Genomic DNA, 144,179 nt, shown 5'->3' with positions numbered 1-144,179 from the left:
AAACCAAAAGGCCTTCAATAAGGTCAACATATTTGTCTTCTTCCTTTTTCCCCAAAATTGTTTTATGCATATAAACCAATCTGCTAGAAAGAAACAGGCAAGTTGTATAGTATGGATTATGGAAGATTAGAATCTAAATTCATAAACTACACATAAAGATGAAGTTAATAAAGAGGTGAGAAACTTTAGTATGCGCTCATAAAATCACCATTTCAATATTCAATTCTGCTAGTTATTAATCTATATGTAATTTTATGTTACAATTTGAGAATAGGAAAGATAAATAAAATTTTGACAAACATTAACAAAAATACCCATTGCCCCCAACAACAACAACAACAATAGCGGTCTCTCATAGCCTTTCCTCGCATACAATACAAAAGCATATAATATTGAATGGTCACTAAAAAGGACCACCTCATCCTTACTTAGCCACAAGGTTTTGTTTGTTTACATGTAGAACCTCTTCTTGTGTGTATGTGCATCTACCATTTTTTTTACACAATTTATTCTTTAAGCCAAAAAAGAAATAAATAAAATAAACTCAATTCAACACACACTTAACCAAAAAAGAAAAATGTAAATAACAATTTGTTTTAATTTGCTGTCCAATTATTTGGGTAGCCATGAGAACATTGATCAAAAACTCAAATTATATAGTAATAATAAACATCTTCTTCCAGATGTAAAGTAAAAACCCATAATTATACCTTACTTTTCCTATCAAAAGCTAAAAATTCCTTAACAGATAGTATTAACTTAAAAATAAATCAAACTTGGATTCTTAGCCCCGATAGCTTAATTATTCAGCTCAAATAAGGGAACCATCTCTGGTAATCCACATTTCAAATCCAACTGAATTACTTGAAATAAGCCCTAAGCAAAAAAAAAAAAAAAAAAAAAAAAAGTGGATGACAAGTGCCTAAAACACACAGCTACTATTATTGATATCTGCATCTTTATGTATCCTATTCATTGGATGCATTTGCATTTTGATACTGACTAATGGGGTATCTAAGGAAATGAAACTAAGAGCAGAACTAATAAGCCATCTTGATGCAAGAAGAAGGGCAAAGGCTTTTAGTAACTATAAAAGCCAATTTCTAGCGAACATGAGGTCAGTAATTTCAAGTGTTAGATTTTGTAGATGTTTGTCTTATGAGGTTATGGTTCAATTATAAAACCTGATGCATTGCAATCATGAATTGAGGACACCTATGGCTGCAGTAATTGGTTTGCTGGACATTCTCATGTGTGATGATTGCCTCACAAATGAACAATATTCAACTGTTACACAGATTAGAAAATGATCAACAGCTCTACTCCAGCTTCTTAACAATATATTGGATTTGAGCAAGGTGAGCTATAAAACAAGCCAACTACTGATTTCTACATATTGTGTATCAAAACAAGCTAAAGTATATGTTCATACAGTTACTAAGTGGAGAGAATTAGTTGATCACCTTCCAGTAACTATCTACCAGACAATTGGAAGGAAAAACACCTAGATTTTTATCAGAAGTTAAGAACCACACTTAATCAGATGACAACATGCTTAGTATAATGTTTGTTGAGCGGATTTACCACAATAATTACTTCTTCACTTTCAACTATCACAGCAATATTTTGAATTTATAAGAAACAACTCAAAATCACAAGAGTGATAGAATTTTATTCCACATATTATGCTCCTGACAATGAAAATAAAAACACTATGTAGGTTGGGAATCTAGAAAACTGGTGCTAGAGGAAACTGAGTTTGACTTGGGGCAAGAACTTGAAAGACTTGTTGACATGTTCTAAGTGCAATGCATTAACCACAATGTAGAAACTGTTTTAGATATCTCTGGTATGACTTTAGTTCTCATGGTATAAGATAATTCAAATTACTGGCCAAAGATTATTATTATAAGTTTAGCTATCTGTTTTTTATATTCCTTATCATTATCTGTTTCCTGGTTAGATGATATGCCAAAATTAGTTCGAGGAGACTCTGCAAGAGTTGTTCAAATTTTTACAAATCTAATCAGTAATTCTATCAAGTTCACGACATGTAAGTACAACTCATATATCGAAATTTTGCCAGTCCTAGTTCTGCAATGCTGCAGCTACAATTATGAAAGCTATCATACTGATGCAATAAAAATTTTTTTTACCTCTAGGTGGCCAAGGGAACTCACACTCAGCATGTCCAAGTGCATCCTGCATGACTCATGAATCATTCGCACTCCCTTCCCATCCAGAATGCATATACGTAAACCGCATGTCAAAAAGTTGCATGCACACATCACGTTTTGGATGATGTCACTTCGTCTATCTATGAATGCGATGGTCCTACCAGATGAGGCAGAAGCACTTATGTGCGTCCCATCGATGGCCCCCACATATTTCTATTAAAAAAATAGGTAGCTCTAATTAGGTAAATTCAACTTATGTGCAACTAGATCACTTTCACACTTCATAGGGGATTCTTTCTATCCTTTATTACAGATTTTTCAAATTTTAATGAATCAAAGTGATAATTTATCTAAGAACTAAAAAAAGAAAAATCAAAGCATACCTCAAATCATGGGTAATATTTCTCATTCCCTCGAAGTGAATGAGGAAGCTCAGCTGCATCAGCGTCGAGCCAGATGATGAGACATCCCAAAGCATGGATAGCACGCAAGGCATGCCGGAATTGCCTTTGAGTGGTCTTGAGAGAATGTTGGAAGCAGTTGGCAGTTAGCCAGTAGTCAGCGTTGTGTCCGACAATAAATAGCACTGTCCCAATAGCCTCCTCAACTGAAACAATACCAGTGTCCTCCTCTAATAGGTGCAACCGCTTCAACTCATTACACAAGTGCCTAAAAATGGTCTTGTCCATGCGGAATATGTTGTAACACACTTGGAGATTTCCTTCTAGTACTTTGTTGAGGACCATTTTTTCGGCTCACATGGCATTATTTCATTGGCAACCCATGCCACATCAACATATTATTGGTTTTTTTGGGTAAATCTATTTAAAGCCCAAAATAAGCTCATATCTTATTCAACTACATGGATTGGGCTCACATGACCCGCAAAATCCTTACTTCAAGAGGCGGATTCATGGTCCACATTTCCTCTTCATCAATTGGGATCATAACCCCACGACATTATCAACATCAACATATGGATTGGGCTTAAGCAATGAATCAAAGCTCACGGCTCATATTACCTCTCTTACACTCATGGCAAGCGGCTTCTTCAACAAGAGCCCATATTTACGCAAAATAACAACAAAACCCGAGGTATGTCATCTCATCTTCGGCTTATGACCCAAGCTCATAAGTCTCTTTGGGGAAATTTTGGGAGTCGTGGTTTGGAGGGCCAAGAGGTATGTTCAGTAAAGCTCTAGCGGTTTAAAGTTGATAAAAGAAACATGTTGCTTGGCGTGTCTTCTCCAACTCCCTAAACTTTGACGAATCCATGTGTAGCGGGTAACATATGATAAACATCTCTTATCACGTAGCACTTTAGATGATAAAATTCCCCATTGCTCTTTTCCTAAAGCTTAATATTTATCATGTAACAAATACTCAATATCTCCAGCCATCTAACTGTTGGGTAACTGTTCATTCAATCTCCAGCTGTTGCTATACAAATTTAGAAACTTCATTATATTATTCTACATAAATCTCATTACTTCTTTCGGCTAAAACCCAACTCAAACTCATGGCCTAATCTGATTGGCTATCTTTTATCTTCAATTATATACAAAATATTCATGATATCTTTTATACACAACTGTTGTTTGCCATAATCAAACCATATATGTCTCTGCTAGCTGCCAGAGCAAAGCATTAAATACTCTTCTTGCTCACCAAGATTATGTCACAACCCAATGAGACCTTGACCAAATCTCTAAAACTTCCTTAACCTTCAACTAGTCCTTCTATTACTTGCTAGAAATGTGTTGTAATGGAACTTTGGACCAAAAACACAAACACCCGAAAAGGAAACATTTCCAGTTGAACCCCAGCAGTGCATTCAGCACTTGACACCTGGCTGGAAGTGATATCATCAGCCATTTAATGCTGAAATCCCAGCAACCAGCTGTTATACCCAAAATAGCAAGACACCCTTCAAAGAGATCTTACCATTTTCGGCCAAATCCATCCAATAAATGCTGAATGTCCTCTCCAGTAGTCTGAAATCACCCATCTGACCTCATTGGCTTCTGCCCAAAGCAAATAGTTTTTCCTGACAACTGGGACAGCTTTTTCATGATAGCTGTCACAGCTTTTCATGATAGCTATTACAGCTTTTCCCGACAGTTGGGACAACCTTTTTCAGAACAGCTATGACAGCTGACCCAGCAGCCTGAACATCACTGATTTTTCCACATTTGGCTAAAACCAAAACCAAAACCAGCAATAAAATACCTTCCTTTTCTGTTACTTTTTCCCCAGCAACTCTTACCCGAAATAGCAAGAATACCTTAAAACTAAACATACCATTTTTGGCCAAATCTTAAGATGGATTCTCTGAAGATTTATTGCTAGTTGGGACAGATTTTGGCTGATATTATTTGCTAAAATACCCCTTTAAACTCAACTAAATGGACCCTTCATCAACTCCTCAAGGGGGAGACCAATGGAGAAGAACTCTTTCATACACTTCCTATTCTTTCTCCCTCTAATAATCTTCTGAAGCTCTTAATGAAGTTCTGAGCTTCTGAGTTTTCTACTTTCTAAATGAGGAACTAAACTCTTCAGCCTTTATCTCATAAATGCCATTCAAAAGCCTTCATACAATCCCAACAAAAAATCCCAGTACTTTGCTAAACACACTACAATACTATTACTCTCGTATACTTATTATCTCACTCTCCATATTCTAAAAATACATCTATCTTGCTATCCATATCTCTAAACATATTTTTCTTCACTTCTCCTACACAATCTCATATACACTTACTACACCATTACATATAACACATTCTCCTAAGCTCTACTCTCATACTCTCTCACTCTGAAATTCCATTGTTTTGCTGTCCATAAACACATCTCAATACTCTTCTACATCTATCTTACTGCTCCTATCTCCAAATACCTAAACACATCTCCATACTCTTCTCTTACAAAATCTTTCCTCTTAGAAAGCAATCTCTACAACTTCTCTAGCAATCATAATCTCATATTTTTACTATCTTTAACCTCCATATCTCTCATACTTCCATATATCATGCAAAATACAAATACTACATCCTATAAAACATCTATATTTTTTACCATCTCTACACTTCTCAAGAGATATCAAACACTCATACTAAAAGCCCTTCTCATGGAAGGCATGAACTTCTATTACTAAAGTCCTTCTCCTAGAAGGCACCAAGATCACATATTAAAGCCCTTCTCTTAAAAGGCACAACTACTTCTTACAAAAGCTGTAACGATTCTACCGTACTTATATAGATATTGTCCGCTTTGGGGCCTCATACCCCTCATGGTTTTGTTCTCCCCCAAAGCACATAGCAGTGAGGGAAAAGACCTCTACACATTAAAAGGAGATCATTCCTTATAAACATATTCCCATGTGCTTCCTTAGGCGATGTGGGATTCCATGGAATGCAAGACCCCCCTTTTTAGGTCACTACAATCCACCCCCTTACGGGCACACGCGTCCTCGCGTGTGGGACCCACACTTCTGACTAGGGCATGGCTCTAATATCATTTGTTTGCGGGTTGAAGGCTGTACTAAACTAAGATTAGTACCCAAAGCTTTATGCAGGCTTTCCCAAAACTTTGAGGTGAATCTTGGGTCTTGATCAGACACAATTGATGCTGGAACTCCGTGAAGACTTACAATCTTATCAATATATATCGGTGCTAGCTAATCAAGTGAGTAAGTCATCTTAACTGGAATAAAATGTGATGTTTTTGTCATCCTATCCACAATTACCGAAATGGCCTCATGTCCCTTAGGAGATCTTGGCAAACCAGTCACAAAATCCATATATATACGCTCCCACTTCCACTCAAGAATGGGAAGTGGTTGCAGCAGTCCTGAAGGTTTCTAGTGTAGTGCCTTAATTTGTTGACAAGTCAAGCATTACTCCACAAAATGAGCTATCTCTTTCTTCATGTTATTCCACCAATAAGTTTCTCGAATGTCACGATACATTTTAGTGCTACCAGAGTGCACTGAGTATGGGGTACGATGGGCTTCTTCCATAATCTCCTTCTTTAATGCAACATCATTTGGCACACAAAGTCTCTTTCCAAACCTCAAGACACCATCATTAGACACATTAAATCCTGATCTCTTCCCTTTCTTGTACTTCTTCTATGATCTTTACAATTTGTGCATCATCAACCTATAAACTCTTAATCTTCTCAATCAAAGTGGGTTGTATTGTCAAACTGGCCATAAAGACTTGGGAATCACCCAAGAAAATTTCAATTCCCATCCTCTTCAAGTCCTTAATAATCTCCCTTTGAGTAGTTAACAAGGCAGCTGAGAAATCAAAAGACTTCCGACTAAGTGCATCAGCTACCACATTAGCCTTGCCTGGATGGTAATTGATTGAGCAATCATAATCTTTAATAAACTCAAGCCACCTTCCTTGTCTCATATTCAATTCTTTCTGAGTAAAGAAGTACTTCAAGCTATTATGATTTGTATAAATCTCACACTTTTCACCATACAAATAATGTCTCCAAATCTTCAATGCAAACACCACTATGGCCAACTCCAAATCATGAGTGGGATAATTCTGTTCATAACTCTTTAATTGGCAGGAAGCATAAGCTATGACTTTACCATGCTGCATCAACACACAACCAAGCCCTTTTTTTGAAGCATCACTATAAATGACAAAGCCCCACACAAATGTTCTTGAAAACTCTTCTCACATTCTTCTATCCACACAAACTTGGCATTCTTACGAGTTAGTTGAGTCAATGAGGCTGCAATACGGGAAAATCCCTCCACAAACCTCCTATAATAGCCAACAAGGCCCAAAAAGCTTCTAATCTCACTCACATTCGTCGGTCTTGCCTAATCAACCACAGCTTCAACCTTACTAGGGTCTACAGAAATCTCTACCTCAGATATCACATGCCCTAGGAACACCACTTTATCAAGCCAAAATTCACACTTCTTAAACTTTGCATATAGCTTCTTCTCCCTCAAAATTTGAAAAACAACTCTCAAGTGCTCTTCATGTTCTTCCATGCTTTTGGAGAAGATTAGAATATCATCAATAAAGGCAATAACAAAGTAGTCTAGGTACTCATGAAACAACCTATTCATCAAGTCCATAAATGCAGCAGGAGCATTGGTCAATCCAAAAAGGCATTACCAAGAATTCATAGTGCCTATACCTAGTCCTGAAAGCTGTCTTGGGTATGTCTTCACCCTTGATTTTCAACTGGTGATACCCAGAACGAAGGTCAATTTTAGAGAAGACTTATGCCCCTTGCAATTGATCAAACAGGTCATCAATACGAGGGAAAGGGTATTTATTTCTCACGGTAACCCGGTTCAACTCACGGTAGTCAATACACAACCTCATAGTCCCATCCTTCTTCTTCACAAATAAAACTGGTGCACCCCAAGGAGATGCACTTGATCTGATGAACCCCTTATCAATGAGTTCTTGTAACTGTTCCTTGAGTTCCTTAAGTTCAGCTGGTGCCATCCGATATGGTGCTTTCGAAATAAGAGAAGTTCCAGGGAGCAAATCAAGGGAGAATTCAATCTCTCTATCTATAGGTATACCTAGTAGGTCTTCAGGAAAGACATCAGGAAACTCCCTTACAACAGGGATATCATCCAACTTCAATACCTCTTTCCTAGTATCCACCACATGAGCTAGGTACCCTTGGCATCCTTTCTGTAATAGACGCTTAGCTCAAAGGGCTAATATCACCCTAGGTAAAACATGCATCCTAGAGCCCTTAAACTGAAATTCAAGTTCTCCTAGAGGTCGAAACACCACTTCTTTTCTAAAACAATCTATACTAGCATGATAAGCCGCCAACCAATCCATCCCCAAAATTACATCATAGTCATACATGTCCATCAAAATCAAGTCTGCTAACATTTCCCTATCCTTAATTTGGATGACACAAGACTTAAGTATAGAATTACAAACCAAAGAATCACCCATAGGTGTGGCCACAAACAAGTCATAATCCATTAGTCCAGGTTTCTTATCACATAACTTAGCATATCGAGAGGAGATGAAAGAGTATGTAGATCCAGAATCAAATAGAGTTTTAGCAAAATTTGAGAATAAAGAGAGGATACATGTAACCACAGTATCCGAAGCTTGAACATCTTGTGGTGTGAGTGCAAACACTCTCCCTTGAGCTTTCCTCCTCTAATCATTCTTTCCAAGTTGTGCCATTGAATTTTGTTGAGATGTACAGCTTCTAGCTAAGTGTCCTATCTTCCCACAATTATAACAAGCCTTTCCTTCAAAGAAACACGGCTTATCTCCATGAAACCTTCCACATGTAGGGCAAGCATTCGAACTTCTACCTTGAGCATTCTGGGGTGGATTCTTATTTTCTGGCTTATTTGATGATGAATTATTCCCAGACCTCCCAAAAGATCCTTTCTTGTTCCAATGACCTTGAGCACTACTTTGTCGAAAGCCTGTCTGTCCAGTGTTTCTAGGTGGGTTCTCCTTCCTAACATTGTTCTTGAAATCTTCCTCTAGTCTCATAGCTCTCTTAACTGACTCTGCATAATTATCAACCCCTGATGCAATCAGATGGTGTCGAAATCTCTCATCCAACCCCTTTTGAAATTTTCTTGCTTTCTTCGCCCCAGTAAGGATCAAGTGGGGTCCAAAGCGAGATAACTCAATGAATTTAGCTGCATATTGCTCAACAGTCATACTTCCTTATACACCAAATTAGCAAATTCCCTCCCTTTTCGTTCCCGAACCACCTCAGGGAAGTAGTTATCATAGAAAACCCCTTTAAATTTCTCCCATGTGATGGGATTTCTCTCAGTGTCCATTCCCTCCAAAATGGCTTTAGTGGATCTCCACCAACGCTCAGTTTCTCCAATCAACTTGAAAGTTGCAAACTGCACCTTCTAAGAGTTAGTGCAATCTAAAGCTTCTAACAATTTCTCCATTTGCAAGAACCAATTCTCAGCTTCTGTAGGATCTGGCTTCCTATCAAAGGAAGGGGGATTTTGCTTCATAAAAGTCTTAAAAGAGCAACCAACCCTTGCCTCTACTCTACCTATGCCTCTACTAGCAACATGGGCCAACCTGTCTAACAATCGGGCAGCAGCTTCATCCAAAGGATCAGTGCGTGTCACCCTAGGACATTCATTATTTCTCATGTCTTGAGTGACTTCAACCTCAGTATCAACCCTTGCTTTGGTTGGCCTTCGCAAATTAACGATAGGTTCCTCACCATTGGAATTAGCTACTCTCTTCTTTTTGGGTGGCATGATACCTTTTAGTTGCAAAAATAAAGGAAATCAACCTCCCTTGAATCACAACAATTCAGTAGAAATAGAACCTGTAGACTCCAACTCAATGCCACAGTGAAGAAAGGCAAGGTTCAATAGTCGACTGAAGTAAAAGGAGGCACTATCAGAAAATACACGTGCCTTGCACAGGAGTAACAAAACCATGAGTGATATGGGCCCTAAAGTGGACAATATCTACACAATTGAGACGGGGTCGTTACAGATGGTATCAGAGCCATGCCCTAGCCAGAAGTGTGGGCCCCACATGCGAGGACACGTGTGCCCGTAAGGGGGGTGGATTGTAGTGACCCAAAAAGGGGGGTCTTGCATTCCATGGAATCCCACATCACCTAGGGAAGTATATGGGAGTGTGTTTATAAGGAATGACCTCCTTTCAATGTGTAGAGATCTCTTTCCCCACTGCTGTGTGCTTTAGGGGAGAACAAAACCTATGTAACGACCCAAAGAAAAAGCACTAGCCACATCTGCGCTATACCTCAAAAGGACTAGTCACGAATGAGGCTCCTTGTAATTGTTAATAAAGCCTAGTTCAACTCAGTAAATATCCGATGTGGGACTCATCACACACCCACACACATCACATAATAAATTAAATTAGGGTATCATAATCTCCTCCACTTAAATCCCTAACGTCCTCGTTAGGGTCCACTTTGTGAGGTAGTGTCTCTGAGCCCACATGGGGATACCAGGCCGGCTCTGATACCATATGTAACGACCCAAGGAAAAAGCGCTAGCCACATCTGCACTATACCTCAAAAGGACTAGTCACGAATGAGGCTCCTTATAGTTGTTAATAAAGCTCAATTCAACCCAGTAAATATTCGATGTGGGACTCATCACACACCCACACACATCACACAATTAATTAAATTGGGGCATCACAAAAGCCCTTCTCTTAGAAGGCACAACTACTTCTTACATAAAGTCCTTCTCTTAGAAGGCACAAATACTCCATACAAAAGCCCTTCTCATGGAATGCAACACTATTCATAACTTCATAACAACTAAAAAAACATTGTGAAGGGGAAAACTCATTTAAGTGCATGATAAGAGGAGCAAGCTTAACCAGCCCCTACACACAGTTGGGCATACTCTCTCTCCCTCTAGTTGCACCCATTTTCCCCCCTTCAATCTTGAAGTTATCATGGCAAACTGTCTCTCTACTACTGGAGTCACTCTGCTGGGATATTATCAACTCACAGAAGCTGTATTGCTGGGCTACAAATCATACAAAGATAAGTGACTTTGCTTTCATATTTTTAAATTTACATCATTGAGTATATGATTACTTCATATTTAAATACATATTACTTTATTCAAACTATTAACCAAGGTTTAAACTCATTTAAATGCATGATATACTAGCCTTTACCACTAGCATTCTGCTGGAATCCTATCAGCTCACTGATGCTACATAGCTAGGCTATAAATCATACAAAGATAAGTGACTTTGCTTCCATATCTTTAAATTTACATCATTGAGTACATGATTACTTTACCTCTAAATAAATACTAATTTATTCCAACTGTTATTACAACTATTAACCAAGGCTTAAACTCATTTAAATGCATGATATACTAGCCTTTACCACTAGCATTCTACTAGAATCTTATCAGCTTACTGATGCTACACAACTGGGCTATAAATCATACAAAAATAAGTGACTTTGCTTCCATACCTTTAAATTTACATCATTGAGTACATGATTACTTTACCTCTAAATAAATACTATTTTATTTCAACTGTTATTACAACTACTAATCAAAGCTATCATATCAAACGCATATTACATATTTATTCGACCATTATTGCGATTCTTTAGACTTTGGCTTTAATGATTTTATAGGCTTAAAAAAAAAATATATGCCAGTAACCGTTGGACCACGTGGCCCAATGTTGAGTTCCAGACGCAACTCCCCAAAAAGAACCCGAGCCTAATAAGGTCATCCCTCCAACGGACCACATGTGTCTAGGCATCCGAAAAAGGCCCTCGAACATACTTCAATCACATATGATCTCCCACTCAGGATACTAGTGCACATAGGTCGCTTCATGTAATACTTTTGCACGTACTCTATACATAGCTGAACGTAGGCTGTGGCAATCTCAAGTTCTTCCTCACTATTGTACTCATCTAAATTGGGGTCAGTCATGACTGAATCACGATCTGAATCGATATCGGCCATAACTGAATCACACCTTTAGGCAGCCAAAAAGTTTACATTAGCCACTATAAAGAAGTACATATATATATATATGTTGCTATATGTATATATATCTATATTGTTGTATGTATATATATAAGTCAATATATATAAATGAGTATATATGGCTATATGTATATATAAGTGAGTATATATATTTCTACATAAGTGAGAAAATATAATTCTGCATAGCAATTTTTTTTTTTTAAGAAGTGATTCTGCATAAGTGAGTATATATAAATGAGTATGTATATATAAGTGAGTCTATATGTTGCTGGAAGCACTACATATATATATATATATATATATATATAGATGTTATTGTGTGTACCAAAGAAATTTTATATATATAGATGTTACTATGTGTACCAAAGAAGTTTTATATATATATATAGATGTTACTATGTGTACCATAGAAATTCCATAAAGAACACATTAGATTTTCTAAAATATATATATGTCACCAAATAAAGCAATTCATATAAGAGACGACAACCACAAAACATATTTCTTACATAACTAGCATAGATGTCCAAAGCATTATATAATAATAATAAAGGAAGGTAGCATGCAAACATTGTCCAAAATATTAACATAATACAGACTTTGCCTATTCACATTAAAGTAAAATAACTAAACTAATTAACTTCCTAGTAGCTCTCTAAATGGCGCACATTCTCAACCACCCCCATAACTACTACAATCCACCCCCAATGAACTCAATCCAAGCCCTTCTCCTATCGACCTTCATAGCAAAAAAAGCAACTCCACTCTTGAAGTTATGAAGCTCCTGCCCGACCTTGTAATATGTGACATGATCCACATCAGTGTACTGGTTGAGCAATGTTACAGCTTGTGTAACTGACTCAGTGTCACCCCCCACACCAGAGTCTCCAGTGTCGGTGGACATTTTCCCCCTCCGGTTCCTTATGTCAGTAAACCCCCAAATAGCCTTAGTCATGCTTTCAAGGGAGTGCCCTTTCTTCCTTTCTCCGCTTGAATGAGATGGTTCAGTTGGCCGCTTTTCAGCTTGCCTCCAGCTTTGGGCTTCACTTGGTGTGAGTAGCTCCTCCACATCATCCACACTATCGATGTTGACGTTGACATGCACCCCCGATGATAGGAAAGTTGCATCCAGCTCTCTCTCTCTCTCTTCGTCATTGTTGGGAGCTAGTTGGGCAGATGAAATTTGGAGGAAACCCATGGCTGTGTTTGAATTGAAAAGCTTGCCCAACAAGTCGAAGTGTTTCAACCCCTTTTTCTTGAAGTCCTTGAATTTATGATTCACCTATTAACAACCATATATATTGGGTTGGATGACTTAGACTTATAAAACCCAATACAAATTAGATGGGTAATTATAATAACCCTATATTAACCATCCACTCTTAGATACCAAAAACAAAAAGAGTAACAGCATTTCCTCAAAATTTAACTTTATACCAAAATCACATTTTTGTTTTCTATAGTAATAAACCCCTTAGATCAGATTTCATTCCATTCCTAAAAGCATCATCATGAGAAAATGCTACAAAAAAACTATATGCACTATTTATTAATACACCATTTAATAAACCTCATATTCTTGATATGCAGGGAAAGGTAAACAAAGATACGTATACACTTACAATATAGTGCAAGTCCATATAAACATTTTTGTTTTTGATTTTCTTCTTTTTTTTAGTTGTGAATACATTCAGTGTTTAAAAGATGGGTCATGCTATTATGAACACAAGGTAGATTTCAGCATCATTTTAATTACAACCATAAACTATGCATATAGCTAATTGTAATAAATTTTGTTTGGAGTGTGTTAAAGGACTTGCCGCAAATGCAGCAGCCCATGCTTCCTCACTGGCCATCACCGTATTTGAAATAGGGTCCCATCCCATTCCTGTACGTGCGATGAGCTGGGAGAATGTGCGGTGTCGACCTTTCATTCGTTGATATTTTTGTGTAAGCTGTGTTTTGTTGTAATTTTTATTCGTGCATTTGTTAAACTCATTCATAACGATTGTCCAAGTTCCAGTCTTGAACTGGCCTTGGGGCATATTCCCTTTAGCGTCCTCTTCTTACAAAATATCAATGAAATGTTTCTCGATTGCTTCAGGCCACAACTTCCTATCCTCGGCATCAGCTGTTCTCTCTTCCATCTAAATAAATTTTGGTATACTTACATAGACTCGTCATTTGAAATTGTATGATATGGATTAAAAAACATTAACTTCCTACTCAGTAAAAGACCCAAGCAGCAGACATATAAGAGAAACTAAGGTCTAAATCTGGAAATTTTAAGATAGATTTTTTGAATTTTAATATAATATGAGCAAGGCCAAGGACCATAAATGGTCATATATGATATGAGAACCCAATAATTGAAAAGCCTGGTATTGAGAGCATCTTTATCCATACATCTACTTACTCTTTGTTGGGATAATGGCCAACCTTACTGTTTATTTTTTTAGGAAAAAAGAAGGGGGAAGGGGAGGTAACAAGGGTAAAAATGATCTAATTAGATTATTATACAGCAAGAGAGCCAAAGAGCAGTAATCAGTTGCATGTGGACATTCCTATCTGGGCATGGGAACAAGCAGTAATGAACACATTATATGGTTTGTGTGTTTGCAACTGCAAAAATATAATATATTGTTCCTCATTTTATTTTACAAGAAAATTTAACAAAGCTAAAGGAAAAATACATAGGTATGCATTGTATACACATCAGTTTATCATACACTTGCAGTGGCATTGTATATTTATATAATTGTAAGTGATTATCCCCAAAAAAAAAATTATAGTGATCTCAATTTAATTATATCATTGACCCTTTTATTTTTTACTAACTAAAATGATTGTAGAACTAATTCAATCAAAACCTTTGTACAAAAGGCAAGAGGAAATTAGGACAATCTCTATCTATATTATGTACTGTATTTAACACTAGCCTCTTATTTTGTCAACACAACGTACACAGAGACTATAATAAATACATATGATATAAGTACAATTAATTTTTAAAATATTGTATTCCATCAAAACTTAAAATTTTGTCAAATGAAACGGATTATAAGTAGATCATGTTTACTTATATAGTGCATCATTTACAAATGCAGAGGTACTGTAAGAAAGATGGATTATTCCTTTGAAGCAATGGGTAAGGGAGAATGGCCCAAGTACCTAACTTTATGCCCTTCATTCTTTTGACAGCAAAAGATACATGTTTACAATTTACAGTTACACTTACACCTACTAATCTCAAGTTCACATCAACAACAACACAGAGGCCACAAAATGAAGACAAAATACATGACCTAGGTACAAAATTATAACAGAACAAGAAAACAAATGATTCACTACCTACGAAATTATAACAATTTACATTTAGACAGACCTACCAGTAAGGGAACACGATGAGAGGAGGAAGCAGATGCTTTGTATAGCACGAGAGAGGTGGATGAGGATGAGAATGAGGCTTCCATTTGAATGAAGATGTGGGATTAAATAAGCCCTAAGTTGGATTAATGTCAACTGATCTGAGTTAGATTGGGATGTGAAAGAAAGCTACAAGAAGTAATTAAGAAAATTACAAATCTTTACCTGACCAAGCCCTTTAGACTGTGTGAGTTTGGCTTTTCGCTAGCACCAAAGCTTCGTAGGTAAGGGTGGGATCTCTACGTGGATTAGGGGCAGTTGGGCATGGAATTATGATTTTGAGCAAGGGGTTAATGTGATTGACTAAGGTTGGTGATGCGGTGTAAACTGAGTGTGTAGAAGATGTGTTTATGATGGCTCAGTGAGGATTTAATGGCACTGGGTCAGTGAGGGGAGTTATGGAGGTGGAATGGCACTGGGTCGGTGAGGGGAGTTATGAGGTGGAATAGCGTTGGGTTGGTCAGGGGAGTTATGGAGGTGGGAGAGTTCTGGGTTGCTCTGACTGTGTGATCTTCGTACCAGGTGCGAGAGGATTCGACGTGAAGAGATGAGAGTAAAGAGAGGAGACAAACTTGAAAAAAAGCTGACCAGGTGCCCCATAAGAGTGTTCAATATAATTACGGAAGTGCCACTGAAACTAGTGTTTGTTGTTTAAAATCAGCTCCAAGGTGATTTCAAAAACATCTGTTTAAACATGGGTTTTTGAACAATATTTTTCAAATAACCCTGAACAAAAATGGTCCACCAAACACGTTTTTTAAATTTTGGACACTAGTGTTCAGTGTTTAAACACTGAACACTATGTTTTGAAATGGGTGACCAAACGGCCCCATAGACATCCAAAGAGAAAACATTTGCATGAAATCATGACTTCAAAGGATTTTCAGTGTTCATTTTGTTGTGCTAGGTCTCATCATACTCCTAACTATTTTAGTGATTAGCAAACACTTAAATCTCATTGAACAAATACTTAAATCTCGAATTGGGATAAATGAAAAATTATGACATTTCAAAAAAAAATAAATGCCTTTGAACAACACGTGCAATGAGACTAGCATATTATTATTATTATTATCATCTATTTTTTGCATTGCTTCTAAATTGATTGTGTCAATTGTTTGGTTTTGAAAAATAAATATAATTAGAAATAGTATTTTTAGAAAACTAGTCAAACTGAATGCTTTTAAAAACCATATGTGCATGCTCTAATGCTCAAACACTTTTTCTTTAAGAGCATACGTCTAAAATAAAATTTCAATCCATTGTATTCTTAGTGTCCTCTTTGTCATTAATATAGGTCAAGAGGTCCTTAAAGCTCAATTGGAGAGCCAAGGGTCAAATCCCCCGACCCCACATTCACTATCAAATATATTTCTTGATGTGGGCTGGGTTTTTTGTTTTTTGTTTTTAAATACTTTATTTAATAAATCTGCATTCAATTATAGAGGTATTGGTTAACTGCCACTTGCTCAAAATCCTTTTTTTTGGGGCTGAAATTTTAAAGTTGTTCAAAATCAAGGTTTTTTTTTTTTTTTTTTTTTTTTTGAAGCAAATCAAGTTTTATTAATTTCTAGATTCTCAAAAAAAAAGTTTTATTAATTTCTTCAATTATTTAGCATTTGAAAAAAAAAAATCCCTCTAATCACATAGTTGCCAGTACCATAATTATTACCTATTTATTCTAACTATGGAGTAGTAATTTCTTTTCTTTGAAAAATTAATACAATTAGAAATATAGTTTAAGCGGGTTCTAGTTAACTCAACTTGTAAATTCTCTAATGGTTGAATAAGAAATCTGGGGTTTAATCCCCTTCTACACCAACAATCGATTGGTGTCTTGGTTGAAACTTTCTCCCAAAAAAAGTTTATAAAACATTAGTGAAACGAAATGCCAAAAATTCTCAAATAGATTTTTATTGATAATGAACCCTATTGAAAAAAATCTTTTGATACACAATATATATATGGTATTTATATGTGTTTTGAAATTTGCATCCACCCCAACTCACTAGGCAGTGACAAAGATGATGATAGTTCATCATGTTTTGTAGCCCATTCCAACTGTATTCCAAGTAAGATTTTGTCATTAACCTGTAATTGAAATATTGGGCCATTAACATATGCTGCGAAAGCGAAACAAGCGGATTTCAGTCCTACAGTCCTAATTTTTGGAATTTTCATTTGAAACTTTTACATGATGAAAACTTTGATGTGCATGGTGTATATATATGGGTTTTGTTTAATGAGAGTAGAGAATTTGATGGATAAATTTTGCCAATTGGAAATGGATAAACTTGCAGTAACTTATCAGTAAATCATATTATATATAATAAAGGTTGGGTTTAGACGCCATAGTTGTGCCAAGTGACTTCACCAAATTGTAGAAATTTTAATAAATTTTTAGATTTTAAGAATAGATATTTATATATTTTTTGGATAAATATGACAAATCAAGTAATGAAAAAAAGTAATATTTGATTTACAATTATAGCAGTTGTGTTTATCTAAAATGTTATCAACAAAGTCTAAAATCAATAGACTCTTCATCTAATCCTTTTTTTTTAATTTAAATTATATTATCACGTGTAACAAAAAACAACATAGTACACAAAAATAAACTATTAGATGAAGATTTTGGATAAACATACATCCTATGTTAATTCTTCTTCTCTTATAATTCCTAAAATGATTAGAAATCTAATTTCCACACAATTGAAAATTCTCTCACTCTCCATCAAATTACAGAAATTTTGTTAGATTTTTTAAAAAAAAAATAGACATTTCTTTTGTTCTTATCTTCTTTTCCTATAATTTATAAGTTGGTAATTTGATTACAATTCAAATTCTTCATCTAATCATTTTCTTATTATAATTTATAAGTTGATAAATAATATCAATTTCATTACAATCCAAAATCTTCAACTTATCCTTATTTTTTAATTTAAATTATATTACTACGTGTAAAAAAAAAAAAAACAAAAAAAAAGCAACATTGTACACTTTAAAAAATCAGCAAGGTAGTACATGTAACTAAAAACAGCAACTGCTCTTAGTATTTAAATAAAACACTAAATTCTTTGAATTTCCTCTTGCCACTTTTTTTAAGATTTAGACTTCAACTTTACACTCCCTCAAATTAGACTAACATTAGACTTTTTATTCATATCAATTTCTTCAAAGTGAAGTGTATATATACTAAATAATTTATAACGAATATGTACTATACGGTTCTTTTTCTTTATACTTCTCTTCTTCCACCTACAACCTTTTAGGTATGTATTTGTTTGCTCTAATTTTTTTCATTAAATCGAATAGGTTTTGTGTATTTTTTTGTTTTTTTGTTTAACCTAATTTGCTTATGATTTATACAATTTATATGATAATGGTTTGAGAATTAATCATTAAAAATGCTTTGGCATGATTTTTTAAATTATTTTTTGTTTTATGACATGGGTTCTAATGGTGATATGTTTCTTTCATCCTCCCAATTTTGATTTAGAGAAAAATCTTCTTTTTAGCTTACAATTAAGCCTGTTTTGATATAAATTTGATTATAAATTGTTCATAACAATTTGATTTTTTTTTTCCCAATTGAAATAGTTTTGGCTAACTATTAGAGTTGTACACTTTGATCTATAAAAGAAGTCAATCTATCCATTTAGTTTTTATTTTTATTTTTTTATCAATCATTAAATATGGTTTGACATGATTTTTTATCAATCGTAAAAATTTATAATTAAGAACAATGACAACCAAGAACAAGGATATAGTGTACAAAGCAGTATTCAACAATCTCCAAAAGATACAAAATTCTCATTAGAGCACAATTGGTAGATTACAAAATAATAATTTTAATAGGTGTTATCATTTTATATTTGATAATTATTATACCAAATTATTTTTTCCTTTTCTTATTATAATAATTATTTAAGAGATTATTGTTAATCAAATAAAATGTAAATTCTATAAGTTTATGATAAAACTGTGCAACGCACATGCCTTTAACTAGTAATTATAAAAAGTATAAATTTTAGAGTATTAGTTTTCTTTTTTGGCCAAAGAGGTGGGCTAAAACTTTAAAACGTGGCTTAATCTCAAGGTAGTGGGGTTGTGTTTTGGTGATTATAAGAAGAGTTTTTTTCAAAAAAGTAGGAAACTGTGTAACTGCAGGGTCAGTGGGAGATAGTTTTTTACTCTTTTTTAGGAAGTAGGGATGGTTCCTAAAATCACTGCATATAATAAGACTTTAACTGTTCCTATCTTAACTCTACTGCTTACCAAAAACACTAACCGTTCGTATCAAAAAAAAAAAAATTTACTTACTGTTCTTCTGCATCTACATCTCTTTCAGTAACTGTGTAGGGTGTTTTCGTATTAAGAAATAAGAATGGCCGGTGAAGAAGAGAGTCCTGCAATCGGTATCGATCTTGGGACAACGTACTCATGCGTGGCAGTGTGGCAACGTGATCGTGTGGAGATAATAACCAACGAGCAGGGCAACAGAATGACGCCTTCCTATGTTGCCTTCACTGACAATGAGCGCTTGATAGGTGATGCTGCCAAGAACCAAGTTGCTAGGAATTCTACCAACTCCATCTTTGGTACTCTACTTCTCCATACTCGTTATTCTCTCTCTCTCTCTCTCTTTTTTTTTTTTTTTTTTTTTTTTTTTTTTTTTTTTGGGAAATAGAAGTAAAATACATGTGGATGAATTAAAGAAGTAAATCGAAAATATGATTTTTTGTTTCTGTTTTTGTTGTTGTTTTTAGCCTTGACATATACTAATTCTGCATATGATATGATATGTGCTTTGACTGCATGAGAAAATAACAATGAAATCAACTTGACAAAATTTACTCAACTAAATTTTTTTGTGGGTTGATGAGTTAGGTTGGGTTGAATTTTTTGTTTGTTTGTTTTGTTTTTAGCCTTGACATATACTACTTCTGTATATGATATGTGTTCTGACTGCATGAGAAAAGAAAAATGAAATCAAACTTGACAAAATTACTTAACTCAATATTTTTGTGGATTAATAATGGGTTAGGTTGGTTGAATTTTTTTAATTTTAGCCTTGACATATACTGCTATGTGTTTTGACTGCAAGATAGAAGAAAAATGAAACATTGGTTAATTTTTTATTCTTATCCACCAATATAAGAATATATACGCATTTAAACTGAAATTTATTTCTTTTTCTGGTTTTTCTTTCTTAAAAGTTGAAATTATCGTGAACTCACTTATCTGGAAAATGATGTATGGCTGCATTTTGAAAATTCAATCGAGAGCTGAGAAACTTACTTTTCAATTGACAAAATCTAATGTATAGCATTCCTATTTCAGAACGTTATCTTTTTAACCGGGGGAGGGGGTTGGGTTTTCCATGTGAATATCATATCTTCCATCATGTTCAAGCCCAAGTGTCATGCTTAACCCATTAACAATATAAAAGATTTAATCCTCTCAAAAGAAAATATTTAACATTAAAATAGGACTTTTATATGTCTACATTGTACTTGTAATGAAAACTTACATTGTAAATATACAAAAAGTGGCAAATGTAGTACACGTTTGCCACTTTTTGTGTATGTAAGTTTATATTGCAATTACAATGTTAAACATATAATTTTTCATCAAAATAATCATTTAAAAGAAGAAAACAATAATTAATTGGAAAGCAGCAAAAACACACAAATACTATCAAACATTCATTCAAAATGAAGAAAGTTTCTTGAAATTACAAAAAACGAGAGAGTGAAGAAAAGAAGCTGAAGAAATGCAGGCTTAGAAAAAATTGAAGAAGGACGAAGAGGAAATTGAGTTTAGGATTTTAAGGTTCTCATTTTATACTTTTGAAGACGTTTATATCTATGAACTATTCTTGTCTAATTGTTTTTCCTCCCTCTACTATTTCTATTTGAGGTTTATGTGTTTCTTAAAAGGTATGACATTATTGCAGATGCAAAGAGGTTGATTGGAAGGAGATTTAGTGATAACTTGGTTCAGAGTGACATTAGGCTTTGGCCATTTAAGGTGATTGAAGGTCCTGATGATAAGCCTTTGATTGTGGTCAACTATAAGGGTGAAGAGAAGCACTTTACTGCTGAGGAAATCTCATCTATGGTCCTTACAAAGATGCGTGAGATTGCTGAATCCTACTTGGGCACAACTGTGAAGAAAGCTGTTGTTACTGTCCCTGCCTACTTCAATGACTCTCAGCGTAAGGCCACAAAGGATGCTGGAGCCATTGCAGGCCTCAATGTTTTGCAAATTCTCAATGAACCAACTGCTGCAGCCATTGCTTATGGTATTGACAAGATTGGCAATGGCAAGAGTAAAAAAGTGTTGATTTTTGATTTGGGTGGTGGTACTGCTGATGTTTCACTACTTTCCATTCAAGATGGTGTCTTTGAAGTGAAAGCTGTTTCTGGAGACACTCACCTTGGAGGTGAGGACTTTGATAACAGATTGTTGAAACACTTGGTTGCAATATTTAAGAGGCAGAGTAGGGTGGACATTAGTAGAGACGCTAGAGCTCTTAGGAGGTTGAGAACTGCATGTGAGAAAGCAAAGAGGATTCTCTCTTCTACATCTGAGACTACCATTGAAGTTGACTGTTTAAGTAATGGGATTGATTTCTTTTCAACTATTACCCGTCCCAAATTTGAGGAACTCAACATGGATTTGTTCAGGAAGTGTATTGAGCCTGTGGAGGAGTGTTTGTTTGAAGCTGATATGGACAAGAGTTGTGTCCATGAAGTTGTTCTTACGGGTGGTTCTTCCAGAATCCCCAAGGTGCAGCAATTGTTGCAGGAATTCTTTTATGGGAAGGAGCTGTGCAAGAACATTAATCCAGATGAGGCTGTGGCTGATGGAGCTGCTGTTCAAGCTGCTGTATTGACTGGAATGGGTAATAAGAAAATTCAAGACATCATACTCTATGATGTCACTCCTCTTTCCCTTGGCATACAGACTCATGGAGATAGGATGTCTGTTTTGATTCCTAGGAATACTACTATTCCAACCAAGAAGGTGAGGCAATACTGCAACACCGCTGACAACCAAGGTCTAATAGAATTGCTAGTTTATGAGGGTGAGAGACCAAGATCTAGTGATAACAACTTGTTGGGAAATTTTACAATTCCTATTACTCCGGCACCCAAGGGTGATGCTAAGGTCATTGTTTCTTTTGAACTGGATACCAACGGAATACTTATAGTTTCCACTGTTGACAAAATCAGTGGGTATAAAAGGAAGGTCACCATCACGAACGATCAATGGAGGCTTTCAAATGTAGAGATTGAGAGGTTACTTCAAGACGCCAAGAGATTCAAGGCCAAAGATGATCATCACATGAAGGTGCTTGATGCAAGATTAGAGCTAGAGACTTATGCCTACAAAATGAGGAAAGCAATCAATGACTACAGCATATATTCCAAACTTCGTCCTAAAGATCACAAACGAATTAAAGATGCTGTTCAAGAGGTGATTCAATGGTTATCAGATGAAGAAGGGGTTGATAATTTAGAACTGTATCAGGATGAGCTGAAACTGCTCCAGAGACTCTGCAAACCTATTTCACCTTTGATAATAGATTGACTACATTTGATTTTGTACAAAACATTTTGTTCTAGAGTTTTCTTTTCATATTTTGTCTTGTTCAGAAATTGTTTGAAATTTTGTAAAAATGTCCACTGATAGCTTGGTTGAATTGTCTGTTTCATTACACAGAATTATAGCTACTCCATCGAATTTGTAAGGTGTTTATCTGGACAAATCATATGTAAATTCAATGTAACCAGTAATCCATTTAATTTATATCACATCCGGTCAAGTTATGAAAGTATTTTTATTTCTTGTTAGATAATAAATATTATTGCAGTTTATAAACGAAGGGATATGCTCTTAAATAATTTTTTTACCAATTTACAAGTAGTGTTATTTAGTTTAGAATCTGGTATATCTACAAGGATGAGCAGGAAACTAATACTAATTTTTTATTATAAAAATTTAAAGTTAAATCTTGTTACACACTAACTATTACACTCCTTTAAAATAGAGTTTTTAAAAACATGATTTCACAATTTCACTGGAGTATATGATAACCATCATTTAAAACTATTTATATGAATTGATAGACAATTATGTTAAGACTATTATAATCATGTTTTGAAAACATGGTTTTACAATTTTAATTGAAATTACAATTTCAATAATGTATGATAATCATTACTCAATTTAAAACTATTTATATGAATTGACGGTCTTCATATTGTATGCATTAGTTTCATAACTCCAATTATCCTTTATAATATGTAGTTAGGAAAATTATTCTTCAAGATTCTTCTATATCTTTCCTTTTCTAATCCATTAATCTTTCTCAATTTTTTGTAAGAAAGATGCTAAAAACACATCTTCCAAATCAGGATCCAAATTCCAAACAAATCATCTCTAAGCCAAAATTGCTGACAAGTTGGTTTAGAAATTACAAATCATAATAACTAGATGGCAGATGATAGTGACTTCTCAATTTAAAACTAGAAATAATTGTTCCAATCTCTCACTATTTAGGATAAGCCTATCCCTAGCTAAACCCCAAAACAATCCCCAATTCCCACTAAAGATGCATTTCAACATGCAAGTCTTACAAATATAGACAAACAATACATAACAAAACATCTAAGCTGGACAAGCTTAGTAGGTAGCATGTAACAGCAAAACTATTTCCACACCAAGCCTTATATAAGTAGCAACATTTTTAGTCATAAGGATTTCTGAAATTCTTCAAGAGCTCTGGGATTTCATAACCAAGCATATCATCTACAGCTTGAATCATTTTAGGCTTCAATTTCTCAAACTTGTCGATGTTGTAACCGTTCAAGACCTCTCTAAAATGCTCAACATTTGGGAAGTCACCTGCAGGAAGATGGAACTCCCTCTGGACCTATTTCACAATAGTCACAATCATAAATTTGTATGCACCTGTTTACAAAACTCACAATCATAACTTTGCATGAATAACGAGAGAGGTACCTTTCCAAATTCCTCTTCCAGGTTGTCAATTAGTCGTTGTTGAGTCTTAGATTTGCCTATCATCGCAGGCATCTCTTTCTTAAGATGGCTAATTATATAAGCATGGATCTTAGCAGCTCTAGCACGTTTTACAAATTCATTGATCTGCAATATGCAGATGGGGTCAGACTAGTTAACTAGCATATAAATCAAAATGTACATGTATGCATGCATGAAAATATGTATGCAAAATGATTAAAGAAAAAAGAAATATGGTGAGCATACTCGACGATCACAAGCTTTCTTTGGAATATCAGTCAAGTCTGCAAGGAGATCATCCTGTTCTTTCTCAAAAAGATCCCCCCCTATCGGGCCCATAGCTGCCTCATTAACAGGTTTATCATTGAATGACCTGCAGAGACAAGTGACATTAACTCAGATTATTAGATGATCAAAATGAAAAAGAGCCAAACTTTTTGGTTAGAACCAGTACTTAACAAGCACCATTTTACCACATCAATAGAATATGAGTGATATTTACATTTAATGTAACATGATTAGATTTAATCACACAAGTCCAACCAAAGTACCAAACTATGGATATACAGTGTTTTACATGTTAATGCAAGTATTTGCAATAAACGTTGACTATATTTGGAAAAAAGTTATCAGAAAGGAAAATAACATATTGCACTCTTGACAGAACGTTTGATCTCTATGTTTAGAAACACATAGATGTTAGTGAATAAAATTACACACAAAAGATATAGAACCTACCCAATATAAACACGGACAACCTCTGGAGTATTCAAAACTTTCCCCAAAGACCACATCAATGCTCCATAAACTCTCATCAGCTAAAGAATATGATATCAACAAAGAAGTAGGTCAAATTGTATTTATCAAATGATGCAACTAAAAATAAAGACATATGCACAGCAAAATGAGCAAATGAAAATTTGAAAGACTTGATAAACATCTTACTTGTTGGGTATCAACTTGGTCTGCTTTATTTAGAACAACACGTATCTTGTCATCATGACCACGCAAAGATGCAATAACACGCTTAAATTCATCACTGATGTCAAGTTTATGGGGATCAAACAGAAGAAGAATGAGATCACATTTAGCTGCAAACCATGATATAACACCAGTGAAATCATAACTTCTTTGTGTTCGTTGCTTTTCTCCAGATAGAACCCCAGGAGTATCCACAAATGTAATTTGATCTAACAACTGTATGCACAAGGGAAAAGATTAGCTATCTCAAGTGCTGATGATGATATTGATAATAAACAACTTTGAACAAATGCTAGTAAGATTTACATTAACATGGTTTAAGTATATAACTCACAGGATGCGGCATTTGGGAACACTCAAATTTTGACAAGAATGCTCCTCCAAAAGTTGTCAATCCACTAAATGGCATCTCAGCATGGACAGCTATGGTGTTCCCAGGAATACTCCTCTCATCAGGTCCAGACTGAGTTCAAGGAGATAGTAAGGTATTAGCTACCACTGTTCAACATATGTCACTAAACAGGACTTCCATCATGGAAATAAATATGAAACAATGATAATAATGTCCAATTACATGACACTTGTATTTTAGTGACTCAATAGTGATAATGCCAAGCATGCTCCTCTAGAAGTGGTCATCCCAATCTCAAGTTTTATTACCCTCAAAGTACACAAAACAACAACAAAAAAGCCTTAATCTAAAAACAATGGTGATGACTATGAATCCTCAACAAACTAATTATAGTAGTTCACATGTATTCTTCTATGTCATTCTATCATATCTAAAATCGTATTCTTAGCCACCTCCCTAATAAACATGTACTTTTTAAATATGACTATTGTTATTGTAATATTTGTATTAAAAATAAATAACACTCCTGAACAATCCAAAAATGAAAACACATAAGTTAAATTCATTTCTTAGACACTTGCCGTGAGAATGTGGACAGGACCAAAAAAAAAGGAAAAAATACCCAAAACCCCACTTTTTTTTTTTTTTTTTGAAAACATAGAACCCCTATAAAGTTTTGAGTGTAACACTCACCCCCTTTTAGAATTGTTTTATGCATAAATTGTTAAACATTCATGAAAACAACCAATGAGTTGCTCATAGATGACACATGTCCATATTATTTTCAAAAAAATACCAAAGGGAGGTTTTGTGTTATAACCCAAATCCCTGGGGGGTTAATTGTTACACAATTAACCAGTTGACACATAAAATAATACCATATGGGGTTAAGTGTTACGCTCAAAACTCATGAGGTTCAGTTTTCTTATGGGAAACCACAGGGGGGTTTGTATATTTTTCCCATAAGAAAATATGTTCAGAAACCCCCATTTGCTACTTGTCAGATCTGCATTCAGTGTCTGAAGAGGAAGGAAAAAGAAGAAAAAAATAGAGGGGTTTAGGACTAGGAAGTGATAATTCTCAAACAATTTGAGATATTGAAATGGCATCCAAATGCAACATTAACCTACAAAACATACATGTTAATAAAAACTACAGAAAACAACAATATGCACAACACAAATTACAGAAAACCATAATGGTAGTTTCTGTCTAAAACAAAATAGGTTAAAACATTTCTATAGTCCATTTAAACTTAATTAGCCTTCATAAATAAAATAGGAAAGTGAGGGTGAGTTGTGATACCATAACAACAACAAATCTGTCTGTTGTAGGCTCTGGTCCAATGTGAGCACCTGTTCAAACAGATAACAAGGTACATTTATCTTTGTGATCCAGTCATATTAACAAATCACAAGGTACAAACAGGGGGGGAAAAAAAAAAAAAAAAAACCTTAACTAACCTGGGTAGTCGCATTTTAGCAAATGTTTTATAAAAGTTGTCTTCCCAGTTGAATATTGACCCAAAAGCATGATCATGGGTTTAGCATCAAAATCACTGTTTGTCTGCAAAAATACAAATAAAAATCAATTCTCAGTTACAAGGGCCTTAAAAATAGAGTTGACACTTGACAGCAAAGCTAGAAAGAATATCTCCATTTTACAAACCACGACCTCTAGTTTAAAAGATTAAGATATGGAACTAGACAAAAGTATCTAATGATAATTAAAGGAAGTGTTGAGTCCACTGACCATCAGGGGAGAGACAAAATCATTAAAACGATATGCAACTTCCAGTGGCTTTAGCTTTTCAATGTACAATCTCTTCAAGCCATCAATAATTGATGTAACTGCATTGGAAGGAATCTGAGCAAGAGAGGATGAGAGAGGAGACACATTAGGCAACAAATGAAAATAAAGACATCCCCCTAGAGAGAAGTTTGCATTGTATGCTACTTTGTATTTTTATAGGTGAAACATTTTCATAAAAAAGGCAATATGGGGGCACAACCCTATTACATGGGATGCATGTAAGAGAAGCACCGAAAGGTAAAGCCTATATTGTATATCAAAGGATTATATTGCCAAACCAAAAATAGTTCCCTGCATCCTTCCCATTTTATTGAATGTCCCAAAGGAACAGCAAAATAAAAACTACTTAAACATATAAGGAAACCTGATGTATTTGAGAGACAGAGAAAGAATAATGAATAACAAAACTCAACGATCAGAAGTACTATAATTGACTTAGAAACTTCCCAAAATTAATTGGCCTGAAGATAACAATAAACTCAGTACTTTATCAATATTTTTTGAATAAAAAAAAATCTTTGAATGGCAATGGAAAGTAGATCTTACATTCTTTGCTGATTTTGAACCAAACCATTGAGTTGGTGGTGGTGGTTGAGGCTGAATGCTTCCTATATTGCACCAGCAAAAGAATATAATGAAATACCAGTTAGAAAATGTCACTCATAATATCAAGAGATTAGGAAATCTACGAACCATTTACTTCAGGGTGGCCATTTATCGTCAAAGCCTTGGTTTTCTGAGAAAAGAGAAACAGGAAAAAGCATAAATGAAATTACTAGTTTCAACCACAAAGTACCAAGGAAGACAAGGAAGACTACTTACAGCTACTAAACTGTCCAAACCTTCCATCAATGGAGGATTAATATTCTCAACATTGGCTGTAATAAAAGAAATGAAATGCATCAACCTAACTTGAACAATCAGTTGCTCAAAAAAAATATTTATTCGAACAATCAGAATGCAAGATTAAACAATGTTTATACACCATTTGAAGCATAATATTCAAACTGGTCTTGAGGGTGGGCTCATAAGAAACAACATGGGGATCAAGCTGAAAGGCTCAAGTTTTGATGCTGATGTAATGTATGCACGGTTAAAGCTATATTTAAATGATACTTAAGAGGGATATTTTCCAAACTCCTTACAATACTTATTTAACTTTAGTCTATGAAGGGCTGTGATGTACTAGAATTCCTACCAATTGATGGAGATGGGGCTCTAAGTCTAACTAGCCTGAATGCTACAGTTTCTTCCAGTCATTCTATGTAATCAGTCATTAAAGTTTTAAGGACAGTTATTCTCCAATATCATGTTAAAAAGGACATTTAAAACGTGTTTTCAAGGTATATATGATTCACAAACAAAACTTTAGCTAAATAAATATTAATGATTTATAAGGAGAGTGTACTTAGGGTCATGCCTAGAAGTCTAATGCTTTAAGGTCAGATTTCTTGGCAACTTGCTATATAATTTTAATTTAAGAAACAGGGAATGTGAGGTTTTATGCTGAAGGATTTATCAGGTGCATTAAATGCGAAACATAAAAGCCAATTTCACAAAATTGATGATGGATTTTTAGGGAAAATTACAGTCCATATTCACTCTAGCATTTTGCTCACTAGTACATGTATGAGTAAAAGCAAAGTTGGTATTATACATATTACTCTACTTACCTGCAGTTTTAATGATATCCAGGGTTAATTCATGTCCTGCTTGCGCCAAGGAAACCAGCTGGGCATTACAACAATTAGATCAAAGTAAGTTTTTCACGCATTAAACATTATATAATCCGAGAAACAATTTTATTCAATGTACAACCTGCATCGCGGTGATGAACTCAGTAAAGCCTAAAAACCCTTGTCGTTTTGAATCTGCAAGTGCCCAAACCTTCGGAAACAATAAATAAATATGAGATTTTTAAAAAATCATTTCATTCTCATAGAAAAAAAAAATAGTAAAGCCAAGATAAACCCATCAGAAAAAGGCACTAGAATCTCTTCCATTTTGCTATAAAGATTTAGTTTTTCATGATTTATCATATAAGTGAAATGGTTTTAGAAAGACACTGCAGAGTCATGAAAAATTAAATCTTCACTACAAAATGGATCCTCCCCATTTCGAAGCAAATATAGACAATCCTGTAACTATAATACAATAAAACCATCATAACTGAAACATAACGAATTGAAAATAAAAGACCAATTTTAAAAGCAAAATAGATTTCTTATAACACAATAACTAAATGGACCAAATTAAGAAAAAAAAAAAAAAAAAAAGCTCTTTATTAGTTTTTCCTTTTTCAGTTCAAAACTCAGTAGGGCCAAACAGTATAGTACAACATAAAGTATCACTAGTTAAACCCATTCTTCATCCAAACAAGTCTTTAAATAAACAAAAATTACTAAATTATATTTCATTTAAGAAACTCTTTTGAATTTTAAATAAATCGAACACAATCATAGACAAATCCGAACTTTCTATATTCAGAAATATAACTAAAGCATGAACAAAATCAAATCAAATCAATAAACAGAACTTAAAATTTAAAACAGTGAAAAAAACAAATTGTAGACCTGTTTGAGTTCAGGACGAGAAAGCTTCGACATGGCGAAGAACTTAGTGGCATCATTTCCAGTAATACGGCCATCTCCATCTATAGTACAAGAAGGAAAAACATTATAGTTAAGAATGTATTTTCGTAATTAGCTCAATGAAATGAGGGTTGGGTTGATGAATAAACCTGAATCGGCAAAGTTGAACCATTCCTGGTAGATCGCCTGGTGATCTTTCGAAGTCGAACCGATCGGACCCGACCCGATCTCCATTTTTGAGAGAAGAGAGAGAGAGTGAGAGAGAGAGATTGAAATTTGAAAGTGAGAGAGAACGCTATGGGTTTCGGTTTTTTATAACAGTTTTGGCGCTTGGGTAGAGTTATGAAAAGTTTTTGGGCGTCGTTTGAGGTCGCTATTGTGTCGTTTTTTTTGGTTATGTAGCACGAGATGATCGTGTTTGATTGATTTGGACTGGACTTAAGGCGATGTTGAAAACGGCACGTCGTGGAAAGGCTTAGCATGAGTATAATAAAGTTGGTTAATGCAGGGGATGTTTGCCTGTGCTAATTTGAACGTTTAAATTTAAGCGGCATTGGCAATTCGGGAACAGGATTATAAGAGAGGTGGGAGTCCACGTAGACATCTAATCAATCAATCATAGGGTTGTTATCGAAATAAATTAATTAAGTAATAATGAAATGTGGATCCCACATTTGCAACTTGGTAGAGTAATGTGTTTTTTTTTTTTTTTTTTTGAAAATCTTTGATGATCTTTTAAGTTCAAATTAATCTACTATACACGTTTAAATTTATAAAATTTAATTTGCACTATAGAATGAACAAAATCCGTTTTGCTCAAGCTAGCTCACTTTTTTGTTTTTCAATTGTGTAAGCAAATTTTTTGAATTTAAACCTTGTAACTTTTCCTTTTCTTTTTCTTTGGAAACATCTAGAAGGCTAGAACAATATAACCAATTGAATTATAAAATTCAAAAGGCCCTAAGATATCCCACTTGTTTTTCACTGATGATTGTTTGATTTTTGGTCAAGCAACCATTAAAGAAAGTGAGGAAATTCTAAGGTTACTAAAGGTCTATGGGATTCGTCGGGCCAACAACTAAACAAACAGAAAACATCACTTTTCTTCAGCTGCAACACAAATAGGAGAATTCAAGAAGCAATCAAAGGTAGATTTGGCACCCAGGTTTTCAAACAACATGAAACCTACCTAGACCTCCCATCACTGGTGGGTAGATCTAAAAGGAATACATTTGTAGAGCTCAAGGCGAGGGTGGCAAGCAAATTGGTAGGTTAGAAAGAGAAATTGTTATCCACAACTGGGAAGGAAATTTTAATCAAAGCGGTAGCCCAAGCTGTGCCAACCAACACAATGAGCTGCTTTAAGCTCCCCAAGGCCCTATGTGATGAACTAACTAGCATGGAAAGCCAATTTTGGAGGGGTCAAAATAAAGAGGAGAGGAAAATGTCTTGGTTGAGTTGGGAAAAGATGTGCCTCCCAAAGGAGCAAGGCGGCATGAGGTTTAAGGATCTAAAAACTTTCAATCTAGCCCTCCTAGCAAAACAAGGTTGGAGATTGCAAAATCATTCCGACTCTCTATTCTATCGAGTCTTTAAGGCCAAATACTTCCCTCATAGTAATTTTATGGATGCGGTCACAGGGTCTCACCCTTCCTATTTGTGGCGGAGCATTTTAGTGGCCCAAGGAATTGTGAAATAAGGTTTAAGGTGGAGAGTTGGTAATGGGGAAAGAATTCAGAAATGGCAGGACAGCTAGCTACCCTTTCCAACAACATACAAAGTATCCTCCCCTGTGAACCTCCTACCAAGCGATGCAAAGATGAGTTTGCTCATTAATGCTGAAAAGGGGGAATGGGAAGCAGGTTTGGTGAAACAGATTTTCTTAACCCATGATGCAGAGACTATTCCAAGCATACCGCTTAGTAACCGTCTCCCTTCAGACAAGGTTATTTGAGCTGCCAACAGGAATGGAAGATTCTCTGTTAGAAGCGCTTACAGACTAGCAATGAAGGAGTTTTGGAAGGAAAGAAATGGAGATAGCTCAAATTGCTCTACAATGAAACAGGTATGGAAAAGAGTTTGGGGATTAGAGACTCCAAATAAAATCCAGAACTTCACTTGGAAAGCCTGCCATAATATACTAGCCATTAAAGAAAACTTACTGAAGAGGCACGTCGCTACAGATGACAAATGTGAAGAATGTGGTAAAGAGTTTGAATCCATCTACCACTTGTTTTGGTTTTGTGATAAAGCAAATGGAAGTTTGGGCAAACACTAAACTTGTTTTCCCTTTCCAAATAGGGCAGACATGGGGTTTTGTGGATGTGGTTTGGCTGATTGTTAGATGTGATTCGGTCTCTCCCAATCTATTGGAAAAGGTTGCTGCAATTTGTTGGGGCATCTAGAAGTATAGGTGTGAGGTGTGGCATGAAGGGCATCATCGTTCAAGTAGTGACATTGCCCGCAGATCTCTTGTCTTACTGGAGGAATTTCAAGCGGCAAACGACTGTCTACTCCCCCATTGTTAAAGAAAACTTTAAGTGGTCCCCCCTAGCTTTAGGCCGATACAAATTAAACGTTGATGGTGTAATATTCTCCCAAATCAAAGCAACGGGTCTAGGTATGGTCATTCATGATGATGCGGGGCTGGTTGTTGCTGCCATGAGCAAGAAGGTTTCCATCCCATTGGGCCTGTTAGAAGCTGAAGCGAAAGCTATGGAAGCTGCTATTCAATTTGCAATTGATATTGGGGTCAGAGAAGTTATCTTTGAGACTGATTCCCTTCTCCTATACAATGCAGCTGCCTCTTCCATCGAGAATGTAGTCTCTGGTATTCTCTTTCAAATTCAGAACTTTAGATCAGCAGATTTCTCTCATATCAAAAGGCTTGGCAACATGCTTGCCCATGTACTTGCTCAGCATGCTAAACATATTGAAAATTTTCAGACTTGGCTGGAGGAAACTCCTAGCCTTATTGAGCACAAGTGTGCTTAAGATTAACCAACTTGTCTTTCGTTGTTAGTTAATGAAACTTTCAGATTTCCTATCAAAAAAAGAATTATAGAATTCATAACAGAGTAGTTTAGTTTTTAAGATATAGTAATTTATATTCTATATAATATCTAAAAATTGAAGCAAAACATTTATTATTACTACGTTCTTGTTGAGTCACATAAGTTTAGTATTTTGATCAACTTCAGTCTGTTTCTATCCAATTTGGTCTCATTCAATTCATTTCAAACCATTTTTGTCACTTCAGTCCAATTCTATCCAATAATGTCCACTTTGGTCCATTTTGGTGCACTTACTAAGATCATTTGTCAAGCTTGATGCATATGGTGTTTGAATTTTTCTCTTGATTAATAGTTTGTCCTTAGATTCTTAATGTAAAATCAATGAAAATGCAATTTGTTAGGTTCTAAGTACTTAGGAACTAATGTATTAGAACTCTAATTTGTATTGTTGGCAAAGTATGTGTTTTATGTAAAGTTGGAATCGAGTTGCTACAGAATTCATTATGCAATTTGGTCTAGCTTGATCAATTAAGAATTAAACTCGACCAATAGAAAGTCGGGCAGAATGTTTTTTCTACAGAATTTCCAACTGAGCCCTAAGCCCATATGACGTGTAGGGTTTTATGTTTTGCCCTAGGTATAAAAGGGAAACCCTAGCCACGTTTTTTAGGCTGCTCTATTTTGCTCTGTGTGTGAATCTCTTGTGAGATCTGAGAAGTGGTTGCCTTCACACATGCTTAGGATTGTCAAGAATGAGATTCCATTAAGAGCTTGATGATCATTCAGTTGCTACAATAAAAGCTTAAATATACACAAGTGAGAGTGCTTGTACTTGCTGGGAATCCAAGAAAGAAGGAATCCGTGGTTTTGGAGCTGTCACGTGGTCGTGGTAATAAGTTTTGTACATGAGGTAGCAAGTTTTCTACATGAGGTAGTAATAGGATATTAGTGGTCTAAGTCGCTATTGTAAAACTTCGATTCTTTTTCAGTTTACCTTGAGGATAGCTAGGTTAAATCCTTCCCAAATTTTTACCGGTGTGGTTTCCTGGGTCATCATATCTTTGTATTTTTTATTTTCCGCACTTTACAATGATATGATATATTTGTATTAACTTAGATTTGATAATTTGACTAAGTAATCACTTGGCTAAATAACTAGGTTAATCTGGTTGTGTTTTAAGGGGTCTAAAAATGTACAAGTAGTATCAGAGCAAGTAGCTCTTTTGTTGTAGATCTTTTGATCTCTGAGCTGATCCTTGACCCTTGTTGTCATGGAATACGGACACTCTCTGGTTATTCCTCCTCACTTTGACGAGAATAATTGTGCTTATTGGAAAGTAAGGATGAAAGTACTCCTAAAATCCATTGATGAGAGAGTTTGGAACTCCGTTGAGTTTGGATGGGAGAAGCCCACTACTCTTGTGAGTGAGTGGATTACTACTCAGAAAGAAGCAGCAGCCTTCAATAGCAAAGCTATGTATGCAATCTTTAATGCTGTTTCTATGGAGGAATTTAAGAGAATCTCTAATGTTGAAGTTGCTCACACTACTTGGAATATCCTCCAGACTGTGTATGAAGGCACAAAGGCTGTCAAAATTAATAAGTTGCAGTAATTAACATCTAGATTTGAGAGCATTATGATGTCTGATGATGAATTATTTGATGAATTTTATGCTAAACTTAATGACGTTGTTAATTCTACATACAACTTGGGTGAAATCTATGATCAACCTAAAATTGTTAGGAAGATTTTTAAATCTTTAACTGAAGATTTTAGACCCAAAGTGACTGCCATCATAGAGAGCAAGGATGTGGACTCCATCATTGTTGATGAACTTGTAGGATCTCTTCAATCTTATGAGTTGGACCTACCTAAAGCTAGCAAATCCAAATCAATGGCTCTTAAGTCAGTTGATGATGTTGATGTTGGTGGATTTGATGATGAGCTTTCTGCTATAGAGATTGCTTACCTTGCCAAGAACTTTAGGAATTCCCTTAGAAACAACAACAAAAGGGTAAGAGGTAAGAACATTGTTGAACCTAGAAACTTTAGGAAAAATGATCCCACTAAGGTTAACAACACTGAAAAACCTAGAGAAAAAGTAGGTTAATCTTCTAATAATTCTATGGGTCCTCAATGTTTTGGATGTCAAGGGTATGGTCATATGAAATCTGAATGTCCTACATACTTGAGATCTAAGGGTAAGGCTATGGCTGTAAAACTTAGTAATGATGAAGTTTCTGATGATGAGTTTGGTTGTGACGAGGATGGAAACTTCATTGCTTTCACTACTACTACTGTAGTCAATGAAAGTATGTTTGCTGAAAAGAACCCTTCTAATGGAGAACTCTCTAAGGATGCAAATTTTCAAGAAGCCTACAATAAATTTTGTAAAGTTGCTGCAAAGGATGCTATGAGTGTTGAATTAGGCTTAAAGAAAATTGCATCTCTTGAGCTTGATAAGAAAATTTTTTTTGTGAATTTGTTTGATGCTATTGAACTTTTGAATAATGTGAAGACTAAGAACATGCTTTTGCTTGAAAAAGTTAAGAATTTGGAACATGAACTATCTGTTGTTAGAGAACAAACTGATAGGTCTGCAAGCTCAAAACTTGATCACATCTTGAGTGTTCAAAAGTCTCCCTTTGATAAAACTGGCTTAGGTTTTGTAGAAAGCATCTCTGTGCCTGCACCCTATTCCACAAACTTTGTTCCTTCCTCTTCTTCCGAACCCTATATGAGTGAGGTTGTCAAACCATTTGTGAGGGAGGCTAAATCTGTAGAAGTTACACCTCCTAGGAAGATTAGGGTTGATCTTCATGAGTCTAAACCTAAGGCTCCTAACCCTTCTAAGTGCAAGACACATGATAAGCTTGCATGGGTTTGTCATTTTTGTGGAAAGTCTGGGCACATTCGTCCAAACTGTTACAAGCTGCAAACTGCTAAGCGAGCAAACAAACCAAAAGTACATGTGCCTCAAGCACAAGATCCTATGATACTTATTGGTGAATTGGTAAAGGCTCTAAACCTTTATTCCAGTCCTGGAGTTGGTAATCATTCTTATGTGAATAAGAACTCCAATGCTCGAGGTGCATCTAAAAATTTTTGGATGCAAAATGCTCAATCAAATTGAGTCTTTCTGACATGGTCCTTGTGCTTCATTGCTCTACTTTTTGTGACCATTGTTCTTTTGGTTTTTGTTTTCTTTGTTTCTAGGATTTGCATTGCATATCATTCATGCATTTCATTCTAGGTTGTTTTTGTTTTCTTTTTATAAGGGAAAAAAAAAAAAAAAAAGGAAGCAAATTGTGTTTTGCATTTATTTTCTTGGCATTGAAAACAAGGTTGGTCGATTTATTTGCACATAAGATGTCTTTGTACTTTGTTTAGCTTGGATGAGCTTATTTATTACACTTTACTAATTAAAGTTTTGTAGTGCATGTTATGTGGGAAAGATGTTTATAGTTTTTGATCATTTTGTCTTGATTTTGAAGTCACATGTCTTTGACTGTCAGACTTAAACCTTTGGAGAAAGGCATAAATAACCATCTCACCACTGTTCACTAGCCAATCATGAACACCTTAGTGCATATCGTAAGATTTTGTGCTCGAGAAAGTGTAGCACATGCACAAAAAGAAAATAAGGTGTAGCCTCGGTTAAATTGCTTAAAATTGGTGTGTACATTATTGGACTTAAAGTTTAATCAATCAAATAAAATTGGTGTGTACATTATCCTGGCTATTTTAATAAGTTTCTACTAAATTAAAATTTGTGTGTACAATATGAGGCAAATCAAGAAACTTACATGATTGCAAGCTTATGATCTAGGAAATGTGGAAGTTATATGATGTAACTCTTTAGGTGATAGTCTCTTTCAAACTCTATGTGATGAATTTTGTAGATTTTGTGTTTGATTTCTATTTACATATCACCTCACATGTATCTCAAACTTTTGCTAATTGTACATACTACACAAGTTACTCTTTGCTAAACTTTGTACATGTTATTGTGTGTTTCTGGTTTGACCAACCAAGTTTGAAAATTCCTTGAGTTTTATGCAAAACATATTTGATGTTTGAGATTTTAAGAGAATGGATTGAAAATCTTAATTTGGGAAAACTAGGTTCAAAACATGTGTTTTTGAAAAGCATTTCATCTCATATTCATACATGTGATTCATAAAATTCAATGCTTTGAGGAGTTTCTGCATTATTTTGCTTTGTTTTCCAAAAAAATTGATTTTTCCAGAATTTTGATTGATCGAAATTGTTTTTAGACCGATCGAAATTGCAATTAAAAATGTTTGTGAGTCTCTGTCTGTTTCGATTAGTGCTCGATTGGTGTTGGATCAATCGAAGCATTCTCGACCGATCAAATCTGTTTTTCAATCGATCGAAAATCATGTAGAGATTTTTTTAAAACTGATTTTCACGTGTTCAAACTCACTTTTTCAAAAGTTTTTCAACTTTTTCTCTCTCTCTATACGACTCGATCAAGGCTCCAATCTAATTTTTTTTGTCATTTTCCACCATTCTTTTTGCAAGGTTTTTCTCTCCCAAGGCCGGTAAGACCTTTATACCCTTCCTTTTGCATTTATTTTCACTTCTCATGCATCAAATCATGCATTATTTGGGAAATTTCGAACCTACAAATATATATATATATATATATATATATTTTTTTTTTTTTTGATGAATTAAGTCTTTCCTTTCACAATTGATTAGTGGGTTTTTGTTGGGAAATGTTATAAACATGATCTATGGTGTTTAATTTGATCAATTTGATGTATTGTGAGAAATTGAAAATTCTAGGGCTTGAAACTACCCGATTTGGGGATTTTGTTCAAATTGAGTTTAATTGATGAAATTGGCTTGTTGGATTGATTAATTTGATCATTATAAACTATTTTCTAACTTCTGTGATGATCAATTGGTCAATTTAGTACAAATTGAACAAGTGGTTTTTCAAAATTTTGGGGTTTTTGTTATAAACTCTACGCTCAAGCCAATTTTGTGATTCTAAACTTAAATTGAACTTGTTATCACTGCATTAGAGCATGCATCATGACATTTATCTGTTCATACATCATATAGATTGTTATTTCTATATATTTTTTTTGTGCTAACTTGCAGTCTGCCCTTTTTTTTTTTTTTTTTTTGTTCTTTCTCTTATGTCTTTGTCTTTACCCTAGCACCATGCTTAGGAAGACTAGAGCCCATAGGACATCCTTCTCTTTTTCTACTCCTTCCTCTGTGGCACTTTGTTTCCAAGTGAGAAAAGCCGAGAGTTTTATGAGACACTAAACTTTAAGAGAAAGATTTGGGCTGAGCATAAGGTTTTGTTAGATGAGCTAGATCTTGCAATTAGGGCAAACTTTGAGCGTCGGGGCTGGTTCCCACTTTTGGATATAGTTTATCCTCCTCCAGCTACCCTGATTAGAGAGTTCTACTCAAACCTCTCTATCCACGTCTATGATTCCAACACTTTAGTTAAGAGTTGGATACGAAGTGTAGAGTTCACCATTACTCCTAGTGTAGTGGCTGATGCTCTTGGGGTACCTGTGGTCCAGCATCCTATTTACCCTTATGATGAGTCTCCTCCCCTAGACGACATCATGTCATACATAACCCATACTTCTATCCGGTGGGGTTCTGATCCTAGGATCACTTCTACTGAGCTCGCTGAGACTACCTATCTTTTCTTTAGGATAGCATGTCATTCCTTATGGCCTATCTCTCATCTGCACACCATTCCTTTGGAGCGATGTGCATTTTTGTATACTCTTGTTATGAATGCTCCTATTAGTTTTCCTCATCTGTTTCTTCGTTCTTTGAATAAAGTTCATAGGAGTTCCTCTACTGCTCATGCTCTTTTTCATCCTGTTTTCATTCATAGGATTTTGTTGTTTTTAGGTTTAGATGACTTCCCCACTTCTGAGACCGTACACATTATTGCTCCCATAGGTGCCACTTTTCTTAGGCAGAGGGCTGCTTAAATAAGAGAGAGCTTTAAATGCCCTCAAGTTGCGCCTTCTGGTACCGCACCCCCTCATTTGTCTATAAGTACTACTTCTGGTGAAACGTTTGTTGATCTTGTTGGTGCTACTGCTGCTGTTCCTCCACCATCTACTTCGGATGACTTTGACATTCGTCGTACATTGGAGACTGTCATGACCGTTTAGGCGGCTCATAGTCAGATTTTGGTGGACATGCTTGATGAGCTCCATGCTTTGCAAGCAAATTTGGCACATCTTAGACGTTCGCCTTCACCACCTCCTTTTGATGATGGATTCTAATTGTCCTTTGACATTCTGTCACAAAAAGGGAGAGTACATTTGGACACTTGTAGAGGTTTTTTGTAGTTAGGGGGAGAGATTTTGTTTGTTAGAGCTTGTGGAGTTTAGATTGTATCTAGGTGCTTCACTGTGTATGTATCCTTTTTGGCTCTTGATGTATTTTTTTGGGCTATTCATGTTAGGGGGAGATACATTGTTATCTATGTTTCTTGTTTCACTGCTCATTGATTTATATTTATGAGTTATTCATGATATATGTCTTTGTTTTGTGAAGTCAAGAATTTATTTTTGTTTTACTTGTATTTTCTACACATTCGTTTATGCGTTTGTTGAGTATTTCAGGAAATATACATGTTGATTCAGTCGTGCTGCTGTCTACACTTACAACTGATGGATAGTAGTTAGGTTGGATTATTTTGTAATGGACATTATTTTTGTAAAGGGCATTTACTTGTAACTTTGAGCATTGTGTTTGTATTTTGTCACAGATTGTCAAATGAGGAGTTTGTTAGGTTCTAAGTACTTAGGAATTAATGTATTAGAACTCTAATTTGTATTGTTGGCAAACCATGATCAAAACAGGTTTTTAGTCTTGTTTTTAGACTTGCTTAAAGTATGTGTTTTATGTAAAGTTAGAATCAAGTTGCTGTAGAATTCATTATGCAATTCAGTCTGGCTCGATCGATCGAAAATTAGACTCAACCGATCGAAAGTCAGGCATAATGTTTTTTCTGCAGAATTTCCAACTCAGCCCTAAGCCCATATGACGTGTAGGGTTTTATGTTTTGCCCTAGGTATAAAAGGGAAACCCTAGCCACATTTTTGAGGTTGCTTTATTTTGCTCTGTGTGTGAATTTCTTGTGAGATCTGAGAGATGGTTGCCTTCACACATGCTTAGGATTATCAAGAATGAGATTTTATTGAGAGCTTGATGATCATTCAGTTGCTGCAATAAAAGCTTAAATATACACAAGCGGGAGTACTTGTACTTACTGGGAATCCAAGAAAGAAGGAGTCTGTGGTCTTGGAGCTGTCACATGGTCGTGGTAGTAAGTTTTCTACATGAGGTAGCAATAGGATGTTAGTGGTCTAAGTCACTATTGTAAAACTTCGATTCTTTCATAGTGTATTCGGTTCACCTTGAGGATAGCTAGGTTAAATCCTCTTTAGATTTTTACCGGTGTGGTTTCCTGGGTCATCATATCTTTGTGTTCTTTATTTTCCGCACTTTACAATGATATGATATATTTGTGTTAACTTAGATCTGATAATTTGACTAAGTAATCACTTGGCTAAATAACTAGGTTAATCTGGTTGTGTTTTAAGGGATCTAAAAACGTACACAATTTTTTAAAACGTCAAATGCAATAATTTTCGTAGATACAATTAAACTTAAGAATGAAAATATGAGTAGTTTTGACTTGCTAGATTGTAAAAATCTTTTTTTTTTAACCTCCAATACTAAAAATCAATTAAAAAGATGAGAAATTTTCAAAGTGTCATTGACCTACCAACTTCTAAATCGACAATTTAAAATATAAGCAATTTTGACTTGGTAGGTACTTTAATTATTTAAGTAAAATGACTTTTACTAATTGAGTTAACTAAAATCTATAGAATAATCCAAATTTAAGATATATAAAATAATATTATTGTTTTTTTTTTCTCTCTTTTGGTCTACCAAAGGCCCTTTTATTTATTTATTTATTTATTTTTTATAATTCAATAGTTGGGGGAAGGTGGATTTGAACCCTGAAAAACTTTGTTGGAAATATTAAGATGTGCCAATTAGTTATTAACTGATATACACATCAATAATTAATGGGTATAATCTTTAAAAACTTTCCATTATGACTAGATAAATTTTTTGTTATTTTGATTTTTTCAACAATTCATTTTCAGCCATTTGCTTGATGAATCACCCTTGATATCAGTTTTATGAAACACGCAAGCGGATGGATTGAAGAAAAAAAAAGTACACCATTTTTTTTTTATGTAATAAAGAATGAATCTTTAAATCATGATATTTTTTTTGTTTTTGATAAGGTGATTTTATGTTTAATGATTACTATTTATCATGCTTTGAAGGTGTTTTTAGGTAGGAATGGCCTAGGAATGAGGTTGAATTGGGTGTCCTTAGTCCTATTCAGTAACAAAAACCCGCACAGGCATAGAGTAGTGTAGGATGGAGTAAAATGAGTTGAAAGTATTTTATCATTCGTGATGAGATGATTTCAATATTGATGAGTTAGAGATAACAAAAAAAAATAGAGGGGTGCCTTCAGAGGGAGAGAGAGATAACAAAAAAAATTTTAAAATTTTATATAAAAATAATTTATACACACATACATATTCGGGAAAGGTGAGCAATTAGTAATATCCATCCCGGTCCTATAAGGCTATATAACCTATTCGAGGTGAGAAAAATTCATGCAGGGGGAATCTAACCATTGGCAGGAGATAATATGAGTCAACTACACAAAACAAAACAAAATTTCCAACTATAGACCCAGTTTTTTTGTAGTGACTGAACAAAAGAAATAAAATATTCAATAATATGCATGCTATAAACTCCAGAAGAGGATAGTGTTCCCTGCAAATTAATCCAAACTTCTTTAAAATTCAGAAGAAAAATCAAGAAGCAATTACAAATAGAAAATATATATATATATATATATATATCAGTAGAACATCCAGTAGTCAAATACTTCGAGAAAAATAGCGAAGTCAACAAACAAACTTGAAAGTTTTTAGACTAGGGAGTGAGAAGTAAAACTGTAAAAGTAAAGCCATGTACATACTTCACTCGCTTCCACTTGAAAAAAGACAGCAACAAATCTGCATAGTATCACAAGGATATAATAATATCACTAATGATGAAATCTGAAAATTAGATTTAAAGAAAGAAATTGAAACTTATCAAGTGTATTACAGGTTCCTTTTAAAAAAAAGTGCAGTACATGTTGGTCTCAACGGCAATTCAATGAAGGTGGTGAATAGTGTCCGTTTGGATATAGTTTATTTTGCTGAAAATTGAAAATTGAAAACAATAAAAAAGTTACCATTCACGTGCATTGCACTGTTTACATGCCTAAATGCACTGTTTATGTCCGGACATGAACAATGCAAGAGGCACTGAAGAAAGAAAAGAAAAAAAAAAAAAAAGAAGAAGAAGAAGGCAAACGCAGGACATGGGAAGTGTAAAACACGCTTCCCAAACGTTTGGTATGGATGAAATTTGTCAACTTGTTTTACTATTCAGCTTATTTTTGCTACTATTCATGGGTCCTACTACACTTTTTGGTACTATTCATGGGTCCTACTACACTTTTTGGTACTATTCATAGGTCTCACTATACTATTTTAACTAACTTTTACCTTTATCTACAGTACTTTCAGTAAAAAGTTTTCAGTTTCAGCAAAATAAACGGATCCTAAACAGACCCTACATATACTAATTTACCTATTTTTGTAAAAATATAGGCCCAAGGTTCAAACCATATCATGTCTAGGTTTAAGGCCTGTTGGATGGAGGGATGAAGGGGGAGAGTGGAAGGAAGTAGAGTAAAGTTGGCTGAAAATAAACTATTTTTGGGCTAAATCTACTCTACTCTACTTCCCCTTCCTTCCCCTCAATCATGGTTGTCAAAATCCCGATTTGGATCCTACAATTTTACGATCTCACCTACCCAAAACGATCTGATCTTTTAAGGATCTTACCAATCGTTCAAGATTGTACAATTCTGACGATTCCAAACGATCCTAGTTTCTTGAAATCTTATTTAACTTGACAGAATACTCAGTTAAACCCAAATGAAAAATAACATCCCAATAGACCAAGTTTTGTTATTTTAATGTAGAGAGATAAAGTGTTAGTTGAACCAAATGAAAAATAACATCCCAATAGAGTATCACATTTTGAGATTTTTGGCCTCTTTAAATGATACTTACAAATGGATGTAATGATGTATGGTAATTACATCAAATGGATGCAATTTTTTGTTTTTTATGAATGTATAATTTATGTAATTATTTAACATACTAATTTTTTTCTCAAATAATGTAGGATTTTACGATTCACGATTTGACCCTATGATCCACGACTCACCTACCTCGCACGATCTTACATAAGATCCCGATTTTGACAACATTGCCTTCAATCTAAACAAACCATTAGTATATCAGTATATTGTACTAGACTATACTACCATTGTACCATGTAATGTACTTATGTACCATTAGAACTATTCTATATATCTATATAAACGACTCCTATTCCTATTTACATTTTATACACACCTATTTGGAACCCTTCCTAACTACAATCATCTAAAAGCATTTTCTTTATTTATTTTTATGTGTCTACTTTGTTCATCTTCACTAAATATTCACGTTTCAATTGATACCAGTGTATCGTTTCAGGATTACTGTTATTTATATATTTTTATACATAAATATATGTTTATATTTATTTATGTAAGTATGAATTTATGAATTTTTTATGTTTATTAACATAAAAATTTAAAATCTACATATTTTATAAGCCTACATATTAGCCTAATTACATTAACTAATATATTAGCTTAAATAACATGTTTTTTAATGATTTTTTAAAAAAAATTATTAATATTTTTAAGTTTTTTATTATACTGACTAAAATGCCAATACCGACTGAAACAACCAAAATATCCCTAATATAGACCGATACAACCCTTTTTTTTTTTTTTTGTGGTACATTTAGAAGGAGTACTGGTCGGCACAACTGATACTAGTATGGTATTTACTTTCCTAATCTTCACCCTCATAAGTGCACTAAGCTTGGCAATGCTTTTGGCTATGGTATTAAGCAAAAGGGTTACTGATGTTATAATGGTTTTACTAAAAAACATCTCCCATCCATCATGTAGTCTTTTGGGAACAAAAAATAAAATTGTACATCTTATCTAACTCGTCAAATATATTCTTGCTTTACTCTTGTTAATCCATTTATTGACCTCTTTCCTAAGTCCTTGCCCTTGATGAAGTTGGATAACTATACACAGTGTCTATTTGGAATAGCTTGTTTAGCTGAAACTGAAAACTTTTTACTGAAAGTGTAGAAAAAAGATTAAAAATTAATCTAAATAGTACATTGGGATCCATGAATAGTATCAAAAAGTGCAGTGAGACCTATAAATAATAGCAAAAATAAGTTGAAAAATTTAACTCATCCCAAATGCACACAAAATGAGTGTGATCCAAATTGTACATAATTCTGTTTTCCATGAACATAACATTGCACGTTGAAATTGATTGTTATTTTGTCTATTACCCTGTTCTACAAAATACCTTGTGAAAGTTCAAAAACGTGTATAAACACCCTTGAACGTTTAGACCCCCAAATTACAAAACAACCAATTCAAGCTTTATGTCAAACAACTAGTGTGCGGAAAATGAACAAAAGCTATAAAAGAGAATTGGAAAACAATCTAAGCCATATTAAAATCACAACCACAGCAGAAAATAAAAGGCAAAGATTAAGAGAAGAGAGATGCAAACACAAGGACAACACACGATGTGTTATCGAAGAGGAAACCGAAGCCCTCGGCGTAAAACCTCTCCGCCGCCCTCCAAGCGGTAATCAATCCACTAGAAAATGTAGTTGGGATACATGAACAGCAATAGACCCTCCAAGCCTAATCTACCCGATGTACCTAAGCCCTCCAAGCTTCTTGCTCCAACGAGGTTGCGCCGAACCTTTTTCTTTTCTAGCTTACCGGATTCCGCTATTAGACCGTAGCATCCGCCATCCTTGGCATCTTCCAATGCTTCCCAAAACTCCAAAAACACTCAACACTCTGAATGGGTGTGGGTAGTGTTTGGATAGAAATCTCCTCTCAATAGGTATGACAATGAGAGAGGGAATGAGAAGAGACTACAAAGATTTCTCTCTAAGAATGAGTAGCTCTCTTTAATTGGGTGGGTGTTTTGAAGAAACCTTTCTTAGGGTTTTTCTTTCTGAATAGCCACTTATATCTTGTGGGAATGAGGGGTATTTATACTGGTGTGAGAAAAGAATGCAAAGAGTCAGTTTTTCCAAAAACAGGGTTGGCTGGCTACTTGACCTCGCGACTTAACTGAGTCGCGAGTTCAAGTCGCGAGCTAGCTAAATGGCCAGTCTGGATTTTTGTCCTGTAGTGCTCCAGCTGGCATGACTGTTCAGCTCCCCTGCATGCTCTGCACGTGTGCAACTTTTGGCAGCTTGCAAGCCGCGAGCCACCCGCGAGGCCAAGCCGCGAGTCTCTGCTTCACTGCACTGTCTTGAGCATTTCTTCACACTCTCTCACACACTACCCTTACATGATTCCCATCTAAATACAAGGTTTCTAAGTGTTATATTACAAGCAAATTTGTCATAGAATAAAGCCAACACATGGTTGATTAAATTCAACCTTACACCTTGGAGCGTTGCATTTCCTCCCATAATTAGTTGATTGATATTTTTACTCTTATCGACTGGAACACTTTCGTGATCCTGTATCGAAACTCAAGTTTGTCTCTTATAACCCAACATGAGTTTGAGGAAGGTTACTAGGATATAGGCCCAAGGGCCATAAATATCATCTCAAGGTTTAGCGTGTCAGTATACCATACTAGACCTTACTACGTTTGTATTGTGTGATGTACTTATGTACTATTAAACCTATTCTATATGTCTATGTAAAGGCCTCCTACCAATAATTTACACACACAATACGAACCAATTATATTCCTCTCTGTTTTGAGGGTGAAATGGAATGACCTTCATAATTTATCTTTCTTTATTTTTTAACAAAAAAAGAGGGTTAGCTAAGCTACGTCAATCCTCGAGTAGGGCGTTTAGGTTAAGACTCGAGGACTAACCCGTATGAATGTTTATGAAGGTTGACCCGCAAGCCAACCTTCATAATTTATCATTCCCTTTTTTATAGATGTTTATGCACCTATTCATGGAGATCCACAACTCTTAGAAGAGTTGTCTATTTCTCAAGACTTGCAATACATCACCAAATAAAACAACTGTATTTTGAAATAAACCATCTTTTCAAGGGGGCAAAAGATACATAAAAATGTACTATTTTATGGTGTTATCGTCCCATGCACTTACATTATGCTCCAAATATGCCGTTGCCTATTTGACAATGAAACGTAAAACAAATTATGTGAATCAATATTTGAGGTGAGTTTCTCCTTTCTATTTATTTATTTTATTTTTTGAGAATCTTTAGGTGACTTTCTACCAAATCATCAACAAGGTCAAAGCTAAACTATAATCATGAAATATGTATTTATCACAAAACCTCACATGCACTTATATATATATATACCTTTGATCTGGGGGAAGATCGTTCATGTCTTTGAGCACTAGGATAATAGCTTGGTTGTGGAGACACATTTGGTAACTGCGAAGATGCAATTTGTTTTTCCTCTTTTACTTTGTTGAATATGGCAGTAAATCCTTCTCCTGATTGAGGGTCTAATTCATCCCAAGCTCCGAATTTGGGTACCGAGGCTGCTCTATGATGCTGTTTACCCCCATAAAATCCAGAAAATCAGTAGTTTCATGTAGCACTTAACAGAATGACTTTCAAATTTTTGAGGAATCCATACATTGGTCGTTCTAGCATGTTACTTAGACCATCTACTATTGTCTTGCTAACATAAAAGACACATGTCAAACTTAATTCTAAAGGCATTATCTTAATCCAATTAAGTATCATGCAAGTCCTTTTTTTCTTGCCTTATTTCACAATAGGATTAGGATCAGTGAATTGCTATATATTGAGCTCTTTACTGACTTGTCTTAGAATTTTAAAATAGAAGACTTACAGTTTCAACAGAGGGACGACTTCCACTTCTTTTTCTTGCATGTCCAGGTATTGACAGAGAGAAGGTATTACTTCCTTCTGCCAAACTCTTCTTCTTGTGATCAGACCCCACACGTCGGTGATTAGGCTGCATGATTGAATTATCAGAGTTGCTTTTATCACTGCCGGATTCTGATGTGATGCTGTTTTGGCTCTGAATTTTTGGTTGATTAACTGTGTTCCTCCGGTGAGCATGATGCCTTGTATGTCCCTCAATGTGGTGTTTTCCTACAGATGAATTTGACTTATTGGAATTGACATGGAGAGGATCCTGAAATGCATGGTGATCAGCATTAATTTCTGAGCCCCCTGTCATGTACATGAAGGCCTCTGGATTCTCCTCTGGATCATTTGGGTTCATCTTTACACTGGATTTCTCTTTGCGCGCATTGTCAAAGTAAGCTGTGTAAGGAATATTATCGTTGTCCCAGCTACCAAATTTTGGGACATGGGAGTTTTTCTGCAGCCAAGGCACTGTATGAGGGTAGTTTTTAACAAGAACAGTTAATTGTAGTGCAAAAGTTCTTGAAAAGTCTGGATATGTTGTCAACTGTTCAACACATGTACTCAGGAGGTACACCCTCACCTTCTTAATGAACAATTGTAATGTATCTGAGGGACTATCTATGAGTTTTGGACTCCCAGCTATGTTACTTGTTTAAGATTTAGAGCTTAATAATTTGTCTCACCTGTAAAAGTGGGTGGCTGCAACAACTTTCATGACAACAATTAAAAAGAGCGTTAACTAAAAAGTAACCAATCCCTTGTAAGTCTATTTTCTAGTTGCATCTAGTGATCAAATTACAAAGCAAACCAGCACAATCAATCAAAATCCATAAACAAAGTAGTGTCTTGGAAGAAACGACAACTTTCGAAGTCATAAATCCAAAACGAGTGCACCAAAAGCATGAAGAGATACACAATCAAGAACTAACAAAGGACCAAAAACCAGGCAAAAAGCAAGTCAACGCTATCATCTGTTAACAAAAAGAAAACTAGCTACAGTTAAATCTTAAATACTAATCAAACCGCTAATGATAAGGACTTTGATAAGAACAAAATTGATATGAAGTACACTCACAGCCATTAATTAGATGCGTTATAATCTTTGTAGGTCTGAATTTTGGAACAAAATCCTTGATGAAGTTAAGATTATTAGTATTTGGACCAATATTAGAGCTTGCTTTGACCCAAGGAGCTGGCTTCTTGAGACGCTAAGTTGATTGCTTCAATGTTTCCAAAGCCAATAAAATATAAAAAAGCTAAAAATCTATCCGAGTCTCAAACACGGCAATATAGCATTTGTTTAGTTGTTCAAAAAATTAGATGCTAAATTCTCCTTTGATTGGATGAGCTAGGCATTTTGTCACGTTCTCTCTTCTTCTTGTCAGTTTCCCTACTGGAAAATTGCTTTGAAGCAAGTCCTTTAGATGAACTTTATGTATATGTGACACGTATAGACTTTTTCACTAGCTAAAACAAAAGTTGTGCATGCCGAACCAATAACTGTTTAGACTTTTGGTTCAATGGAGTATGATCTCGAAACTTTTGGGCTCTGTTTGGTAGAATTGTTAAATAACTTATTTTCAATTTTTAAACAACATTAAACATATTTTCAAATACAATTTCATCCACACGTATTTCAAAAAATTAATAACAATATTACCCAAAACTCTTTTATCAAACCTACCTTGATATTTCCGGTTCTCGTTGTCAGTATTCAACTACTTTTATTTTTTTTTGGGCTGAATAAAGATCATTTATTGCAAAAAAGAAGGCAACAAGCCAATGACAAAAGAAAACCAAAACTGGGGCCTGGGCCCTTGCCCATCTCATTCCAAGGCTTGAGAAACAATAGCTGGGGGGATAGAAGATGGGGAACAGGCTCAAATCGATTCCAAAAAATAGTGCACAACAGTTTATGTTCTAGACTTCTGGACTTCTTTTCTCTTAAATATACTACCATAGTTTTTAGGGGGAAAATTGTCTAGCATTTGGGTGTTTAAAAACAAAACTACTTTAACGCACTAAAAAATTTACTTTTATCTATTTAAGCATAAATTTTGTGGTGCTAAATTGTAGTGGTGGGTGGATTTATCTGAGAGACGGTGAGAGTGAAGAAGAAGGGGAGAGGGAGAGAGATGAAATGAAGAGAAAAATAATAAAATATTGAAGAAATTATAAAAATACTCAAAAATGAAACTACAATAGCCATATAAATATACACGTTTATAAATAATTGATGTAAGTAGTTTTTGGTCTTAAATATATAAATTTGACATTTTTTTTAAAACTATACACCCACTGCGAGTGCTCTTAGGATTGTAAGGCCTTTACATACTTCTTTATATGAGAGATTGGATAATCGTTCCCATCAAACTTGTTCAATGATGGCATTGTGAACTTTGGGGGTAACTAGGTTGAAGTACTTGAGGTAAATAAGGACAACAATTGAGAGTATGAAATTTCTTTTAAAAATTCTTCCCTCATTTGCATTTGGTCTTGGACCAAAGTAGTGGCAAGGTCTTTTAGTTATTAGAATTGGTTTGGTTCATTGTGGAATTGGTCCTTTGAGAAGACAAGCTTGAGAATGTGGATAGTGTCAGGCTATAATTTGGGCTTGGTGAAGGTTTTGGTGATAACTCTAGGAATGATGGGCTTTGTGGCAAGCTTCTTTCTGGGCTTGTAGAAGGATGTAGGAATAGCCTATGAGACAAGCTCGGTGGTGGACATGTAATTTTAATGTTATGGTAAATGGGTTTGTTGTGGTTCAAAGGTTGGGTTGGGTTACAGTTGGACCCTTGGTATGATCTCAGACTACTTGGAGCTTCAAAATCTGTACTAACTTCTTCATCTTGTGGATCCCCACAAACTTGATGCCAGTGTAAAAACTGTCTTCAATTTCCCTCTTCATCTCTTAACCAAGTTCTACCCTACATTGAATTGGGCCTCTTAGTCTCTTCATTTGATGTATTGGATTATATGCATTTTATTGGGCCTTATGTATTGGCCTTCAATTCATTTTACCAGGCTTCTGGGATATCACATATTGAGCAGTAAAATAAAGCAAGCGAATGATGCATGCTAAAGCAATGATGACAATAATGGAAAGCTCTTAATATACATATCATGAATAGCCATCAATTTCAATGTAAAACTTAGCCCTCAATGTCCCTGTTGGAGTCACCAATGAGGATCCACTTTCTTTCCCCGCTTGGAAACCTTCGAGAGGAATAGGAAAGAATTGTGTTCATCACATGTGTATATGGAGTCACCATTTATTTTTTCATGGAAAAATAAGAAAACCATCATGAAGTATCTCTAAATTGAATGACTTGAACATTACATCAATGAATTATAAAGAAAAAAAAATTACATAGCTTCGGTCGTAGATACAATCTAAGAAAAAGATAATGTACAATGTTTTGGTCCTAAATACATTCTAAAAAAAGAAAAGTACATTAATTTGTTTCCTAAGTACAACATAAGAAAAGCCTAAAATAATAAGCACTCCATCCGCAAACTCAAGATTTGAAATCGAAAACTAGGCTATAGAGATGGGAAGGTATTAGACACTCATTTTGCCTTATTCATAAATTAGTATTCGAGAAATTGATAGCTATGTCATGTCTACACTTTCATCCAACTTGTTATATTGCTATGCGATTCTCAAATATAAATATTATGCTCATGTGATATTTGATATAATCATAAACTTAGATCTAATGAATGATCATATTATTAGATGTATGATTATGCTAATCAACATATATCATTAGAAATCATAATTTTTTTTTTTTTTTTTGAGAAACAGCTTGATCATGGGATTTTATTCAAGCAGTTGGTAAATCAGCGTAAAATACAGTAGTAATGTCTAGTGAATCAGATTCCATCCAAACTAATAAAAGAAAAGACAAGTTTTTTCTCCTAGATAAGACATGTAATTGCATTACCTTGCCTAAAAGTATGAGAGAAAGAGAAACTTTGCAAAGAATGAGATAAAGTATCTTTAACAAGATGACCAAAAGCTGAATACAACATATCACACTTACTGAGAGAATTAATAACCACTTCTGAATTGCCCTTGAATATTGAATGGTTAACTCAGCTAACCTATTAAGGGGTAAAACATCCTCACCTAGTCGAAGTTTATTACATCAAGTCCATAACAACCAAGCCGTGACAACAAATAATTCTACTGTGTGAGGTTGGCTTCGTATTAGAGCTACAAAATCAGAGAAAGAACCATGAGCTGTTATGCCTCGATCCACCCAACTGAAGGCTTGATTTGATTCCACACTGGTTGGCTTGCTTCACATTACCACAGGGCATGGAGTGTAGTTTTTGGGCCTTTCGCACAAAGAGAGCCGATGTCATCCTGGCCTGCAGAACCTGTCGCATCTTAAGATTACGCCGATAATTCCCAAATATCATTTAGAGTATGTTTGGATACAGTTGAAAATTGAAAACTGAAACTGAAAAACACTGTAGCAAAATAATTTTTAAATGTGTAAATAGTACCGTGAAACCCATTTTTAATAAAAAGTTGCTGAAAAGTGAGGTTTGTGGGTCCTGTGAACAGTGCACAGGACCCACTAATGTGGCTGACAATTATTTGACAAGTCAAATATTGCGGCTACTGTTTATGAACAATGCATGAACAGTAACCGTAACAGTAAAATTTGTCCCTAAAACGCGTGAAAAAAAGAAAAAAGAAAAACGCCAGACGCAGACGCTTTCAGCCAAATCCAAACATACACTTAGTATAACTTCATTTAGTAATGTTTCAGCTAAGAACACAACTACAGGATCTTGTGTAGGATCATCATGTTATAAATGTGTAATCATAAAATTTAAATTAGATTAACGTTTATACTTGTTGGAATATTTTAAAAAGATTAGTATGTTTTATTTAAATCATTTCCGTTCACTAAAGTTTTATTAGATATCTAATAAAACTTTAGTGGCAACTATCAAATTGTCTAGTAATTATAGAATACTTCCGGAGTACCATAAATATATAATACTCCCTTTTTCACATAATTATGGGTTTTACACTTTTACTAATTAAATTCATGGTGAGACCTACAAATCATGTGAGAGGAGGTAGTGTGGTACTCTCGGAGGGGTTTGGCTTACTTCTAATACTTTTTAACTGAAATATCTTTTTGTTTTAATGAGAAACTATCACATCACCCACTAACTAAATAAAATATGAAGATTAAAACCCACTAGCAGTTGTTATTGTGTATTTAAAACAAAATGAGACTTCCAGTTAAAAAAGTACTGGAAGTAAGCCAAAAAAGTACTGAAGGTAAGCCAAATCCTTCCGAAATATTCAATAATTTTCCCAAATTGTCAACCATAAATATTACCATATCAAACGTTGTTCACAAACGTTCTGATATGAATCCTTATATGAGAATTGTCATTTACTATTGAATTGTTTTTGACTTGATTAGTCAAAGCAATAAAGAGAGAAAAGTTATCTATATTATTTAATCCCATTAAACATGATTTTTATTATATGATTCATTGGCCTATCTATATATAGGTCTACTTGTCACACTAAAGCAGATGATGCGTTTTTTTTTTTTTTTTTTTTTTTTTTGCGCCTTTTATCTTCTCACCCTTGCATGCAACAACAATTTCCAAAAATTCTGCTTGGTCATTTCCTGTTATTTTAGAAAATATATATTTTCTATACTCTTTATTCTGGGTTCAAGAAAGTACTGTTTTGAGAACTTATCCAACATTATCCATCGAGTGGTGTAAGCATGTTAGGATACACAACTTGGTGGTAGGGCTTGGTGTATGTTGGGGCAGCACACAAAATTATTTAGTGTACTACACCAGAAAATTTTGTAGACAATGTGTACCATCTCAAGAGAGAGACCTGCTCCGTGCCTCAGCTTTGCCACCTAGAATCTCAGGGAATTGACAATAATTTTGTTTATAATGTTATGAGATGATTTTAAAGTACCAATTAATGATGTAATATCTCTCAACTTGTTTTCTAATTTATGGTAAATACAATTTTAGTGAAATATGATTATATAAATAATGCTTTTATGTACTTAGGAACAGCAACCTACATGCACGACCTCTTTCAAGTGATATGATGGCTGATTTCCTCTACCGATGTGAATTTGCTTGCTATGCTTACCTCCTTTAATTAATCTATAAAACTTTCACTTGAATTTTTGAGGTAGTTGTGCATGCCAACATGGGTTGTATATTGTAGAATGATTTGATAACAATTGTGTAGTGTAGTGTTAGTTGAATGTGTAGAGTTAGATGACATGAAGACGGTATTGTTGCATGAAGTAACTTAATGTCTGTCTCAAGATTTTCTCAGCAACAATTCTCTAATCTGATACATGGAATTGGAATCCCCCAATTTGACGAGGGAGTTGTATTTATAAAGGTGAACGGATAAGGGAGTTTCAATTTCCTTCCCTTCAATTCTTCTAGATGCTTTTGAACTCATGTTTACCTTTGTACATGTTTGAATTGAAATTCGAGCTTATAAGAGGCACCACAATTCAAATTTGGAAAAATATTGAAACCCAGTGTTAATTGAGTTTTTTTGACATTTTGGCTCTTAAATTTGATTTTTACATGATTTTTGCTTTTTTATTTTTATTTTTTATTTTTTATATATTTGTTTTAGGATAATTACAAATTTAAAAGTCCTTTTTCAACCACTAAAAGATTAGGGTGTTCTCCAACTAATATTTAATTTTCAATGCTTCCTCTTTATTTTACAAGGAAATTAATTCAAAAACCATAATTATCTTGAAAACTTTATCTGATAACTTTAATTACATTCTTGTCTTAAAATTTAAACCAATGTCATTTTCACAAATAATTAATTTTTAATTACGTTCTTGTCTTAAAATTTAAACCAATGTCATTTTCACATGTAATTAATTTTTATTAAGAGTAATGCTATAGACATAAACTATTTAACAACATTTTTACAAACTATTGATGTGACAAATAATTACTAGTTCTAATTTGGGTCCACTATTAATATCACATTTTAATTTACTAATAATTATTAGAAAATGCTAAAGCCACATTAGCTATTTGTAAAAATGTTGTAAAATAGTTTATGTCTGTAGCGTTACTCTTTTATTAATCCAAATTAAGGAATTAAAATTAATTAATCATAAACACATAATTCAATCCTTAATTAGTATGACCATTGAAACTCAATGTTGCTTCATCTTTTGATTGAGTTGTCCGATTGCATATCGTTATGAACTCAAATGTATCTTAGAATAAAATTTGTGTTCATGGAATGGACCTAATGATTTCTTTACTACTAAGTGAAATGAATTTATGATTTTGACCTTGTATGAGTGGACGATTGCAAAATAGGATATGTACAAACATATCATTTTTTAATACATATATTGTGTATACAACTTCAAAAATCTTGGTTACAAATGTAGAAAGAAAGAACTATGTGTTTTGAATACAATATTTAAATAAAAACTTCACAAACATAAACATAAATTCAAACTTAAACCTTTATTTTATTTTGTTAATGTTTTATCCTTAAAAAAAAAGTTAGTTTCTCTTCACATATAAGATGAGAATATATAATATCTGAATTTATTAGGTTGTTTACACTCAATTTATGTTTTCTTTTAATGTATAGATTAATTCAATAATTTTTAAGGGACAACAAACCTCCAAAGTTTTAAAATTTTAAAAAAAAATTTAGTTCATAAAAATATTTAAACCTATTTTATTTTGTTGTAATTCTTATTTGAGGATTTGTTGATTGTGATTTTGAGCAGGCTACAAGAACCAAACAGCTCCATCAATTCACCTAACATATGACTTCTTTAAGTATTTTTGCAATTCTTTGAACACCTACCCTTTTTTTAATATTTTAATTGATTTTGATTTATATATAATATATAATGATAAAAATAACTGAAGATCTCACATAAAAAATAATAATAAACACTAAAGTGCTGAACCAATTTCTCGTCCAAAAAAAGAAAAATTGTTTAATCAATTATTCCAAGCTTTGATCAATTCACACAAAGTATCATGATGGTAATGTTTCAAGCAAAAAATATCACATTCTTCCCTGTTTTCAAAGACAAAAGTAAATAATTGGTTGTTATTACATGCAAATACTCCTTCAAATATGTCTTTTAAATTCAAAACCTCCTCCATTTTTTTTTCCAGTTGTAAAAACACTCAAAATATGTATTTCAGCTTTATCGAAACTAATTCTTAAAATACTAAAGAATATTAAAGTAAAAAATTTAAACAAAAATATCAAAATCCAAAATAAATTAACTAACAAATCTAAAATACCTATATTTTTAAAATTGTGGGTTGGGTTGGAACTTGGATTATGTGAGTTGAAAATAGTGCCAACTTGAACCCAACCCAAACTTTATAAAAAAAGTTATAACTAATCAATCCACAAAAACCAACCCAAGATGTCAAGTTGGATTGGGTACTTGGGTCAGATTCTTTAAGTTGTTGGGTTGAATACATACGCTTGACTAGTTAACTTTATAACACGTCTACAACTGTATGAGTATATACAATTAACTCTTAATTAACACATATATAAGATTTAAACTTCAAATCTATCCTAATTATCCCTTAAGCTAGAGCTCAAGTGGCTACTGAATCAAATTAGTCATAAAAGCAATTGCTCATTTAACATAATGCACCTAGAAATGGTGTTGCCTCAGACATAGGATGATCGAGGTAATGGACCCAGTATATTCATGTGACTCTTATGCTGAGATATTTAGGTTTTGCCTTAGACATAATGCTGAGATACATTCATGTGAATCTTATATTTGTAGAAGATATAGTGCTGCAGATCGACCTAACATATATGTCAGATTTTATTAATTTTTGAATCTCTTCCATTTTTTTTTTCGGTTGTAAAAACACTCAAAATATGTATTTTGTTAATTGTTAAACTATCTTTATTAAATAATCTACTAGTAAATGCCTTTTAGATTTAATTAAAAATTAAACTCAAATAAAAGCTATATTAAAACCATAATTTTTTAACTTAAGATAAAAAAATAAAAAATAAAAACCTTTATTTATACTGCAAATTCTAAAACACGATTAACATAAATACTAGTAAAAGAATGTGCATGCTAGGATAAAGTTGAATTATCTCTATGAATTGAATTATTTCACCCAAAAACTTTGAATGTAAGGCATAAATGAAAGGCGTAAATGCACTTTTAGTCCCTACATTTTGGATTTTTTTTCATTTTAGTCCCTACATTTTAATTTTACCACTTTTAGTCCTTAATTCAATTAACACGTTCCATTTTGGTCATTTCTGTTAGCCCACTAATAGAAATTGCTTAGGTGGCAAACTGAGTGCATTGCTGACACATTAAATGCTGACATGGTCAATTAAAAAATAATAAAAAATTTTAATTAGCATTTAAAAAAATGCCATGTCAGCTTCTAAATATATAAAAAAATTATTAATCAATTTTAACAAAATTAAAAAAAAAACAAAATTAAAAACAATAAAATACATCAATTCAGATCTAATTCATTTTGGACAAAAAGACAATCACAGATTTAAACATCAACACAAGAACATAAAGTACAAGCCCAGAACCAAACACAAAAAACACAAACTCAAATTTAAACATTAACACAAGATCACAAACACAAAGAACACAATAACAAACATAAACCAATTAAAAAGAGTAATTAAAATGAAATGTGTTTATTGATTTAGGGACTAAAAGTGATAAAATTAAAATGTAGGGACTAAAATGGAAAAAAGCCAAAATGTAGGGACTAAAAGCGCATTTACGCCTCTTAAAAACTCACAGTAGGAAAAACTAAACCAACCTAGAAATTCATTAACCCACAAATCCATTAAACCCAATAAATTTGAACCCACCAACTATAAGGAAATTTAAACAAACCCAGAAAATTTGAATCCATCGATCCACCACTCTCCGCTGCTTCGATCTCAGCTGATCTAGACAATCAGGTTGCTCCTGCTGCTCAGTTGATCTCACGATTTTTTTTTTCTTGTTTCTTTGTTTTTGCTTCCCGGTCTGGGGTTTTGGGTGGTGGCTAACAACGGTGGTGGTGTTGGAGGTGGTAGTTTGGTGAGGCTATGATTTGATGGTTCAGTGAGTTGGCTGTGGTGTTGGAATTGCTAGATTGCTGGTTTTTTTTTTTTTTGCAAATTTTTTTTTCCTTACAAATCTGGGTTTCTTTTAGAGAACCCAGCAAAAGAGAGAGGGTTAGAGTTTTAAAGAGAGAAAGCCTAGGGTAAAAATAGAATCCAGCAAACTGGTGGGTACCTTTTATCCTTAATTTTTGTATTTAATTAATTTTATTTTGTGATTGTTCTATGAAGAATTAAGTAGTCAATTTTTGGATTTAGTAGTGGAAGGCTAGCGAATCTATAGGTGTATGTTCACATGGATTTGTGGCTTTGACTGTAGGTGTATTGGTTTTCTTGTCATTGTAAAAGTATGTTTGGCAATTGCAGTGGGCATTGGGTAAGAACGTTAAACGCATCATTCCATATACAATTCTGAGTTTTGATTTTAGCTCATTCAACCTAGAAAATGAGCAGCCCATTTTTAATGGAGATTATTAACTCAAATTTGTAAAATTACTTTATGGTTTGAAAAATTGCTTTGTCTACCCTCTTTCGTAAAACTTTGTGCTAATTATGTATATGAAAAATGATGAACTTGACTTACTTTTTGATATTTTTCTTTTATGTTTTATGTGAAGAAGAAGAAGAATGAGAAAAAAGAGGAGAGAGACATAAAATATAATGAAAAAGACACATTTACTCATATTTTTAATGGAAAAAAGGGAGAGGTAGGTTACGGATGTCTAGCGGAGGGCACCTTAGGTGGGTTAAGTGACATTTTTTAAATTACAGGTGGTTTAGTTAAAACCAGCAAAACCACAGGTGGGTTAATTGCAATTACGCCTAAATAAATTTATAAAAACTAAGGGCATGTTTGGTAGACTGTAATGATGTTTACATAAGAATAGGAATAGCTATTACAAGGAATGCAAGATGCTGTAATGTAATAATTATTCCTATTCAGTTGTTTGGTAACCCTATAGTAATAATAGAACCCTGAATATGTATTCCACATGTTTGGTACAACATCTTAAAACGATGTAATGAAAGTTTTTTAAATCAAATTGCCTAAAATGCCCTTATTATAATAAATATCCAACCAAAACATCACAACCAAAACCAACTTCCTTTTCTTTATCCTATTCCTTGTGGCTAAACTCAAACGGGCCATAACTGCAAACAATAGCATTGAACAAATTCACAGTACTATTAATAAAATTTGTACACAATTTAAATAATTGAACAAGATGATAATTAAAATAATATAGTAAATATGAATAACCACAATACCAAGTGCATGGGTAACCCACCACCAAATTCCTTGAGACTAATGTTCACACTTCAATAGATAAATTTTGTGCAAACCCACACTTCAATAGATAACTTTCACACTTGATAGATAACTTTGACACAAACCCACACTTCAATAGATAACTTTCAATTCTCTGTCTCCTAATATTAATTAATTGATTTTGAAATTCTGAATTTTGATTATTTAAAGTCATCCCCACAGATTAAATATAGTATATATCAGACACGTTAATATATATATATATATATATATTGCAGATCTATGGGCAGAAAAAAAATCCTGGGAAGAGAGAGCAGCAACTGAGGGTGAGTAAAAGGAAATACCCATACAAATAGATGAGAAAAGAAGAGAAAGAGGGTGCAGTACCTGTGGAAATCGCAGACCTAAGGGAAGAAGGAAAAAAAAATTTCCTTGAGAAGAGGGAGCAACCGAGGGTGAAAGAAAGACAATACCCATATAAATAAATCTCTAGTAGCGGGAAAATAAAATTTTAGAGAGGAGGGAGATGGAAAATTTAGGAAGGAGATGAAATTTTGAAGAAGATGCAGGTATTGAGGGATTTTGGAAATTTTGTTAACAGTTGGAGAAAATACGGGTAGTGGGGGATTTTGGGATTTTTGTTAACAGAGCAAGGAGAAAGAAACTTTTGGAGAAGACGCAGGTAGAGGGGGATTTTGGGAATTTCGCTTAAGTAGAGTGTATTACATTTAGTAAGGGAATAGGGATTCAGTACTTTTAACAAGGTATGTCTAGTCCTCATTTTAAGGAATAGAGATTCGTATGAAATGATTATTACAAATGTAAAACTGAACTATAGGGATAGTTATTATATTACAGTTTCTATTACAGTCTACCAACGTAACCTAAAGGTTTACTCTAATATATTCTAATTTCCATCCTTTTTTACACAGTACTCGACTTAATAGGAAGTTGAGTTCCACCAAAGCCAAAAACACTGTAAACTGGCCGTTTCACCAAAACCATATGCAACAACACCGTTTCACCAAAACTCAAAACGTTTTCCCAAATCACAATACTCAGAGACCTGCTGATGCTCACCGTTGACGGCTCCAGCTCGACCAGATCAGGTCCAAGGCGAAGGCGACGGCGCCGGCGAGTTTCTTTTCTCTTTCTGAAAAATGAAATGTCTACTTCACGAGAGTTGTGTGTAAAACTGGAAGTAGATTCCGAATTGATCGTTATAGAAAACTCTCCCATCCCATGTCTTCAACAAGAGGATCGGTGTTATCTGAAGGAGGAAAAAGGCATCGCAAGCAGCCAGAATGTTCATGCCAAAAAATCCTTTTTTTCGTTAGCGTCATTCAGGCATATATTTTAAAACGCTCTTATCTGGTGAGCCTTTATTTTGTATATATGACTTAAAATGACAAGAAGGCTTTCCCTATTTGAAAAAAAAAAAAAAAAAAACTATCAAATAAATTTTTACTCAAAAAAAAGAAGAAGTAGTAATTAACGGTGTAAATAGTAAATTATACCCTTTAAATTTGGAGTGATTTGATTTTTTACATCTTTAAGTTTCAGAATTTAAATTTACCTCCTGAAGTTTGAGGTGTTTAGATTTTACACACTGACGTTTCAGAATTTAGATTTTACTCTTTAAAGTTTAGGGTTGTTTGAATTTTACACCCCAAATTCTAAAATTTTAGAGTGTAAAATCTAAACACTCCAAAACTTTAAGGAGAAAAATTCAAACACTCTTAAAATATAGGGCTAAAAAATATAAGGGGTAAAATCTAAATTCTGAAACATTAAGGTGTAAAATTTAAACATTACCAAACTTTAAGGAGTAAAATTCAAATTCTGATACTAATATTGGGAATAAAATTTCATCACCCTTAATTATCCCAATTAGAATCGATTCCTTTTGTGTGATGTACAATCAACCTTCAACAAATAATCTGATCTTCCTTCAAAAAAAAAAAAAAAAAAGTAATGGATTGGTCCCACACAAGACAAAAAAGAAATAAACAAATAAGAAAAAATTCTTCTACCACACCAAAAAGTACAATATTGGTCACAATTTGTTTATATGATAAGTTATGATTGATGGAAAGATGTTATTATATGGACCCATCATCACCCTTCTGCCTATCACAATTTACCACATGAGGGGATTATGGTCAATATTATGCCTTTTTGGTGTGAAACAAAAATTATTCATAAATAAGTAGAGCAGTTAAAGGCCTCCTTCCAAACAGGGAAATAAATAAAAAACAAATCGAATCGTCATCATAAAGTTTCAGTAGGTCCCACCCCCCTCCCCCCAAGAAGTTGAAGTAAATTCCTTTCTTCACAGACCCCAAAGGAAGGCTATCAGCCATGGCAAACTTGAGCTTCCCTTCACCATATTTACTTGTCCTAACTCTTCTCCTCCTCTTTTTTCTAATCTACATCTCTCCCTTAAACCACAACCGCCTCACTCTCCACCCATCACCACCTACCAACCATGAAATTCCAACACAATTCCTACCTGCATCCCCTCCCTCTCCGGTTGATGCTAATTCACCAACTTCCACCGCTGCAGCTAACAGCGTTTCCAACCATGTCAAGGTGCACAATTCTTTGTTTTGTTGCAAAGCTTTATGATTTGGTTTTTTGATCTATAATTATATGTATCAATGGTTTTTTGTTTATTATTAGAAAAAGTTTATTAGCACAACAAAATCTCAATATTTTCACGCTTCGAATAATTCTGAAGACTATTTGACACCACCATGTTTTGTTGTGGTCGTAAAAGAAGTTTTTTTTTTTAATACTATTATTATTATTATATGTATTTGATTTGTTTTGGGCACTTTTGTGTGAGTAGAGGAAGAATAAAACGGAGAGGATTGAAGAAGAGTTGGCTAGAGCGCGAGCGGCTATTCATAAAGCTATTCGTACAAAAAACTATACTTCTGACAGAGAGGAAACGTACATTCCCAAAGGATGCATTTACAGAAATGCATATGCTTTTCATCAGTTAAGTATTTAGTCTTTTTATATCTTTAATATTTGATTATTTATTCGTTTATTTTTATCAGAAATCCCATCAAACTTTATGAAGCATTGAAAACTATGGCGTTACTCTGTTCGCTCAATGGTGGTGAAAGTCAAAATAGCTTCTTTTTTTTTTCTTTTCTTTTTTTTTAAAAAAATTTATGGAATTTAAAATTGCTACACTATTTAGTTTAGGATTTTGGCAATAGCTTATAAATCTAATGACATTTCCAGTGTCAGTCAGTGATCAGCATTTAAACCGCAGAAAGAAAAATCCCAACCTAGCTGAGGATTAGGACAGCAGGACATTTTTTAACATTGTCCAAATTACATCTTTTGGGCTGTTTGTGATTGTTAATTATATCAGAAAAATTAGGATCAGAGGCAATTCCACTTTGCCAAATCTTCTGAAACTCGTTTCAGAAGTCCACGTTCCTGCTAGCAAACATGCCCCCAATCCTTTTTCTTTTTCTTTTGTCTGTGTGTGTGTTGGTTCTGTGGTTGAAGTTGGGGATGAGGTTGGGTCCAATTCTGTTTTAGTTTTTTCCAATCTTTAGCGAGTAATGTTAGAAACATATCATTATCACTTTTACTTGGACTTATTATTGATACCAATTTGTATATACAGAAAAATTATGAACAAATTGGATTGAATGTAATTTGAGTTTGAGTGAGAATACAATTTTCTGTTCTAACACTTATCTTTGTTTATTATGAAATTGAGAGTAAAATTGTCAACCATGACTTCTCTCATCTTGCAAAAAGTGGCTGTTGTATACATTGGATACGAGCCATACAACATCACTTTCTTTTCTTTATTGTGGAACAATTATGCACAAATTACCAAATACAAAAAATATTGTAAATGTATATAATTTTAGTAGTTAATTATGGAAGAAAATGTTTATAATGGGGCCGGAGTAATATTTGATCATCTCTCAACTTTTTAAATTCTTTGTACAATATGCAATATCTGCACATAAAACAATGAATGTCTCAATCCCAAGACATTTTTTCTTTAATTATTATACTTGATAGTGTTTTGGATAATTAACTAGTAATAGGTATACGTTTATTGCACGGTGACGTTGGGATTTAAAAATATTAAAATGTCACATACAATAATTTTTTTGGATTGGGATTGGGCAGGAGCCATATAGAGATGGTGAAGAGCTTCAAGGTATGGGCGTACAGGGAAGGAGAGCGACCCTTGGTACACAGTGGGCCAATGAGTTATATTTATTCCATTGAGGGCCAATTCATCGATGAGATGGAAAGTGAAAAGAGCCACTTCATGGCTCGCCATCCTAATGAAGCACATGCATTTTTCCTACCAATAAGTATTACCAAAGTTGTTGACTTCTTTTATAGGGCTGACCCCTTTCACTTTCCAATGCTGCCAATCTTCACAGATTATGTCAATGTAGTAGCAAAGAAATACCCCTACTGGAATAGAAGCCACGGAGCAGACCATTTCATGGTCTCTTGTCATGATTGGGTAATGCTTTTTTTCAATTGCTTAAAAAGTTGAGTATTCATATATGATCTTAACCCTTTCTCTTGCACATGAGAAAGCTCATTGTGTGTGGGACATATGTAACACTCTCTCACATGAGAGTGTATTCCACAAATGTGTGACTCATTTCTATGTGAGAGGGTAGTTACATATGCCGGATACATCATATACTATCTCCATTGCACACGCACGTGCACCACACACACATACATATACATCCAATTTGACAAGACTTTGTATTCTCTCTTTAGACCATCTCTCTTTAATTAGTTGTGTAAAACCCTATATTAAGATGTTAGTACCTAGGCATCATACTGAAAAACCCTATATTAAACTATCTTCCATGGGATTATTCAGGCACCAGAAGTCATAAAAGAGAAGCAGGAGTACTTTAAGCACTTCATAAGAGTGTTATGCAATGCCAACACATCTGAAGGATTCATACCCACAAGAGATGTCTCATTGCCAGAATTTAACTTAAAAGGTTACCCTGAGTATAGCCTTGGTCCTCAACGCATTGGCCTACCTCCAAGTAAGCGCACGATCCTTGCCTTCTTCTCTGGTGCTGCACATGGAGACATTAGAAAACGTTTGTTTGAGTATTGGAAAGATAAAGATAGTGAAGTTCAAGTATATGAGGGAATTCCCAAAGGGAAAAACTATCACAAAATTATGTCAGAAGCCAAATTTTGCTTGTGCCCAAGTGGGTCAGAAGTAGCAAGTCCTAGAGTGGTGGAAGCAATGTATCAAAATTGTGTCCCTGTGATTATTTCTGATTACTATACATTACCTTTTAGTGAAGTTCTTGATTGGAGCAAATTTGCAGTATTTATTCCTCCAAAACAAATACCAGAAATTAAGACGATTCTGAGAGGAATTTCACAAAAAAGGTACTTGACATTGCAGAAGAGAGTGACACAAGTTGCAAGACATTTTGTGTTGAACCGACCAGCAAAACCCTTTGATGTATATCATATGGTGCTCCATTCAGTGTGGCTTAGAAGGCTTAACATTCAGCTACCGTTGAATATTTTTTGATTAGTAATGTATACAAATTTTAATGATTGATACCTTACATAATTTTTTTTTTTTTTTTTTTTTTGAGAGTACATCATTGTAATTGAACGTAAATGTATTTGGTTTTTAGGTGCACCGCTTCTATTGGTGCTGGCAGAGATATGTATTCTTTCTCTTTGGTAAATTTATTAGGCTCGGATGTGCTGTTTTTCTTTGTGCCCAAAAATAAAAGTAGAAAACAGACACAAGCATCAATTGAACTGCTACAGTTTTGTTATGCAATCTCTTTAATGGAATTTTAGTAATTTTTTTTTTTTAGTTTGAATTGTATTTGATGTAATTCTAAGCAATGTTACACTACCTAATTACTTTTTAACAGATTAATACTTAAAAAATACACCGATCACACCGTTGGATTATATGTTTGTTATGCTCTTAACACACTCAGATGTCATTTATTATTTGATTTAGAAGCCCATCTTTTATACACAATTATAAATACAAAAACTTTAACTTTAAACATTTGATCAATGACATGGTTATTAATCTCAAATCGGCTTGAAATTCACAAGCATAGAGACTTTGAGAAGAAAATCTAATCCCACGGTGGATTTTTCAAATTTTGCATCAAATAAAAAAATATTGAATAATGTAACATTGCTTAGAGTTACACCTAGTGTAAAACAATCAATGTATTAAACTAAAACCAAAACCAAAACACAAGAATGTGTGAAACAATCGATACAATTTTTGGTGTCAAGAGATATTTTTGTTAAAATGAGTAGGCGTGATTGACAGTGCATAAATTGTGGTTTCGTATTTCCATAATATGCTAGAAACACAATAAATTTCACAAAAATTTTCATCATTGGTTTTCATGTTTTCCTTAATAATGCTACAAACACAATAAATTTTACAACATTTTTTTACAACATATTACTATAGCAGATTGCGATTGATGCTATATCACTAAAGTTACCTCTTACATTATTTTTATTATACGCTAATTATAATAGATCATCTCAAAAATTATAAAAGAAAAATGAGAAATGTTATGGAAGATCATTTTTATAACAATTTCACAACAAATCTTAGGTGGAAAGTTGTTACCTGCTATTATTGATGAGCAAGAAAATAATTTCAGTGGTGGATTCAGATTAAAAGCTCATAACAACTTGCCATCTAAAATTCGTTGTGAAAATGTTATAAACGTAATACTTCTCAATAAAAATAAGGTGAAATTTATTACGTGATTAGAACTTTCTATTACTTTTAAATATCAACGTGTTGAAACTATTTTTTCCCCTAGTTATGACATTATAAAAGCCGACAGGAAGTAATTAGGATGATACCATGTATATACGTATCCTATATCACCTGAGGTCAGTAAACAATGAGATATATTCTATGATTATATATTATAAAATAGTAAGTTGTCTGCTTGATGCACAGATAATTTTGTGGTATTTTATATAAGACGGTTTTGGAGAATGTTGTACATATATTATAATGAAAAAGTAAATTAAATTATAGTAAAGAAACATATACATTTTGATATATTAAAAATCAGTTTAGTAACTTCACTGCACATTTGTAACCTTTTCAAAGTAAGATTAAATTAAAAAAAAAAAAATTAATGAAACCAAAAAGCAAATGCAAAAGAGTGACATGACCATGAAAATCAACTAATCTGCGTGTTGGGTTCACAGATTGCATACCATGAAATGAAAATATGTCCAACTCTCTCACCACCTTCCACTTATCGATAATGCAATATTAAGACATGGAGTGAGCAAGTGTGTATGCATGTGTTTTATAGATGATTTAAAACCATGGTAAAAGAAAAAAAAATTACTCATACGTAGAGGTTTCGGTGATTTGATGGTGGTGGGAGGCCAGTATGACAAAGGTGGCGACCCCTAAGATTTCTCTTTCTCTCTCTTATATATGTTTTGTCAATCTCAAGTCTTTTATTTTGGTAATAGTGAAATAGTGCTTTTCATTTAACAGTCCACAACATTTTCATGTCTCTTTATCTCTCCTTAGGGTCTTATCTGGTTAATTATTACTATTAGTCCTTAATTATATTTTTTTCCTTTTATTTTTAATACTAAAACAATGGGTATGGTAAAAGACATGAAGAAGATAGAACTGTGTGGTGTAAGTTTAAACAATTGATAAGAGATTAATGAGATAACAGTAAAATTAAGTTAAGTTAATGTGAACTTTTGGGTAACAGTAAAAAATGCTAAATGAAAAATTAGAACGCCACACACACATATATATTGACTGATTTGCAATACATGCCGATTATCTTTGAGTGCTTCCAAGTAAACCTATGCCTCTACAACTTGTGAGGCTACTAGAGGAATCTAAGGGGTTGCCACTCTATACCCAAACACCTTTCCCGCCACTACCACCATCCTTCTCTAGCACTATCAATGTTTCCGGTCACAGCAAGCCACCATCACCTGGTCTGCACCACCACTTCATTGTTCTTTAAATCCAAACCAATCCCACCATCCCTCTCAAATCCACCAACCACAATCACACTACATGAACTACCAATACAACCCACATAGCATTTTCTTCAGCTATAAACAATACTTGAATAAAGGCCTTAAGTAACTTTATTGTCTAACTAAAGGAAAACTGGGCTCAAGGGAAAAAGTAACTAAAAAGAAAGCTATTGTAAGTCCGTAGCTTTATTGATGAGAAAAAAGGGCTTTGTAGGTGATGTGCAAATTGGAGGAAAAATTCTAGTGTCACACCCAATTACACAACTTTGCCCACAACTCACCCATGTGGCGAGTTGTGGTTGGTGGAGGGGTGTCCCACATGGACCCACCATCACCCCTCCACCAATCACAACTCGCCACATGAGCGAGTTGTGGGCAAAGATGTGTAATTGGGTGTGGCACCAAACTTTCTCAAATTAGAGCCTTCACTTCCTCTTGTTGTTTCTGATTTATTGGTTTGGTTTCTTTGATTTGGATGGTTCTTTCACACCTGCACTTTTGTTATGTCCTTAGATTTTATTTTTGGGTGGTTTGGATTTGAAAATAGTGAGGTGATAGTGCAGACTAGGCGATGGTGGCAGCCGTGATTGGCGATGTTGGCGCCAACGCCATGGTGGTAGTGGTGGGGATGAGCTAGGGTTTTTATTTACTTTAGGTAATTGCAAGTAGCAAAGTCATAATGGTAGGAGTTAATTAAATAAGTGGATATGTGTCATATTTTTATTAATGAAGTATAGAGTGAAGTAAAAAAAAAATGAGACAAAAGATTTGGACTCCTTTTTGTACACCCACAAAGAATGTGAGCATAAAAAATGAGGTTATTTTTTCCTTTGAACTATCAATAAATAGACTCAACAATCAACATAAAAATTAGATTAAATTACTAACCTAAAATAAATATGACACAAAGAGATAAAAAAAAAATCTTTTTCTAATTTTTCTTTTAAAAAAAAGATATAATAAATTACACACCCTTCCATTGTAATTTTAAGAAAATTCAATCTCTCAAAATATTTCATAAAATGATACGTCCCCTTATAAATAAAACAATTAAATCTATACCTTTTATATCAACATAATATTCTATTTTATATATATATCAAAGAATTTTCTAAATTTGAAGTACTTAGAAACATGTGTTTTGTTATTTGAAAACATATATGGAAATACGTATGAGTGAAAAAATGTGTAAAAAAATGTGTAATATTATTTAAAAATTAAAAACATATGTTTGAGTGAGTATACTCAAGGGGGTCTAATATTTTCCTTTTTATCTATTTATTTATTAAGTTTTCACCTTTTTTTTATAGATGTCATTGTTGTCCGCGTACGGTATATATTGTGGCAATATAATGTTCAGTTGACACACAAAATTTGTTGTGTTTTGTCAACTTGGTCTTCCCACTGTGAGAGTTCCTTCGCAACAATTGAAGAAGCAATGGCAACCTTTAGTTTCCACTCACCATTTTTGCTCATTCCAACTTTTCTTCTTCTTCTTCTCCTTATCTATATCTCTCCCTTAAACGAAAACCTCCATTTCTCTTCTTCTACTCCAACTCCATCACCTTCTCGTCTATTACAAACAAACCCAAAATCCCCTCAACTTTCACTGCTGGCACCTTCTCCAACTATGGCAAAGTCTTCATTGGAAGCACCTCCCTCTACTTTCAACACTGCCAATCATATCAAGGTACATAGGTAACCAATATTTCGTTAAGGGTTTAAATTCCATTTTCATCACACTGTAACTATTGAATTATAAATAATTAAAAAAAAAAAAAAGTGCTCTATCATGTGTAGTAGTGGTATACTCATCTTTAGACCAAAGGCATAAAACATGAGTGGGAGGCGTCTCTCCCCAATGTAGGATTGAACAAATTTTTAAGGACTTAGTCTCAATGCCATTTCCAAAAAGGACAATACCTAATTGGGGGCCGAGAAGAAAGTCCTCCCACAGTCAAAATACTTCATATTTCTATGTGTTATTTTTCTTTAATTTTCCTTTTTTTTTTTTCTTACTTTGATTTTATTTGACTATGTATTAATTTTTGTTTTTGGGGGCTATGCATATACATTGAGTGAGCAGGAGAAGAGTCGTACAGAGAGGATTGAAGAAGATTTGGCTAAAGCACGTGCAGCGATTCAGAAAGCAATTAACAATCAGAATTACACATCTGATGATAAAATTGAATTTTACGTTCCAAGAGGTTGCGTTTACAGAAATGCCAAAGCTTTTCATCAGTTAAGTTCCTTCTTCTTTAAGGAAACATTTTTGCAATTACTACATTTTCTTTTTAAGGAAACTTTTTTTTTTTGGGTACCCTTTTAATTTGCAATCTCATTTTCCTCTTCATATTCCATCATATTTAATTATTTATTTCTTTGCATTAATTGCCTGGGATGGTAACATAGGAAATGAGAATAATCTTTGGGATCGAATCTGTTTTTCACTTTTGAAATGATTTGCTAAGTACCTAATTAATAATTTTAATTAGTATTAAAAAGATAGCGATGGAGATATGTTTTATTTATTCAAATAAAATAATTTAAATTAGGATTATTAGTATGATTTTTTTTAAAATTAGAATGAGTCATATAAAGTTAGTACTTATCTTTATATTTGGAATTATTTATAAATTCAAATGTTGACAAATAAATAAGAATAGTTATGTATTCATGAGTAAATTGTTAGCTAGTCTAGGACTAGCCTCCCTCAAAATAGTCCATTTATCGTAAGCGGCAATTACTTCTTAGTTGATTTATGTCTTGGAATTCTTACTGGCACAATGAATAATGGCATTTACTTGATTTTTCTGTGCGATGACTATTGCATAATTTGACGAAAGTAAAAGATAGCAATTAATGTATACGATAGGATTGCAATATATTTTGGCCACATTTATACTATTATTTAAGGGACTTTTCTTATTTGGATTCCTCACTTTTTTAGTTCAAAATTGTCTTTATTACACCTTTATGTTTAAGTAGAGACAAAATTAAAGGACAATCCAATAAAAATGCAACTTTAACTCCTACTAAAACATTGCCCAAAAAATATGACAACTCTTCTGTTAATTTTGAAATTGCTTTATCCGCTTATAAATTAGATTTTCAAAATAAAAATACAAGTTTTTTTTTTTTTTTTTTTGCTTAAAAAAAAAGTCTCGTCATATGCGCAAATCGCGTTTGATGAGACTAGTCTTTATTTTAATGTTGTATCTATGCAAAGTTCTTAACCTTGTTTGGCACCTTAAGACCCCACAATTATTTCCGAAATTTCCTACAATTCTGCCCATTCGAACCTTCAGGACTGGGATTGGATATGGATTATAGAGCCACCTTATGGGCACTGCTCACTATGAAGTGATCGACGGTGTGTATGCCTAGATTAACCGATCCATGGGCTGTCTAGAACTCAAGGGAATAGACATTTTTACTTTTTAAGCTGTTAACATTCAAGTTTATAGCAAAAACTCAAGTTTGATATTAAAGAGGTGGATAACGAGAGAAAAAATTGTAAGCAAAAAACCAACTGGTAAGGTGCTAAAGTAGATACATTACATATAAACATAGGTTTTTTCTTTCGAATCTAATCCTAGTTGGAAAAAAACCCTAAAGTCCTATTCTGTATCATTTTTTTTTTCCAATCCTAGTTGGAAAAAACCCTAAAGTCCGATTCTATATCATTTTTTTTTTTCAAATTCTAGTTGGCAAAGCACTGTCTATGAAGCACGAGTGCATTTTCGGATTCGGGTGCGGGTGTGGGTGTGGGTGCGAGACTCGGCAATTTTTGAAAAAGTAGAGTGCGGGTGTGGCGATTAAAAAATTATTAAAAATATTTTTATTTATATTTTCTATATATTGCTAAGCATACTTTTTCAAGTTATATAAATATATACCAAATTTAAGAGTAATAGTAGATAATAACTAAAACATGATGTTCATGATAGAGAGATTGAGACCTTGAGTGAGTGGTCGTGGGTTCTTAGGCTTTATTTGGGAGTTCATAAGGGAATGAAATATAATAATCATAAGGGAATGGAAAAGAATGAAATGTATTTAAGTAAGGGAAAGGAATGGAAAAGAATGGAATGTAATGGAATTAAGTAATCTTGATTGGATGTAAGGACTGGAAATGAATAAAAATGAATGAAATGTAAGCTTTTGTTTGAGAGTAACATGGAGGGAATGGAATGAAATCATTTTATGATAATATTACTATTAGACCCCTATTTTAAAATAAAGGGTTGAGTTTTTTTAGTAAAATAATCATTAAATCTAATTTCATTTCCTCCCATTCCTCCCAATTTCAGGGGGAATGAAAATTTGAGATTTTAAGGGAATAGAGAGGAATGAGTATTCTCTCCTACCCATTCCGTTCCCTTCCACTTAAACTCTCAAATAAGGGAATTGACTTTCCATTCCCTCCATTAAAACTCCCAAACAAGGGAAGGGAAGAATATTCTAAAATTATTCTTTTCATTCATTTCCATTCCATTCAATTTCCTCCTCCCGAACGAGGCCTTAGGGAGTGAGAGAGGGGAGACGGAGAGTGAGTGAGCGAGAGAGCAGAGAGGCAGGGAGGCAGAGACCAAAGAGCAATCGGTGAGAAGAGAATGAGAGATTTTAAGGTAAAGATGCTTCAAGTTCAAACGGTGTGTTTTGCTCTCTCTCTCTTTTTTTATTTTTATTTTTTTTTATTATTTAATTTTGACTTGAATTTTAGCTTGATTCAAAGTTAAATCAGCCCAATTCGGCGTGAATTAGCCTAAGTCAGTGAATCGGCGCATATCTAGAAATGAAAAAAAAAAAATTTTGACATGTAGGTAGCAGCGTTGCCCACCGCACCCCGTGTCAGATGCAGGTGCAGCACCCTTGTGATCGCATTGGTGCTTTCTAGAGCACTGTGCAAAAAAAAAAAAGTACTATTAGGTGGGACCCATTATGTAATAAAAGTGTTGTTGTGTGAATGTGATATTGTCTTCTTGTTGACAGGCTAATACATATAAGATATAACAAGAAAAATATAGATTGTCATTTGTGTCAAGCAGGGCAAATAAACTTTTACTACATTTTAGTACTACTAGTACTACTGCATGAAGAGTTTTTAGAAGCTCAAGGGGGGGGGGGGGGGGGGCGCGGGGGAATTGGTCCCCTGTCCCCCTTCCCTTCGCCCCTGATTGTAGATGTGCCCTATAAGAACACTTAGCTTTAACCAAAATATGACAATTTGTCAACTTTTAATTTCCGTTAATATTTCACATGAAAAATTATATAGATAATAGATTGGTAATTTATATGCGTTGATCATATGAAAGGGGGCATTTAAAGTAGGTTGGTTGTATTTATGAGTTATTATAATAAATATTTTTGTGCATGCAACTATAATTTTATGATGTGTGAGTTATATAAAAATAAAACAATAGTTGACGCAGGAGAACCACACTTTATCACTGATAAAATTAAACAACGGCAAACAAAAGAATAAACCCTAGGAGTTAGCACCTCGTGTCTACACTAATAGTTGAGGTGGATTAAATTGAACAAAAATTATAGGATTGAATTGAATTTTAAGAAAAAAATAAATGGTGTAATTTGTAATTTAGACCACAAATGATGTTAGCAAATGTATTTTCATAATAATAATAAGATGGTGAATATATGTATATATCAGGAGTCAGATTGAAATGATAAAGAGATTCAAGGTGTGGGTGTACAGGGAAGGAGAGATACCAATGGCACACAGTGGACCGATGAGTTACTTGTACTCCATTGGAGGACAGTTCATGGATGAGATGGAGAGAGGGGAGAGCCCCTTCATGGCTCCTCATCCTGATGAGGCACATGCATTCTTTGTTCCACTCAGTGTCAGCAAAATTGTGGACAGCTTTTATAGGCTTCAGCCCCACACCTTTCGTCGACGATTGGCCATAATTTCTAGAGATTATATCAACGTCGTAGCTGATAAGTACCCCTATTGGAATAGAAGCAACGGAGGGGACCATTTTATGGTCTCTTGCCATGATTGGGTACGTAACAACAAGTTTAGCTTACTTTCAGTACTTTTTTAACTGCAATCTCATTTTGTTTTAATAAAAAAAAAATGTTGGAAATAAGCCAAACTCCGTAACAAGATTCTCTTTTTTTATTCATTATCATGCTTTCTGCTATATAGTTTTCTATTTTATCCTATTATTATTCATGCTTGCTGACTTCTTCAACTAAATCCTAGCTAGGTAGGTGTTTGTTCTTGCATCCTATCCTTATATATATATATATTCTTATTCTTAATTTGTTTCCCAAATACTCTATTTTTCCTCCTGTGACACTACTCTTTTTATCTCTTAGCAACTTTTACTTCCTACAATTATCAAGAAACTTACACCTATAGAGCTCAAACAGAGAGGCGGGACAAAGGGTAATTATACCTCAACTATCTATGACAAGAAAGCTTTCCTTAAAAATCATGTTATCTTTTAACAATTCTAGCCTTATTTATCTGAATAATGTTGGATAAATACTCATCGTTATCCACATCTGTTAGGACTTAGGACTCATTTTTGAATAACTTTGGATAACCACTCGTGCTTACCAACAACATCTATTAGTTTCTGACAGAAATATAGTCGAGTGGTCATCTCTGCTTGGATTCTGTACAGCTCTATATATGAAACATATCAGTCCAAAGCTGCATAGATTATAGTTTTTTTTTTTTCTTAAGCCAAATGTGATAGACAGAAGCCCACCAAGCTAATTTACGCAGTGAAGCTCTCAAACTTCTACCATTGAGATTCATGATGCTTCAGCATACAAAATCTTACTCATTCAAATTGTAAGTTTCAGACCAAACATATATAATTTCGTGATCTTGTTGCAGATTCCCTTGTGAAGAAGCACTCAAAAAATATGTGATCTTTGGATTTTATGTCCCTTATACAAAACACTCAAGCCAATAAAGGAACTCATAGAGATAGCAGCTTTGAACCAGATTAGATTCCACCTGGGTATTTCTCGTTTTGTTCTCAGATCTTCCCAGGTTACTGCACAATTGAACACCCATGAACTAGAAGCTGACCAGAGACTTTTATCAACATCCTCACAACTTGCTTTGAATTAACACCAGGTCCTCTGATTTGGTTGGTTTCTAAAACCGAGTCCTATTTTATGGACACTTTCAACCTTGGAATAAAATTAAAGTGAACTCTCCAGTTGCCACCTATCATATCAAAGGAACATCGTTTCCCATCTCCAATTTCAAAACTCAAACATCATTTTACTGATACTGTTTTCTTCAACTTTAGGATTTTTCTCCAACTTCAGGTGCTGTCTTGAGGGGTCTTTACTTTCCAAAAGTTACCAACATTTGTATTAAGTTTTTTAGCATTGACAAAAAAGAAAAAAAAAAGAGGTGGTGTTACATCAAGTGGTGTGTGGGTTAGAGCTGGCTCGGCTAATTTTAAATTTGGTTTGGAATTTAATTTTTTGGACAAATAAACTATGCAACATTTTTGTTATCCAGTGATATAGCAGTACACAATCGCTAGAAAAACAAATAGAAATATTTTTATTGGTTGGTACATTAAGTACTGTATGTTCTGCAACTGGCTTAGACTTACCTAGCTCATTTAAATGTTGCTAAATAGAAATAGTCAATTCTATTCACTAACCTATCTCTACTTGATTTTTCAGGCACCATGGCTTGTAACAGAAGATCCCAAGTTCTACCAGAATTTCGTAAGAGTGCTATGTAATGCCAACACGTCCGAAGGTTTCAAACCCATAAGAGATGTTTCATTACCAGAATTTAACTTGAAAGGTTACCCTATATTCAACCTCGGCCCACCCCGTCACGGCCTAGCCCCTAGTAAGCGCACCATCCTCGCATTCTTTGCCGGAGGAGCCCATGGAGACATAAGGAGTATATTATTCCAGCATTGGAAGGACAAAGATGGTGAAGTTCAAGTCTATGAGAACCTCCCTAAGGAGAAAAATTACCATCAATTAATGGGACAAACCAAGTTTTGTTTGTGTCCAAGTGGATCAGAAGTGGCAAGTCCTAGAGTGGTGGAGGCAATGTATCAAGCATGTGTCCCGGTGATTATTTCTGATTACTATACATTACCCTTTAGTGATGTTCTTGATTGGAGCAAATTTGCAGTATTTATTCCTCCGAAGAGAATACCAGAAATTAAGACAATTTTGAAAGGGATTTCACAAGAGAGATACTTGACATTGCAAAAGAGGGTGGCACAAGTAGCAAGGCATTTTGAGCTAAACAGACCAGCTAAGCCATTTGATGTCCTTCATATGGTGCTTCACTCCGTGTGGCTTAGAAGGCTTAATATTAGGCTAACACAAAACGATTATTAACTATTCATCAATATCTACATGTTATAATCACTTATATGATTAATTATAATTTGATAACTAAATATTAGTATTTTTGGTTTTTGACTTTTGGTTGCTAGATGCAACATCTGCGCATGTTAGATCTTGCTTATGTATTAATTTGGAAAGGATATGGGCCATTTGTAAGCTAGAAAATCAGTTTTCAGATCAAATGAGATAAGTTCTTGACTATGATGCCTTAGTTTGTGTGGGTTTTGATTGAATTAGATTGGATTGTATAAGCTTTTGTTGTAAGTGTATGTCTTGATTCCCATATCGAATGTTTACAAGGTCAAATTGGAATATATAAATGATCACCATAAATTACAATTATAATTTGACCATTCCTTTTAAGATATACTCCGTATAAATGTGGCTGCCTATCACCTCCTCAAATCACATGACAAATGGAATCAGAGCTAGGTTAGTAATACCATGTGGCTTGAGGGCACTTTAGTACAATGTGGAACTTAGGCAATCAAATGTAATGTAGTTAGTGCTTCCTTGAATTGAGGAGCTCCACCATACCATGCATCATGCATGCCAAGCACAAGGCCAATCAAGTCTATCAAGAGCTCCCTCTTATCTTGTTCTCTTATCTCAAGGTCGGTGAGTCCACCATTCTATTCTTTTCTTTTTCTTTTTCTTTTTCTTTTTCTTTTTCTTTTTCAAATTTTATTTTATTTTATGCCCACCATTATTTGTCCATTTCAATTTATTCTATTTTATGTCTTTCCTTTTCATTACTTATACTCATTCTATTCCATCCATTTTCTTAAAAAAAAAAAAAATCAATTCCATTCTATTTCTAAGGGGGTTAAGAGGTTGAGAATTTGGGAAAAAGGGATGGTGGTCTAAATAGGCGATGGAGAGTTTTGAGGAAAATTAGAGAAATATATTATATATAGGTCGGTCAATAAGGCCTTTATTAGTTCTCAAAACCTTTAATTGACTATTGCTACCAACTATCAATAAATATATATATATATATATATATATATCTCATATAGGATATAGGAGAGTATGAGATTCTGCCATATGACGCATTTTTTGTAAAAAGAATTGAAATACTTTCAAATGCCACATCAAAGATAAGAAAAAAAAAATATTGACTTTTTATTTTTCATTTGGTTCAATATTTCAAGATTTTTTTTAAAAAAAATTAAAAAATACAAATCTTTGTTTCCTTTGATTCAATATTTCAAGACTTTTCCTCCCTCACACATACACAAAATTCTTTGCACTTCAATTCTCTATTTTCACCTCTTGCACTTCTACTCCATTATATACACCTACCCATTACCCTTCATGCCATCCCATGTCAAATACACAAAAAAAAAAAAAAAAAAATGATCTATTGAACTTTCGATGACACTTACCTAGCTACGACATTGTTGTCCCATCTAATCCTAACCTTTATGAGTTGGTTACAACCAAGGAAGGGGGCTTGTGTTTTATATTAAGTGATGACAACAATTACGATTTTAAAGTCGAGGTCAGACGTTATGGACTTGTGGGTTTTGTAAAGGCTGTGAGTCATTGTGGGTGTTTGGGATGTTGATATGAGAAAGTCAAGTATATTTTGTTTTAGAATTGAGGAGAAAGAGAGAGAATATTGTTTTTTTTTTTTTTTCATTACTTGAACTGAATAATTATAATGAATATATGTGCAATTTTTAATTATTGCTTCTTATGATGAACTTATAACAAACAAAGTTCTATAATAATTATGTTATAATAGATGTACAATATTCTCCAGAAGTATCTTATATAAAACATTACAATGTTATAAAAGTTGGATCTCACAACTGGTGGATGCATAAAGTAATGACACATTCTTTTGCCAATACATAAAGTGACAAGTGTAATCTTTAAGAGTGATGCAAACCTACAATTTCATATGGCAAATGATGATTTGTACACATCATAAATATTTGACACTCATAATGAGTCTCATTTACTATATGGCATATGAAACGTTTATTGCTTAAACATTCACCTTTCCCAACCTTTGACCTTCCTCATTCTCTCTTTATTAATGAATATGTTTCTTTTTCTTCCTCTCCTTCATATTTTTAGATATAAACATCTTATCTTTGTCCCTCTTATTATAACTAACAAGCTTGGGAAATTCAATAACATATTTGTTTCACAATAGCAATTTTTTTTTTTTTTTTGTTCTCCATTATTAGAGGTACCTCGCTCTCTCTAAAGGATATTTTGACTTCATTTTCCTAAAGGTTACCAACCATTCTTTTTATTCTTATTCTCTACATCTTCCTCATTTCTTCACTTTCTCTCTAACTCTCCAACTTCCTCTCTTTCTCTATGAAGCTTTTGCCTCTCTTTCAATCCCTCATTCCTTCATTGCAATCCAAAATCTCTCTCTTTCTCAAAAACACTTTCTTCAAAACATCAATGGCTCCAAAAACCAAAAGGGCTTCCTACACAATTTCCGGCAATATCTTCAATCTCATCCGCTAGATTGGTGCCACAAGGCTAAACGAGTCTCCTCTACTGCTCTAAAGGCCAAAGAACACCTCTCGGATAATGCATGTCTCAAATTGGTAAGTTTTCCAAACTTTTATCATTTTCAAGTTTTGCTTTGATCTTTAGTTTTTTAATATGTTTCTAGACTTGTAAATGCCTGGGTTTTGATGTGGGAAGGGTTTAGATGAAAACCCGATGCCTTAGGAAGGGTAGGAACATGTCTAGGATGAGTTTTGATCCAATGGAGGCCAAAAATGGCGATGAACATGCTATGGTTTCATCCGTGCATGCACATACTAAGGGTATGCGTGTGTACACAGTGTATGCATACACATGGTTGTTCATAAAAACATGTGCACGCATACTTGTGGTGTGCGTACACATACTCGCGGTATGCGCATGCATGCTTGGACTTGCAGACACAGTTTTATGCCCATAACATGCTATTTCACTTTTCTTTTCACTTATTTCTGTCCAATATGATCCTTATGCTCTTCTTTTTGTCTTATTTAGGGCTTACGAGCATACTCGAGTAAGATAACTCCAAAACCCTATTCAATTGGTACTGATCCTTGACTAACAAGACAAAGGCCTTAGTGGATGAAATGGTTTCGGGCCACTCTTGCGCCTTCTTCTAAAAAGCTCGAACAGTGGTGTGTTGGTCTAGGCATTAGCTGAGAGGTGGTGGGACATTACCCACACTTTTCACATTGCTAAAAGGGAAATGTTTGTGACTCATGACTTCCACCAGATGACCAGTTTGAGATCCCATGAGCCCATTGTCAACTTGAAGGGCAAATCAAGTGTGGAGCTTGGCATAGACCTACTGGGGCGTTCTTACTCTTGTAAGTATGTTCGTTACTTTGATTTGGAGATGAATTTCAAGCCTCTCTCTATCAAGCGACTCTCAAGGATCGGGCTCGGATGGCTGGGGCATTCTTGCTCTAAGTGGTAGGGGCTTATCTCTTTTCCAATGTGGGTTAGATAATGTCCTTGAGGTGATTGGCTCTCTTCCGCAACTTTGAGGATGCTTGGGAGGCTAACTGGGGGGCATGCTTGCCTAGCCTACTTCTACTCTATTATGGACACACTGAGTCGGGGGACTCTGCGCTTGCTAGCGAGGCCTTGGAAGCTCCTTGAGGTTAGATTCTCTCTCTTTACTTTTCTTTACATAGTCTTGCAAACTGCACTTTGTACCCTTGCAAACCATATATGTGCCTTGCATCTGAACTACTATTCTGGACTTGCAAACTTTATCTCATACTCTTGCAAACTATTCTTAACTTGCAAACTTTATCTACGCTCTTGTTTTTTGCAAATTGTTCCTAACTTGCAAACTATATATGTACTCTATTTCTTGCAAACTGTTCATAACTTGTAAACTGTATCAATCTTTTTCTTTTGCAGTGATGGGCCTTGGCCTATGCCCTACTTGCTTGTGGGGCTAATGTGAACCTGAAGGCCCTTACCTCGGCACGAAAGCATCTTGATGGCCTTACCTCTGACTCAGTGAGCCAAACTCTCTTCTTTTTTCTTTTTTCTTTTTTCATAATCATTTATGTGTCTTTGGGTTCTTTTTCTGACAAAACATGTTAGCAGATCACTTGTTGACCTTAGGCTAGGCTTCCTCCTATTGCTGCCCCAAACTTGGAGGCAACTGCTATTGTCTCTTCTTAGACTTCTTGGTTGTTCGAGAGTGATGGCCTAAGGGACTTATATCTTGCTAAGCGAGTGGACAGCTAGCTGGTGGTTGTAGAAGAGCCTCAAGTGCCTATGGATCCTCCTCCTTTCATGCTTGCCCCATTTTCCATGTCTAAGGCTAAGTACTAGCTTTGGCATGGTGCCATTGTCTATACCAATCGCCTTTTGGAGGACCAGCAACAAAAGTTAATCAATTGAAGTGCATTAAAAGGGATAAGCACATTTAATAATTGATGTTGGGTTTAATAAAGGAAATACATTCAAAATTTAATAAAGACTCCACTCCAATTAAGTGTCACTCTTTCATAAGACTTAATCATTAATTCTCATTAAGCATTCAACCTCTTGTTTGGTATCCACATGCGCACACACTTGGATGATGATATGTCTAGATACTTAAATGATCATGTAGTTGGACGTTCATGCGCTCATGCACTTCGATGATTATGCTTAAATGCTGAAGTGATTGGGCGGTAAGAGGTACGTGCTCACATGCTCACAAGCTTATATATTCTCACATGCTTGTATGCTCATGTGCTAGTATGCTTATATGCTTGTATGCCCTCTTTTCCATACTCTCACATCTTCACAAGATCACATGCTTGCTTACTTTGGCAATCACATGTCTACATGTTTGGATGCTCACATGTGTACTTGCTTTTATGATCACATGCTTGTATGCTCATATGCTCTCATACTCACATGCTCACATGTTCACATGATTAAATGCCCATATGCTTTGATGATCGCATGCTCCCATGCTCATATGCTTTGACAGTTACATGTTCACATGTCTACTTACTTTGATGATCACATGCTTATATATCCAAATGCTTAAATGCTCACATGCTCACATGCTTATATGTTCTCATGCTCACATGATTAAATGCCCACAAGCTTTGATAATCACATGCTCTCATGCTTTGATGATTGCATGCTTCTATGCTCATATGCTTTGATGATTACATGTTCACATGTTAACTTACTTTAATGATCACATGCTTGTATATCCAAATGTTTGAATGCTCATATGCTTCCATAATCCCATGCTTGCAAGCTCATATGCTTCCATGTTCCCTGTGAACATGTGTGGATGTTCACATGTTTCTATGTTCATGTGATCAGATTTGTATATGCTTATACATTCTTTTGATCTTCACATGATTGATTGCCTCTCTTATGATTTGTCTACTTTGATTTCCATATTTGTTTCACATGACCCGTAGACAAACTCTAGGCCTTAGATGCAATGCGCTCGCTTAATAGGCTCACTAGATAGACACAATCATCCACTATCCAGTAGCGATATATGAAGGCCAGCTACTATTGGGCAAGCTTAGGGTGCCTAACATCTTCCCATCTTCTACCCTAATTCCAGACCATGTTTGGTAAGAAGACCTTCATAGATTCATTTCTTTGATTCTTGACCTATAACCAGGCAGCGACTCCTTTGCTTCTTTTTAAGAAGCATTGCATACTCCCAGGCTCACGTCAATTTGAGTCTAAAACTACTCTTTAAGGAGATTTAGTACCATGCACCCACCTTTGTGAGAAGGAACTAACATATTGATATGTCATCTAGAGGAGTATGGATCACAAAACTTACCATTACATGTTGGTTCACCATTAATCAAAATAGAGTATGAGACCGAGCTAATGCAGGCTAAAAATAATTCTATACACTTTCTATGGAAGCCCATCTTCTCCATTAGTTTCAACAAAAAAATTTTATATCCACGCGGTCGTAGGCTTTTCCTTTACTTTATTTGACAAAACAATATATAAATCCCTTGACCACTATGCAAATAATTCCTTCCCATGGTCAATCCAAATTTGGCACCTGTACGGTACTACCCACCTATATATAAGAAGCCATCGGCAAACTTCACTTGTTAACAAAGTCATGTTGTCAGGGCAACCTGTTCTTGAAGGTGGGTGAGACTTAACTTGAGAAAAGATGATCCGGAGAAGTGCTGCTTTATTTACAACTCCTCTTACTTCTAATTTTACAGGCACGGGTACGGCTTTTCTTCTCTTCACTAATAATGATTGTGTGATAAGTAGCATTATTCAATTCCATAGTCGAGCTTCCCCTAACGTCAAAATAGATGTAAATCCAAGCAGACCTAGTAGAATTTTAGAGCTGGAAAAGCTTCTGAGAGATAGTGGTGGTGGTGGGATTGGTAACATTAATGATGCACTCATTGTGTTCGATAAAATGCTTCAACGGCGACCCATGCCTTCTATTATGTGTTTCAATCAACTCTTAGGTGTGATTGCCAAAATGAACCATTATTCAACCGTTATTTCTTTGTCTAAACAAATGGGTACGTTAGATATTATGCCTGATGTTAGTACTCTCAGTATTATGATCAATTGTTTCATCCAATTGAATCAAATGGGATGTGGGTTTTCTGTTTTTGGGAAATTGATGAAGCTTGGTTTTGAGCCGAATGCAAAAACTATGACCACTTTGATTAAGGGGCTATGCAAGATGGAGAACACTAGTGGGGCTATTCAGTTACTTAGGAAGATGGAAGGAATGTGTAAGCCTGACGTAGTGACATTTAACACGATAATCGATAGCTTTTGTAAGGATGGCTTAATTACAGAGGCTTTGAATCTTTTCTCAGAAATGATTAATAAAGGCATTCCACCAAATGTTGTCACTTACAGCTCCTTAATACATGGAGCGTGCAATTTAGGCCAATGGAAAGATGCTACAAGATTGTTAAATGAGATGGTGAGTAAAAAAATTGAACCAAATGTACAAACTTATACCATATTGGTCAATGCGTATTGTAAAGAAGGATTGGTTGAAGAAGCACAAGATGTGGTTGAAGTGATGATTAAAAGAGGTTTACAACCTAATATAGTTACTTACTGTGCACTTATGGATGGATATTGTTTGAGAAACCAGTTGGATATGGCTTTTGAAGTATTTAATGCAATGATGAGCAAGGGATTTGCACCTAATGTCTTTAGTTATAGCATTTTGATCAATGGATATTGTAAGAGTAAAAAGATAGATGAAGCCATGAATCTCTTTCGACAGATGCTTCTTAAAGGATTGATTCCTAATACTGTTACTTTCACCACTCTTATAGGTGGCTTGTTTCATGTTGGGAAACCTCGGATTGCAAAGGAACTCTTTCAAAAGATGCAAGCCTGTAGAGTAATTCCTGATATCCAGACTTGTGCTGTTTTGTTGGATGGCCTATGCAAAAACCAACGACTTGCTGAGGCAATGGCATTGTTTCAACAAATGGAAAAATGCAAGTTGCACCTCAATAATGTTATTTACAATATCCTCATTGAAAATTTGTGTAAAGCTGGACAGTTTAAATCTGCAAGGGAACTCTTTCATAGTTTATCAAATAAAGGGTTGCAACCTGATGTGAAGACATACACTATAATGATTAGAGGACTTTTTAGTGAAGGACTTACAAGCGAAGTGAATAAGTTGCTTAAAGTAATGGAAGAAAATGGATGCTCTCCAAATGACTTCACTTATAATACAATAATCAGAGGACTTATTGGTAATAATGAGATGTCAAGGGCAATTCAAGTTTTTCATGAAATGGTGGAGAGGGGTTTCTCTGCTGATGCATCAACCGCAGAGTTGTTAGTTGATTTATTGGCAGATGGTAAATTAGATCTCGATTCCCTGCCATCGATACAGAAGCTTCTGTGACCCTATTTGGATCTTTGGGTCAATTTCACCCATAAGCTCACAGTACTGCAGAAAGAGACGCTTCTAGTTATTGATTCACTGGCTCTATTGGTGATTTGTTCACGCACTTGTTTGCTTCCAAAACAAGAATGGATGTGAAGACAGAATGAACAGTTGGTCGGGCAATGATTCCGGTTGAAGCAGATCCATCCTATTCCTCATCAGTCTATCGTGAATGTGGAGCATTTTTCTTCCTTTCAGTCTTTAAACACACTCCCTATGCCACTGTAGGAATCTTATGTAAGTTTTTCTAATCTTTTTTTTAAGAGATTGATTTTGTGATACACACCTCAATTGTACCACACAAATATGGTGAATCCTGATTCTAGGATTAGTCCACTTAATTGAGTTTGTTACTCATAAAAATATATCTTGTGTTTGATGCAGTTAATGGCCTTTTTGTTGAATTTAAAATAACTTAATGCAGGGTTTCAGTTTGAGTAGAAAACATGAAATCATAAATACTGTATACTGCAAATAAGGATAGTGATTTATTATTCGGTGATATATTTATCTTTTTACCCATCCTTCATGGGTACTTCATCTGCATCTCTTTATTTAAATTTAGATGATGGGTAAAATGATATTCATTTCCTCCTTATTTTCCCCTTCTTTCAATTCGCTGGTTAGGCCTTTCTCCTTAATTTTAGTTTCTAATCTTTCATTGGGCTTTTCTTATCTTTTTTTTTGGACAAGTAGTGGATTATATTGCAATGGCACAAGATAGCCTAAGGAATTGCTATCAAAGAATTCATCTTTCATTGGGCTTTTTACATAGCTTTGTTGTGTGTGATTATGAAGGATGTAAAGATGCTTCTCTGAACTAGTTTCTTGTTGTACACTGTTGCTCAATTTCTAAAATTACCATCACCACAGCTTACTGCATGTTTACTTTCATACTCTGCTGATAATATAGCACAGCAAAACATAAAAAAGATAAATATTATTGTTAATTATAGCAAATTTATCCAGGCTGTGGTTATTCTTTTTAAATCTTAAATAGTTTCATCAACGACAACCAATGAAGTCGTGATCATTACTTTAGCATGGCAAGAACATTGATAATTGCCATCAGATATATAAATGTCATATTTACCTAAATAAGCTCCTATGATGTATTAATATTTTTTCTTTCTTCTGGCACATTTTGTTCTCTTGTTTTGTTAGATCCAATTTATTTGTTTTTGGAAGACCTTAGAACTCTTCCCCCCCCCCCCCCCCCCCCCCCCCGGGGGATTTTAGCAATTTAACATTTATTCTATCTTCTTCGGCCACTGCAGTTGGTTTAACTTTCTAGGTGCTGTTATATCCAACTCTTGAGAAACTAAGCCCTTTAAGTCCACTCTGATTATATTGTCTGAGAATCTGTATACAAAAACTTCAGTTTGGAACCTTGTCTCCGCTAGTGCTATTGGATGAGAATATTTAAGGATCTTTACAACTTTTAGATTAGCATGGTGTCAACTATCTGCTCGACAACTTCTTAGATCTGTTGGCAGATGGTGGTCAAAATTATTAATATCTCATAATTTGTTTCTGCAAGTGGTCAAGTGATATGGATGAGTCACTAAAATATTTTTCTTGTTAATCTTTTTGTATTGTGGAATATAGTTCCTGTTGAGTCATGGATCATTGTGCCTTCTTTTGTATAGATTTCTTTTCTGTAAGTTTTCGTCATTCAATTGTGCAGGAGTCTTTTGTGGATAAACAGCATGGTGGGCCCATTTATAATCAGGCAGGTGTGGGCAAGCAATTCCTCCAGCAGTGTCACAACTGACAAGTTCTTATTACAACAGAAGCTTTTGCCAATGGAAAATCTTGGTGGAAAGGAAATTGCTTGTGTGTTAAAACAGGGCTGGGGCTATCATAGTTGAAGCGCTTCTAATAAGATCCCTGCAATTAGCTTAGTTATTAGGGAAGTTACTTGGAATCTTTTGCAGAAAGTTGAGTGCAGATAGTGGTTGGTGTTGATAAGCAGTGTGGCTATTTCAGAGACATGTTCAGAAAAGAGGAAATGGTGACTGGTCTTTGAAACTGTAGTGGATGATATAAGCTTAGTAAGTTAATGAGTCTAGACAAAGCGAAAGGAGACTATTTCTTAAAGGAAAGAAATCTGCAAGAAATGCTTCAATTCTTTACTTACTAAAAAATAAAAAACAAAAAAGAAGAAGAAAAAAAAATCCTCAATTCTTTATGAACATCACTTGGGATTCCCACTGGAGGCCTCCATTTTTTTTTCTTTTGTACCGCAGATGTATTTTTCTTTGTATACTTATTTGGTTTCTTTGTTTCAACAGTCGTACCAAAAGTTATGGTTACTGTCAGAAGCGAAATTGAATTTGTGTTTACAAGGTTGAAAAATCGAAACACTTTTTTTTTTTAATTATTATTTTAATGAGGGTGTTCAAAACTCTTTAGGCATTTGACTATTCTTATGTGTGTGTAATTCCCTCTCGTTTTCTTTGGGTGGCCCAAAATTATGGCTAGAGGTTTTGAATTTAAGAACTCATAGATCTCATGAAACCCTAAAAATCACAAGGCCAATCCTTATGGTTACGATGATAAACTATTTAAGCTAATTGTGTTGCATATAGACAAAACAACCTTCCAAAAGAGAAGGTGTGAACTTTGTGCTGTTTACTATGAGCATTAGTATCTAGATTTGTATAACAATTATTATTTTACCATTTAAAAAGTTACTTTATCTATTATATATTATCATATTTTACCGTACACCCAATATCTCATTTCTTATTTATCTCATTTATTTATTAATTTCCCTACCTCTTTCTCCCTCTTCCTCTTCATCTCTCTTCCTCTCTATCATATTTTATCTCTCTCTCCGAAAGATCACAACCACTAGAAAAAAAAAATAATAAAATAAAAAACAGCCACCCCAACCCATCAACCACAACTTGTCCTAATAATTTATATGTACTATAAAACCGAAACTTTTGACCAATATTTTACTTTTTTTTAGAGCTTCCACATTTTTACACATTAGCATTATTATAAAAAAAGGAAAAAAAAAAAAAAAACTATACCTAACCCAATTATAGTTACATTTTATTATTAGGATTTAAAATCCAAATATTCTCTTTAACTCTCTTAACCTTAGCAACATTGCCTCCGCTGTATTACAAGGTCTCTCTATGCGTGAATATCAAGTCTCTGTTGTACTACAAGATCTCTCTATGCGTGAATATCAAGTTAAGATATACTTAAATTTTAAGTTCTTTGTATATTTTTTTTTTTTCAAGGTTAATTCTTTTGTGTTTTTCCGTTTGGGTGTTGAGTTTATGGTTTGCAATTTTTTTTTTTAGTTGTTACCTTTGGCTGTAGAGAAAAGCTTAGAAATAGGGTAAGGAAAATTACCCTAAGGTGTACTTGAATTCAAAAATTATTTTAGGAAGAGTTTCAAATTCACAAATGTGCAATATGAATAAATACATGTTTTAGTGAAAAATCTGTTACCTATTGAATTTTCTAGGTTTCAGGGATGGAGATTAAACATTGCAATGAATTCTTGTATGGGGGAATATGAATTTAATATTAAGGGAATCAAGTTATTTGCCTTTTTGTTCCTAAAAAAAAAAAAAAAGTTATTTGCCTTTTACATGGTTGTGACTTTATTTTTTAGAGAGAGTTTCAACTTATGACGTTTGTTTCTAATGATAGCTCTTTATCATCGACCAAGACACTCATTAGTTTTTGGTGTAGGTGAAGATTGAACCTCAAATCAAGGAGAGCATAATAATTAAGAAAACAAAAGAATAGTGAAGAGAGCATAGTAATTCAGAAAACAAAATAATACAAAGCATAGTTGATAAGTTTTTGGTAAAGTTTAAGTACCAAAATAATATTTTACTTTAAAAAAAAAATTTATTTTATTTTATTTAAAAAAAATATCAATTTAGAATTTTATTTTAATTATTTTTTTGATATGACTTTTTTAATATTTAAAATGTTGATGTGACATTATTTAAATGCTAATTTTTTTTATTAGGATCTAAAATGAGAATGAAACAAAAATATAAGGACCAAAAATCCATCTACTCCTTAAAATAAACCTTTAAAAAAAAAAAATCGAAGTACATTTTTAATTTTTTCTAAACGTAATTTAATTTTAATTATTTTGCTCTTTTAAGCTCTTTTAAAAGCTAAGCTACGCTATGCTGTACGCAGGGGCGGCGGAGATTGAAAAAGATGAAGAGAGAATTACTCCGTCGGCGATTGGAAAGCTACGGCAACCACCGTTCCTCAACGCTGGATGAAACCGTCGACCACCTCCGTGCGACCTACCGCGACTACAACCGTATCAAGAGACAACCTTTCACAACCTTCGTTCGCAAAACCCTACAATCCCTCCCTCCTCAAAACACAACCACCAAAAAGAAGAAAAAGCGAAAGAGACTTCTCGAAACGACGTCGTCTGACTCGAACTCCTCGAGTAGTAGTTCCGATGAAGAAGAAGAAGACGACGGTGCGGTGGTCTCCACATCGGAAGACCCTCCGCCGAAATTCGACGTCATGAAATCGAACCTATTAGCGTCGTATATGGAGCTGAGCGAGGCCAAAAAGGTTGATAGCAATAAAGAAGTCGAGGAATACAGGGTTGAGGAGGTGAAGATGGTGGTGAAGAAAGGAGGAGACGGAGACGGAAACGATGGCCCTAGGTTTAGGGATTTGGGAGGAATGGATAGTGTGATTGAGGAGCTGAAGATGGAGGTGATTGTGCCGTTGTACCATCCGCAGTTGCCGCAGTGGTTAGGGGTTAAGCCCATGGGTGGGATTTTGCTGCGCGGGCCACCCGGGTGTGGGAAGACCAAATTGGCTCACGCCATTGCTAATGAGACCGGTGTTCCCTTCTATAAGATTTCCGCTACCGAGATTGTCACTGGTGTGTCCGGTATGTATCGCTCTCTTCATCACCTGCAAGTTTAAATTCTAGCTTCTAATGTGTATAAAATGGAATGATCGTGAATTTCAAATGAGCAATTTTAGTCTCTGAAGTTTATGGTGATCGTGAATTTTAGGTGATTGTTTGCGTGTAATCCATTACTAATGACCAGTTTTAGTCGCTAATGTGTCTAATAGAGTGATGACTAGTTAGTTTTTAGGCCATTTGGTGTCTCTGGTATGCATTCCTAATGAGCGATTTTAGTCGCTGAAATTTAAAGCGGTTTGGTTTTAGTTGCTGAAAAGTGAAAACTTAAAAGTAATCGGTTTTAATCATTATCAAGCTTAAGGTAATTGATCGCTTTAGAGTCCCTAATGTGTCTTAATGGAGTGATGACATGTTAGTTTTTACTTTTTACTTTTTAACTTGTCTATGGTGTCTTTCACTTGGTATGCATCGCTAATGAGCAATTTTAGTCAGTGAAATTGAAGCGGTCAGTTTTAGTCCTTAAGCCGCTAATGTGTCTAACAGAGTGATGATGTGTTAGTTTTTTAGTTTAAGGACCAATAGGGTATTTTGCCTAACTTTCTTTCATTTCTTTCATCATTATTGCTGGAGGATAATCTCAGCGAAATGAATTTGTATTAGTTGAATGAGTTTCATAATTGATGCATATATCTGCTTCTGATTTTGGTATCTATAGAGCTCAATATCTTGTTCATTTTGCAATAAAGGTCTATCATGTGCTGAAACAAATGTTTTGAAGCCAAGGCTTGTTTACATTGCCAAAACTAAAATGGGTGTGTTTTTTTTTTTATTGCTAAGTTTAGGTTTCTCTTTTGAAGAGTAGTAACCTTAGCAGCTGTGCCTCACTAATGTAGTTATTTTTCCCAGTTACTGGGGCATTTTTCCTTGTATGAAATATTTGTTTATGAATTAAGAATTTGAATTAAGGAATGGTTTTGGCCGGTGGGGTTAGTTACCCATAGATTATAATGGTTAGAGGCGAGTCCAAAGGACTGTTCTTTAGAAAAAGAATCCCTACCTTATCCAATAAAAAATTGATACGTGGTTGGTGCTCCCGCCCTCTAAGAGGCATACCTCCAATTAATAAGGTGGTAAGGAGTTTGTGGAAGTTAAAGCCTGTTTTTGTGTTCTACCTCTATTGCTGATCAATCTGGTTTTAGGGACTGATTCTTGTTAAATGGAGGTTTTCAAATTTAAAGACATGAATATATTGACTATGTCAGCATTCATAAATGATATCTTGTTCCCCGCCCCCCCTCCCCCCCTCTTTCCCCCCTAGTTTTTGATCATATGACCTTATTTCTTATTTTTATCCCCCTCTTCCTGCATTGGGTTCAATTGTTTGATGGAGAAACTACATTTTTCCCCCTCAATAAGTTGGAACTCCTATAATTGTTTCTCATTTAATGAATATTCCAGGTGCATCGGAGGAAAATATTCGAGATCTTTTTTCTAAAGCATACAGGACTGCTCCATCAATTGTATTTATTGACGAAATTGATGCAATTGCTTCTAAAAGAGAAAATCTACAACGAGAGATGGAGCGACGAATTGTGACACAGTTGATGACTTGCATGGATGAATCTCACAGACTTGTACAACCAGCAGATGCTATTTCAAACTCAGAAAGTTCTGATCAGAGACCTGGCCATGTGCTTGTCATTGGAGCGACCAATAGGCCTGATGCTGTTGACCCTGCACTAAGGAGACCTGGGCGATTTGACCGCGAGATTGTCCTAGGTGTTCCCGATGAAAGTGCAAGGGTTAAGATTCTTTCTGTAATTACACGCAATCTTAGACTGGAAGGTTCTTTCAACCTTCTGAAAATAGCTAGGTCTACACCGGGTTTTGTTGGGGCTGATTTGACTGCCCTGGCTAACAAGGCTGGCAACCTAGCCATGAAGAGAATTATTGATGAAAGAAAGTCTGAGCTATCAAAAGACTCTATAAATGAAGAACATACTGAAGAGTGGTGGAGGCAACCATGGTCACCTGAGGAGATGGAAAAGCTTACCATCACAATGGCTGATTTTGAGGTGCTATTGTCTTTCTATTTCCTTTTCTTTTTATATCTAATACACTCTCATTTATTCACCTGCCTATGTTTCCTGGGAAATGAGTTTTGGTCAAGACAATACTGATTTTATATCTGCTTTTACAAATTCTGTTTCATCACACATCACTTTAGTTTAAGTGGGCGTTGTTGAACATTTGGACATGATACTGTAGATCGATGTTCTGAATTTCGTTCTGTCCTGGCAGCCGAAATGGCCAGAAAATCTCGTACTGGTATGCAAACTGGAATGATAACCCCCCTTATTCCACCTCGGACAAAATTTTAGGCTGTTCCAGTGAGTTTTGGCCAATACTGGCCAAAGTGGAAGATTTGGCCGGAATTGAGTTTTGGATATTCTTCTCCTTAAACTTAAAACAACACATGATTTCGGAGTATAAGGAAAAGATGAGTAACTTATATGCTTACTTTTTTGATGTTTGTAGAAGGGAAAAAGTGTATTAGATCTGCTGGTGGGGAAAAAGAAAAAGAAAATGGAGAGAGATGAGAAAGGAGAGTCACAGAGGAGGCTATGGTCTGTGAGAGAAAAATAGAAAGAAGAAGATGCTAGAAATTTTTTATTGAAAGAAGAGGACTCATGGTTATTAAGGAGTGGTAAAATGGGCTACTGTTTGTTCTCCTATTTCTTCGGGTGGCTTAGGGATAAGGAAGATAAGACCTTTCAATGAAGCTTTGCTTGGAAAGTGGCTTTGGAGATTTGGGATTGAGGAAGATGCCTTTTGGAGGCAAGTGATAGAGATAAAATATGGATGTGTGTGTGTGTGTGTGTGTGGGGGGGGGGGGGGGGCTGGCGTACCAGAGCTGTGATTGGCCCTTATGGTGTTGGTTTATGGAAAAATATCAGTCAGGGATGGCCTTCCTTCTCTCGCCATATTCTGTATGATATTGGTGATGGGTCTAGAGTGAAGTTTTGGCAAGACTTGTGGTGTGGAGAGACATCTCTTGCTGTTAGATATTCGGACTTGTTCAGATTTTGCAGGAATAAGGATGCCAGTGTGGCTGAGCTTATGATGTCCACCAATGGTGTCCTCTTTTGGGATGTGAGATTCATTAGGGGTGTGCATGCTCGGGATCTAGAGGCTATGTCTGACTTCATGGAAACCATTTATGGTTCTCCTATGAGGGGGCTAGGTGAGGATAAAATGTGTTGGATTCCTAGCAAAGTTAAGGGTTTCTTGGTTAGTGATTATTATAGAATTTTAGTTGGCTCCGCTTTCTATGGGTTTCCTTGGAAAAGTATTTTGAAGCAGAAGATTCCCTCTAGAGTAGCTTTCTTTGTTTGGACTGCTGCCTTAGGGAAATGCTTGACGATTGATAATTTACGTAAAAGGAAGGTGTGGATTTTGGATTGGTGCTACATGTGTAAGAGAAATGGTGAATCGGTTGATCATCTATTCCTTCATTGTCCTTTTGCTATGGATCTATGGTCTATGGTTTTGGGTCTTTTTGGAGTGACTTGGGTTATGCCGTACACTGTTTTGGGGCTGTTACGGTGTTGGCAAGGCAGCTTTGGTCGTCATTGAAATGGTTATATTTGGTCTATCATTCCTCATTGCTTATTGTGGTGCCTTTGGAGGGAGAGGAATAGTAGATGTTTTGAAGATACTGAGAGATCTATTCTGGACCTCAAGCTTCTCTTTTTTTGAACTTTAAGGGATTGGTTGTATGCTTTGCAAAATAAATCTTTCCCTTCTTTTATTGATTTCCTAGACTCTTGCAAATTTTGTATTTGATTTCCTTTCCCTTGTTCACTCCCTGTGCACTAGGGTGTTCCTTTTTTGTCAATATATCTTATTACTTATCAAAAAAAGAAAAAGGAGTGGTAAAAGTAAAACTAATCAATACTCCTGGGGAAAGATGATATTCATGTGGGCTGGGGGAGACTTTTACAAGTAAAGTGGGATGTTTCTTGGAAGGTTCATCTTTAATGTAATGGTTTTGTTTTGTTTTTTTTTCAAATGTTGTATTTGCAGCTTAACAATTTGAATATTTAGATTAAATTTTATTATTATTACCTTTTATTCTTATTCTTATTAATATATATATATATAATTACGGTAATTCTGAAACAGTACGCCAAAATGGGCTGGTATTGAAATTTTCCATTCCATTGAACAAACCAGAATGAGCACCAAAACAGTATTCATAACATTGCTGTAGATATCTTTATTGCTGTTTTAGTGGTTTTTATACACTGACGTGTAAATCTACCTTTTGGTGACCAAGATTGGTGTACTGACAGTTTTGCTTATGGTGAAGGATCTTGCATTTTAGAAAATGTGAATAAAATTCTGCTGATTTGTTCTTGTTATGTGATTTTCTTAAATGATGTTGTCAATTGCTTTTTATGTGGTGTTTTTCAGGAAGCAGTTAAAATGGTTCAGCCCTCATCAAAAAGGGAAGGATTCTCTATCATTCCTAATGTAAAGTGGGAAGATGTTGGTGGGCTTGACTATTTAAGAAAGGAGTTTGACCGTTATATAGTTAGACGTATAAAATATCCAGAGGATTATGAGGTATTTAGAATTATTGTCTCTTTTCTCATTTTGTGTGCTGTGTGTGTGAGTTTCACTTTGAAAACTGACTTCATTGGAAGTTAAAACAGAAACGAGTATGAGGGCTCTTCAAAAGAAGAAAAGCCTATATCTGTAAATGATATATATGTATACATGTATGTATGGAGTGCTTATCAGAAGAAATTACTGATAGGTTAACTTGGGCTATTCATGATATGGACTGGGTAGGATTTGTTAAAGTGTCCTATTTCCAGGTTAGCTTCACATGCCAAGGATGTCCTTCTATGAACATTAATAGAGCTTGAAATTCTATTTAGATAATGAGACCAACAGAGCTATTTTGTCTCTCATGTTGATTCAAGGTTCCTTGGGCATGGACAATTCATGTTTTTTTTTTTTTTTGATAGGTAATAAGAGTAATATTAATCATGATGAAAAAAAAAACAAAGAAAGAAAATACATGGTGTTCATGATGGTGAACACAAGAAAAAACAACAAACAACATCAAAGAAAAAATAACTAAAGGGACAATTCTAAGAGTAGAAAGAAACTCTTTGATAGAAGAACAATTCAAAGAACCCCAGCACCTAGACCAATCGAAAAGAGTTCGCTGGCATGAAGCTTATAATTGAACCAGTGATTTCTCAGTAGCCTCAAAAGAGTGCCGATTTCTTTCCGTCCAAACAATCCACATCAAACAACCAGGAACTATATTCCAAATGCCCGAATTAAATTTCCCCAACCAGTGGCTCCAACAATACATTAAATTTTCCATAAAACCTGGCATGACCCATTGGATCCCAAAGACCTGAAGCATATGCACCCACAGCGAGTGAGCTACAGGACAATGGAGGAGGTGATGATCAACAGATTCCTCATTACAGTAGCAAATACAACATTGATTTGCCAAAGAGAGATCCCTAAGCATGAGAGACCCCTACTAAAAAAGAATGTTGCACAAAGGCTCCTAAATTTTGGTCTTTCAACCCACTACACATGCACATATCAAAATGCATATTTAGAGGATTACTTTAGGATAAAGGAACTTTTTTCTTGGCCAAAAGAAGGGGGAAATTTGGAGATCCACCCTGTATATCGATCAAGTGTACCTTGGACTGTCATGGGCCCCCTTAATTGTGTTTATAGATATTTTGTATTGTTGAAGAGTTATTACTTTATGGTACTTAAATTTGGAGTCCTGCTGCATTTTCTTTATTTATCCAAAGCTTTTCCTAAAATTTCTTGAAAGGTTAGTAGGAGCAGTCTAAATGGCTGATCACATGTCATGAAATAATCTGCATCTTCAGGGATTTGGAGTAGACTTAGAGACAGGATTTTTGCTCTATGGGCCTCCAGGTTGTGGTAAAACACTGATTGCAAAGGCTGTGGCTAATGAGGCGGGGGCCAATTTCATTCACATCAAGGTCAGTCTCTTTGATTTACCCTTTTTGTTACATTTGTATGTGTAATTTTTGATCGTTTTATTGTAATGTTGTTCTGTGCACTGGTACAGTGAGTGTCAAGTTGTGATTTACCTGCACAGGTATCTACGTAGTGTAGTGTTGGTCACGCGCTTTCACGCAAGCATAACTGCTTCAACAACGAGAGAACATAAGAAAAATAAATGTCCTCTTAATTGTTTCTTGCCTGATTTTTGAGTTCAAGTCCTAACTTGGATGTTCATGGTTTTTTAATGGTTAGGGTCCTGAACTTTTGAATAAATATGTTGGAGAAAGTGAGCTGGCTGTTCGGACATTATTCAGTCGTGCAAGGACATGTTCACCATGCATACTTTTCTTTGATGAGGTTTGTGTTCTCTTTTCTTGATAAATGTCTATTATTGCAGTTGAGCGGCTTTGGTTATTTTAAATTTTAGTCTATTTCACTAAGTTTGGGAATGTTGGGACCTTTTCACTCTTTCAGTAGTATTTATGGATTACTATCATTATCTTTTTGTTATTCATGGGCCGGGGCTTTTTTTCTTGCTTATTTATGAGGGAACATATATACCTTGTTGGCAATTACTGAACTTGGAAGGAAATCTTCTAGAACATGACTTCTTTTGATCTTTAACAATTCTTAGGGCTTAATCAGTATATTTATGAGTGAACATAGCTACGTTGTTGGCAATAATTGAAGTTGGCAATAATCAGTATATTTGTCTTTTCGTTTCTTGTTCTGTAATCTTTGGTCTGCTTTGTGCTTTTTGTGCATGAGGTAGCTTTTTGAATATACATCTTTCTTACTGATAAAAAAAAAAAAATAATTGAAGTTGGTAGGAAATCTTCTAGAACATGACTCTTTTTGATCTTTAACAATTCTTAGGCCCTACTCAGTAAATTTGTTTATAAATTGGTTTTAAAAGAAATCTGGGTAGAGGATTGCATGTTTTCCCCATTTTACTTGAAAAATGTTCAATGCTAAGTTCCTAACATACATGGCATTGTAGGATATATATGAATGCTTCTGACATGCCTACTAGGAAGGATGAACATGGAAAATCCCATCATGTGGTTGTGTCAGATATGTATTGAACACAGACATGGACTCAGATTGGACACCATTTCATATGAGTCCAAGCTGTACCCGATGAATAATAAATGTTTTTTAAATTTCAAATACTGTTGGAATTATGTAAAAAAAATTTAAATACTGTTGGAATTATTAAAAAAAAAAAAAATTCAAATACTGTTGGAATTATAAAAAAAATTTCAAATGTGGTTGAATGTGGTAGGGATTGAGGGATATGGGCCTCAAATAGATAAAAAAAAATGAAAATCTCTCATGATATGGTGGTTGACTAAGCTAAGGGAGAAGGTGGCTTTTATTGTAGCCTACCTCCCATAAGAAGCAGCACTGTTATCATTGACTATGTCGTCTCGCTTCTAGACAAGCATGCGATTGGGCCTCACCTCCTACTCAATCTCGTATCTTCTCATCCATCACCGACAATGCTGCATTCTACTTTAGGTGATTTCTTGTCGTGTAACAATGTAGAAGAGAAAAAATTACAACAGTAAAGAAGATATTGAAGAACAAAATATTCAAGCACTCTATCAAATTTACCTACTTATTTCCTATCTTTATTTCCTATCCCTGCTTTTGTGGCTAACCGAACTGCAAAACTTCAGCGGAATTTCTTATGGGGTGGTCTAGGGGATGAACCTAAATTTCACCTGGTTAAATGGGCTACTGTTTATATGCCTCTTTCTTCAGGTGGCTTGGGGATAAGGAAAGTAAGACTTTTTAACGAACCTTTGCTTGGGAAGTGGCTATAGAGATTTGGGCTTGAAAGGGATGCCCTTCGGAAGCAAGTGATAGAGGTGAAATATGGATGTGTATGGGGTGGTTGATGTACCTGTCCAGTTTCTGGTCATTATGGTGTTTGTTTGTGGAAAAATATTAGTCAAGGATGGCCTTCTTTTTCTCATCATATTCTGTTTGAAATTGGTGATGGGACGAGGGTGAAGTTTTGGCAAGATTGTTTTTTTGATAAGTAAAAAGTTTATTGATATCATAAAAAAGGTGGAACACCCTAGTACACAGGGAGTGTACAAGGGGTCAAACAATCAAGCACAAAAATTACAAGAATCTAAGAAATCAAGAAATGATAAAAAAGATTGGTTCCGCAAAGAAATCAAGTTTTGGCAAGATTGTTAGTGTGGGCAGTCACCTCTTGCTGTCTGCTTTCCTAAATTATTTAGATTTTGCCGAGATAAGGAGGCAAGTGTGGCTGAGCTTATGAAGTTCTCTAATGGGGTCCTTTTATGGATGTGACATGTGAGTTTCTTTAGGGGTTTTCATGTTTGGGAATTGGAGGCTGTGTGTACTGTGTTGTATGTGGGTCTGTTTTTTCTTTGTTTTGGGTTGTCCACTTCTCTATTTTGTGTTTTAATTTTTTTTCTTTGTTTTTTGAGCCCGACGTGACTAACAGTAAAGAGGAAAGCTGAAGTTTCAGCCTTTTATTATTTCTATTGACTTTTAACCTCTTCCACAATCACTTGCACGTGTATAACACTCTTAATAGTGATATTGGATTGGTGTTATATTTGCAAGTGTAATAGTGAATTGGTTGACCATCTTTTCCTTCATTGTCCAGTTGCTATGGATTTGTGGTCTATGGTTTTGGGTTTATTTGGAGTAAGTTGGGTTATGCCTAAGTCAGCTGTGGGGCTCCTTGCTTGCTAGCAAGGCTGGTTGGGTCGTCATCGAAATGGTTATGTATGGATAATTGTTCCCCATTGTTTAATGTGGTGTTTTTGGAGGTGGAGGGAAAGAAATGGTAGGTGTCTTGAAGATTCTGAGAGATCCATTCCTGACCTCAAGTTATTTTTCTTTAGAACTTTTTTGGATTGGTTGTTTGCCTTGCGAAACCAATCATTCTCTTCTATCTTTGGTTTTCTTAATTCTTGTAATTTCTGTATTTGACCCCTATTCACTCCTTGTGTCCTAGGGTTTTTTAATTTTTATTTTATTTTATTATTTTATTATTTTTTAATTTTTTAATTTTTATATATATCAATAAATCTTAATACTTATCAAAAAAAAAAAAAAAAAAAAAGGTTCAAGCTTTCATTTCTAATATCAATGAGAGAGAGAGAGAGAGAAGCGTAGGGGAGTAAGTTGGATTTGGGGTTTGACTCCGTCAAAAAACCTACCCACCTTGTCCCATAGTTTACTCCCGGAGGAAGAATTGCACATTTAATGGAGTGGGGGTTTGAGTTATTGAGCTGAAATCCTTGTTTTGAGATCATTATTTGATTGGTCCTGAACTTTTGGAACTGGTTATACGTTTTTAATTTTAGACTCTATGAACTTTCTCTTAGAATGTGATTCTTCCACAATGTAATTCCTTAGGAGCACTTTCTGTGTACATAAGTCTCTCAATATCTATAAAAGTTATTATTTATCAAAAAATATAAACAAGTTATAAAAATATTGTTTATAAAGGAACATTTGGTGAACTACTAGTGTGCAGGTTCATGGATGTGCACACATGAAGCACTTTTCCGTAATTTAAGTCCCCAATTTGATGATCCCTTCCGACTTTTTGACATTCTCATCTCCCCTCAAGTTTCAGCTGCCTCAGCATTCTCATCTCTCCGCTCAAGTCTCAACTGCCACTACAAATTGCCATTGCAGCACCAAACCACCATGCTCCTTTTCTCCACATCTTCCTTGCATCTCTTAGACTCCTTTTCCCCACATATCCACCCTATTGCTGATGCTACCCTCTTTAACCAATAATGCCACTATCTCGTTGCCGCAAAACCAACCTTGCCAACCTTGTCGCACCCATAGTTTGAAGTTTGAACAAAGGCTCATATTATCTGACCATTTATGCCAATCCCCTTAAAATCTGAAATGTATTTAGAAAATTAAAAGTGGAATTTAGAATAATGAATCAGCTCTGTTGTGTGTATGAGAGAGAGAGAATAACATGAGTTCTAGAGGAGCCCTGTATCGGATCAACTCTCTTGTCTAATGGAATTCAGGAGTAGTTTCTTCAACCGGCACTCTGTCTTCTTCAGCAATCAAGGCATTGAGTCTCTTCAAAGGAAGGTTGAAATTTCAGTTTTACATCTATCTTTACGAACCAGATAGCTACAGTGCTCTTTTAATAGATACTATAAAAAAATAACTCATGTTTTCAAAACAAGATAGCATCACATCATACAAAAGGTTTACAGCAGGAATATACTTCAAAACGGTAACAACAGCATCAATTCTCAATTCCAGAGCTTAATAGAATGGCTTTGTATTCTTCTTAATCAATTTGGTTTTATTGGTCTTTTTTTCCTTTCACCCCTTTGCTCATGTATCTGCTTTATGTCCTTGTTTAATTTTACTTATAAAGAAGATATGTTTGAAGCAAATGCAAGCCAATTGGTGTTCTACATTCAGGCATTAGATAAGAATTATACTAGATTGCTGTAGAGATGTATGTGGAATTTCTGTTTAATAATTAGTGTTTTTCCACATCATACTAGGTTTTCTTTCATGATAAAATCGGATGCATTTAATGGGTAGTAAGTTTGTATTCAAAATAACAATATCTTGCTCCAGAGAACATGGCTTTTCAAAATGGGTGTCTTGATTAGGGTTTCCATTCTTTAAAGTAGTTATTTTGTGGTCATTAATTTTGCTTTGACTTTTTTTTTTTTTTTTTTTTTTTGAGATTTTGAATTTCTGCACCCATGACTTGTAGGTGGATGCTTTGGCAACAAAGCGTGGTAAAGAAGGCGGATGGGTTGTTGAGCGGCTACTGAACCAGGTAAAATAATCTCATCAGATAGCCTGAGCAAAATCATACTCATACTCTCCTACTTATTATGTTTAGCTGTACCAATTCATATTCTGATGTTGATAAAATCAACCCATTTCCTACAATTACAGTTACTTATAGAACTAGATGGAGCAGAGCAGCGGCAGGGTGTTTTTGTTATTGGCGCGACAAATAGGTAAAATTAATTGTTTATCCTCTTCAATTTGTTCTGATGATTACTGCCTTACTGATTCCTTTCAGTTGGCATCTCTTTTGGCAGACCTGGGGTGATGGACAGAGCCATCTTACGGCCTGGTAGATTTGGTAAACTTCTTTATGTTCCGTTGCCCAGTCCGGATGAGCGTGGGTTGATCTTAAAAGCTCTTGGGAGAAAGAAGCCTATAGATGCCAGTGTGGATTTGAGTGCTCTTGGTCGAATGGAAGCTTGTGAAAATTTTAGCGGGGCTGATCTTGCTGCACTGGTTTGTTTATGCTCGAATTCATCTGTTTTCATATTATGTTGAAGCTGATATCTTTTGTGTGTGAGTGTGTGTGTGTGGGGTGAGGAGCATGAAAGTAGGGGAGCTGGATGGGGTTTCAGATGAAATGTCTAAATTTCTATTATTGACAGATGAATGAAGCTGCAATGGTTGCTCTTGAAGACAAACTGACGTCAACTAAGAGCACCTCAGATGCAGCTCCTTGTACCATAAAATCAACACATTTTGAGCGAGCACTGGGTAAAATCTCACCTTCTGTCTCAGACAAGGTATGACTCTTACCACTTCTGCTTGTGTGTGTCTAGCGCAAGGATATCTGAAGCAAAATGATTTTTATTTATTATTATTATTCTCTATATATTTTTAACTCTTAATGTTGCTTCTATTTGGGGAACAGCAAAAACGAGATTACCAGACTTGGTCACAGAGTTTTAAGGCAGCATGAGAAGAATCATTAATCGACTATCTACATGCCATGGCTGAGGATGCGATAGTGACTACCATAGTAAAAATTGAATGTAAAATGAAGCCAGTTTTGATGTCAAAAGTGAATAAACAATTCATTTCCCATTGTCTTTTTCTCATGTTTTATAAGTGTATCAATGTAAGTTGACCTGCTTTCCCCACGATGGGAATGAATTTTTGTGCTGAATGAGGCTCGAGAAATTTGTTGAGTTAGTAATTTCGAGTCTTAGTTGAGAAACACGTTGAGCCTTTTAATAGTTAGAATTTATGTTTAGTCTTAGCTCATCTCTTGCTTGAAATTTGCCTTGGAAAAAAAAGAAGAGATCTTCCGAACCACAACTGAGGGACACATCAAAAATCATAATTATCTGAAAATTTTATCTGATAACGTTATTTACATTCTTGTCTCAAAATTTAAACCAATATCATATGACATGTAATTAATTTTTAGGAGGAATATACTTACCCACCGTAGTTTCATTTTTGACATTTAACCCACTTATGCTATACTCCATTACTATTTTGTTACCCACCTCCCTATCGGACATTACTCTAACACATTTTTTATCAAAAACAAAACCTAAAATAGATCAAACACTCCTCTCTCTCAAAGCACACTCTCATACACATGTGCTCACCAAACTAAGATTCTAGATGCTACAAGGCAAAGAGTTTTAGATAATAGACCGAGAACCATTTGGGGCCATCGCAACCACCATTGGAACCCACAACCACCGCTACTCCATCGGAAACCACAACCACTACAAACTCTAATCCACAATCACCACCAAAATGAAATCAATCCACAACCTAAAACTACAAAAATAAAATAACCAAAAAAAAAAAAAAAACCCATGAAGCAAAATTTGAGAGAGAAGAGATGTAGTTTGATCTAGGGCTGTATAGGCACCACCCACCACCGACAAAACCAACCGGAGCCGAACTGATCTGCTCACCTCAAACCTCCACCATAGGTGTTAGGCATGATGGTCGGCAGCGATTTTCAAGCACCGAAGTCGGCCAATACGGTTCTTGGTGAAGGTTTTTGGATTTTGATGAACACCGAACCAAACCGATTTGCTTATATATACACAAAACTTGAGATTTCTACCCCCTTCAAGTCAGATATAAGATTTCCACCCCCACCCACAACACAAAATCCACCACCGTTTTAGCTTTTTATCTTCAAGCCACCCCTGCTTTTGTTGCCATTGTGCCACCCAAGTTAGATCTTCAAGGTATTGTCTCTGCCTCCATCGCCTGGTGGTTGATTAGACTTTGCAAGTGAGTTAATTGATGGTTAGTCCCAAAAATCTTCAGCTTGTTTGGGTTTTAATATTTGGGTTTGTAGTGGGTTTTGAATCTTTTGATCTTATTTGATCTAAGTTTTGATTTGTGGTTTGAATCCTTAAGTTTTCTAGGTTTGATTTTGGTTTTAGATCTCTCTTTTTCTCTGTGTGTGATAGACAGGTGGACACCAACCACTGTGCCGAATGGAACTGCCATCGATGTTGTCGAAGAACCGTTCCTCAGGCACGGCGATGGCTCGAGTTTTTAGGAAACCGAAGGTTTCGGTGCGGTGTAGGAACGGCCACAAAAACTGGCTCCATCGCGTCGTGTACAGCCCTAGTTCGATCTAAACCTTCAGCATCGATTCCTCGCAAAAATGGTGGTTGTTGATATGGGTTTTTCACTATGGTGGCAGATTGATCTCCTTAATGCCGCCAATGGAGAGAGAGAGAGAGAGAGAGAGAGAGAGAGAGAGAGAGAGAGAGAGAGAGAGAGAGAGAGAGACAATGTTGCTGGGCTTTTGTTTTAGTCCTAAGAGAGAGAGTAGATCGACCTCATGTTGTTGGGCTTTTGTTTTTGTTTCATTGAAATGAATGTCTTCTGTTAGGTTATTATTCCCTCATGCTTTTGTCTTCAATTGGATTAATGTCTTCTATTGCTGTCCTTTTGCTTTTACAACATGAAGTTCGTGAGTTGGCACAAACCTGACCAAAATTTGTACAAGCTTAAAATGCTGAAAATTTGTACTCGTGGATGGGAGTGTGTTTTGGGAGAGAGGAGTGTTTGATCTGTTTTGGGTTTTGTTTTTGATAAAAAAATGTGTTAAAAGTAACGTTTGATAGGGAGGTGGGTAACAGAATAGTAACAGAGTAAAGTAAAGGTGGGTTAAGTGTCAAAAATGAAATCACAGATTGATAAGTTAAATTTAAGTCAAATCACAGGTGGGTAAAGTGTAATTCTCCTTAATTTTTATTGATCCAAATTAAGAACCAATCAAAATTAATCAATCATAAACACATAGTTCAAACCTAAAATTGTATAATAGCATATCAACTATTGATTCTCGAGGAGGCTCATCTTTTAATTGAGTTGTCCGATTGTACATTGTTGTGAACTCGGATGTATCTTAGAATAAAAGTTGTGTTCATGGAATGGTCTAAATGATGTTTTTACTGTAGAGTGAATGAAATTATGATTTTGACCTTGAATGAGTGTCTGATTGCAAAGTAGGATATATACGAACACACACACACAAATATATATATATATATATATTTATTTATTTATTTATTTATATATAGTTTATACAACTTCAAAAATCTTGGATACATATGTACAAAATAAAGAACTATCAATTATGTGTTTTGAATACAATATTTAAATTAAAACTTCATAAACATAAAAATAAATATAAACTTAAACCTTTATTTAATTTTGTTAAAGTTTTATCCTTAAAAAAAAGTTAGTTTCTCTTCAAATATAAAATGAGAATATATTGGAATTCTTGTACCAATATTTGAATTCATTAGGTTGTTTACACTCAATTTATTTTTTCTTTTAAAGTATAAATCAATTCAATACTAAGTTTGAGAGGGACAACAAACCTCTAGAGTATTTAAATTTTAAACAAATTTGAGTTCTTAAGAACATTCAAACCTACTTTGTTTTGTTATAATTTTTATTTGAGGGTTTGTTGATTGTGATTTTGAGCAGGCCACAAGAACCAAACAGCCCCTCAATTCATCCAATGTATTTACACATATGACTTCTTTAAGTAGTTTCTTAATTCTTTGAACTCTACCATTTTCTTATTATTTTTATTGATTGTGATTTATATATAATATTGATAAAAATAACTAAAAATCTCACATAAAAAATAATAATAAACACTAAAGTGCTTAATCAATTTCTCATCCTAAAAAAGAATAAAAAATAACTGATTAGTCAATTATCCCAACGTTTGAACAATTTCAACCATGTTCTTTAGTAATTTTGTATGTGGTGAAAGGCGCAACATTACTGTAATATAATCCATATTGGGGGATAGATTGTTCCTTTATAAAGTATAAACTCTTCGAATTCCGCACCTACTTCAGATGGTTAATCAATCTCTCATATGAATTTACACGCGAAGATTACTTTAGATATGTCTTCTATGTTTAATGTATCCAAAATTTTCTTTCATTTGTAAGAACACTCAAAATATGTAATTTATTAATTGTTAACCTCTATTAATTAAATAACCAACTTGTAAATGCATTTTGGATTTAATTAATTTATTAAATTCAAACAAGAGCTATATTAAAACTAGTATTTTAGAACTTAAGATAGAAAAATAAAAAGCTTTTATTGATGCTACAAATTCTAAAACATGATTAACATAAATACTAGTAAAAGGATGCCCATACTAGGATGAAGTTGAATTGTCTCTATACATTGAATAATAACACACAAAACTCTTAATTTAAGGCATAAAAGAAATTAAGATTCACAGGATCTACGTAACATGCTTAAATTCTTTTCATTTTTTAATATGAAAATTTTATGTTGTTTTTAAATATATATATATATATATATATATATAAAAGTTATTAAATGAATCCTTATATAATAGTTTATTTTGATTACTTAAAAAAAAAAAAATCTTAAAGGGTTATGAATATTGAAAATAAATAACTATATGTTTTTAATACAGTTTTTAAACAAAAATTTCATAAACATAAACATTTTTTATTATTATATTTAATTTTGAACCTATAAACTAATGTTTTTTTTTCCTCTAAATATAAACATGAAAGTTTATTGACATTAATAACCAATATTCGAATTTATTAGTGTGTGCGCTAGAAATGAGACTATTGGGCTTAACCTTACTTGGGCTCACAACTTATTTATAAGGTGGGCTTTAGGATTTCCTACTTTGGGTCGTTCTCGGCACAAAAACTCAAAGTAATATCCTCTCTCCCTTCCTGAATAACTGTTTTTCTTTCTTTTTCTGAACCCCTATTTCTTCCCCAACTTCTCCTATTTATAGCTCTAAGTTAGTGGGGAGATCATGATTACTGTCATTGTTAGTGCAATTGAAGGTCCAATATTATCTGCTGTAAGTGGACGTTTAGGTGAGAGGGGAATGCAACGATTATGGCTTTGGAACTTGATTCCAACTTAGGTTAATATGCTCGGTAGTGATGTTTCTTGAACTGCCGAGCACCCTATGGTATGTTTGGACAAGACTTCCTTATTTGTTCGGGAAATTTATGCCGAGCATCGGTTAAGGGTCGAGGTTCAAAACTCGTAGTTTGTGAAGGTAGTTTCAAGCAGAATTTAAAGTAATGGAGCCGAGCCATTGGGCCTGAACCTAGGGCCCAATTGAGTCTGGGAACCTTGGTGCCGTACATTAGCCCCCCCTTGTTTCATACCCGGCTGCCGAGAAGAATCAAAAAACCAACCAAGCCTTTTGGTTTTGAAAGCCCTACGGCCAGGGACTCATGCGGTTATGGCTCCCCATTAATGCTCTTCTCAAAAGACACGCTATTCCGGGGCACCAGGTTCAATTGTCATTATTGCCTGACGGTTCTTGAACCGAAGCGGCGTGCGTGTCGGTTATCTTTGGCTTTGGCATTCATAGGATCTTTCATGAATCGTGCCCATTTATTGTTGATTAAACGTCCCCATGCCCTCTTCTGCTCCTATAAATAGTTCTCTTTAGAACATTCTTTCACTTTTTCACCTCTGATTTCTTGAGCATACTCTCTGCCGATCACTCCTTTGAGCGCTTACTCACCAGCCCAGAGTTCCTTTCTCCCTTAGAACCCAAAGTAAGTTCTCTTCCCTTTCCTATTCCTTCAACTTCTTTCTACGAGTTCCCTCTCACAGTAGTAAATTTCAAAAATGGGTTACTCTTATCTCCTGAAGGCCCCGGCGGCTTTGGCCACCTTTAGGCAGAAGTTTGATATCCCCGGTGACGTGGAAGTGGCTTACTGCCATGAGAGCGAAATCACTCTCCACTGAGGGCGTGGTACAACTTTTTTTCCTTTAATGGAAATTCTAGAGGGTGGGGTCAGGTTCCCCGTGGATCCTCTTTTGATTAACACACTTAGGTACTACGGGTTGTGTCCCGACCAACTTCCTCCCAACTTTTACCGGGTAGTTAGCTGCGTTAGTAGGTTGAATCACACCTTTGATTTACAGTTAGATCACCATGACATTAACCACATGTATAGTCTCTGTGGAAACAAAACTTCCAACTATTACTTAAAAACTAGGGATAATCGGGTACGGCTGATATCATGCCTACCTGATTCGGATAGGAACTCGGCCGGGGAGTTTGTCAGGGTGCGCGGCAACTGGTTTGCCAGGGAGGTCCCCTGCCCTCTTTCACGGCATGAAGTGGGTTCGTACCAATCTCTGACTTAACCATTCCCCCCTTCTTTTATTTTCTTTTTACTGAAGTAGCTTTTCATTACTGGCTGTTGATATAACGTTTCGTTCTTTTGTAGATGGTAAAGTGTTCGTTCCGGACATTAGAATAGTCCACGTCAGAGACTTAAATTTTATCCTCCGTTCCGAGATATTCGTGCACTGGGACGGACAGCTTCGAGCCTCGCACCTGATCCTTGGAGTAGAACCCGTTTATTCCACCTGGCAGTCCTTTAAACAGGCGTTGTTAGTTGACAGTCCACTTTTGTCATACATACACGTTCGGTACGCAAATTTTCTGCCGCCGAAACTTACGACCGACGAGACGAGGGAGTTCGAAAAGCGTTACACCTACTCAGACGAGCTAGCGCCTTTGCGGGACGAGTCTGCGGAGCGCGTGTCTCGGCGTCTTCGAGAGTTAGCTCACGAGGCTATCCAAGAAGAAGCTCTTGTTCAAGAGCCTGCTCACCCTGCTCACCCCGTTGAACCTGAGGACACTGTTGTTGAAGCCGAGCATCTCGCACTTGAAGCAACCAACTTGTCGGCCACCGATCCCCTTCTCAGCGAAGACATGGTAATTAGGAAGATCATGACTATTGATCGTTTCGTGCCCGGTGCGTGGCAAGCCACTCAGCCCCCACCCTCTCAAAGTCAAACCCAGACGCCTCCCCTTCCACCCCCTTCTCAAGCTGGACAAGCCCGGAAAAGGCAGAGGGCTACCGATCAACCGCCCATGGGTCCGGGAGATGTAGCCACTCAGACTCCTCCCTGGCCAATAGGAGGTATCGTTATTCATGAGTCGCAAACCCAGGTCGGGCCAGGTGTTGCGTCCTCCTCCCAAGCCACGCCAGCGTGTAAGCCTAAGTTTTTGCTGGACGGTAAGCCTCTGCCCTCAACTGCCTGTATGCGGATGTGGGAGAAAGGTGAGAGGGGTCGCATTGCTCAAACCCTGGCCTCGGGTCTTCTTCTTCCCGATGATGTACATGCCTTTGAGGACGGGTCGGAGGAGTCCGTGAGGCGCCAGTTAGAGTGGCATACTATCGCGGTAACTCTTTATTTGTCAATTACTTACCATTCCTTTCTTTTCGCTTCTATACTAATTTCTGTGTTTGTCAGGCTGCTCAATTGGCTCATATCCTAGTTGGCCGTGCAAAGGATCTTGCCGAGGAGATTGATCATGAAAGGGGGGCACGAGAGTCAGCTGCCAATATGGCGAAGGAAAAATTGAAGGCAGCTGATTCTGCCGAGAAGAAGGCTGCTGCTGCGGAGAAGAATAGAGTGTTGGTGGAGAAGAGGTGCGTGGAGCTCCTGGCTAAGCAGAACGAAACAGACGTCAAGCTAGCTGAAGCAATTAGCCTAAACTCATCCCAAGTCGAGGAACTCATCGACCTGAGGGCGGCTTTAGAGGCCTGCGAGGAAAAATGGTATAATGAAGGGTTTACCGATGCCGAGAATTTTGCGGAACCGGTGGTGGACCAAGCTCGAAGGCTGGGTTTTGAGACTGGGTGGTTTGCCGCCCTGTAAGCTTTGAGTGTTCCTAAGGATTCTCCCCTGAGAGACCCTTTCCAAATTCCCTTTCCGAGCCCCGTTACTGTTGTACAGGATCTCCCAGTGCCCGTTGAGGAGGAAGAAACAGCAAGCATAAGGGAGTTGGTGGAACAGATTGATGCTCATGCAGAGCCAGATGAAATGGAAGCCACCAGCATCCCAAATGCACAAGACCTGCTCGGTGAGGACCTTCATTTTCCCGTGGCCGACTAGCAGCAGCCTGAAGCAGCAGATCCAACTAGACCCTCCACCTGACTAAGTTACTTGCCATTCAGCTCTTTTTATGCTTTTACTTCTTTTTACTGCATTTTTTCTCTTTTATTTATTTATTTATTTATTTTATTGGTAAATTTGCCTACGTTACTGGGTTGTGGTGACTGAACAATTTCCTTATTTCGTGGGGATGACCCTTAAACGATTGCCAAGTTTTGGCGATGAGACACTAATTCTGCTTTTAACTTTTTGAATGACCTTCTATTCATTGTGTGTTTGTTTGGATTATGTCTGCGAGCGCTTCACTTTGACCTTCGGTGCTGTCTTTCTTTATCTATTTTTGTCGTTGCTATTTATTCTATCGCATGTTTGGCGGGGAGCTGCCTGCACGGTGGGTTAAATCGTGCCCCAATATATTGTGTTTATACAACGTGTGTTAGTTTTCCTGACTGTAAATGACATGATGCCTCAAAACTTGGTGCACAATTCTCCCCTGCTCGGCGATTTTGGACGATCCGAGAATGAAATTGCAGACGTTAGTATTTGTAAGGGTGTTAAGGTTTCCACCTGCTCGGCGATTTTGATCGAACCGAGAATGAGGCTTCTGTCCTTAGAGGTTTTTTTTTTTGGTAACAATAAGGTTTCCATCTGCTTGGCGATTTTGATCAAACTAAGAATGAGGCTTTTTTTTTTTTTTTTTTGGTAATAATAAGGTTTCCACCTGCTCGGCGATTTTGATCGAACTGAGAATAAGGCTTCTGTCCTTAGAGTTTTTTCTGTAATGATAAGGTTTCCACCTACTTAGCGATTTTGATCGAACCGAGAATGAGGTTTCTGTCCTTAGAGTTTTTTTTTGTAACGATAAGGTTTCCACCTGCTCGACGATTTTGATCGAACCGAGAATGAGGCTTCTGTCCTTAGAGTTTTTTTTTTTTTTGGGGTACAAAATGTGCAATTGACTTAAAGTACAATGACAGAATCGAAAATAGCTTAGACAAGTAACTTCGTCATTAACTTGATTTTAGCAAAGTACAAGATTTCGACTTACGTTCCCGTGTATGGATGGTTACGAATAAAACTTCTTTAGGTTATGGACATTCCATGGCCGGGGGAGTGGCCTCTCGTCAAGGTCTTCTAGGTAGTAAGCCCCCACGCTTGCAATGGCGGTAACTCTGTACGATCCCTCCCACGTTTGAGCTAGCTTCCCTGCAGCTACGTCCCGCATGTTTCCCATGACCTTTCTCAGCACCAAGTCCCCGGCTTTGAATTCCCTACCCTTTATATCTCGATTGTATCTTTGGGCAAGTCTCTGTTGATACTCCGCGAGCCGTATGGTTGCTGCCTCCCGGCATTCTTCTAACCAGTCCAAGCGCTTCATCATTAAATCGGCATTTTGGACGAGGTCAAATCCTGCAACCCGTGCACTGCACAGACTCACTTCGGTCGGTATCATGGCCTCTACCCCATATGTCAAGGAGAAAGGGGTCTCACCCGTGGATCTTCTGGGAGTTGTACGATAAGCTCACAAAACGTTAGGTAGCTCTTCAGCCCACCTCCCCTTTGCTCCGTCCAACCTTCTCTTCAACCCGTTCAAAATCGTCTTGTTCACTGCCTCAGCTTGGCCGTTGCTTTGAGGGTATGCCGGAGTAGAATACTTGTTCTTAATGCCAAGATCGCTACAAAAGGCCCGGAAACCTTTGCTATCAAACTGTAGCCCATTGTCTGATATTAGTGAGTCCGGCACCCCAAACCTTGTGACTATGTTTTTCCATATGAACTTTTTCACGTCAATATCCCAGATATTGGCCAAGGCCTCGACTTTCGCCCACTTTGTGAAATAATCAACCACCACCAATACGAACCGGCGGTTACCTGTTGCTTGGGGAAAAGGGCCGAGGATGTCCAGCCCCCATTGTGCAAACGACCATGGATTGCTAACAGGGTTTAGATGACCTACCGGCTGGTGGATCAGAGGGGTGTGTTTTTGGCATTGTTCACACCTCCGAACATATTCCGCGGCATCCTTTTGCATCTGTAGCCACCAAAACCCCTGAGTCATCGCCCTGTGTGCTAAAGACCGCCCCCCAACATGGCCACCACACACTCTGTCATGCAACTCAGTCAGAAGTTCATTTACCTTCTCGGGATGTAGGCATAAAAGGTATGGGCCTGCGAAAGACCTCCGATACAATTTGTGATTTGCCGACAGCCAATACCGAGGAGCCACTTGACAAATCTTTTTAGCCTCTTTTTCATCTTCCGAAACTTTATCCTCGGCTAGGAAATCTATGATCGGGTTCATCCAACACGGATTGGCTACTGATACCACGGCCACCTCAACCCCGGCCGGGTTACAGTCATCTTTCATATCGATAATTGGCTCCCTTATAAGTTCTATTTTGACGAGCCGAGGAATCTCCTTGGTAGTAGACGAGGCCAACGTGGCCAGCGAGTCGGCGCGCCTGTTTTGTGCCCGACCTACCTGGGCCACCTTCACTGTCCCAAACTTGTTAATGATTTACTTAGTTGTGCTTAGATAAGTTTTCATTCGAGAGTCCCGAGCTTCAAAACTTCCTAAGATTTGATAAACAACCAGCCAAGAGTGAATAAATCTCCACATCCTTGCGCCCAGATGCAATACGGCCTTCAATCCGGCTAGAAAGGCCTCGTATTTGGTTTCGTTGTTTGAGGCTTTGAATCCTAATCTGAAGGAATGTTCTAGCCGTATGCCCTCCGGGGTGGTTATGACAATACCGGCTTCGGCCCCCATAGCATTCAAAGCGCCGTCTATAAACACCTTCCATAGGCGACTTTCTACATTACAGATTATCTTCCCGTCGTTTTTAGGTGTAAATTCTGCAATGAAATTAGTAAGAACCTGTCCCTTCATCGAGCTTCGCGGCCGGTACCTTATGTCGAACGAAACCAACCGAGTTCCCCACTTGGCTATTCGGCCTGTGAAGTCTGATCTTTTTAACAATGACTGTAGGGGATATTCGGTGAGGATGAACACAGTATGAGCCTGAAAGTAATGTGGCAACTTCCTCGTGGCGTGCACCAGTGCCAACACTAACTTCTCCAAGGGCAGATATCTCGTCTCAGCATCTACTAAGGTTTTGCTTAAGTAATACACCGGCTGCTGCACTCCTCGGTCTCTTAGCAACATAGTACTCACGGCGTGGTTGGACACCGAGAGGTACATAAATAAATTCTCTCCGGACTCCAGGGCTGTTAACATGGGCGCTTATGCCAAGTATTCCTTCAGATCTCGAAAGGTCTTGTCACATTCCTCGTCCCACTGAAACCTCTTCCACTTCTTCAGAAGTTGATAAAATGGTCTGCAGTGATCAGCAAATTTGGAGATGAATCGATTTTGGGCGGCTAACATCTCGGTTAGCATTTGTACTTCCTTGGGGTTGCTCAGCGGTTTGAGACGATTCACGGCCTCTATCTGGTCGGGATTGGCCTCTATCCCCCGAGTAGAAATTAGATATCCTAAGAACTTACCAGCCCCCACACCAAAAGTACACTTCTCGGCGTTCAGGCACAACTTATGCTGCCGAAGTATCTCGAATACTCCCCAAAGATCTTTCGTATGTTGTGATTCCTATCTACTCTTTACCACCATATCGTCAATGTATACTTCTACCGTGCACCCAATTTTCTCTCGGAACATCCTCGTCATCATCCGCTGGTAAGTGGCTTCGGCATTCTTCAACCCAAATGGCATGACTTCATAGTGATAGTTTGCACCCGGGGAGATAAATGTTGTCTTTTCTCGGTCCTCGGGCATCAAGGCGATTTGGTGATACCCCTGGAAAGCATCCAAGAAGCTCATCCTCGGGTGCCCATATGTGGCATCTACTAATTGATCAATCTTGGGCATTGGGAACGGATCTTTAGGACATGTCCGATTTAAGTCTGTGAAATCCACACAAACCCTCCATTTACCGTTCTTTTTCTTTACTACCACCGTATTTGCTAACCATTCCGAGAAGAATACTTCTTTTATCACTCCTGCATCCTTCAGCCTCTGGACTTCTAAGTTTACCGCGTCAACATGCTCCTTCGATGCTCTTCTCGATTTTTGCTTTTTCGGGGGGAATGATGGGTCCACGTTAAGCTTATGGACAATGAACTCGGGATCTACGCCGGGCACTTCATACGGACTCCAAGCAAAAATATCCATATTCTGCAAAAGGAATAACAACATCTCTACCTTTTCTCGGTCATTCATACTCATGCCTATTTGAAAATACCTGTCAGTGTCTAGAAAGATTCTAACCTTCAAAACCTCCTCGACACCATCCGCCCTTGTTTCTCCTCGGGGCTTCTGTAATTGCTATAAAGTTTCTTTTTCGGTGGTTTCTATTTGTTCAACCTGTTCGTCCTTCCACCTGACTGCGACGACAAGACACTGCCTAGCCACTCGTTGGTTCCCTCGTACCATGGCGACTCCATACTCCGTGGGAAATTTAACTTTCACGTGCAGGGTGGACGGAACAGCCTTCAATGCGTGAATCTACGGCCTTCCCAAGATTGCAGTGTACGACGAGAACGATTTGACTACTATGAAGGTCACCATTACTTCCTTGCCTTCCATGTCCACCGAGAGAGAAATCTGACCTTCGGGGATCACGACTCTTCCGTCAAACGAGACCAGCGGCATATCATATTTCTCCAAGTCCTGGCTCTTCAATCCGAGCCCCTCGAACAAATCTGGGTACATTACGTTAGCTCCGCTTCCCTGGTCTATCATCACTCTTTTCACCAAGAACCCGCTTATCCGTGCTGTTACTACCAACGCATCATCATGAGGTTGGATCGTCCCCTCCAAGTCTTCCTCGTCAAAAGAGATTGTTAGCCGACCAACTTTCATCCTTTTCTCGGGTGATTCTCCTTTCGCACAGGCCACTGTCAATACTCCCTTAGCTGTGGCCGCATCTCTTGAGGCAGCGATGACTTTGATCACTCCCAGAGGTGGTGGGATGGGATTTCTTTTCTGCTGAACACCCTGGCCGACATCTTGGTCTACGGAATCCACTATGAACTCTTTCAGATACCCTGCCTTTACTAGTTGCCCCAGATGATCTTTTAATACCCGACATTGCTCGGTGGTGTGCCCTTTATCCCTGTGGTATGTGCAGTACAAGTTTTGATTCCTCCGAGATGGGTCACTCCCCATCTTGTTCGGCCACCTGAAGAACGATTCGTTCTTAATCTGATCTAGAATTTTATGCACCGGCTCTTTGAACGCCACATTAACTCCTTCAATTTCCGCTTCTGATTCCTGCATCTTGAAATCTTTTTTTGGTCTTGCCGAAATAATGCCCTGCCGAGATTTTCCGAGTAATAGGGCCTTCCAATTATTCTGCAGCCGATCATCTTCCAAACGCTTATACTCCTCAATGCTCCTCATAAGTTGCCTCATATCCTCGAGAGGTCTTTTTGTCAGTGACTCTCGTAGTTTTGAATCCTTGGGGAGCCCCATTTTAAAGGTGTTTGCTGCTATCTTCTCATTTCCCCCACCGATCTCGTTGTATAGTTCCCAATATCGACTGGCGTAACTCCGAAGGGTTTCATTGGCCCTCATCTTTATGCAAAGTAGCACATCCACTGGTTGCGGCACTCGGCTGCATGTCACGAATCTATTGCCGAACTCTTGGATCAACTCGACGAAGCTGCGAATGGAACCTTTTCGTAACCCATTGAACCATCTCAGGGCCATGGAGCCGAGACTAGAGAGGAATACCTTACACATCAGTGCATCATTGTGTGCATGCAAGGACATCATGTGGATATAATGACTGACATGCTCCACAGGGTCTGTTTTCCCATCATATGAATTGAATGGTGGTTGTGTAAATTGATTCGGCATAGGAGCCTGTTCAATTTCATTGGAGAATGGTGACCGAGCAGCCCTTCGTAAGGCCCAGCTCATGGCGTCCATGGCAGCATTGTGGGTTCGCCGTTCCTTTGGTGAATCCGAGCCTCGGTCGTCGTATCCGCACGAACGTGAACGGTTCCGGTGATGACGTGTCTCTCGGGAGTGTGGGTGGTTCCTTCGCCGGCATGATTCTCGAGAGGGTGACCGGTCTTGGAATTATTGGGGACCGGATTGGCTAGAGCTCTCTTCGCCTCGATTTCCCATGCTATCATCTCTCTTTTGTCGGTGGTTTAGGTCCCTTCCCTGGCGCCGACCCCTTACTTCCAACTCTAGATCCATTACCAGTCTGCGCAACTGCTCCAGCTCTCGGTCCCTATCATCACGCTGCCCGTGTCTCGAGGCACCCGACATCGTTCGGTGAGTCTGGTCCGATCCCTCTCCTAGGCCAGATTCTTTTTCTCCTCGCAGATGCTCCCTATCCTCATGCCCTTTCTGTCTTCTTTCCCACCATGTGGAACCTCAAGAATATCCTATCGAATTGCTCTGGGCATGCCCTCCCGAACGCCCCTCGGAAATTTCCCTCGTTTGAGTCTCAGTCGAACCACAGCTTCTTAGGAGAGCCCTACGGTGGGCGCCAATTGTGCGCGTCGGAAATGAGACTATTGGGCTTAACCTCACTTGGGCTCATAACTTATTTATAAGGTGGGCTTTAGGATTTCTTACTTTGGGTCGTTCTCGGTACAGAGACTCAAAGTAATATCCTCTCTCCCTTCTTGAATAACTGTTTTTTCCTCTTTTTCTGAACCCCTATTTCTTCCCCAACTTCTCCTATTTATAGCTCTAAGTTAGCGGGGAGATCATGATTACTGCTATTGTTAGTGCAATTGAAGGTCCAATATTATCTGTTGTAAGTGGACATTTAGGTGAGAGTGGAATGCAACGATTATGGCTTTGGAACTTGGTTCCAACTCAGGTTAATATGCTCGGTAGTGATGTTTCCTGAACTACCGAGCACCTATGGTACGTCTGGACAAGACTTCCTTATTTGTTCGGGAAATTTATGCCGGGCATCGGTTAGGGGTCGAGGCTCAAAACTCGTAATTTGTGAAGGTAGTTTCAAGCAGAATTTAAAGTAATGGGACCGTGTCATTGGGCCTGAACCCAGGGCCCAATTGAGTCTGGGAACCTCGATGCCGTACAATTAGGTTGTTTGTACTTTTGTTCTTTTGTGGTCTTTCAATATATAAATGAATTTCATATTATATATATAAAATATATAAGACAACAAACTTTCAGAAGTTCTAAACTCTAAACAAGTTTTAGTTCTTACAAATATCTAACCTTATCTTGTTATTTTCTTATTCTTACAAATTCTTTGGTAGATCGTGATTTGGAGCTAGCCATAGGGATCAAAGTATTCCATCAATTCACACAATATATTTAACATAAAGGCTCTTATATGTTTGCTTTTGATGAACTTTTTTTTTTTTTTTATAATAATTATATTTGCAATTAACATTAATTATGAAAATCTTTAATCAATTCTCCCAACATATTCACATATAAAGCCACCTTCAATTCTAAAGTATTTGAAGCCCCCACCCTTTTCATTAGTGTTTCTATATTCTTTGAGTTGGTGTTAACCTTTAAACACCACATTTTCAGAAACAAAAGATTTTCTAGGTATTTGTTCACGTGTTTGAAGTGTCCACCTTTTTCTTTCACTACTTGTGTTAATTAACTGTGATACCCTCTATTTATTAAATAATGGTGAATGCATTTTAAATTTAATTAATTGTTATGTTCACATAAAAGATATATTAAAACCAAAATTAACAACAAACATTAATTGACACGACAATCTCCAAAACATGATTAACAAAAATACTAGTAAAAGGACGTGTGCACTAGGATAAAGTTAAAATTATCATCATGCTTTGAATTTTTTTTAAGAATAAAACTTAAAATGTAAGACATAGAAAGAAGATTAAGATGCAAATATTTTCATATGTGCTCAAGTGATTTATTTTTCTAACATGTAAATTTTATCTTTTTATGTTTATATATATATATATATATATATATATTACTAAATGAATCCTAACATATAGTTTTTGTTGTCTCACATATTCACATACGAATGCTACTTTTAGGTATGTCTCCTGTTTGCAAAGATCATACCATTTTCTTTCAGTTGTAAGAACACTTAAAATATGTATTTTACTAATTGTTAGTCAATATTTATTAATAAATTTCTGTTGAATGCATTTTAAATTCATATAAGAGCTATATTAAAACCAACCTTGAGAGCTTAAGATACCACAAAGTACAAACAACAAAATTTTATTCAAACTCTAAAACACAATCATCAAATATACCACTAAAAGGTTATGCACACTAGGATAAAGTTGAATTATTCATTTCTTGCATTGAATTCATTTTAACTCGAATACTATAATTGTAAAGCATAGAAGGAAAATTAAGACACATATTGTCTATGTGTGCTCACGAATTTTTAATTTCTAATAAGTAAATTTATGTAGTTATCTGCTTATCTTTTCTACTTAAGTTACTAAATGAATCCTAACATGTAATTTATAATTCCTATAGAATTTCAAAAATCTTAAAGGGTGATGAGTACAAATAATAAAGAACTATGTGACTATATTTTGAATACAATATTTAAACAAAAAAAACTTCATAAACATAAATATTTATTTTTTCTTAAGCTTGAACCTATGAATAAATGTTAATTTTTCTTCAAGTATAAAGATAAAGTTGATTACAGTTTACCCCTTGTGGTTAGGCCCAATTTCATGTTGCCTATTTGTGGTTTGAAAAGTCTCACTTAAACTATTAGAGGTTAGCTATGGTATGAAAATATTATCCACATTATCACTTTCATCGTTATAGATATAAAAAGTTTTTTTTTTTTTTAAAAAAAAAAAAAGAAGAAGAAGAGAAAAGAAGATCTGAAAGGGTTATTTGGAAAGTTATAGAAATTGCTTCTGTTTTGGCTCAAGAACACTAAAGAAAAAAACCCTAGAAATAAGTCTAAGCTATATCTCATTTCTCTCTCATTCTTTTACTACGGTAATACAGTTGAATGCTGGCTAGGACCCACTTAACCCAATTTCAGAATAGCGATGCTAGATTGTAGTATGTAGGTTACTATAAAACTATAAGGTACTTTAAAAGTAACATTTCCTCTTCTTATCTAACCAAAGGTCATATAGATTATAGTTACGGGAAATTATTATATACTCCCGGAATACTATAAATGCGTATTCTCTCCTCTCACATGAATGGTGGGTTCCACTAATTAAATTCATGGTGGGACCCACCATTTATGTGAGAGGGGGAAGTACGCATTTATGGTACTCTGAGAGTACCTAATAACTTTCACATAGTTACAACATTTTTCTTTTTCTTTCCTTTATGGTTGTTGGAGTGGTTGAGTGAGGAAGAATTAAAAATTACTAGTGGGAATTGGGCAAGAAAGTAGGGCACAAGAATGGATAGTTTTACTGGGTTATATAGCATAGAATCTCTCTCTCTCTCTCTCTCTTATATGATTTTGAGATTATATATATATATATATATATATATTTTTTTTTTTTTTTGGTTCTAATCTCTAACCGTCTTTGATTTATAAAATATTATTATATATTTTTGGTTTCAATTTTAGATCAATGACAGGGTTTTGTAATTTTTATTTAATTCTTTTAATTACATTTTACTACTATAGACTATACTCCAAATTACACTTTGTACCTTAAACTTTCAAAATGCACGATTAGTGCCCTAAAAGAGGTAGCTAGCTTTAGGTCCACACCATGTTTTAGATTTAATTCATTAATTTATAGCTTCTAAAAAAAATTAATTCATTGAAATATATCATTCAAGTTTAAACTAGGGCCGACTCAAGGTATTGTGGGGCCTAAGGCGACAACTTTAAATGAGGTCTATTCTTATACTTTGAATATTAATAGATTATTTATTTAACTTTTGGTTTTTTTTTTCTTCCATTTAAAATCTATTTTTTGGGAAAAAAAATTACAAATTAAAACAAACCCATTGCATTATTCAATGACTATACAAGTAAAATAAACACTATTTATTGAATGAAGTAACCGAATACTAAAAAATTATGATTGAAAATTTTAATGAAGTTATATATTTGATATTTCTAAATAGAATTTGAGTATAAATTTATTTACTAGTGTAAGATTAATGAGTTCTTTTAACATTTATGTATGAGAGATTAAATGATTGACCCATCCAATGAAAATTTTTTCTTTAACTGGTTTTTCTTTGATAAAAAACAACTACTTTCTATTTATAGGTGAATATTTAGGGCTTAATTAATACTTCTATTGATACAAGAATATCTCTATTGGTAAAAATTTAGGGGTCTTTTTTTATTGGGGGCCTTAGGCAGTTGCCTATTTGACTCACCCATTTAGCTGGCACTGGTTTAAACTAGTCTTAGACTCTTAGTATTGTTAGGTTTGCGTCAACTTCGTTAAGTAGTGGTTAAAGGGCCTTAGAGATCTATGAGCTATATTATGAGGGATGTTGTGGTAGCTTTTGGATTGATAACTATTGCAACTTACTTCAATAATATTGGATTGTTTGGCACCTGTATGGATTGCATAATTGATCGTGTCTTGGACTCTCTTTGTTTTTGGCTGCACTATGTTTCATTTGTTTTTGGGATGAATTAGACAAATACTCTGTTTTGATATATATATATATATATATATATATACACACACACAGACATTATAATATGTCTCATAATCCTAAGAAGTTTGCATCATAAGAAGTTATTGTAGGATATAGAAACTCTTTCACTTTCTATAAAAGTTTTCTCACTTAACTCACTTGTAATTTTCTAACTAGTAACAATATCTTAGAAGAAGGAAGCATAATCAAGACTCGAGACAAGATCAACTTTTCTTGGGTCATGCTAACGAGTACCCTTAGGGTACTTGTTAACAATCAATTTTAGGAAAGTTTCGATATCACTTTTATGGAAAATGAAAAAAGCTGTCAAAACATTAATTTTTTTTTTTCTTTTCCCATAAAAACTTTCTTTAACTGGATTTTTAACCAGTATCCTAAAAGCACTCGTTAGCATTTCCCAATTTTATTTTATCGGAAAACAATGTATAACTATTCTATTGGAGGTGTAAACTGATATTTTCACGAAATTTATAGAGAATTAAATTTTTATTTGATTTATCCAATTAGGTCTCTCTCTTTATCGGCTAATTCTCCATATCTTACCTTAGTATAAAATGAGAATAATTGAAACAAATGTTTATCGGATAGAATCTAATTGCTTTAGGCAACCAAATTAATATATATATATATATATATATATATATTTTTTTTTTTTTTTGCATCAACAAGTTTGTTGACATGAAAAGATGCAATACATTATGCGTCGTTGACGTTATATTTGTTGATGGCTTGACACAAAAAGATGTAATACAATATGTGTAATGCGTCAACTTAAATAATGCCGTTATATAAGCTTTTTGTGTCAAAAAAAACATTGACACAAAAACTTATTAATTATTGGAAAAAATTTTACTTTTTTTGTTAACTTTTTAAGTTGGGGTGAAGATTTAAGGTATGATGATTTACTTCATTTCTATGCGGCAACTATTTGGTTGACACACCCAAAGAAAATTGCGTCTATTTTTTATCTTCAGTGCCAATTTTTAGTTAATGCTAAAATTCGGTTTTCTTTGTAGTGATTAGGGAACTCTTGTCACTCATCACTAGTACCCACATCTTTTAAGAGATGTTTGATTGAGGTTCAATTAATAAAAAAATTGTTTAAAACAATTATTATTTCTTATTTGGAGAAAATGGGCAAATGCCCCTTTCAAAAAAAAAAAAAAATTAGCATTTTGCCCTCTTTCCCAAACTAATTAGGAAAATGCCCCTCTTTTGAAATTCGATTTTTTCAAAATCAAGTTATAAAAAAAAATTTTGGGCCCTATAGTGGCGTTTTAAGAAGCCTATAGTGACGTTTTAAGGACCTATAGTGGTGTTTTGTAACTCGATCTCCGTGAAGTTGAGTTACATGCAATTTTTTTTTTTTTTTTTGCCTATAACTCGATTTCAAGGAGCTCGAGTTTTAAAATGCCACTATATGTCCTTAAAATGTTACTATAAGCTCCTTAAAAACGGCACTATAAGATTTAACTCGATTTTGATCGAGTTTCAAAAGAGAGACATTTCCCTAATTAGTTTGGGAAATGGGGTAAAATGCTGGATTATTTTTTCAAAAAGGGCAAAGGTCAATTTTTTCCTTTCTTATCCTGTGATTGTGAATCATACAAGAGTTTTAATTTTCTTATATGAAGACTAAGGGCTTGTTTGGTTTAAAAAAATTGTCACTCATCACTCAGTTTTCGTCATTCATCACTCATCACTCATCACCCATCACTCATCACTTAAAATACCCCAATTTCTTACACTCACCTGTTTGGCACATATTTTCAGTTTCCCATCACTCAATCTTTTTTTTTTTACTTTTTAGGGACCCATGCCTGAGCACCTATCATAAATCCTGTTAGCCTACCCGCCTCACCCTCACTCTCTTCATTTCATTTTCTTCCCCTTCAATACCCACAGATGTTCATTTCAAAACCCACAAATACCCAAACCTCCAAACCAACTAGGACTCAGCCCAGTTGTCGAAGACGCTACCCAAAACCTCTGGAGATACCACCAAAATCCAACACAAAATCCGCTCATCCTCCTTCCTGAAGATCTCGCCAACCATCGTGCTCGTCATAAGCCTCTGCTTCATCAGCTTCGTCACCGCGCTCCATGTCTTCGGCAAGCTTTACCGCCGATCCGCCGCTGCCGTCGCTTAATTTTCTGCTTTCGGTTTCGGATTTGGAGCTCTTTGATCGCTGTTCTAGATTCACACTGATCTTTAGTTCTTTGACTCGGTAACTGAACGCTTCATTTTCCTTTTCCCCTTTTTTTTTTTTTTTTTGGCTCTTTAAATTTTTGTCGGCGCTGTACTTTCTTTGTTTTTGTTAATTTCGGATTCTTCGGGTTTTATTTTTTTCTTTTTCTTGAACCCACTAACCTCTGTAAGTTACTGTTTTAATTTTCATAATTTTGTACATGTGGGTTAGAAAGATATCCAATTTGGGTTGTGTGCATATGGGTTTTTGGAATCTAGGTTCTTGGTCTACTGTGGGGTTGGTTTTTTTGGTTTTTGTTTTTTAAGGTTTTGTAAAATAAAATTTAGGGAGCGGTGGATTGGTGGCGGTTGAAGTCATCGGCGGCTTCTTCAGCTTCAAAAAATTTTGATCTTGCCAAGGAGATATAGAGAACTCTGCAAATCCGGTGGAGGGTAGTCTTTGGTTGCTGGGTTTCATTCTTCACAGTTGCTGGGTTTTTGAAGAAATGTTGGTTTGTTGCTAGGAGAAGGAGAAAGGGGAATGAGAAAGTCGTTGGTGCTGAGGACTTGATGTAGACATGTCCCTGACGCGGGTCCCACAAAGGGGCCACAATCTCAACAATATTACAAACTTACCACTGATTGATGGAAAATGAGTTATGAAAACAGGTGAAATGTGTTTTCACTTTTCCTCTTCATCACTCATTTTTTTGAGTCACAAAATCACCAAAACTGAGTCATGGATCATGAGTGATATCATCCAAACAACTGCTCTTCCGTGGGCCCCATCAGTTTTGGATCATGAGTGATGAAAACAAGATCTTATCACTCAAAACTCATTGCATCCAAACATGCTCTAAGATTCATTTCTAGGATTTTCTTTTAGTGTTCTTAATTCAAAACATAAACAACTTCCATAATTTTTTCAATTACCTCATTCAGATCTCGTTCTCTCTCTCTCTCTCTCTCTCTCTCTCTCTCTCTCTCTCTCTCTCTCATGTTTTTAATGGAGAAAATGATGAGAAAGGTAATGGCTGCATAACAGAGATTTCGGGTGGGTAAAATAACACTTTTTAAACCACTGATAGGTAATGGCTGCTAATTTTTATTATTTTATTTATTTATTTATTTTTCATTCAGTCTATGAACTCAAAAACATTTTATATTCACACAGTAGCATCCATAAAGATTTCATTAAATTCCTCATGAATGTTAAGTAAAAGAGCCAAAAAGAGTTTTTCATAACATTTTATTTTATTAAAATTGTTATTTCTCCTTTGAGTTTGTCCAAAGGCAAATTAATAAGAAAAAGACAAAGGCGAAAGTTCCATATACATGAAAGTACAAGGCTTAGTTGCCAAAAAAATTCTCACTGACTTATTTTTCAGCATCTCAAATAGAAACACCCATAAAAACAACAACCATCTGGCAAATAGGTTTTTCAGTTTTTTCAAGTTTTATTTTTGTTAAGTTTTTGGATTGGACAGTAGTCAATTGGGTTAGGCTGATTGGAGTAGAGGAGACTTAAGGTTTTGAAAGAGAGGGACCCAACAACAAAATTAGAAAAACATATTCACTAGGAAAAAAAAAAAAAAACAAACAAACAAATCTTAGGACCAATATAGGAGACTTAACACATGAAATGCATGATCTTTATGTATAGTATACCTGTTAAAACTAATACAATTTGCTCAAGGCTTAAGGAATTATCTGCTAGGACTAGTGTAGGGCAGCAATCCAATGGTGGAGCAGGCCAACGAAGCAAAGAGATAGTTGGTAGCTATACTGATGCTAGTACAAGCACAGTAGCATCATCACTAGCAGACAAGGACAGCCACAACAATAAACAAATGGGGAGCAAATGTGCAGCAGAAGCATCAGATACAAAGCACCAGTGGGCTTGTAAGGATGTGCTAGAAACCATTGAGGCAATACTTTATCATGAAGGAGTCCTTCTAGTGTCACATAAAGTGGCACAGAAAAAGCCACAATTCGCCCATATGGTGAGTTGTGGTTGGGGGAGGGGTGGTGGTGGGACACCCCTCCACCAACCACAACTCGCCACATGGGCAAGGTGTGGCTTTTTTTGTGCCACTTTATGTGGCACAAGACTTTTCCTATCACGAAGTCTTCATACATAGCTTTGGAGACTATGATACACGTGGCTTGTAATAATTAGGTTGTCATGTATATAATGAAATACTATTGTACAATTAGCATAGTCTTTGACATGTATATATAGAATAGCCTTACTGTATTGGAATCAGTTGCTTGTATTAATTCATTTTTCTGATTCAATAAAACTCTAATCCTCTATTTAGAGAGAGAGTTCCAGATTTTATAATACCAAAAATTTAGGAACAAATTATTATAGCTCCATACTGGTTTAGAGTTAAGAGATCAATATCATTACTTTTAATACAATGAATTTCAACATATAGTGTATGCTCTATACTTTTATGATAATTGCTGTTTATCACCAAATCAAAAGATATCAATTAGGTGTTTGTACATGCAGTTGAATCCTTCATCTCTTATTTTAAGAATACCTTAATCTCTTATGATTAAAAAAAAACTTTTATAGTTAAGCTAGGTTAACAAGAACTAGCTACTACTACTGTCACAATATTTATTTCATTTTATGAAATGTTTGCACTATGTGATATAATATTTAGATTATATTATTAAACTTTTATTGAAAAATGTATATATAAAATGGAGTCTGAAGATAAAAAAAAAAAAAATAGCACAGTTGCCCACTATACAGTCTATACTATAACGACTAAAAAGTCAAAGGCTCAAAATAATTTACTATCGCATAATTTATTCGCATGAATCAAAAACAAATATTATACTAAACGAGTGAAATTTGAAAAAGGAAAAACAAAATATCGCCGTTGCCGGGGATCGAACCCGGGTCACCCGCGTGACAGGCGGGAATACTCACCACTATACTACAACGACTTCTGTGTTAGGAGTATAACGATAAGTATTATTTTAAGAGAAATAATATTATTTTAATATCATTTTAGTTTTCTTCAATTTTTGTCAAATACTACAATCAATGTAGCTGATAACAATGTTGCCACTTGTCAGGCTGTCCTGAGCTGGAATTCTTAGACCCGTTCGAGCTCTCTTGTTTTAACCGTTTGGATAATACCACAGCAAGTCTGAAAAGATTGGCAATCAGACAGTTTTTACCTAGCTAGGTAATTTTTGCACAAGCATTACCCATATTCATGAAGGCCATTTGATGTGTATTCTTCTTTGGAGCCCAATTTACTTGGATCTTTAGTTCAACATTTCAAGTTTATAAAAATTTCAGACTATTGCACTATCATCATCATATCATTATTATTGTGCATGCTGTGTGTTCTGAGTCTAATACCTGGTTTTTGGTGATTAACAAAAGAAAATTGTGACTCGTAGAATTTCACTACTACACTTTCCAATTGTAAAGTCTACACTTGAAAACACTTTTTATTAATAAAAAGTTAGGATCCATACCATTTGCAGAAAAGTTTACTGGCGGCCAAAGTAGATTATATACATAAACTTTGAGGGTGCTTGTGTTTTCAAAAAAAAAAAAACATACAAAGGAAGAACGAAAGAAAAGGATTAAGATACGTCGATTGTCTTCTTGAGCAGCCAGAGAAAAAGAGCTAGTTCAAGCAGAAAAATGGAACGAAGCCCAGTTCTGTCCAGCATGAATCCAAACACTGTTATTCCTGCTTTGTTGTTCTCCAAATATGTCACTGCAACACAGTCATTTTGTCATACTCATAAGCACCAAATAGTATAACATTACTAAAATATCATGCTACATTGTTGTTTATTACATACCTTATTTGGATTTGTTTTTTTCTCATAAGAGTTTTATAGCTCAACTGATACATGGTGTTTTTAATAGAGATATCAAGTATTCGATCCCTCATTCCCCATTGTAACAATTGAATATATCCCAAAAACAAAAAGTGCTTACCTGTTTTTGTTTTTCTAAAATCTTAGGTCATTTTTGAAGACTCAAAACCTAGTTAGTTGTCATTACCAAAAATCAGTCCTACATATTGTTTACCATGTGTTAGACATTTAGATGTCTTTTAGGAAAATTGTTATCCTTCATGTTTCAGCCAAAGAAGGAGAGGAAAAATAAAAAATAAAAAATAAAAAAAGTTCTTATCAACTAACTTAAGTTCTATGAACTATTACCAAGAGTTTTGTAATTCAATTTATAGTTTTTAGTGTTTCCAAGTTCTAACCGAGACATACATGATTCAAATCCCCTCACTCCCACTATTGATGTATCAAATATATATATATATATATATATTTATATGTATTAGAATTTGAAAAGATCCTTTTAATCGTAAGAATTTCTTTAAAAACATTGACAAAGACATATGGCACTCCATTATAATGATAGGGTTATTGAAAGACTAACTTGATAAGTAAACAATTTTTTCCGAAATAAAATTAAATGATCAGATTTTCAATAACTAAATAAAAAATGAAATCCTATATGTCAGACATTTGTTTGGCAAAAATTCATATTCAGAAGAAAATGAAATCCACTAACCTAGAGCTTGTCTCTTCTGAAATGAGATTGTATGCGTAAAAATTGGCACCAATTTGGTATTGTCCAAATCATCATCTCCATCCTCTTCATCATCTGATTCCCAATAATGATTCATAGAAAATACTTGACTTGAAGTAATCCGAGCCCTTGGAGTCTCACCATCTGTGTTATCGAAAGGGTTTATTGTGGCACAGGCGTGCCACTTTGCAGCAAGACTTGTAAGGGACTGTGCTTTGTGTGTAATTTTTGTGGCACTGCGCAAGCATATGAAAAGCCCAGTCACCAGGCTAATAGAGCATACCTACACAATTATAAGTAAAAAAAAAAAAAATTGAAATTATTAATAAACAGGGAAATTGTTTTCTTACAAGGAATCTTATAAAACTTGAAATTAGGTGAAAATTTTATGATTTAGGCACCTTGTACATTTCTGACATAATTTAGTTTGATTAATATCTTATTTTTGACATAATTATGTGTCCCAGTCAGGCAAGCCCTTTGGCTAGACTATTTTATTCTCTGCCCATGAGGCACCCCAGAAACCTCATGGACTGATAGTAAAGTGGATTAAATCTAACACTTTTGGGTTTTCGTCACGTCCCAAACCAATGAACCCACCACCTGAGTACACCCTTAGAGGTAATCTTTTAAACTATATAAATTGTATTACAATAGGAGAAGTAAAGGAAACAGTGCTTACTATAAGTTCTCCAGCCTTGAAGATATTGACATTAGCACTGGATGGGACTGTATCTAGAAGAGTAGTGAACTGACTTGCTGTGACCAAAACCAAAGTCAAAAAAATGAATGCTCGGAAGCGGTGGCTGATGATCCGGAGATTTCTTCTAATTTTGAAGTGCTCCACTAAGATTGATCCCACCTCAGTTTCTTTCTGAAAAACTTGAGCAAAGTCTTCTAGTCTAAGTATTTGCAGATAGCAACTAACTCGGAAGAGAATGCACACAAGGAAGAATATTGCTGTTCGGTAGAGCCATGAACACAGCTCCAATGTGCATAAAATTGTGTCACTTATGTAGATGTTAACATAATATGGAAGTTTGGTGCCACCTGAGACGTACCACCATATTTTGTAGGCACAAACAGAAATAAAACAGGGGAGTAAAAAAACCAAGAGGAGCTTCATTGACCTCTGCAGGAATAAGAAAGTCACATTTTTAATCATTCTGATGTGTAAAAACTAAAAAGGGAACTGATGAGCAAGTAAACAGTATAGAGAGAGTTCTATATATATAGGTATGGAGTCTTAGAAGTAGTACTGTATAGTCCGTATTGACCTAAGCCCACACTTGGACATGGTTGAGCTTAGGCTAATATAACTCTTAAATGATCAAACTGCCATGAGTTGTAACATGTGAAGTGATCTGAGCAGTAGCCCTGATTGACTTCCATATGATAATTGATATAGTGAATAGCTAGAAAAATAGGGACTAACAACCATATTTGAATATATTCAATTATTTTTTTAATTTTACAATCATGTTTGAATTTTTTTCAATTATTACTTGCTTTATGTGTAATCATTTTCATTAGAGAAACAAGTGGCTTGGGTTTGGAGTCACAAGTTTGCTTCCCTTTTTCTAAAATCATCCGAAAAGACATAGAGCTATGTCCTGTTTCTTAACCTTTTGTGTTGCTTATCAAATTGGTAAAGGTACCTACTTTTTGTTGTTGAATTAATTAAATTTGTGTGTGTATTGCCAATTGTGATAGTATAGATTTTTGCCTTAAATCACAAGTAGACTCTTCAGTCTTCACTCTTGTGGTTGGGGAAATGGTTCACAGATCATATTGCTAATACCTGTATTAGGTGGTTTAGGATGCCAAAGTAGAAGTAAGAGTCAAATATCTGATCTAATAAAGGAGCTCTATAGTTTATAGTATTTTCATAGTTCTTGTGAAATTAGGTTCAGAAGGCTTTCCTTTTTCTCAAGTCTAAGATAGAAAAAGAAACCATTTTGCCTTGTTGGCAATCAAATAGGAACCACCAAGTAGGAGGAACTTCATGGTTCTGAATTTCTGATCATTCTGTCTCTATAGAGAAGCAGGGGAAGGCATTTTTTTTTTAATGAATAAAAAACATTGTACAAGAATTTCCTACAAAGTTCTGTAAAAATATTTGCAATACAGCCTGATATGATTATGATTCATGAGGGTGGTTGAAATTTTTTTACAAAGTCATTTTCTTTTAACAAAAATGTAGACAGCAAACTATGCATGCATATTTAGACTCAAATATTGAATATATTTGAAAGAAAAGAAAGGAAGAACAAAGCTTTACCTGGAGCTGTTTTGTATATCCATGTTGGACTTTCTCACTGGCATCACTTAACTTATCAAGGAAGAGAAACTTTCTTAAACCATGTTTATTTGACCAAGTAGAGAGACACAAGAATGAGAGTGTTGCGAATACAGAAAGGGAAATTTGGACTACCAGACGATAAGGCCGGCTATGGTTTTCATCGCAACTCGAGCACGAAAGGGCAAAGTGTGAGCCGATTGGAACACCAATGGCTAATAGAAAGAAGATAGACCATGAAAGACTAGCCCTCCAGAGATTGGATTGATCTAAACACACCCATTTGAGACATAATCTAAGGCTCTTCAATTCAGCTCCTTCATTGTCTAAGTTGCCTGAAACTTGTGGGCTCTTTGACAAGAAAGTTTCTCTTTCATCTTCCATAGTTTTGGAAATTTTGTCAAAGCCAAGATCAGAAATTGAGAGTAATACATATAGAGTTGGTGATTTTGAAGGTTGGAGCTAGAAAGGTAGGAAAGAAATGAAGAAAATAATACATCAAGTTTCAAGTTTCAACTGTCTCTGTCTCTATCTCTCTCAAAATAGACATAACCAAAGGTGGCACGGATTCCCTGAGGCCATGAATCCAGACAACCTGATTTTTTGCCACAAAAACATTTTTATGCCATTATTAAAGAAACTTTCGCCATCACTATCGCTCCGTGTAACACTAGTTTTCTTGGATTGTGGGTGAGTCCGTTAAAACTCACATTTTAAATATCATTCCACGCATTTTTACACATTTTTTTCTACACACGTATTTCAAAAAATTCTAAACAATAATTCTCAAACTACTATACCAAACACCCTCTCTAGAACTTGTGAATAACTATATTTTAGAGTTTCTAAAGTCGTATATGTTCATTTTAAAAGAAACACACTAAATTTTACATATTTAATAGTTTAAATAAATAGTATCAAACAAATTAGTAATAGTTAATATTAGTATAAATGAATGTTGATAGCATGGCCAAGCCTAATCTATTTATTTCAAAATAAATGAAGGCTGCGTTTAGAAACATGAATTTGGATTTGGATTTAAATTTTAAATCAATATATTTAAAATGTTTTGATTTTAAATCAATTGATTTTAGATATCATTTCAAATCTAATTATTTTAAACCTTAGTGAATTTGTCAAATCCAAATCCTTGATCTTTTAAAACTATCCAAACAAGATATTTAGATTTTAATCACTCTAATGACTAATCCAAAGTCACATGCTCAAGTTCTACCATCCGAACACACTAGACAAGAATTTTAAAAACTTTAATCAGATAGAGTTACTCCAAGAATATTAGAAGATTTTAATCCAAATCTCTCTCTTCTCTCATATTCATCTTGAATTATATTACTATATGCGTCTTTAAATCACAATTTGCCAATAGCCATATCATGTCACATTTAAAATCAAGTCATTTTAAATCTAGTAATTTTAAATTCAAATCTAAATCCAAATTCATGTTTCCAAAAGCAACCTTAATTACTTTGATCATATGCTTGGCTAAAGAAATACTAGTCTTCTTGTCTTTTTACGGTTCTATCTAAACAAAAACCCCGTGAAAGCAGTAAATGTTTAAAAGCACTAAACCCCATTCTCACTTGGAGCGACTGAATTCAAAGAACCAATTAGGCTGTGATTCGTGGCGGATTTCAGGTAAAAGCGAATAAAGCGATAGACATTTCTGGGTCGTGTTGACACTTTCTGTTGTAGTGGTTGAGATGTACTCCGAGTTTGGAGGTCAATGCACGATACAATATATATATATATATATATTTTTTTTTTTTTTTTTTTGAGAAGGACACGATACAATATATATAGGTGTAAGATAGTCATGCTTCTCAAAAAAAAAAAAAAAAGGTGTAAGACAGTCATAGGTAGCATGTGATATGGAGCCCTTTAACAAGCAATTGTTTGTGACAGAAATCTACCATTCAAATTTCAACGTCCCCATAATCTGCGCTCAAATCTGTCAAGTGTCAACCATGTAATATGTTGCATGGAACGTGTGGTGCCTCCAAATCACAGGTTTGGAATGGTTAAATAAGCTATGACAGAGCATTGAAGCCAAGCAACTCTACCTACATGGGCGTATTTAGTTAGGCGATTTGAGTGTCTAAAAGTCCCTTTTTAAAATGCAAAACGTCATTTTGCATCAGCAGTTCTTGTTAGCTTTTTTATAAATGTTCATTTCATACTCAAAACTCTGTTTCGTTACAGCTTATATAAACACACCCAATATCTTAATCATGCTCAAGCAGTGATATTGGTAAAAATAAATGGGGCCTGAAACTAATTAGAGGTTTGCATCTTAGATACTGGTCTGTCATGTTGTTAGGGGTAGCAAAGTAAGCTCAAACTCATTTGTCCACCCAAATCCACTCACTCTAATTGAATCCAGATTCACTCAATTATTAGTTGGGTTAAATGGACATTAACCCAATTAAACCCAGTAATTATTGGGTTTTAACTAAAAACCTATTGAGCCACATTTAATCCAAAAACAATATATCCAAATTCAACCCAGCCCTCCCATTAAAAAAAAAAAAAAAACTAGCTCATTGTTTCATTTTCCTTCATTTTCTAGGGTAGCAAAGTAAGCCCAAACTCATTTGTCCACTCAAATCCATCCACTCTAATTGAACCCAAACTCACTCAATTATTAGTTGGATTAAATGAACATTAACCCAATTGGACCCAATAATTATTGAGTTTTAACTAAAAACTCATTGAGTTTCATTTAATCCAAAAACAATATATCCAACGTCAACCTAGCCCTCCCATTAAAAAAAAAAAAAAAAAAACTAGCTCAGTGTTTCATTTTCCTTCATTTTCTCAGCTTCCAAACACTAACACTTCTCTCTCTTTCTCTCTCTAGCTCTTCACATCGCTGCACTCGCACTCCATACAAATCAACTCGTCGTGGCTCAAAACTTGGCGGCTAGCTCTCGCTCCAGAGCAGCCGATGTGGAAGCCGCGCTCGCAGCCATCGTCGCACGCACCACAAGCATCAGAGGAGCGGCACGCGTGGTTGATATTGCCGGCGCTGGCGTCGTTCTCTACACTAGGGAGTTCCGTAGGGCCTCCTAGTGGCGACAGAGGGTTGTCGTGGAAGTTTCAGACGACTTCGAACGAATCGAGTAGGGTTTCGTGGAGCGAAGGTGAGGGGATCTCATTGAGATTTACTCCGAGGCCGAGTCCGATTCTGATACCGGAGCGAGTCTCCTCCGCCAAGTGCCTAGACTTGTCCCTAACTCTACTGAGTTTGTTGCCTGAATCGGTGAGTTCCATCATCCGAGTCTCGGCTCCGAGTTCCATGTCGGCGAGTCACAATGTGGCTCTCATACCATTGCTCGCTTTGACTTTCAAGATTCAGATATGATCAAATCCAACGGCTCAGATTATCAGATCGGATGGTCTATATCGGCGCCACCAGATCCTCCAGCTTCAAAATGGTCATTTTCGCTTCAAAATGGTCATTTTCACTTTAATGGCATTTTGGTCATTTTAATAATTGGGTAAGTTGGGGTTTACTTATAATAATTGGATTGGGTTAAATTTGGGTTAGAAGCAATTAATTAAATGGGTTTTAATGAATAAATGAGTTTTATATACTCAATCCAATTATGCCCACCCAAATCCACCCTTTTGTTTTTCTTTGACACCCCTACATGTTGCAAATAAAGGGTGTAACTCAAATATGACAATCTGAGTTCTAAATTGGACTTACATGTCTTATAGTTTCTTTGATGCACGATATTTGGATATTTTGACCGATTTCATTTGAGTCGCACACCAAGTAATTATAGGGAATAGTCCCTTCAAGGTTCTTTGAAGGTGTGAGTTAAAAACTTAAACTTTACATCTCATAGTTACATGAGGTTTGAAAATCATTAGACCAATCCCTTGGAGTTATTGAAGTACTTTCTAGTTCTTGCTTCTTTTTTTTACTAGTTGTAAATCTACCGAATGCATGAAAAAATGTAATATAATTATTTTGTAAGAATATAATATAAAATTTGTAAGTTAAATTGTACATGTATTATTTAAAAAACATAATTTAATAATAAGAAATGTACACTCTCATTCCATAGAACATATGTAACATGTTACATTAAATTAAATTATCATATCGTTTCAAAAAAGAAAAGAAAAACTTAAATTATCATATAAGTTTAGAATTGTAGTTTTTTTTTTTCCAAATATAAGTATAATACATATGTTATTGAAACTTGAATTTTAAGGTAATTTTTTTTTGAATATTTATCATTTTAGGGCCAAAAATCTCTAATTTATAATACCTATTTTGTTTTATTTTTTAGCCCTAAACTAAAGAGTATGACCCAAATAGAATAAAATTTCATATTTTTCAACCCAAAAAAATTAAGAAAAAATAATTGAGCTCAAAACTTAAAAATGCAATCTACAAAAACAATCAATTTAAGGCCCAATTAGCCCAAAATGGACTAAATGAACCAAAGTGGACCGATGTGGACTAATATTACCAAATAGACTAAATTGAACCAAAGTGGACCGAAATGGATCGAATAGATTGTATTAGACTGAATGGACCGAAGTGGAAGGAATGGATCGAAATGGAATGAATTAGACTGAAGTGGACTAAAGTAGAATGAATGGACAGAAGTGGACTAAATTGGATTGAATGGACCTAACCGGACCAAGTGGACTAAGCAGGACCGAAAGGACCAGATTGAACCAAAATGCTACTTTAATGTAGCTCCAAGGGAGTGTAACAAGATATTATTTATATTTGTAAGAATTATATGTAATACAATTTGTACTAAATTCCTCTCAAAAAAAAAAAAAAAATTGTACTAACTTTAGTATTACTAAAAAATAATTAGGAATTCGTTTTTTACGTTATTGATGTGAAACTAACCAATCATATCATTTTGTAAATTTTTTTAGTTATTAAACGATATCATTTAAGAATAAAAAATAAACTTTTGTTAAAGTTTAGAGACTAAAATAATATTTATTCTATTTTTATCTAACAATAATAATTTATCTCATAAAATTTGTTATAAAAATGTTGCCGTACCGACATAATACTAAGCTCCAATAATTTGTGCAGCCCAAATTCAAGCCACGTAGTAATACCCCAAAACGACAACCAGTTGGGCTCTTTGAATTGTCTCTCCAGTGCAGCAAGCAGTAACGAGGAATATGCCCCCAGGCCCCAACTCCCAAGCCCCCCAACACAAGTCGCCCTCATTACCAATTACCAAACTCACAAAACGACAATCTCTTCTAGAAAAACAAAGAAGAAGTAAAAAAATCCCCGCTCATCTTCGTCGTCTTGGCGTTTTGATATTTGACACTTTTTCCTCATATTTCAATCTCATTTTTCTTTCTCCTTCCTTCATTCCTCTGCAAAACACAGTGTCAACAACAACAAAATGATCACAACGACGTTGTCTTCTACGGTGTTTACAACCTCAGCCTCGCCGTTAAAAGTCAACAGATACAATTCCAAACACGATAACTCAGCTTCCTTTTACTCCCAAATCCCTTTCCTTTACAACCCTCTTTCCAAAGCTCCATCAATTTCCAGGTTTGTCACAATAATTCTTGGTCCCTTTTCCCTTTTTCTCTGTCAAATTAAGAAACTTTTTCAGTTTTCTAACAAGGGTTTTACTTCTTTTTTTTTCTTATTTAGAAACTTGTTTGTTACTTTTAATTTGTTAAGATTAAGAAAGATGTAAGAATGGAATATAAACACTCGTTGTTTTGGGAGTGAGATTGTTAAAGTTTAATCACTTACACTTAATGAGCTTCATCAATTGCTGATTTAGTTCAATATTATTATAATTTTCCTCTATTTAGTTCTTAAATTTAGTCTAATCACTGAGTTTTTTAGTTCAAATTTATATCAATTTTTGCATCGTCTGTGATAATTTTAGGTTGTTATTACATTTATAAATGTTGGAAGGAGAGATTTGGATGAGTGGTTTAATTTCCTTTGAGTTTGTGATTTGCTAGGAAGTCGTGTCGGGTCCGAGCAACTGTTTTGAAAGAAAATGAGGAGAAAGTGGTAGTGGAGGAGTCATTTCCGGCAAAGACTTCTCCTGGTGATGGAGGGAAAGGAAGTGGCGGCGATAATGAACCACCAGAGAGTTCATCTTCCGATGCATTGGAGAGATGGGCTATCAAGTTCGAACAATCCGTGAATATCTTTCTCACGGTACACAGCTTATCTCCCTTTCGCTCTGTTCATGTTGTCAAACCAACTGTAGATCCAATGTTGATATGGTGATATGAAATTACGTGTTGCTATGTTTTTATGAAATGTGTGTGCCTACTTCTTTGTTCAGTATTCGGTTGATTCTTGAATGTTATTGGGATAACTATTGACTTAGTATTTAGGAAATATTGTTTCATGTTTATCAGACCCATTCTTTGTAATGGACCACATTAAAATTGGATTCATTAGTTGAATTCAGATTATCAATGTGTTTCCGTGTATAGTATGGTAAAAAAAATGCAAAGAGTCTTTTTTTTTTTTTTCCCATCTACATGGTATTAGTTCCAAACTAGAGCTGCTTAACACATTTTTATATATGGCGTGCAATAATTATTCATGTTTATAGAGATGAATCTTAGATATTTAAATTTACGATGTTAGTCTCATGTTTAATCTGATAAAACTCTGTTGTTGATACCCTTAATCCCATAATTCTTATTGATTGGATAATATGATTCCAGTATATGATGTGTAGATGTAGAAAATATTGTGACTTACAGGTTAGAATATCTGTATCCTTAATCATATAATTTATTTCTATTATATCAGTGCTGCCCCTACCATGACTCTATATTAAGACACGGGAGAACTGAGGAGTTCTCGTAATTACTATTTTGTGCTTGTTATGCTGCACAAGAACTCTTCAGCAGCTAAGGAGCCTCTGTCTATAGCAGAAGTTCATACCCTTTGATAATAATTTAACTCTATCAATCATTCCAGGACTCAGTGATAAAGATACTCGATACCTTGTACCATGATCGAGAATATCCAAGGTTCTTTGTACTGGAAACTATTGCAAGAGTTCCTTATTTTGGTGAGTGCTAAAGTGTTTTCTATTCTCTGTCTTGTTGAATCCTTTATTGGGGATTTTGTAGCCAATGCTAGAAACTGTTTTACCAGCTTGAATGAACGTTCTTAAATTTGTAAGAACAAATGTTGTAGATACCTTCTGAGCTTGGCAAACATGTGTGGTCTTGGCAATTTGTCATCAGGAGAAAAGTTAACTATTCTTGTGTACATCTATTATAACTTGATCATGCTCTAGAAACATGATACATTTGGCATATATATTATCAGTTTGTGAATAAGGAGGCTCCAATGAAAGGTATGCTCAACTTATTACACACGCACAAATGTGCAGCAATTATGCATTGTATCCATTTATGGGAACATAGAAAATTTCATCAGAACTTGTTGATTTAATCTTTGTTTTCAGTAAGTTACTAAAAAAAGACTTTCTTATGCACCTATATTTGAACACTGTAGACCACTTTGAATCCTATCTCTGAATTCTGTTTTGTGATTAAATATTTCAATGGCAGCCTTTATGTCTGTTCTACACATGTATGAGAGTTTTGGTTGGTGGAGAAGAGCAGATTACATAAAAGTGCATTTTGCCGAGAGTTGGAATGAGATGCATCACTTGCTCATTATGGAAGTAATATTCTTTCTTCAAAATTCCTTTCTCATTGTTATAATTGATATAGCACCATATTTGTTCTTCAGTAAGAAAAGTCTCTGTAAAAAGGTTCCACCATTATTTTGATTCTGTTTAGTTTTCCCTGAAAATACCATATCTTGCCCTCATTTATGATATGGTTCATTAAACTTTCCAAAACTGAAAGATTAAGAAACTTTAAATTTATGACCTAAAGACTGATGAGAAAACTTAACCAATTGTGAAGAATATTTATCAGAAGTGATGGAGGCTCTCAGCTCCCCACCCTGCAGGGGGCGGGAACTGCAGGTTAGCTTGACACTGCTCTTCTATGAACATGCACACACACACAAAATAAAGATTTTCTTGTAGAATTCTTGTAGCTTCATTTATTTCCACTAGGCCAACCATTTTGCAGATATAGTCACCTAAAAGATATGAAAACTTGAAATATTACTTGTGTAATTTGCTTGATATTTAAGGTTACATACTTCTGATTGCAGGAGTTGGGGGGAAATGCTTGGTGGATTGACCGGTTTCTTGCTCAACATATTGCAATCGCTTACTACATTATGACAGTCTTAATGTATGTTATAAGCCCTAGAATGGCATGTAAGTACTCGTATCTTGGTTTTACTGTATAATAATTTTGCACCTTCTTTATTCCCAGAATCCTGCTGGCTTCGCTTTTCTGAATGGTTATAAGACTTCTTGTTGTATTTCAATTTTCAACCAAACTGAGACCATAAATTGATTTTTCAATTCAACTTGAAAGCAAGCAAAATGACTCTAAATATGATACTGCTATCTCTTGGAGCTCATAAAAACTTAAATTCTGTTGGTAGTCACTGTTATGGATTGTTCCTAGGAAATGAATTTGTCTTGTAATTTTCAACTTTATTTTTTTACTAATAAATAAGAAAAAAAAAAAACTTTATTTTTCAATTTCTACTTTTCTACAGGGTCACTGCATGTTATTATTCATCTGAAATGCTGATTTTTGTATTCTTGTCACTAGTGCAGATCACTTTTCTGAATGTGTAGAGGGCCATGCATTTGAAACTTACGACAAATTTATCAAGGCCCAAGGAGGTGTGTTGAGAGTTTTAATGTTAATAAATATTAATCTTGCTTGGTTGCACGTGCACACATAACTATTATAGATTCAAAAGTCAATTTCAATAGCATCAGATTATATTTGTTTTGGTACATACAGACCATATGTTGTGTGATGCCTAATCACCTTGTACTACCACTCAGCCCCCATTTGACTCAGGATTCCTTGAGTTCTCCAGGTCTCGCACTAAGACTACTCAAGAAGCCACTGGGTCCTATTAGAATGACAGTAACTCGTACTTCTAAATGAGACTCAATCATTCTTATGGTGTCTGTTCTTTTTGTTTCTTTGTAGAGGAGTTGAAAAAATTACCTGCACCTGAGGTTGCTGTAAAATACTACACTGGAGGTGACTTCTACTTGTTTGGTAAGTTTTCATCTTACAAGCTTTTGTTCCAACTTCTAAGATACTACCTAGGTTATGACATTTCCTCTGTATTCTATGCAGATGAATTTCAAACGGCAAGAACTCCCAATTCTCGAAGGCCTAAAATAGGTAATGTCATTAGCTTTGATGTTTTTCAATATGACTCATTTACCTGCTCCACTATGTCTTTTGGTACCACAAAATGAGTAGCTCAAATTTCATTGCTTTGCTGACTTTTTGAAAGTATTAGTGCTTTCATTTATGTACCCTTGGTTCCAGTTATACCCCTGTGCCAATTGATTAGAGACAGCTTTGTATTCCAGCGGGTGGGTTGCTTCTCTTGGAAAAAAGATTGGCTTGTTAGGCAGACCATGATGGAAGGCCAACCATTTTATTTTATTTTTTTATAAATTCATTGAAGAAGTTCTATTTGCTCAATATATTTCCCTCTTTCCTTTTTTGTTTATGGAGCAATTACTTAGAAGTACATTTTGTGCAACAACCCTTCTAATCTAAATACAAAAGGATCCCATAATCATGAACCGATCTTACCTAGGAAAAAGAATACCAGTCAAAAGATTTATTTTGCTTCTGTTAATTTTCATTCCTTTTCTTCAGAGAATTTGTACGACGTGTTTTTGAACATTAGAGATGATGAAGCTGAACATTGTAAGACGATGAAAGCCTGTCAGACTCGTGGGAACCTTCGGTCTCCTCATTCATATCCAGAGGATGCCTCTGAAGATGACTCTCAAAATGTCCTTCATGAAGCTGATTGTGAAGGTATTGTAGATTGCATAAAGAAATCTGTCACATCACCTCCAGCAAATCAAAACATATGACAGGCATGGAAAATTAGCTTACAATCCATGGATAGGGATACAATCGTATAGACAATCAATAGAGATCCACGAAAGGTTGTTCTACTTTTATTTTTATATTTTACCCACGTTATATAGAGCTGAGGAAGAAATTCATGCTGTAGTTCATCATAATCTGTGACACATCTCTTTTGCTTCCTCTCATAAATTCATCTCCATTCCAAGAATGCTTCCTAGATGACACAGCCTGATGAGGAAGCTTATCAATGTAAAATTAAACCGACATCATTTTTTTTTTGGCTAGATGTATTAACTCAGAACAGAACAAAAGAATTACAAAGAGAGTTTTACGCTTATGGGGTTCTTATGGGGTTCACCTTTATATAAGAGGGATGTAACCATTACATCAAGTTATAAATCCTTGTTTAATTTTACATTGAAACAATAACAAGCTGATTATTTTCCTTGTTCAGGTGCTAAGCATTCATCGCTGCATTTTGCTGCAAAAAGTGTGTTCTGAACTTTGAACTAACCAACTAAATAAAATCTCGTGAGAAGGCCAATTTTCTGTCATTAAAATAAATTCATCTCTTTTACATCTGTCAATCGGTACCACAAAGTTTAGCCTTTTTATTATTAATATTAATTATTAATGGGTGTATTAAATAGAATAGCCATAAATACAAAATAGTATGAGGTATACCCACAGTCTTGCATTGAAAAAAGTATTTGATTTTATTTTTTAATAATTTGATATTGAATGCTGGATATTTATTTTGAAAATACTAGAAAGTGTCGATCATTATTTTGGATGCATAGAGTATAATCTCACAGTTGGATAGAGCCCACCTATTGTGAGTGTAATATTGCATGCATTTGAAACACTAACTAAGCCTTCTGCATCGGTTATTGGTTGGCTCACAACCAAAAAAGAAAAACGTCAAGCTTTCTGTACACAAAAAAAAAAAAAAAAGAGGGTTAGCCAAAATCAATGGCGGAGCCAAGGGAAAAAGCTATTAATATATGCTTATTACCAGGCCAAGACGCATTTGAGGTAAAAAGATTGAACTATTTTTAAGAAAAGGTTATGAAACTGTATACAATACAACCAGCTACTCTCATTTCATGGGAGGATTGGGAGTATAGCCCACTAATGCCATCTCAAAATATAGCCCATCCTATATTAAAATAGCCCAATTCTACTTAAAAAAAATACAAAACAAAACAAACAAATACCTTGACACATAGCTGACTTATAATCTAATATTGTTTGATTTTTCTCCTCTTTTTCTTTGGTGACTTTTTAAACGAATTTCTTGTATTATATAAATAAATTTTTAATAACTAGGATGTTTTTTTAAACCAAAACCAAAACCAAAACCAAAACCCTCCTAATGTAGGGAGGGCTTTCCATTATTACAGATTATTTTCGTTGAGCTATATTTTGTATAAAAAATAAATTTCGTAAAAGTATAGGTGTATTTAGAAAAAGTGAGCCTTTAAAAAAATTATACATTTGTAAAGATAAAAATAAGTTGGCATGTTAAGCTAAAATAAATAAACCTAGAACATATAGCTTTACAAAAATAATAGAAATTTTTGTAATTTTTACTTTATGTACATCTATATAACAACTAAAAACCTTTCCATCTATAAGTATAATTTTAACCTTTTTATAATTAAAATTTCAAAAAGATTATTCATGTAAATAAATCCCTAATAAATAAATATAATGTAATGAATATGTTATTTTTCAAATGGATTTCAAATATTATATGAATATATTTTATTGCACGTGCGTATATGTGCTTGTTAAATGTAATTTTTAACCCCCCTCAAGTCAGATTCTAGCTATGCCACTGGCCAAAATACATCATTTCTTGGCTTGTTAGTCCATAAAATTGTTACCTTCCTTGAGAGAATATTCTAGGTTGCACGTGTTGAATTGTTACCAGATACCTGCAATCCTTTCTTGGCTAGTAAGTCTCCGTACAATTGTTGCTTTCTATGAGAGAATGTACTAGGTTACATGTGTTGAATTTATTCATCAATTATCTGCAATTAGAGATGATAACACGTAAAATGTAAGAATGATTGATAGTTTGAGAGCTATCCATGTCAAAGTGAATACTATCAAGACATCCACCTCAACTATAAGATTAGTCCTTCTCCAAAAAAAAAAAAAAACCTTACAAGTTTAGGGATGCCAAGCCTAGTGGAATTTTCAATTTGTCTCTTATGGCCATAATTTGGTAAAACATTACTAGATGTTGTTCATATGCTAAATTTTTTTTATCAGATTCTTTGTATCAAAAAAAATTTTGGGTTACTTTTTTTTAATCAATTTTCAAATCTGAGAAAGCCGAAAATAAATTTAGAGAAAATTTTTCCCAAACTCTTAGGAGGGCCAGTAAGTAAATTTTAAGGCTCATTTATAATTTATTGCCTTTATTAGTGGAAGTTTAAAAAACTCAGGGGGCACTGCTCCCCCCCCCCCCCCCCCCCGCGGCCGCCGCTTTGTCACTATTCATCATGGCACTATAGTAATCTTTGTGACTTAAAACGGAATTTGTGGTCATTCAATGGTCCAAATGATATTCTTGCCATTGAGTGACTTGAAATTACAACTTTATCATTGACTAAGTGTTCGACCCCAAAATGGGGTGTCTACAAACATATAGTTTATTATTAGTATACAATTTCAAAAATCTTAAATGGAGAAAATAAATAATCGTGTGTTCTATTTGTCCCGAAACACTCAGCTATGATGTGGTGGTAATTGAGTAAGGTTAGGATCACAACTAATTTATATTATGGCTAATATTAATCCACAATGAGAGATTTGAATGAGGACAAGAAACAGCTACATAATAATCATGTAGAACTCAATCCTTATCATTTCATATCATGGATTGTGTTACAAGGGTTTCACTCAATAATAAAGATACTCTCATCTTCTGGAAAATTCTCTATATCTCTTGTGTCTTCTATGTCTCATGTGTCTCCCTTTCTTTTTGCCCTTATCCTTCCTTATATTAGCTCTATCTTCTTCTCTAGGTGGACACTTGGATAACTTTTTGTCCCATTGGGCTCTTCTTTCCTCACATTTTCATCATAAAAGGAGACTTTTGGGGCTTCTTTTATTGTTCAGTCTTGTCATTCTGCATTAAATGCAGTGGTGCTAGGCTAGTGACCTTCATTAATGCGGAGGTTACTGTAAAATCATTAGGAAGCTTCAGAAAGCTTCCTCAGAGAACCTCAAGCCTTCTAGAATTTTTCCTCGAAGGCTCAATTACACCTCAGATGGGGTCCTCGGCATTTTGATCTAGGATGGCGCTATGCCTGGTCTGTGATTCGAAGCTTCATTCTCTTGGAGAGGCTTATTTTCAAAGTGGGTCAGTTAGTAGTGGGCTTATTTCTACTATTTGGCTTGAAGTTTATTAGGCCTTATATATCCATTTCCCTACATGTTCTAAATATTTATTATGTCATTTACAAATAATTTATGTTATCCTATCTTTTATTTTTTTCAAAAAAATTGTGATTAGCAAATGTTCAAACAAGGATTAGAACAAAACGAAATTTGTTTTGATATTGTTAAGAATTGAAATTTGTTTAATTCACAAGAACCAAACAATTATTTTAATTCACCCAACTACTTATTAACATCAATGATTTATAATAATAATAACTAAATTGTTTATTCAGTATTTCACAAACGAAAGCACCTTTAAATATGTCCTCAAGTATTAAAAATCTTCACCCTATCCTTCAATATTTATGTATACTCAAAATACCAAATTACATGTAATCATATATGAATACTCCTTGATTTTGTTGTTCAAACGCTTTTTTTTAAATTAAAAAAAAAAAAAAAAAAAAAAAAAAAAAAAAAAAAAAAAAAACTAAAGTTCCGCCAACCATTATTTCTTACTCCTACTAACTATGAAATGAACTAGACCACCTATGTAAACAAACACACTCATGAAAGCTTTTTCAAGTATCTCTTCTGTGTCCAGAATCCACACCATTTTTATTCGGTTTTAAGAACACTCAAAATAAATAAATTACTAATTGTTAAACTTTACTATTAAACAACTTACTATGAAATAAATTTTAAATTTAATAGATTTTTAATTTCATACTAGCCTCACTACACACGCAAAATGCGTGCGATGAGGCTTTTTTTTTTTTTAGTGGTCCTATTTTTTAGAAATAAAAAACTGTTTTTATTTTAATTTTATATATATATATATATATGAAAATATAATTAATAAGTGAATAAAATAATTTGAAAATTAACAGGAAAGTTGTCCTATTTTTTAGGCAATGTGTTGGTGGGAGTTAAAGTTGCATTTTTACCAGATTGTCCTATAGTTTTATCTCTACTTAAACATAGGGGTATAAGGGAATTTTTAAACTAAAAAAATGAGGAATCCAAACAGGGGAAACCCCTTAAATAATAGTATAGATAAAAACTATATTAAAAATTAAATTTTGGAACTTAAGAAAAAAAATTTTGAAAAATTTATTGATACGAAAAATTCTAAAACGTTGTTAACAGAAATACAAATGAGATATACACAACAAGATAAAGTTGAATTATCTTCATGTATTGAATTTGTTTTAACTTGAAAACTCTGAATGTAAGGCATAAATATATATATATATATATATATATGGGAAAGACCATGAAACTTTATTAACTCAAAATGGCTATATCAGTCTGAATTACAGGTAAGATTTGTGGTGGAACATCTTCTATCTACACAGCACAATTTTTAATGACTACTAATCTCACTAACCTGTGAGCTACCTTATTACCATCTCTCTCAGTATGAGAGTACAGCAATTTTAAATAAAATTGAGCAAAAGAACCTGCATCTTTAATCAACAAACCATAGGCCATCAAATCAACATCCTCCTTCAACAAGGCCTTCACCACGATCTCTGAGTCTCCTTCTACAATAGCCTGATCTATACCAACTTCCAAGCCAAACTCCTTTGCTCAGGCTGCTGCCATGGACTCAATTTTCATTACATTATACTCCTAAGGAAGTTGCAGCACTGAAGAGGCTATCACTAGTCCTTGTGAATTGCGGATCATAACTCCAATTCCAGATTTGCCAGCTTCAGCAAATGATGCCCCATCATATTTATTTTATACAAATCTGGTGGCAGGGGGGACTAGACTAAATGGTGTGGTTGCTGTCGCGGTATTGGATGGTTGGTGATGGATTTATACTCCTCATGACGATCTCGAGCATGCTGTGCAAGATTATCCGAAAATAAAATTAAGATAGTTGAATTACCCTAGTATATAGTTTTTTTTTATTATATATTTGAAAAATCTTAGAGGGATATATATGTTGAAAATAAATAACTATGTGATTGGAAAACAATAATGAGACAAGAACTTCATAATCATAAACATACACATAAACATAAACATTAAACATAAACATAATAAGAACTATTTAGAAAACATAAACTTCATATGTGATTGCAGAAATTTTCTAACTTAAAGCTGCTATCACTTGGCCACTATCATCATGGATCAAGACCCCCACACCTATTGCTTTTTGGGTAGAGAAAACAACCCCATCAACGTTGATTTTATACATCATTGTTGGTAGAGGGGCCCAACTAACTACACGCACCACAAGAGGCTGTTGGGAGACACATTTTGCAGCCATATACTCTTCCAAATACTAAGTTGCCTTCTGTACTATAGCCATGCCGTTCATCTTACTGCCTCCATGTCAAATTTCATTGGATTGAACCACATTACCCATGCAATAGTGACAAACCTGACCACTTTATCCTCTACATAGGAATCAGCCATTATCAAATACCACAACGTGTCCATAAAGGTTCAGATCTAGACTGTTCCGAAGTGAAATGTAAGGTTAGAACACTTTCACACCTTCCTAGCTCGCTAAAAGCCCTAGAAAAAGTGGCCTAATGTCTCAAGATTTCAAACTACACTCCTTGTAGCAACTCTCTTGCAAGACATGTTTCCACAATATTCTTAATAGTAAGGATATTGTGACATACTCTCCACGCAAAGTATGACATTGTTAGGGATTAAACTTTCATAACCTTTCTAAGCAATACTTATCACAGCAACTGTCTTGCAAGACATGTCTGCGCAATAGATTATCCTTTGTAGGAAGGATATCACAACAAGCTCTTTACACTTTTCCAAAACCGTCAAAGTTAGCTACCATCTAAACTATTCCCAGAATATAGAGTCCGAGAGAGTTCCATGGCCACCCTATAAGCACTGCAAACATAGAATAAGCCATTCACTACTTTCAGACCAAATTTACTTGTCCTTTAGAAGGTGAAGACTTAGCAGAATACTCTTGATAATTTTGCCACATAGGGAAGGAAAACAACATCAATAACCTCATTTTCCCAGCTAGCTTCCTTTACGAAAATCAACTCATTTACTCGTGTTTTGAGGTGCAAAAATTGCATAGGGGTCACTACCTTATGTGTAGAGGATGTAGGCATCCATTTGCCCCCCCCCCCCCCCCCATATCCTTATAGATTCTCAATTTCCTACATTCCATTGCAGCCCATGTTGCACTAGATTTTGAGCCGCCATTATACTTCACTAAGCATACGATAGGTTGTTTCGTAGAAAAGCTTGAATGAACTCACATTGTGGGAAATATCTAGCCTTGAAAACCTGAAAGACCATAAAATCCTATTTTGTTTGGAGCCTCTACCCCTGTTTTGCCAGGAGTGCCAAATTGAATTGCTTTAATTGTCGAAAACCTATACCACTAGATGCGTTTGTTCGCAAAGTTTTTCCCAAATAATCCAAGCCATTTTCCTCTTAGTCATGTTTTGATGACTATCTTAATGTCTTTAGTGCTTGTAAGCCAATTCATTCGTACTTGACTTGTATAATTTTAAGAATTATCCATCGATAGATCTAGCATATTCATTATCATTAATATCCATTAGTTTGTATTCAATTTTGTCATAAACCTCACTTATGAAGAATGATCCTTCCCACTTTGGGAGAAATTATACAATGCACTTGGAGGACCATGTTACTTATGTCCAATGGTCTTCCGGGTGACATTTTTTATTTTCCTAAATAAGAATCCTTATTTCCTAATGGAAGAATGACTTTTCAAACCAAGTCTCCTACAGCAAGACTTTTTTTTATTCATTAATCATAAGCTCTAGTCACCTTTTACCTTTGAAAAATTAAAAGTATTTAAAATAACAATTTGTCTCTCAATCATCTAAATCATCTAGTTCATCCATCATGGCACTGGTGATCTATATGACTTA

The 144,179-nt window shown here is 35.2% G+C and overlaps 12 protein-coding genes and 1 non-coding gene across 13 annotated transcripts; 7 read left to right on the top strand and 6 right to left on the bottom strand.

The window, feature by feature from the left end:
* Positions 1 to 2,566: 2,566 nt before the first annotated feature.
* LOC115980235 lies at positions 2,567 to 2,923 on the bottom strand. The gene has a single exon (XM_031102511.1). The coding sequence runs from the start codon at positions 2,921 to 2,923 to the stop codon at positions 2,567 to 2,569; it is 357 nt and encodes a 118-aa protein (XP_030958371.1).
* A 16,499-nt stretch (positions 2,924 to 19,422) lies between these two features.
* Positions 19,423 to 22,879, top strand: LOC115981901 (heat shock cognate 70 kDa protein-like). The gene is made up of 2 exons (XM_031104331.1): positions 19,423 to 19,721; positions 21,080 to 22,879. Exons 1-2 carry the CDS (start codon positions 19,508 to 19,510, stop codon positions 22,717 to 22,719), a joined length of 1,854 nt encoding a protein of 617 aa, XP_030960191.1. The 5' UTR covers positions 19,423 to 19,507; the 3' UTR covers positions 22,720 to 22,879.
* A 743-nt stretch (positions 22,880 to 23,622) lies between these two features.
* Positions 23,623 to 30,201, bottom strand: LOC115978828 (EH domain-containing protein 1-like). Its single transcript, XM_031100706.1, has 16 exons — positions 30,057 to 30,201; positions 29,890 to 29,969; positions 29,135 to 29,203; positions 28,990 to 29,047; positions 28,139 to 28,194; positions 28,010 to 28,052; positions 27,863 to 27,924; positions 27,257 to 27,370; positions 26,968 to 27,070; positions 26,810 to 26,859; positions 25,487 to 25,615; positions 25,117 to 25,368; positions 24,910 to 24,989; positions 24,418 to 24,544; positions 24,154 to 24,297; positions 23,623 to 24,064 (listed from the first exon to the last, which is right to left on the bottom strand). The coding sequence occupies exons 1-16, from the start codon at positions 30,139 to 30,141 to the stop codon at positions 23,879 to 23,881; spliced, it is 1,638 nt and encodes a 545-aa protein (XP_030956566.1). The 5' UTR covers positions 30,142 to 30,201; the 3' UTR covers positions 23,623 to 23,878.
* Positions 30,202 to 31,726: 1,525 nt separating this feature from the next.
* On the top strand, positions 31,727 to 32,901 carry LOC115980234. The gene is made up of 3 exons (XM_031102510.1): positions 31,727 to 31,852; positions 31,973 to 32,111; positions 32,252 to 32,901. Exons 1-3 carry the CDS (start codon positions 31,727 to 31,729, stop codon positions 32,899 to 32,901), a joined length of 915 nt encoding a protein of 304 aa, XP_030958370.1.
* Positions 32,902 to 41,908: 9,007 nt separating this feature from the next.
* On the bottom strand, positions 41,909 to 48,191 carry LOC115980233 (RPM1-interacting protein 4-like). The gene is made up of 5 exons (XM_031102509.1): positions 48,186 to 48,191; positions 47,794 to 47,809; positions 47,067 to 47,749; positions 46,565 to 46,762; positions 41,909 to 42,056 (listed from the first exon to the last, which is right to left on the bottom strand). Exons 1-5 carry the CDS (start codon positions 48,189 to 48,191, stop codon positions 42,021 to 42,023), a joined length of 939 nt encoding a protein of 312 aa, XP_030958369.1. The 3' UTR covers positions 41,909 to 42,020.
* A 12,660-nt stretch (positions 48,192 to 60,851) lies between these two features.
* On the top strand, positions 60,852 to 64,409 carry LOC115979463 (probable glycosyltransferase At5g20260). Its single transcript, XM_031101514.1, has 4 exons — positions 60,852 to 61,131; positions 61,391 to 61,542; positions 62,710 to 63,058; positions 63,434 to 64,409. The coding sequence occupies exons 1-4, from the start codon at positions 60,901 to 60,903 to the stop codon at positions 64,112 to 64,114; spliced, it is 1,413 nt and encodes a 470-aa protein (XP_030957374.1). The 5' UTR covers positions 60,852 to 60,900; the 3' UTR covers positions 64,115 to 64,409.
* Positions 64,410 to 68,050: 3,641 nt separating this feature from the next.
* On the top strand, positions 68,051 to 75,126 carry LOC115982432 (probable glycosyltransferase At5g20260). Its single transcript, XM_031105034.1, has 4 exons — positions 68,051 to 68,310; positions 68,692 to 68,853; positions 72,287 to 72,641; positions 74,302 to 75,126. The coding sequence occupies exons 1-4, from the start codon at positions 68,051 to 68,053 to the stop codon at positions 74,980 to 74,982; spliced, it is 1,458 nt and encodes a 485-aa protein (XP_030960894.1). The 3' UTR covers positions 74,983 to 75,126.
* Positions 75,127 to 80,801: 5,675 nt separating this feature from the next.
* LOC115978970 (putative pentatricopeptide repeat-containing protein At1g12700, mitochondrial) lies at positions 80,802 to 85,218 on the top strand. Its single transcript, XM_031100902.1, has 2 exons — positions 80,802 to 83,164; positions 84,615 to 85,218. Exon 1 carries the CDS (start codon positions 81,149 to 81,151, stop codon positions 82,883 to 82,885), a length of 1,737 nt encoding a protein of 578 aa, XP_030956762.1. The 5' UTR covers positions 80,802 to 81,148; the 3' UTR covers positions 82,886 to 83,164; positions 84,615 to 85,218.
* A 1,814-nt stretch (positions 85,219 to 87,032) lies between these two features.
* On the top strand, positions 87,033 to 99,909 carry LOC115982007 (cell division control protein 48 homolog C-like). Its single transcript, XM_031104476.1, has 10 exons — positions 87,033 to 87,833; positions 89,271 to 89,887; positions 92,289 to 92,441; positions 93,749 to 93,865; positions 94,143 to 94,247; positions 98,650 to 98,715; positions 98,838 to 98,902; positions 98,987 to 99,188; positions 99,338 to 99,475; positions 99,604 to 99,909. The coding sequence occupies exons 1-10, from the start codon at positions 87,131 to 87,133 to the stop codon at positions 99,649 to 99,651; spliced, it is 2,214 nt and encodes a 737-aa protein (XP_030960336.1). The 5' UTR covers positions 87,033 to 87,130; the 3' UTR covers positions 99,652 to 99,909.
* An 11,754-nt stretch (positions 99,910 to 111,663) lies between these two features.
* Positions 111,664 to 112,869, bottom strand: LOC115980232. Its single transcript, XM_031102507.1, has one exon. The coding sequence runs from the start codon at positions 112,867 to 112,869 to the stop codon at positions 111,664 to 111,666; it is 1,206 nt and encodes a 401-aa protein (XP_030958367.1).
* Positions 112,870 to 122,857: 9,988 nt separating this feature from the next.
* TRNAD-GUC lies at positions 122,858 to 122,929 on the bottom strand. The gene has a single exon. It is a non-coding gene; the product is annotated as a tRNA-Asp (tRNA).
* A 554-nt stretch (positions 122,930 to 123,483) lies between these two features.
* On the bottom strand, positions 123,484 to 127,382 carry LOC115979591. Its single transcript, XM_031101645.1, has 4 exons — positions 126,841 to 127,382; positions 125,242 to 125,691; positions 124,542 to 124,842; positions 123,484 to 123,720 (listed from the first exon to the last, which is right to left on the bottom strand). Exons 1-4 carry the CDS (start codon positions 127,240 to 127,242, stop codon positions 123,584 to 123,586), a joined length of 1,290 nt encoding a protein of 429 aa, XP_030957505.1. The 5' UTR covers positions 127,243 to 127,382; the 3' UTR covers positions 123,484 to 123,583.
* A 4,689-nt stretch (positions 127,383 to 132,071) lies between these two features.
* On the top strand, positions 132,072 to 137,275 carry LOC115978713 (ubiquinol oxidase 4, chloroplastic/chromoplastic-like). The gene is made up of 9 exons (XM_031100558.1): positions 132,072 to 132,433; positions 132,862 to 133,063; positions 133,844 to 133,937; positions 134,446 to 134,561; positions 135,065 to 135,173; positions 135,585 to 135,653; positions 135,973 to 136,044; positions 136,126 to 136,173; positions 136,663 to 137,275. The coding sequence occupies exons 1-9, from the start codon at positions 132,279 to 132,281 to the stop codon at positions 136,884 to 136,886; spliced, it is 1,089 nt and encodes a 362-aa protein (XP_030956418.1). The 5' UTR covers positions 132,072 to 132,278; the 3' UTR covers positions 136,887 to 137,275.
* The last annotated feature ends 6,904 nt before the right edge of the window (positions 137,276 to 144,179 follow it).

This window comes from Quercus lobata, chromosome 3 (assembly GCF_001633185.2).
Source record: "Quercus lobata isolate SW786 chromosome 3, ValleyOak3.0 Primary Assembly, whole genome shotgun sequence".
Classification (NCBI taxonomy): Eukaryota; Viridiplantae; Streptophyta; class Magnoliopsida; order Fagales; family Fagaceae; genus Quercus; species Quercus lobata.
Note: the sequence above shows the minus strand (reverse complement) of the source record. Positions and strands in the feature narration are given on the sequence as shown.

Excerpts from the sequence above, each read along its gene's own strand:
- LOC115978970 (XM_031100902.1), top strand. The coding sequence starts at position 81,149 with ATGATCCGGAGAAGTGCTGCTTTATTTACAACTCCTCTTACTTCTAAT.
- LOC115980235 (XM_031102511.1), bottom strand. The coding sequence starts at position 2,923 with ATGGTCCTCAACAAAGTACTAGAAGGAAATCTCCAAGTGTGTTACAAC.
- LOC115978828 (XM_031100706.1), bottom strand. The coding sequence starts at position 30,141 with ATGGAGATCGGGTCGGGTCCGATCGGTTCGACTTCGAAAGATCACCAG. Across the intron at positions 29,048-29,134 it reads AGTTCATCACCGCGATGCAG|CTGGTTTCCTTGGCGCAAGC; the intron begins GTTGTACATTGA and ends TGTAATGCCCAG. Across the intron at positions 25,369-25,486 it reads GTTCCCAAATGCCGCATCCT|TTGTTAGATCAAATTACATT; the intron begins GTGAGTTATATA and ends TTGTGCATACAG.
- LOC115979463 (XM_031101514.1), top strand. The coding sequence starts at position 60,901 with ATGGCAAACTTGAGCTTCCCTTCACCATATTTACTTGTCCTAACTCTT. Across the intron at positions 61,132-61,390 it reads GCGTTTCCAACCATGTCAAG|AGGAAGAATAAAACGGAGAG; the intron begins GTGCACAATTCT and ends TTGTGTGAGTAG. Across the intron at positions 61,543-62,709 it reads AATGCATATGCTTTTCATCA|GAGCCATATAGAGATGGTGA; the intron begins GTTAAGTATTTA and ends GGGATTGGGCAG.
- LOC115980232 (XM_031102507.1), bottom strand. The coding sequence starts at position 112,869 with ATGGCCCTGAGATGGTTCAATGGGTTACGAAAAGGTTCCATTCGCAGC.
- LOC115982007 (XM_031104476.1), top strand. The coding sequence starts at position 87,131 with ATGAAGAGAGAATTACTCCGTCGGCGATTGGAAAGCTACGGCAACCAC. Across the intron at positions 92,442-93,748 it reads AATATCCAGAGGATTATGAG|GGATTTGGAGTAGACTTAGA; the intron begins GTATTTAGAATT and ends CTGCATCTTCAG. Across the intron at positions 98,716-98,837 it reads TTGAGCGGCTACTGAACCAG|TTACTTATAGAACTAGATGG; the intron begins GTAAAATAATCT and ends CTACAATTACAG.
- LOC115979591 (XM_031101645.1), bottom strand. The coding sequence starts at position 127,242 with ATGGAAGATGAAAGAGAAACTTTCTTGTCAAAGAGCCCACAAGTTTCA. Across the intron at positions 124,843-125,241 it reads TCAAGGCTGGAGAACTTATA|GTATGCTCTATTAGCCTGGT; the intron begins GTAAGCACTGTT and ends ATAATTGTGTAG. Across the intron at positions 123,721-124,541 it reads TCAGAAGAGACAAGCTCTAG|TGACATATTTGGAGAACAAC; the intron begins GTTAGTGGATTT and ends ACTGTGTTGCAG.
- LOC115980234 (XM_031102510.1), top strand. The coding sequence starts at position 31,727 with ATGAGTTTGCTCATTAATGCTGAAAAGGGGGAATGGGAAGCAGGTTTG. Across the intron at positions 31,853-31,972 it reads ACCGTCTCCCTTCAGACAAG|GTATGGAAAAGAGTTTGGGG; the intron begins GTTATTTGAGCT and ends ACAATGAAACAG. Across the intron at positions 32,112-32,251 it reads TGACAAATGTGAAGAATGTG|ATGTGATTCGGTCTCTCCCA; the intron begins GTAAAGAGTTTG and ends GCTGATTGTTAG.
- LOC115981901 (XM_031104331.1), top strand. The coding sequence starts at position 19,508 with ATGGCCGGTGAAGAAGAGAGTCCTGCAATCGGTATCGATCTTGGGACA. Across the intron at positions 19,722-21,079 it reads TTCTACCAACTCCATCTTTG|ATGCAAAGAGGTTGATTGGA; the intron begins GTACTCTACTTC and ends ACATTATTGCAG.
- LOC115982432 (XM_031105034.1), top strand. The coding sequence starts at position 68,051 with ATGGCAACCTTTAGTTTCCACTCACCATTTTTGCTCATTCCAACTTTT. Across the intron at positions 68,311-68,691 it reads AATCATATCAAGGTACATAG|TGAGCAGGAGAAGAGTCGTA; the intron begins GTAACCAATATT and ends ATATACATTGAG. Across the intron at positions 68,854-72,286 it reads AATGCCAAAGCTTTTCATCA|GAGTCAGATTGAAATGATAA; the intron begins GTTAAGTTCCTT and ends TGTATATATCAG.
- LOC115980233 (XM_031102509.1), bottom strand. Across the intron at positions 46,763-47,066 it reads GTCGTCCCTCTGTTGAAACT|CATCATAGAGCAGCCTCGGT; the intron begins GTAAGTCTTCTA and ends GGGGGTAAACAG. Across the intron at positions 42,057-46,564 it reads GATCTTCCCCCAGATCAAAG|ATTTGTTGCTGTCTTTTTTC; the intron begins GTATATATATAT and ends GATACTATGCAG.
- LOC115978713 (XM_031100558.1), top strand. The coding sequence starts at position 132,279 with ATGATCACAACGACGTTGTCTTCTACGGTGTTTACAACCTCAGCCTCG. Across the intron at positions 133,938-134,445 it reads TGCAAGAGTTCCTTATTTTG|CCTTTATGTCTGTTCTACAC; the intron begins GTGAGTGCTAAA and ends TTTCAATGGCAG. Across the intron at positions 135,174-135,584 it reads TATAAGCCCTAGAATGGCAT|ATCACTTTTCTGAATGTGTA; the intron begins GTAAGTACTCGT and ends TCACTAGTGCAG.